The 144,179-nt window shown below is 38.0% G+C and overlaps 2 protein-coding genes across 6 annotated transcripts; one reads left to right on the forward strand and one right to left on the reverse strand.

Annotated features, from left to right (window-relative positions):
• The first annotated feature begins 999 nt into the window (after positions 1-999).
• On the forward strand, positions 1,000-80,949 carry LOC124170044 (calcium-binding mitochondrial carrier protein Aralar1). 5 transcript variants are annotated; one of them, XM_046548731.1, is made up of 19 exons: positions 1,000-1,084; positions 1,237-1,305; positions 39,214-39,273; positions 51,692-51,834; positions 52,008-52,123; positions 54,502-54,641; positions 60,881-61,027; positions 62,071-62,209; positions 62,579-62,672; positions 63,738-63,785; positions 64,560-64,650; positions 64,751-64,826; positions 65,743-65,951; positions 66,047-66,127; positions 66,237-66,377; positions 66,862-67,056; positions 69,261-69,363; positions 78,832-78,922; positions 79,441-80,949. In XM_046548731.1, the coding sequence occupies exons 1-19, from the start codon at positions 1,049-1,051 to the stop codon at positions 79,610-79,612; spliced, it is 2,151 nt and encodes a 716-aa protein (XP_046404687.1). In that variant the 5' UTR covers positions 1,000-1,048; the 3' UTR covers positions 79,613-80,949. The 5 variants fall into 5 exon arrangements, with proteins under 5 accessions (XP_046404687.1, XP_046404695.1, XP_046404703.1 ...); XM_046548739.1 differs by having other exon boundaries at positions 78,838-78,922; XM_046548747.1 differs by lacking the exon at positions 63,738-63,785.
• Positions 80,950-83,600: 2,651 nt separating this feature from the next.
• LOC124170074 (venom allergen 5-like) lies at positions 83,601-103,170 on the reverse strand. Its single transcript, XM_046548772.1, has 8 exons — positions 102,402-103,170; positions 97,374-97,482; positions 94,897-95,015; positions 87,914-87,992; positions 87,159-87,337; positions 86,961-87,061; positions 85,310-85,404; positions 83,601-84,062 (listed from the first exon to the last, which is right to left on the reverse strand). Exons 1-8 carry the CDS (start codon positions 102,438-102,440, stop codon positions 83,959-83,961), a joined length of 825 nt encoding a protein of 274 aa, XP_046404728.1. The 5' UTR covers positions 102,441-103,170; the 3' UTR covers positions 83,601-83,958.
• Between the last annotated feature and the right edge of the window lie 41,009 nt (positions 103,171-144,179).

The following is a 144,179-nucleotide window of genomic DNA, read 5'->3' on the forward strand; positions in this document are numbered from 1 at the left end:
ATGAATGAAAAGTTAGGAATTACATTGCATGCTATCCAAAGGTGGTTTACTAATTATAAAAAGTTGTTCATTTACTCATAACAGAGGAATAAACAACTTGAATCCACATGAAAATCTATGGCCCTCGGTAAAATGTACTGCTCTCTATCCGATTAGACATGCATTTGGAAAAAAACCATCATCCTGAGTGGCTTCATATCATATTATCGTGTACACAGAAAGCCACAGTAATAATCTCAATACGTCCGTTCACCTTCCAATTGTTTTCTTCAGTCTAATACTAGAAATATCGCAGAATTAAATGCTCGATGATCAACGTAAGAATATGTGATGGAGCATAACACATTAAAACTTTTTCTTTCAAGTGATTCGGAGAGATATCATGAACGTAAACATCAATCATTTTGAGGTTCTACGAACGAACATGACCAAGTTCATCCACAATTCCTAAAACTCCATATCCATTAAATACAACCTTATATGCGGAGGTTTATTGACTTCGATGTTTAAGTATTAAAGACCTGTATAACTGAAAAGTCCACTTTCTGCCGAAGATTGGGCGAAATGTAACTTCGCCACTTCTCAAAACATGTACTACGTAGCAGCTGGTGGCAGCATCATCCTTTCTACCGATCATCAAAATATAAAGACATGCAGTTCGAGTTATAAATTCATAAATAAATGACGATGAAATGTGTACAGAGCATGTTACTTCTGCGTATTTAACGTGGAAGCGAATGAAAACAAACACAATATCATTGTGTCACTCTCATGGTCATGCCGAAGGCTGACCATCAGAAGCAAGGAAATTAACTGATTTTAATACGCTTTTTATTGATAATGAACGTTATATGAAACTAAAACAAGCTAACCTTTACCTTGTTACATTCAGATTCAATTTTCCGCTTCTCTTCAATGACTAAACGCAGAGCACGGTTATTTTTTCTCGAGAAACTGATCAATTACGTCATCTATCCAACGGAACAGAAACTACTAGCGCTTCGTTTGTTGGTTAGAAATCCTACACTCACCTTACCGCCACTGCAGTATGGCCGCTTCCAGTGATGTATCGTCTGTAGTACCGGTAAATTTGGTCTGATAGTTTTGGGCATTCCCAATCGCGGAGCGATGTTTTTAATATTTATCTAAAACATTGAGATTTAATTCTTTAAAATCCCTCATCTTGACCCCGTTGGTACATTAAACTTAAGGTTATTATTTCTTCCTGTACACCAGGGATCGAAAACTGGTATGTTCAGTGATTGGCTCAGAGATCGTCTCTTTCTTCAAGCTTCCTGTCAAGAGGTAGGAAATATAAACGGTGCTTAATAACTGCTTATTTAAAGCCTGCGTAAATATATTTCCATTTGCATTTTTGCCGAGTAGGACGACGCATGCGTCAATTTTTTATCCTGTTTTCTTTGCTTGTTAAAAAATAATTCCCTCCGTTGGATCCTGTGTTCATTCACATACAGTAGTGGCTTTTTTTGCAAGCATTTTTTCTTTTCCAGGATTAATTCTTAAATGCATTAGTATTATTTTTATTGCTTAATCATATACCACGATTGTGTAATCGCCGTATTTCGAAATTAGTACGTATCCTCGTTGCTCCACGAATGTCTCATTTTCATCATATTTGTTACGTGTGAGCTTTTTATGTTTGCTATAGCATAATTGAGCTTACCCATTATTAAGCATTTGATTATTTTTATTTCTGTTCGCCGCGAACTAAACTTAGCATCCCCGGGGCTCACTCTGATTTCCTGGAGACTTGGCCCAATTCGCTGATGTCTGCTCTATTCTCATTGTCATAGTGTTTTGTTTTCCCGCCAGTGGCAATAATTCTGTTTGACATTATGCTTTATAAAAAGTTTGAGTTATGGGATTTATCTTCTCTATGAATTGTAGAAATTTCTGTGACAGTTTGAGAAATAGGGTGTACAGCCAACCGAAAAAAATAGATTCATCTATTGCTCTTCGGATATCGCGTTGATTAATCTTTGGTTAGAGGTATATATTCCAAGTATGATTAAAAACGTCTCTTTCACTGCTTCTCAATTTTTCACTGCTTTCTGCATGACCTTTCCTAAGTCATCCTCTTTCACTTGCTTTCTGTGACCCCCAACAATGGGGCTACGTTGTGGGACTGGAAGTAGCGTGCTTATAGGGTGCCTCTATAAAGTTTTACGAAGTACTTTGAAGTCATGACGTTTTTGATCTTATCATGTATATTTGTTTGTATATCGAATTAATTTTTACATTTAGAACGTGATGGCAACGTATTCAAGTCATTTTATCGATTAAAAATCTCTCTTACCTGGGGGATTTCTTGTTTCTTTAATTAATAATTTTTTATGATGCTTATAATCTTGGTAATAGTTATATTATAGTACCCAGAGAAAAATATTGCTTTCATCGTCCTTTATCGGCATGTTTTTTTTATGATTAAAGAATGTTTCAATTGTTGTGTTCGTTAAGCTTTATGAGGTTGTAGATGCGTATTAACTCCGAATTACCGATTGAGAAACAAGCTTTTGTAAATGAAGTAACACTGTGCGTGAGCAGTTCTGTCGTATGGTGCTTGAATGGCAGTAATTATCCAGGCGTTGTGAGTGGAAAAATTGTTGAGGGGGAGTGTCTGATTGGGGTGTGGGGAGGCGACGCGGGGGAAGAGGGCGGGCTGTGCGAGGGGCGAGGAGAGGATGGGGTTCTGGGGCCCAGGCATCGATCCCTCACTCCACTGCGTGGGCTTTAACAAGGGCGGCGGCTTGAGTACATCCTCAATTTTGTATGTATGCAAGGATAACTAGCCAATCTGTTTTGATTACTCTGCTCACCCGCCGATGCCTTCGACTGGACCTGATCTATTCAAGTTTCCCTGTATGTATCCATTTTAAACTAACCCAACGAAAGCCCGAAAGATATGCCGTCCTACGAATGACATTACAAGGTCAAATAGCCTTGTCACCCTAAATCTGGAACATAAGTCTCCTGAAGGTGGGCCGGATGTGGAAGACTCGCTAAGTGCCTAGCAGTTTATACTTACCCTTGTGATTGCTCAGGGAGAACTAGTTATTGTTAGGAAAACAATATTGAAAGCATTGCTTTTTTATAATGTTGATTCCTGCCGATATGTTTTTTCAATTACGGCTTTAAAGTACCTCTAATTTCAGTGTGCTGACTATTTAATTAACTCAGACTATCCGCAATAGGAAATTTTATTCATTTATGTATTGCCAACATACAAGCAACGATTCCTTTTGATAATTAATTCAGGATAGTCTCCACACTTGCTGATTCCTCCGATACAAATGAGCAAAAGTGACATTATTCGGGAAAATCTTATCGTATCCAGATGCGCAGAAAAACTCCAGGGGGGATTTTTTAGCTTTAGTTGGCAGCTATTAAAAAGAGATAAACTGCTTAATGCGACTTAACAGAGTGCACAAGATGAGGAAGTCGAACAAAATTAACGCTATCCCAACTCTTACACGTTATAAGTTTTGTCCCCTGGTGAGAATCTATGATTATTGGGACTTAAGTATTTGGAAAAATGCTAAAAAATTCCTCGAAGGATAAGTTATTGAATAGTAAACATATTTCGTGGAATTTTCAGCTTTTTTGCTGTAAGTAAAATTTTTTCTGTATAAAAAAATATCTCATTCAAATTAATTTCATTGGAGTTTTACTACATTCGTCGGCTTAGATGTATTGTTGTCACCCTATCTTTGTTGGAATGGTTCTTTAATGTCGTAGTTAATACTTTTTAGTGTTATTTATTATGGCAAACGCATCCAATTTTCTTGATGGCCCACATCATCGTCACACTTGACATCAATGGGATTGGCGTACGGAAGTGCGTGAGATCCACCCTGCTTTGTCCTCTTCGTTCTCTTTTTGACTGTTTGCTGTCTTTTTATACTTTATGTAGCAATTCTGATACACCATAAGAGTTTTTCCATTTTTATTTCACGGAACAATTATTTAGAATTTTAATTTTTTCCTCTACAAAACTGTTATTACGAATCTTGTGAATTCATAACGGAGAATTTGAGTGGCATTAATTGTGATGAGGTAAGTTTGCGTGTGACTGTTCTCAGTCATCTTCATGTGAATCGTTTGCCGAATCTCGGATAGATCTTAAAGCATATGATCCAGCGTTAGAGATGCTAGTTTGACCGCCGCACGAAACTAAAATTTTCGATGAATACGGGAAGGATGAAGAGGTCGGAGAAGGTCATTCGTCGAAGGAATAGTCATCGGTGAAGGGACTTGTGTCAGCAGTGGGTCACCTGTGGCGTTAGGCTTCGGGCTGTCATGTGACATAATTCATTAAGTCGTTTATTTAATCTGTAACCATTAAAAAGATATGTACTGCTTATTGTAACTTATCGGAGCCCACAAGAGGAGGAAGTTTCACAAAACTTCCATCGTCCCAAGTTTTACATAGCCATTAGTTGTGTCCAATGGTTACGGCCTATGACTCTAGGTACCAAAGTATTTAATAAATACTGTAAAAATTGCTGGAAGGATGAGTTATTGAGAAATTAAAACTTTTTTTCGTGGTATTTCGTACTTAATTTTACTAAAAGTGAAAGTTTTAGGTTGTATGCGAAAAAAGTAGGATCACTTATAGGGAAGTCGCTTCGGAATGGCGCATAGTTCATGAATCAATTGATAAATTTTATTTTTGGATTGATGGATTAAACCGAGCTCTTCCCCTCTTGCAAGTTTTTTATGATCCCTTCAGTTTATTTGATTAATATATTAAATTTTTGATGCGATGATCGTGTCGTAAGCGGATAAAATATTCCTGCTTGAGTTAACAGCGGGCATTCAGAGTCAGTTAGGAAGAAACTTCTCGAAAAACCGTTGGGGTCGTAACGTATTGTAATGATTTTTATGAATTCGGGCTAAAAACGTCGTCTTTATCGCTGCAGGTTATGCGGTTATCCATCCGCGAGTCTGGTCTTTCATGGAAGCGAACGGTTCGATGATGTACCTTTAGGCCACTATTTGGTAGGCACGTACTGGACCTGGCCCGTAGAAAGCACGAGCAGAAATAGTTAAACTTGTGCGCCAGCTAAGCGCAACCTCGAATTTGCATTTTTTATGCATTCTCGTTTATCTAAATAGATTTTATAAAAGATAACTTCAAGAGTAACTATGTGTATTATCTTCATTACGGAAATAGAAATCAAATTGTGTGAAAGACCACTTTTTGAGTTAAAACGTTATTATAGCTTTTGGTAATTTATATAAAATATTGCACCATCGCAGAGTTTGATTTTTATTTCTATAATTATAATTATCTGGTTTGGACATCGTAGTGACTGGGTGATGCAGTACGCTATTAATCGAACTAAACTTCATGGAATTTGGCGTATATTCTCTTTCTAGAGACGCAGTTCTTTCAATATATATGTCTTGAACATCTTTCTAGAGACGCAGTTCTTTCAATATATATGTCTTGAACAGTTTTTAAAAGATATATTCCCCAATTTTATCATGTACGTGCATTGCGTACTTACAAGGGATTGCCTTGGACTCGAGTGCGACGATTCTGCGGATGACACGTGGAAATTAAAAATCAAAGCAACGGACAGAAAAGCCGTGGTTTGCGTTATTTCCATGAAAATGCTGCATTTCGCTGTGATTTTGTGGTTTCCTACATTATTTATTTATGTGCTTCAGCGTCCAAATTGGTACGACTAGTTTTGTGGCAATTATTGATGGAGTTTTTAAATTAATTCCTCAGGTAACCCTTGAAATTTTCATGGAAATTGCGCTAACTACTGTTTCTAAGATTCGTCGTATTTTACTTTCCAAATATCATCGCGATCTGGTTCAAGAAATTCCTGTTTTGTCAACTATTTTTTACATCACTACTTAAATATATAGAGTGCGTTTTTAGGCTTAATCTGGTTGAAGTCTAATGTGTTAATAACCAACCACTACTTAACTTCAGAGTCGTTTGTTATCGTTGAAATTTTACAAATAATTATAACATTTTTAATAACTGATTTTCAACATTGATTTTAATCAATTTTGATAATCAATTATTCACGTACTCCTTTATTTATATATGTAACAGAGCAAGTCCAATGGCTTTTAGGTACTCACATTTGCTTAATTATTTTATTAGTTCCTGAGGACGGTTATAATAATAAGGACAGCATGTTTGAAATATCTTATTTTATTTGTTAACAAACCACTCAAAAAATATCGTGAAATTGAAATAAATTAGAAGTTCAAACAAAATCATGCCTCTAAAATTTATTGAAATAGCAATGGTTCGGAAATTTGTCTCACAGTGCATGCAAATGTTTTACAGCTTTTGCTGGAAGCACTTTATTGATTACATTGAATGTAATATATATACGTTCATAGGCAACAGAGGTGGAGGGAAGACGTTATACCGTTTCAGTTGTTTGTTCGACGCTGCTGCATTGCCGAGTTGGGTCATCACTTGCGAAAGCTTGAGAGTAATTGTCTTTAAAAATAAATGACTATCATAGGTATATTCTGTCTCTGTAATAGAATTATATATTCGCTTCTCAACATTCTTGACAGTGAAATTAGTGACGCATATCTGCTTTAAGCATTTGTGTTATCATATAATGGATCGAAGATTGTTGCTGATTCCATTTACAAAAACTCATTTGCCTTTGTGCAGTGATCTTAATTGATTGCTAAGAAATGTTGGTGCTTAATATTTGGAATCCACCTCTCTTGAAGTAACTGTTGCAACCGCATACTTAATATTTTGTAGCTATCGCATATTTTGGGAAATGCTCTCAGACCGCACACACTAATGCTGTCCAATATTGATGATAAAAACACAGGCTGCGTTCATTATTCATTAAAATTGTACTCTCTAATGAGAGAAACAATGGGGACAATTTATGACATCCATTAATGCTATAATTTACCACAATTAGGCACATGCGTACTTATGGCCATAGATGCATACGATAGCTTTTATATCGGTTAAATCCAACGCAAAATGTTTTCAGAAATCATCATAGCACATTTACGTATGACGAATACATTTATGCAATTCATTTCAAACGGGCTCGCATTTCCGCGCATTTTTATACTCTTTACACTATACATATTTACACGATTATTAAGAGTTACATTCAGTTTGAATTGATACGGGCTCTCAGTTGGCACTTTTGCAATCCACACTGCGTTACAGTTGACGGATTGCTATCTCACTCCCTCCCTCTAGGCGACTAGCGGTGACAGTAGTTTTCAACATTTCCACTGCTATACCAGTATGTACTACAATCAAGGCTGTGTTCTCCGACTGTACACGAGGAACAGCACCGAGGGGAACGTGATATGGAGTCACTTCCTCCCCCCTCGACTCAAAGCCGTCCCGCGTCAGTGCGTGAGCATTTCCTTTGCATAGAGGCGCGCGACCACGGGCTGTGACGCGGCGGGGACGGCAGCCGCGGCGTCCCTCGGCGCCCCTGGGGTCGCTCTCATCTCCCGTGTCGGCTGGAAGCCGTGGAAGGCGTAAATGCGCGACGCCGCCTCGCCCGTGGCGTGGCCCACCACGCGGTCCACCTTCGAGGCCCTGGCGATGGCCACGCTGCGGGCCAGAAGCTCTCGCCCTATGCCCCGGCCTGCATAGTGCCGCTCCACGTTCACGAGCAGGACGCAAAGGTCCCTGCAACCCGCCCGTCCGCCCACCGCCCTCTCGAACTGGCCGGCCTGCAGGTCCCGCAGGAAGTGGGCTACGTCGTGCAGTTTTGAGTTCCTCTCGGGCATCAGGTGGTCCTGCAACAGCCTGAAAGAGAGAAATGTTTGAGGGTCGAGCCAATGTCATGCGGTAACTCTGCACAAAGGGGATGGGTTGGAATCGAGATAACAAGCGCGTAGCGTCAGATCGAGTGGTTGTTGTGAGCTGCAATGCTCCGAGCATTCTTTTCAAGCCCTCGAGGGCCTGTTCAGGTCTCATACGAGGGAAAAAAAGAACCCCCTTACTCCATTCAGCGGTACTGTAAACGTCCGTAATGATGATTGTGTGGCCCAGATGCTCCCTTCCTGGAGAACCGGGCCCGGTAATTTGTACCGGCTTCTCTCCAGCCTGATGCGGCCTGGGGTACCGTTCCAATGTCTCATATTTTCTCGCACGGTTAAAAAATTCCCACGATATAGGACCCTGGTTAGGTTCCCTCGAAAGCGGCTTGAGACTCTATTATACAAGGAATCAGATAGAAAATATCTGTCTTGTGTTTCTATTTAAAGAATGACAGCCATTTTATGCGCGCTATTCGCTTAATTGAGAGATCATGGTATGCGTAGTAGCATTGTTGACTGTATATCACCTTTCAAGGAGGAGGAAAATAACGTTCTTTATTAGCTAAAGATTCCAATCATGGCTTCCTATGAATGGTGCATCTATTAAGGGTTATAGGACATAGGACAAATATTCTCTCCCTTGAGACGAAAAAAATGAAACATTTTAGGCTCTTTCATTACCCCACCGAGCCCGTGAGATGTTATTATAATAAATATTGTCTCCTCAGAGTTTTGGACCCGAATCTTTCACTGCCCTCAATTTGAAATGAAATTCTTCCATTCATCGATCCAAAATCTTGACTGACATCCAAGTGCACCCCGTGCGTAGGAAGCATTTTTAACCAGATTGATCCGGTTTCTCAGAATGAATTAATATCTACTTTAAAATGATGGGCAAAGTGACTGGACATGGGATGATTTTCTCCTCTTAGTAAGGAAGAGTGAACGTCTTGATTTATCTCGGTTTAATAAAAAATGATGGAAGCTGGAAGAGGTATCGTATTTGCTTTTTCCATATGCATGCCAGTTTTTGCATGCACAGTGCTTTCGTCACTCAAGTGAAAGAGGGCACTGATCACCATTACATGCTTGATAATGCCCTTGATATGGTGATGCTGGGTAGTAAAAAAACAATGATCGTGAAAAATGTAATTAAAAGTGGAAATAGCTGTGCTGATCCTTTTCCTGGCAAAAGTAATTGCGTTTTCCTTTTACATATGATGAGTTGCTTCAGGGAACACAGTTATTGGACAACTAATATCCCGAAAACTTAGAATGGTGAATATATCGTAGCTGATGAAAGATATGAGAGACCTGATGTTAGTTACTTTGTTTATTAATCTCAAAAATAGTTATGATGGGAAATTACCGTACGATCCTTGGTATCGTTCGCCCGAAACTAAGATACTAGAAAGATTTACCCTTCAGACTGCCTAATAGTAATTATAATTATCACTGCCTTAATATTCATTACACGTCAGGCTAATATGAAGAGAGATTTGACGTCATGAATAATTATCGTGTTAAACCTTTGCAAGTTGCCATGCTGAATTTTACAGGAAATATGTATCTTTATTTACTAACAATAAGATATATTTATTACGCTTCTGGTTAACCACTTGTTGGTGCTCTTTAGAATGTATAGCAACTTTTTTGATGTTTGTCACGCCCCTTAAAGAGAATTATGGAATTAAACTTGTTCCTTGGTGACTCAGAGGGCGAAGGTGGTAAGGAAAAAATATATCTTAAGGAGGCTAATCCACACAACCCGCCGCCAACCGCTCTGTGAGTGCGAATAATAGCTCGTGAGTAACACCTGAGAGGAAAGGACTTCCCTTTATTGAAGTCACCGTTTCCTTGGGGTTTGGCTGAGCGGTTGTTGGCAATAAAGCTGTCGGGGCATGGCTGGATACTAGGAATACTGGGTGGTAGGCCTTGGACTGCAGGGTAGTGGATGACGTGTTCTGAGGTGGTGGCATTCGCCGACAACCCTCTTTGTCGTGACGGCGAGGGGGAGGGAGGCGCGAGTAGGGGGATGCTGAGCGAGCGAGCTTGAGTTCACCTGTACGGGTGCGTGGAGGAGTCATCCCTGTGGACGATGAGGTTGACCGCAATCCCGACTACCCGTCCACTCTCCTCCTCCACCGCGGCCACAGAGACGCCTTGGCGGAGGATGCGGTGAGCGAGGGCGGGGAGCAGGGAGCCGGCGGCCCCCGAAGTCCAGGAACAGCCCACCGAAGACACGAGGGATTCTTCACGGAAGAAGGAGTGCCTCAGGAGGTGAAGAATCTCCTCGGACCTGCGGGAAAGATCGAGTCATGAGTCCTCGGAAAGGTGGAAGGAGGATGGGCTGACTACCCTCTGCTCTCCCACCTTAATTTCCGGTACCAAGGGAGTCATTTGGGGGAAATAAAACGAGTGTTGGTTTGACTGTACCCTCTTCTTGAGCAGTTTCCTTGGCCTTCTCAAGAAATTCCGAGAGTCAAGTTATCTCCATACAAAGAAGGGTCATAGGAGTCATCCTTTTCATTAAAAATTACCATGAAAATGGGTGTTTGAGTATGCCATTTCAACGCGAACTCCACTATTATAATTTTAAGGGATGTTAAGGCTCATTTATTTCAGTGTTGATGGCGCGAAAATTTGCATGTTGACTACAAAAGTGTTTACATCGTTTCGGATATACAGTTCTGCGCTTGGAGACAACGGAATGTATCAGGTATAAAAAAGGCTCAGAATAAGCTTTCCTCTAACGTAAATCTTAGAGTCAATTGACATATAGATGTGGTTTTATGGTTAGATTGAAGAACGTTCCTAAGAGAGAAAACACCGCGTTCCGAAAGTTGAAAAAGCAGATTCCAAATGCGAAAGGGAAGGATCCGGCGTGATCAATGTGACCATGTTGACCTACCCTTGAATCATACAACACTAGAATGGGCGACGCCATGAAATGGGAAGGCTATAAACAACTAACGATCAGGATTGCAGAAAAAAGCCATGCGAAGCGGACGTATGATTCCTATCTGCAGCGGAAACAAGACGACCGGATACTGGCTGGGTTAATGGCCTTCCTTCCTCTTAAAACAACTTTATGACAGCGATTCTTATTCCATGGCAAATCAGGCAAAAATGGGCAATTCTTAATGATCTACCATGGGCAATGTTCAACTTCAATGCATAAAATCAATCGCCGGAATAAGAATTAAACTGTCGGCACGCGATACGCGACTTGAAAATTATAAGTTTCGTAACAGTTGTATATCTTTCGTACCGTCCCTTAAGTTTTTAGACGTGTTTTTCATGTCTTTAACTGGAACATTCGAGGGTTGGAATTGAATTCATGATAACTCGATCTTTTTAGAGAAAGAATGTGAGCATAAGACGCCATTAAGTTTCTTCTTGTTGGTAATTTTAACAATTCAAAGGACACCTTATTGGACTCTTACTTAGCTCAGAAATATACCCTTGCTACCGTATTATTCTCACAGTAGGTATGCATTTCTCGGATTTTGGATGTGGTGACTATTTTAACAATTTTTTACTTCTTGACTACCAAGATTGTTGCTTAAAATCCTTGAATGTTCGCAGTTTTTATTTCTTGAACTGACGGGGATTATTGCTGTGAATTAATCCGAAGAAATAATTATTCTACTGCTAAATAATCTTGTAAATCTTCTAACCCCGTTTTCCGAATGGCTGGCAACCATCTGCGGGGAGGAGAGAATGTGTTACCTCTCAATGGCCAAGTTAGTTTAACTCCAAGTGGTTTGATTAGCTTTGGTTAGGTTAACAAATAATCTCCTACCTGTAGGTGATCACTTAAGTTCAGTTGGCATTCGGAAATGCCTTTCTTCATGTACATTCAGTCGAAAACAGCGTCTTTATTCATCTAATCGGGGTTATTTATGTTGTTATGATTCACAACCGTGGCATAGCAGTACTGTTCAGAGAAGACGTCGTAAATAACGCGTGAATTTTTTGGTGGGCCGAGTCATCACCTACCTGTCGCACCCTCCGCCGGCGCCGCCGCCCGCGGCCGTCCCTCCTCCCTGGTGGGCAAGCGTTTCGTACCGGATACGGGCCCCGGTGTTGTCCGTGGAGGGCGTGTCGTCATCGTCTTCCGCCCTCCGGCTGCCGCCGCCCTCGCACGCCCCCCCGCCGATGCCCCCACACCCGCCGCCGCCCTCTTCCTGGATGCCCCCGTCCCCCACCGCCCCCCGGCCGCTGTTGATGGCGTCCTTATCCCCCTCGCCGCCCCGCCGACGGGTCGCGCTCCATCGGGGACCTGCAGACGAACCGAACGGAAATTTGAAGTTGTCACATGGACCGTAGACGACACAAATAAAGATGTTAGTTCAAATTTGGTTCCTTTGAAGGGGAACACAAATTGACCCCATGTAATTTTGGTGACATGAATGGCTAACTATTGTTGTTATATTTGAGGGTATTCTGCGAGTAATCACTAGGATACCCTAGAGATGGCTCGCAGGGTATTATGTACCTGTGGATACTCAGCTGAGCCTATTAAGTCATTTATCAGTGGTGAGGATTATGATTACAATGTAATTTCAACAGCTATAGTCATGATTTTTCATAGTGCATTACTTAGTGGTTATCTTACACTTAGGTGGTTATCCATGCCGCATTTTCCACTTTTAGGCCTGTAATCTGATGGTGATTCAGATATTGCGGAATACATTTTAATGAACCAGCCAAATGTAGTTTAATGAACCAAATGTAGTTTGAATAAACCTTAGTTTTTAGTCAAGTTAAGTATTAGGTGTCTCTTATGAGCTAATATATTTTTCTGTACACATATCAATAGATATACGTGTGTTGTAGAAGAATGGAATGTTATTGGAAGTAGGATACATAACTGATAATATATTCGGCGAGTGATGGAAAGAATTTTTCACTTCATAACCTTACGTTCGATAAACCTTAAAAACTATTTTATCAACAATTTTCGTATCCCGACATTCTCCCTTCATCTTGGGACGCTTAAGCATTTAAGGATTTTCATGCCTCATTCTTGTTTGTATCTGATTATCCAGAATTATGATCATAAGAAATTTTAATTTGCAATGATAGTTTATATGTTGAACATCATACAATTCCCTTCGGCTTGTGAGAGACGGATCATAAAATTATTATTTATTATCCTTATTAGTTGTGGACGTGGATTATTCTTAGCAATTTTATCGTTCACTCATCAAATTTCAATTGCACCTTATTCCTCTTATAACATAAAATTTGTAATGTTCAATGCCGCCATCATCCTTCCCATTACTCTCAGTGCTTTTATATCCTCTCTTGTCGACTCAGACATCTTTCAGTGTTTTGTTTACCCGTGTTTGTCATTGCTTCGCTACTCCTTTTACTCAGTTCCCTTACACGATTTCTACACAATGACGAAAACATGAACACATAAGAAGGCAATTACAATGATGAAACTCGACGGGAAAGGAGGAACTTCGTCGTGAGAAATAAATTATGCTTTGTTCGCATTTTCTTTGCACAACTTCCACTATCTAATGCGCTGCAAAATTCCCTGTTTAACCTAAGACACTAAGTATGCGTTTGATAATTTCGTACGAATTTAATGAAATCTTTTCTTCATACCTTGGGCTATAAAAATGGTGTGTCGGGAACAAATAGCCAAAAACATTTTAAATGAGAGAAAAATGGGGGTTGAACGTATCTGAAGGGTGAGGAAGGAAGGGTTTATTCTTTCGATAGGGAAACGGTTTGCTGCTGCCAAAACCTCAGAATTTAGTTACAAATGTGTGATAAAATATTGTGGGAGTTAGTTTTTTATGCTTCTAAATCAATGCTTACTTTCTTATACTCCATAGGTCTTTCTTTTTTACTAATACGCATATTAGAATTTTTGAAAAATAGCTATGAAAAATTTAGAGTTGACATCTCTTTGCGCTGGGGCTAGAGCTTCTCTCTTATTGGATGAGTTAAGATGAACTGCTGACTGTCTCCAAAATTTTTGGAAGAGATGAATATCTGAATGCCAACTAGGAACTAAAATATTCGGCCTGGCCGGGAAAAAGGGTGCCATGGCTTGAGACAGGTAAAGAATGTACGTTCACCTTCTTGTTCATGTCGATATCAACCGGAAAACAGTTCAGAGGTTATATTTCCTTTCTAATTGGTATTCGGATATTCATTTCTTCGGAAATATTCTATTTCAACATAAATAAGTTGAATGTTATTCCTGTGATGCAGCTTTTTTTCTTCAGTTGTAGAGCTCACAAGGACCGAAACAATGATGATAAGTTTTCGGTCGTTATTTAAGTATTTTTTATGGACTTCATGCAGTGGCGTGGCGAACATCTTTGGCGTCTTGAGGTTGCTCTGAGTTTTTAAACCTCTTATAGTCTCATTTCATTAGGTTTCTTTTCATTTTCCGAAATTTTAATTTATATGGTTCTAGGGACCTTCGAGTCCCATTCTCAGCCATATAGGGCTGCGGTGCTGTATTTCTGTTTTAACTGCTTGGAGGTGTGGCAGACTCTTTTCCAGAGTTGTACATTTGCCGAACGCTTGAATGTTATTTAAATCTGCTGATTTCTGTCGCCTCTGTGTGAAATTCCTGCCACTTGGACTAGGAGCGTAAGTCATCAGTGACGAACTGAATAATTTTCAGCAGATGCCACAAGCTTGGAAATCATCTCGACGTTGAAACGATCTGTGGCGCATTACGTTTATGAATTTATTCACCCACGAAGTCCCGCGTTAGATTCATCATGAGCGAGCAGTTTTACTTGGGATGATTCCTCGCTTAGTAAGGTGTTTAGACTTCATGAAAGAACCGAGGATAGCGGTTGCATATGAGGCTATTTAGCTAGCTGAAAGAATTGAGAGAGCGGCTGAGAGCCGGATGACCAAATCAATAGATGAGAGATTAAGGAGCGAGTGACGCGAGCAGGAGGCAAAGACCAGGGGCGTCACGGATGAATGCGGCGTTTGGGGTCGCGGGAGGGGGAGGGGAGATTAGCTGTATCATGGGACAGAACGAATGTTCGCCGTCATGGAAAAAAGGAAGGAGTTAATTAATTTGTCGGAAGCCATGCTATGCCTTTGGATTTACTTCTGGTTTGGATGGAATGGGCGAATCATCGCGAGTTTCGAAGGCGTATGACCAATCGTATCTTGTTTTTACCTCGTACCTATCCCTAAAGATTAGTGTGTTAAGGTTATCGGTATTCATGTGCTATGATCATCTCTGTTTGTACACTAATTATGTGTTGGGCATCCTTTGGAGAATTTCCAACGTGGCCTTGATCTCTTTTAACTTTTTATTGGCACTCATGACCGTATTGATTGAGCCTCGGACATTTGGAATTTTTCCATCGTTGGAGGATGAGAAGTTGGTGCCAGCCCTGTGGAGGCTAGTGATAACTGCGTTGGTTTTAGCAAGCTCTTGGTACAGGGCACCGATCTGCTTTCGCATTTTGTAGATAATATATATTTTTGTGGCGGAAAATGGGTGGTCCACAAGGCGTTTTTTAATTGTATAACTGGGCCTGACGCAAATGTGATAGAACACTGTATGTAACGATGGTTAATGATCACTACAATTATAATCCATATATTTACTTTAAAATTTCGCCATGAGACTTGAATAGTTATAATTACATGTATCTTATATTATTTTCGTGTTGTCCTCATTTAACTAACGACCCCAGAGTCCGGATTCAAATCCATATGAAGCCTTTAGACCTCCTCTCCTCCCATGAAAAATTCTCGTGGTTTTTAGCGCCATTGCGACACAGGAGAAAAAATTGGCCCTCCCGACCTGGATGAGTAGAATTCTACCTCTGTACTTTTGTATGGGAGGAGATTTACCTTCACCTATCCGAGTCAACTTGCGGGCTGAAGCTCATGGTATATTTCAGAGCCATTTTCAGTCCATGTAAGATGTAACGGATGTAACAGTTGAAGAACTAATATATACCATTGGTTTTGGTGATGAATAAAACATAAAATGAAAACAGTCATTTATGTTGTTAGTTTTAGGATGATGAGAAAAATTCAATCATATTCCGAAAGCTGTCTTTTCGTCACACGTGAAAAATATCACTGTGCCACAAAAAACCGCAGACTAAGGGCTAGGGACGTCTGAGGAAGGTACGCGGGCGATTGATTATTATTGCCGGAGAAAGAATAAGACGTTAAGCGATTCGTATTTTCTTGTTTCAAGGCCGTTGGGAGAGATTGAGAAATTCTGATGTAACTTTAGTCGTATCCATCGACCGAGGTGCCCCTAGATCGTTTTTCTGCCGGCGGCGGATTTTCTTTTTCTTGTATACTCCATTTGAGACATAACTCGCGGTAATTATCGTCGGCCCACTTATTATTTAACACGCACGGAAACTACCTGAATAACCTTGAATTTATTTTTAATCTATCTCACATTCAAATGAGCATATTATTTTTTATTGCTTGGGGCAATGACAACGTCGCAGTTAACTTTCTACTTTTCTCCTCAATATTGGTAATGTTTTTTACACCGAGGCAAAATATCTTATACACTGTTTGGTAGTTAACCTATGTAAATATTTGACTTTCTATAAAGATACTGCCACTGCCCATCACGTCGAAAAAATCATTGTCGATGGGCCATTTTGAACTTTAAGTAAATGGTAAGTCGGGATTAGGTTTATATAAGTCAGTAATGTCTATCGAGTCATTTTTGTTTCACTCTTATCTCTTATAAATTATATCGAGGCAAATGTGCCCAATGGATACAAAACTGCCTTTTTTGCCATCGAGAGAAAATCTAGCAGTTTGATTGTTTGTAATCAGAAGGCATAATTACCATATATATGAATTACTTAGAATTCGAAATTGACATCTATGCGTGTAGAAGTTTTTCTTAATCGTCATGAGTACGAATGCCTGTGAATAGATTATATATGATGTTGTGTTCTAGGATGAGGTGAAAGGAAGAGAAAAATCAGAAAATGATATGATTATGCACTCTATAACGCGTAGCTTTAATTTTTTATAGACAAAGCAGCATTCCAGCTGAATTAACAAAAAAATATTTTCTGGTTCCTCTCCATTTTTTCAACACTCGCGGATTAACGAACTTAGCACGAAAATTATGTCCGTCATCTATCCCAATTTTCGGCACGCAAGGCCACGCTGTTGTGGTAAAACATAAGGCGTCTTTTGTGGCGCTCGAGGACGTAATCAGTTTCCTCATCCGGCTCCCAGCCAGCGTTGAAGCGAAATGGAGAGAGGGATCCAAGTGCACCACTGTCGGCGAGCGACGTGATGAACCATGCTTTCCTTTCTCCATTTGTGGAGACATTGAAAGAACTCCCTCTCGCTACTCTGTGGGATGTAATTCCGATGCTTAAATCGGCTGAGTGGTGCCTCCGGACCTTTTGTAGTTACAAAATTACCTCAGATGGGATTGCTATATTTCTCAGCCAGTTTTGCAAAAATACTACCTTTACTATGACAAAACTGTAGTTCACACCATTTGAAGGTGAAATAAACCTATTCTTTGACTTAATGAATGAGCAGATGTATTCAGAACAGATAGATATCTTTCAGGTTTGGGCCAACTACGCAATTCATTCCCGATGAAAGAATATTTATACGGCTTCTTTTTCAAATCTTAATATTTCCTGGATATCCTCATGAGATTTAAGTGAACTACATTTAATAAATCCTGGGTTCAGAAAGCAATTATTTTTGCTTGGGACTCAACGTGAAGTCGTACTGGCGTGCATATAATTGGACTTAAATTTTTGAATTGTTTTCATTTTAATTCGTCAATTAGGGTACTATTCAATATTTTTAAGCCATTATTTTTGGTTTGGACTTAATGTGAAGTCGTAATGGTTTTCATGTAATTGAACTTAAATTTATGCTGTTTTTCATTTTATGTCGTCGAATAGAGTGATATTTAATATTTTTATAGACCCCTTTTGTGGCATAATATTCTCTGTAATTCAGAAGCAACATTTACGCTGCTAAAGGGGTGCATGGATCAGTTTTACGAAAATTATATGACGCATGGAAACACATCGAAGACGTACAATAAAAGTTTTTTTCTATTTCCACAAAGGTAGTGAAAGGAAAATTTCTTCGTTGAATATCAAAATGACAATTTTACGCCGTCCCCTGAATTAGATCTACTTTTTCACCTGGTGTCGAATCAGATATTTTCGGAGTGTAGTCGCGTTATCTGGTGTAACGGTGGTAGCCTTGCGTTTCCTCTAGCGTCGTCGTGGCGCGAACGCAGTTCTCTGCGAGTGCAAGCAACAGATAAGCATTAGGTAACACCATACGTGACGGTCACGGAGATTTATCGCGAATGAGACATTCGATGACGGCCGTTCCAGTAATATGCTGGAATCATGGTATGAGTATGCATCAATATAGGAGCAAATACTGCAATACCGCGTTAGGTTGATTATTTTGAAGTATATACGAAAAAGCCTGAGTGGTTTCTCGCGACGGTAAAGACATAGGGTGTTTTGCAATCAATGGTGCCCCGCATTTGATAACCAGTATTTTGCTGATCTTTCTTTTTTGAGGTCATCGAACAGGCGCTGATATTGACGAGGATTAATAGCATCGATGTTCCTTTGGCTGCAAGCTATTGATAGGGTGAAGTACACGATGAAGTTAGCTGGTGGCGATGAAATAATTTAATATGTAAAACACTTCCAATATGCGGCAGATAGTTTTATAATTGTGTTTTATGTTTCTTATTAATACTTATTCGAACGAATGAAATTAAAAGCGTTTGTGATGGTATTGCAAGGAAATTTTTGTTTTCGTCTGGATCCTGAATTCAAGTTATATTTTCCCTGAGCTCAGCAAATTAAAGCATCATTGCTTTCAGACAATTTGTATATTCAGTAGTTAATGTATAATCCTGATTTTTGTTCTAATTCAAAATATACTGTGCCATTAATTTCGCGTGAAGTACTTTTTTGTGGTTAATTAAACTATTTTTTCCCTATAAAACTCAAAGTTTGCACAAATTTATGAAAATTGACGAGTATTTCTCTGGCTTGTTTTCGAAATATTAGTATGACACTAATTATTATCGACGTTAAAAAACGTAGAGATGCTAATTATACAGTTGTATACTAATATGGACCTTATAGATACGCATACATTTATTTCCTACGCGTAATTCGATGGGGGAGAATCATCTTTTCACCTCGCGCCTAGTCAAGGTCATGAGTGTAGCAATTTCAGGTTTGCGTCACATAAACCTACCTCTCCGCTAAAGCGCAGTGACTTGAGGCATGGCACAGGTGTACCTTTTTGGTTCTGGTGTAAAAAATTGCAGTATTTTTTGCCATCATTTATTCCCGGAATTGGAATGCACGTATTGATGCAGCGGTACCGTAGACCGGCATCTTAATGCGTCTGGCTTTGCTTTTGACCCTTATTTTAAGTCTGTCCGCATTTTCTTGGCAAGCAGTGGGCGATGTTTCCGTGTCCCCATTTCGCATCTCCTGCAGCATGCCGCTCGACGAGTCTTAAATGAGACTCTATCCTCATTGGTCGTATCGTACGCGCAGCATGCGATTTAACCGTTTCTAACCATATCTGAATGATTGTTCATTATTGCTAGTTATCCTTGTCACTGCCACATATCAAAAACAGTCGTATGAATTGGTGCTTGGGCCTGCGGTTTATGAATGAAAATAATTTATGAAGGTGGTTATAATAAATTATTTAGATGTTATGATCCGTAACCGTTATGTCTCAAAGTAATCAGTTTCCGCGATATTATTTCAAAAAATAAACGAAGCCTTTGTTGACTCTGACGTTTTTTTTGTTGGCTATGGAAAGATTAGAGTAGGTTTTAGAGGAACAGAATTTTCCAGTATTTGTGTTTTTATGAATATTGCCCCACTATATGTGTTTTTACGTAATACGGTCTATGGTCTCATCTGAATGGTTATGATAATCTCATTTAATATAAGTATTATTTCAAAAAGATTGCGAGAGAGAAAATTCATTGAAATTTGTTACGGAAGCAATCGATCCAAGACTGCCCTAATGCATATACACTCGAAGACCTCTTGAATGGACGAGAGGAAAAAAATGTGCCGGGTAAGACCTTGCGCTATTCAGTTAAATTTGAGGAAATATGTTTTTTTAATGATAGCATCAATTCAAGAAATTGGAAGGAAAACACTGTTTCGTGGAAAGGATGTAGTAACTACGTCAATCTCCTAAAAAATGCATCGTATTGGCAACAGATTGGAATCTCAAAAATGTGAGTGATGACGCCAAAAACATTACGTGCGTACGCGACTGACGGATAAGAGACGGATCAATGTGTAATCTATGGAAACCTATGACACTTGAGCTTGCGTTATCTTCGCACTCGATGCCTAGTATTCACTTAATTTTTCATGTCCAGGAAGAGAACGAAAAGTCTTTCAGCTTCCTTGGAGAATTGGACTATAAAAACTGATAAAGCGTAAGTGTCAATTCTCTCATATCAATGTCCCTACGCCCGGTTCATGCTCGACTGTCCGAATTAAGTTCTAAGGAACACTCTCTGCATGAGGCTTTGATGAATAAGGAAGTAGTGAAACTTTTGAGAAAATATTCATGATGAGAGGATGAGTAAATTCATAATTTAGTCGCACTTGAATTTTATTGCTTGGTAAATGAATAGTCCGCATTTTCGTGTTTATTCCATTAAATAGTGATTATCTCAAATTCAATTTGTTGGTCTCGACTGCTACAGGATTCATGAAATTCGCCCTTTTAATAGTTTTTCTAAAATTGTTATTAATAAATTCTTAATTTTCTTAAATATTTACTTCTCTACATCCTTCTAAAGTACTCTGAAATCAAACGGAGGGAATTTTTATCTTAACAGTTTAGCCGCAGCAGAATTGCTAGCACTGACGTTGCGACATGAATCTGTGAGATTTTCAGGCGACGTGTTACATAATCTGTTTGGTTACGTAATCACTTTATTAGGGTTCACTAGATTAAGGAGTACATGAGATCGGAAAAGTGTCACAGATACTATTTGCATCCTCTTTACATTGGGCGTGAGCTCCAAGTGCCTCCACTTCAGATCATAGTGACTCGAACTGTGACATATCTAAGTGGGTTTCTTGTGTATCTGACGTTTCTAAGTGTGAGTTGTGCAATGCTGTGTTCTCTTTATCGTAATCTGATTTTCCGCCGGGAAAATCTCTCCCCCACATTATTTCGCTGTCTCGAGATATTGGCTACGTTAAGAAATCGATATGAACCGTTGAGCATGCAAGAACTTGAGCGGGTTTCCAATCTTTCGATTATCTGAAGGTATTTTAGGGTATAGGGATGATCTATTTTACGTTTCCTTTTAGAATTTCCTTGTTTTCAAGCAATCGATTGTTCCGATGATTTGAAAGGCTAGGTTAAAGTTAATCACTGGCAGATTAAATTCGTTCTTTTCAGCAAATAGTTTTGATTATTTACTTCGAAAATTTTCGAGACTACTGTCATTTTAAGTCCATTTTCGGGCAGATGTTTCTTTTGAGCAAACAACGTTCGGATAATTTTGGCTTCTCTCAGAAGGCATTATCAAGGAATTTACTTTTTCCCTGGACCAGTTAAAACCATTTTTCATCGAAATTATGTTGTTAGTTTCTGTATTGGTATTGCAACGACCATATGGGCGAGACGTGCGATATTACATGATTTTCAATTTCGAGCTTGTCTATTTTTTTTTAAAATTCGCTCGTTATATTTACCATTCTTTTCACTCGTTTGCTAATTATTGAAGCACATAAAAAGAACGGGTATATATCTAAACGGCGAAAATCAGGAGATAGAGCTGACATTCCAAGGCGTCAGGGGTCAAATGTTCGTCGTGAAATATTTTTCATTATGATGCCGATTTCGTCTGACTACACGTGTCTGACTCCGAGAAAATATGCTGCCTCAGTGAGTGACCGTTCGCAAGTTCACGCATCTCCCAGCCATTCTTGCTGGCATACGAAAAGGAATCATTATCGTACCCTCATGCAGCTAAATGAGTGTTACATTGCAAAAATAATGACAAATTTTCCCAAATATGATGTTCCCATAAATGGGATTAGCACACCCGGGAACTCTTAGAAGTGCCCATCTATTTTAGCCAATGCTGAATATGCTCGAATTTGCTTGACGCTATGCTGAATGCCGTTTTTAATATCGCATTCGTTCGCAACCGGGCAGAAATGGCGGTACAGGTAGAAAACAACGAAAGTGAACCTTAATAACACGGCCAAGGTCAAAGTTTCTTGCTGGCCCACGTGGTCTGCTATTGGGTTTTCCGCCTCGCGGAGTGGGATGAGGACGTAGGGGAAAGAGGAGAGGGGAGGAGCAGAAGGAATAGGCTCTGGAAGGAGGGGAGGTGGAAAAAGAAGACGGATGGAATGCGAGAGAAGCTCGTTGATGACGAAACTGTGCATGTTCACTCACGAACCGTTTTATCCCGTGGATTTCATTAGAGAACCGACAACTACCAAACTAATACTGAAGACAAGGCAGAGAGCAAGCCTACTTCTACCCTCTTTCTTTCCCTCTCGTTCTTATCTCTCACGCACCGTGTTTTTCTCGCCCCCTCTGGCGCCCCGCCCCGTCTTACAGCCATTCTCAGAGTCCCTTGCCCTCTTTCTCCCTGCTGGTGGTATTTATCTCGCACAGTCAGCCCTGAGACAACCTGTGAGACGACGGTTTCGCGGCGTTTGTGTGAAAACCGAGTGAGTAAGTGTTTGTGTGTGTGTGTGGCAGTGTGCGACTCGAGGTGTGAATGAGTTATAGGAGTGAGGAAAGAAGAGTTTGATTGTTCCATTTGCTTTCGTGGTGCTCATTGGACAAGTGGAGCGGATGGCGTTTCGTTAGGCATCGGTGGAACTAAAAAAAACTCTTCATGTGACGTCCATTTGGATGGTTATCAACGCTTCTCAGCTTCACTGTAAGGGATACATTCGTTAATAGGCTGGTGCTGGCAATTCGTGCGGACGACTTCCAAGATGCTGGGCATGACATCAGACCGAGTGAGTACCTTCTATTCCGTTCGACACGTGTGCACAATTGAGCGGTCTGCACGCAAAACGTTATTGGTGTATTTACCCCAAGGTCGGCAGGATCAATCTCTTGCAAGCTCTGTCGGCTTGCAATTCGATTGAGTTTGATGGGAGCGATCTAAGGGTCATATGCGACGCTGCGCTGTCTGCGGCTCGACCGTTTATACAAGTGTACGACTTGCTCGATTGAATGAGTGATTGCCTCTGGCGAAATGTTGAATCACATTCCCATGGTAACGCGCACGAAAGATATCTTTTGGAAAGTATTGGAGGATAGGATCAGTGGCGGATACAGAGAAAATTCAAGGGGGGGCGCAAAAGACATCTTGAGTTACCTTTACTTTTATCGCAATAAAAAATAATCAAGTCACATGCAGAGCTTCAGAAATTTTAACTAAAGTGATTTAACACACATTCAAGACAATGCCATCTTATGATATAAAAAAGTTAAAATTATGGTTCTGCTATATTTGGCAATACGGGTGGCCCCGCAAAGGGGGGGCGCGCGCCCCCTGCGCCCCCCATCTGTATCCGCCACTGGATAGGATATTATTTTTGTTTGTGAATACCACTCCTCGTTGGTAGATATACCCGCTTACCGGCGTTTAAAAATATTTTACTCTTGCCAGCAAAGCGTCATAAAATTTGGTAACTTTGCGTACGTCAGTGAAACTTGCTTTTTGTTATTATTATGGCACCTGTTTGCCCTAACAGGATGCGGTGTGGTGTTGAGTGAAAAATAGTGGTACTTACACAGTGGGTTACTCGATAAAATATAGGTCTTACGAGAGCGAATAATGTATGTAGGTTGATGGTCGATCAATACATTTTAAATGTCTCTTATTCGGTCGTCTTCTTGACATACTTATTACTTTTCGAACTAGGTTGTACTCGTCTTAATTCAAAATTTTATAACTCTGCCAATCTATTAACAAACCATAGTCATAGACATAATCCACCCGCTTGTGAAGGACGTTGCACACTGAGCGAGAAGAAGTTCAAATGATCCAACACCCTAATTTTTGACAAGGTAAACTAATTTATAAATACCTTGCCAGGCGTACCAACAGCAAGAGAAGGCACGGTACAGTGAGTCGAGGCTGGAATCCATGGATCTGAAAATGTGGAGCCGTGACCTTGCTGTTTGTGCTGAATTCACGGCAACATTAATCCCACTTTAAAACGTCTTCCAGTCGGTCTATCTCGTGTATCAATTTACTCGAACGAGAAATCCATGGCAACGTTCACACTTCCAGTTTTTCATTCACTAATGTAAACGTGTAATCGATCATTGCCGGCGTCTTGTAATTTACTCCGTATCCACGTGACCTCATTACGTAAACAACACAGTGTGCTTTGGGATGACGATAGTGCAGACACTCGGTTGTAGTTTAATGGATCGGTCACAGATGTAAGCTGAACTGTCGGTTGAAACCCCACACGAATCTAACGTGAAAAAAAAAACGTTTTTTACGCTCTTCGTTGCACAGCGAGGCCAAACAATTGAGGACCGCCACCCACAAATCTCTTCAAGTCTTGATTTCGCATTGCTGTGACACAGCCTTATCAGCAGCTTTGTTTTTCCATTACGATCCCCTCCGACTTTTCTGAACGGCGGAACGTCCCGCGTGCGCAAGCGTAGACGTGAAATTTCAGATGCGGTGACATCTGCCATCCTCTCCCCCCGCCCACCGGGAGCCTAGACCCCGTTCTGCTACGGAAATCTACGCTGTCCTCCGGCCGTGGGAGGGTGAAGCGGCGGTGTCTATTTTTCCATGCCTTCGCGGGGGGCCTGAAGACTGTCGGGGGACCGGACTCGCGGAAGGCAAGCGCCTTGCTCGCACTCACACCCTGTCCAAATCCCACACACACACAAAAAACACAGCCGCGTAGCCCTCACCACCGCGCCCCGGCTGCTCCTTACCCTTTCAGCGCGGCCAGGGGGGCCGCGGAGGGCGCAGGCGCGAGAGAGGCGGCTTTAATCCTTCCACCCGGCCGTTACCCCCGCGTCCCCAGTTGCCTCTCCTCGGAACCTCCTCCTCTCCCCGACGACGCCTCGTTCGCCCACCTCGCTCCGTGTCAGCCTCTACCACCAACCAGATCGATCTGTTCTTTGGGGGAGGGTGAGGCGGAGGTGCCGGTTCGCGTGACTACAGCTGAGCCGACTCGAGAATTCCGCGTGCGGCGGCTTTGTATCCAGTCTCGCCTTTTGTTTTTCGACTGTTTCTCGATTTCGTATCGAAGTCCCGTCATTAAACATTCCGTGTGGATAACGGATACTCAAAATCCCGTTTTTCAGGTCGATTTTGAATTCATTGCCGAGCACTTGCCTCGTTCATTATTCGCGTGTTGTTTTGTGTTTTGGGCTGTTTATACATTGGTTTTAGTCGCCGTTCGTTTTCCTTCGCAGCCATTTTTTCGCTCCTTTCCTTCGTCGACCTTAGTGAAAATGTTTGTGCTGAATGTATTTGTTTCCTTGGTGTAAGAATGTAGCGCCCAAATCTTGCAATCGGTTTCGTAGTTTGTTGTTTACGTCAGCCCCGTAAAGGCTTCGCGTATTAATTTTTTCCCAGGTCCTTCCTCCGAATGTTTATGTGACACGAATTATACTAGGGCCAGAAATTTAAATTCGATATGTCATGAAGGATAGTCTCTTGATTAATTATAATGGCAATGAGGATTTTTACTCAGGAACAGAGCTTTAAAAATTTTCGGGTAAGATAACTCCTTATATCTTAAGGTACCTGTCTGAGTGGTTTTGTTGTGACATTTGCGGCTTAGATTGTGGTTCTGTCTTACTTGAGTGCCTTGGAGTAACAATCCATGAAAAGTAGACACTTTTACGATATTTTGGGATGGTAATTACGACGTTACTTCCCTTTATGTAATTTTTCCCATACCCGCTCTATATTTATTAAAGGTAGCCCATTGGTAAGATACCGCAAAAGGATATCGTCTCTTCTACTCTAGAATAGTCCCGTATCCAATTTATAAGGAAAAAAATAAAAAAATGGGCTGTATTTATTTCACATTTTTTGACCGAGGAAAATTTCGGCCCTCTTGGTTTATCAACGTACCTTATTGTTGAGGCATACTTTTCAGTATTTTATAAGGCCGTAGCGAGCTGGGGAACGAACTCCCCGAAATGTTCAAGAGATGCAATGTTAAGTCTAACTCCTCCATAAAGGCCTGGAATGATTTTCACAGAAATGTGTCTCAACCCTGAATTTTTTTATGTCTTCGTGTAAGCTGTCAGTAAATTCTGGTTTGTTATGAATCGGGAGAGATATAATGACCTCAACGGGTCTTTCATTCTACTTTCATTCTGACATTTATGCTACCGTACTTATCGCTCACGATTACACTTTTTCCCTTCCGCTCTATTGCAAAAATCCCACCAAAACCTTTTGACCACACAGCTGTCATTATAGCTCCATACAGCTGTCTCATTAGTATTAGCCATCGCACATGTTATATGATGGCTAATACAACAGTTCAAATAATTATTGGGGTAAAGGTTCGCAGAATGATTATTGTGGTACTCAGTTGTATTATGCATGATGCACTGATAAAGTGTAATATAACAAAAAAGGAGAAATTATTAATGACGTGGAGACGGTTACGCAAATTAGAAGTAATTCGTCCAATGAAATTTTCCCATAATTTCTTGTATATTCCTTATTCCTCAACTCCTTATTGAATTATTTTCATTCGGCCTTTAAAGACTGAAATGACTGCACAATATTGCCTAAAATAATTTCTGCTTGTAATTTTTGATCGTTGAGCCGTGGCAATGCTTGTGTCGGTATCTTCTTCGTTTACATACCATGACTGCTGTTTTCACAATCGACTAAATGTGGTAAATTTGTTATAAACCCAAGTGACCTTATTTCCAAGCCGTATTATTGTGTACTCCAGTTAAGAGTTCTCAAGTTGCAATATACTCATGTTAAATGGAGTTCGAGTGATAGCGAGAGTAGAGATATTGGCGTTATGCTATTTGTTAGACAGAACCGCTAGTAATATTAACTTATAATTTTTTAGGCTTTTAAGCATTTCCCCACAATACTTGTGGTTTAGCATTTACTGAATGGCTTTCCGTATTTTACTTTGTCTCGAGGCAACATACATGTTGCTATTTTGAAACGTTTGGCGCCTTTTATGCTGTGTTGCTTATTCGTAATTTGATGGGAGACGGAATGATAGATGGAAGAATTTGACCGAATATTCGTGGGTTGAGCTTATAAATTATAGATCTTGGCGTGATGGATTGTTTTGCGGCCTGGACGAACAGCATAAGAAAAAGTTGTTCGTTGTAAGCTAGTTCTCAATCGAATAATAGCGTGTCACGTTAGTAGTTACGTCTCACGGTGCCGCTCGTGAAAGAATCATCCATTAATTACCATTGTTTTTATTGTATCACGGATTCCATAGCCTAAATATGCTCCTCTTGAACTCGTGTTTGGGTCCTGGAGGAGGGCCCCGTGCTCTGCGATCAAAATAGAGATATTAATGCGTTGGTTCATTCATGCATTGCTATTCAATACATTCGAATTTGGGCTAAGGCATATAATGTTTTACATATTTTTATACCGTTTAGCGTATCGATTATTATCCTGTTCTGGTAAGCATCCGTTATGCTGACTTTCGAAAAAATTCTTACGTTTTAACGCTTGTAAAAATGTGCGCGTGAGATATTATCGAAGGTAAAAAGTAATTCCGTTCGCAGAAAAATTAATGTATCTTCTTCAAGAAAAACGTTCTCAGCACCCACTTCAAACGTTTCATCCCCATTATCACTATCACAAAAAAATGGATAAACACGATGGAATCACTCATCTAATTCTATGAGCTCATCTTTATTTTAAGGTTATCTCGTTATCTCCCAAGCTCATCATCTCATGCGATCGATGTCCGCAATACGATACGTGACCCAAATGGGAATGGATAGAAAATATCTTGATTTTCAATTGGGTTGCTCGGTTTATTAACTTTTTTGCTTCATCAACAAGTAGATTAAATAATATTAGCCAGTATTAGTTCTCCGAGATATAAATCATGCTGCCGCTTAAGCTACAATTCCTATTTATTTTTATAAAAAATATATTCTTAAAATTTTTAATTTCATATTGTAATATTAACTATTTATATTCTATAGTTTATATCTGAAGATAAAATCTATTGGTTGAATAACGCCAATAATTGATTAAGATAATTTTGCATTATAATTGGATATGAATATTTTATTTTTACAAATCGCTCGTGAAAATGGTAGCATTGAATTCTTAAATATCAATGCTAAGGGCAGGCGCGCACTAGCGCGACCACGACCTGTGGCACACGACCAGTTTTACAAGCATTGCAACAAATGGAGCGACGCGCACTAGGCCAAGTGCGACTCATTGGTCGGACCCGAGTCGTCCATCCAAAATTTTTGAATTTGGGTTCCCCAACTCAGCGGTCGTTGCGGCCAGAAATTACACATATTGTAATGGGGCGCCGCGCACTGACTCCGACTTCACTCTGACCCGGCCATACCGACTGAGCAAGTGGTGAATGTGTTTTGCTATCGTGGTCGTGCTCTGGTCGGAAGGTGTGCGACGGAGATTGTCGTGGTCGTGGCCGTGGTCGTGGTCGCGCTAGTGCGCGCCTGGCCTAAGTTCTTCAGGCGGACCGAATCTGTACGATCAGGTTCCCGACGCCAGCTATTGGTAAATAAATATTGGTGAATTGAAACTTAGGAGATTGCACTCTCGCTCGGAGTAATGTTTCATTTACAAACTGTCTTCACTTGAAAATAAATAATCGATTCTTATAATAACTGTTTGCATGTCAATAGAAAAGCGTTGCTGGTATTTCTGTAAAATCCCAAAACTTTCAGTTTTATTGTAAAAATTAAGTATGCTTAGGTTTTTTTATCATGATCCAAAATATAACTCAACATGGTCTTATCCCTACTGACCGTAATGTGGCCTTTTTCTCCCAACCATTTATTTTAACCACCATAATCCCACGTCATAATTGATTATTTCCCCAAAGATTTTCCAGAACTCAGGATTTCTTCTCCTTGATCTGTTACAAACTGTCTTCACTTGAAAATAAATAATCGATTCTTATAATCACTGTTTGCATGTCAATAGAAAAGCGTTGCTGGTATTCTCTGTAAAACCCCAAAACTTTCAGTTTTATTGTAAAAATTAAGTATGCTTAGGTTTTTTATCATGATACAAAATATAATTCAATTAGCAATCTATTAAAGCCAAAAAGATATGATTTTTTTCTTGTGAATATAGTACGTATGTACCTGCTTGAGGATAGGAATATTTATTTATTTTTTTGATGCCACGCGCGAAATCAGCGAATGGTAACAGCGCGTACTGATAAAATATATGACTAGATTTATTTCGCTTTCTGATATTTTATTCGAATCGGATGCGGGCCGGGTTAAAGTATTCTCTCCAATGTGTAACGGTTTCTGAGCTCAGTTAGTGGTATTCCTTGATGTCAAAAACTCTTTACTTCAGTTCCATATGGTAATATACTCATTAACATGATCGGTTTCGTTGCAGGTTTGCGTGCACTCAAAATTTAAAATTGCAAGTTAAGACTTCATGCCGCTAACATAGGAGGTAGTTTTTGGTTCATGGTTCATGTTCATGGTTCGAAAGAATGTTTCATGTGAAGCTCGTGAACTTGGGTTAAGTTCATCATCAGTGGATGATACATGAACAACAGTGCTTAGGGTAGCTGCTTAGTGGCTGAAAGGTGAGGCCAATATTTAAACCACCTTACTTTAAATAAGGCTGTTCGGGCTTCCGGCCGGGTGGTCTCCCTCCATTCTGCCTTTCAATCCATTCTGCCAGAATGGAGGGAGACCACCCGGCTGGAAGCCCAAATAGCCTTTTTCGAATATATTCGCCGGGAAAGCATCAGATTTTACTTCACCTTACTTCAATATTTATATAAAAAATGGAATGGTTTAGCTATTGCAATACAGAAATTCATTTTAAAACAGTACCTCTCTGGCTTTGTGATAGTTTAAATTAAAGTTAAAGATTCAATGGAAATAAAGTTTAAATTCGAAATGATCAGTATGTAAACGAACGATATTATCGAAACCAGCCAATCAGACCCATCGCGGATCACGTGATCTTTGGTTTTGCCATTTTTATCTTGGAAGCATGCGTTGAAGTCAAATTTGCTCTTGTTTATGCTCGGTCTGGACGGAGAGACATGGAGCACAAAAAAGAGGAAGGCCTTTGGGTTGAAGGTGGCGGGGAGGGAGGGACAAGGCAGGAGCCTGAGAGGGGGGCTGGGAAGACTTATAAAGGAATAGCCTTGATGGCCTTGATAGTGAGGAAATGATGAGGGAGTGAGGGAGGAAAGGTGACATTATCTGCGGCGAGTGGGAAGATACCAGAAAGGATGAGTTAAATGGCTGTGCTCACGTTGTGTTTTACAGCAGCACTGGTTGTTTGCTGGCGGAATGTTTAAACTGTTGCGATCTTGGGGGAAATTCACTCCTTGTTTGGACTTCGTTTTTTGTCAAATGGCGTGTTTTCTTATGAATTTTTCAGCATGATGAGGATCGAAATATTCTAACTCTGCATAGACCTTGCATCCGTATTTGGGGATTCCGTACCGCGTAGAGCAATAGTGTTAGGGTATGAAAAGTAACTCATTGGTGATAGTTAAACTTGGTATGAGGTCAAGGAGTATGTATTTTCTATATATTTTATGTAAATATTCATATGCAAATCCATAACCTCTAAATATTTATACTGCGGTTGATTATAGACTTATTTCCTCCGCGGAAAGATTTTTTAAATGATTTAAGGTTTATCGCAAATTCTGAAAATTTATTTGATCATTCCAATTTATTTCTTGCAGTTCAATTCCCGCCGCTTTGCTGAATTTGGAAAGGGTCGTATTACTACTGCTTTATCATGCGAATCTTTGGCTTCTGATATAATTAAGTGAGCTCTAATGTTTTATGTTGTACTTATGGCATCAACCGCCATGTAATTTTCCTGGAATATTATGAAAATTTGGAATTTTACGGAAATTCTTTAATCCTAGTATTGACCTTCCATAATGTAATTGATATTTAATTTCCCTTCTAATGAAAGGGTATTACGCTTCCTCTGATTGTGGTCAATATTATTCCTATCGAAGATGGATGCATATTGGAGTGAAAAATAATATTTGACTTCTAACAGTTTTTAATTTTTCACTTATGTAGATGCACCAATCAAAATTATGAAAAGGTACTAGTTGCTTAATGATTGGATTATTATTCTTTTTCGGGTAAAAAATGCTCGGGGGTATATAGATTAGCGTTTTTCTTATAGTTCTAACTTTTCATTATGCCTTTATTTTAACAAATTATCACACCCATTTTAACTAATATTGCATTCCTAAGCAGTTTTGTGGCTATTTTGTGTACCTTAGCCTAAGAAATCATTCAAGCAATTTAGAACATGTTTGAAATTTCATTCGAATGATCATTCGAATACAGGAAATTTCCGTTTTACAAGGTGAATGATGGTCATTCGCAAGTTCATTCGAATAAAAATTCACCGTGTAAAGCAGCCTTTAGATTTCGTAAAACAGAAGGCGCAGAAAACTAATTGCCAAAGTTGAGCGTGTATTAACTTTGCCAAATGCATTTTAATTCATTTTCAATGAATCTTCAGAAAATGGTGATGTAATAATAGTATTTGTTCCTTATTAAATGTCGTGTTCAAAAGTAATTTATTATCAAAATCAATACAGGACTCGATTCCCGTATTCACTCAGAATTATCTACCGTATAATATGGTCAAGAAGTTCATATAAATGTCTGCATCAAACGTCTTTGCTGCTTTATGGATAAGAATCGGCATACGGAAATAATGTTTACAAATTCTAATAAACCTTCAAATTTCCGTCACATATGTAGTAATTTACAATTATTGATTAGCAGTGGCCATTTATTATTAGGGTGTTTAAATTCCTGTGATATTCTGTGTGTGGGAATTTTACATAAAATATCTCGTTTCTTTCTCCGCATTGTTTCCCTATGATTCTTTTTGCTTTTATAAACCATGCATATTTCGTAATTGGGTTGTTTGGTAGCAAAAAATGGCATTGGCAGCCTACCATGATCCATTTGTGATGCGCCAACTCTCTGGCAAGGCTAATGGCCACATTCCTTGTATTTCGATGCCGTTCCATCAATTTATTTATTAGTCCTGCTTTTTGCTTTGATTAATTTCGGCCTTGGATTTATTCTTGGAAAACAAGTAATAAAGTTATTTTTTGCATTTACTTTCCCGAATAGTGAAGGCTTGTAAAGGCAAGAATTATTGGAATCGGAAAAATAACCAATTAATTTTCAATGGGAAAATAATGGAAAATACTCTATTGCCAAGTTAGGAAATGTTTGATAGTCCATATTTTGACTTCGATACACGTCATTTATGTGTAACACTCTCTCACAATAAATTCAACTACCAAAATTTTATATTCCATATATATTCCATCTTTGAGTCCTATTGGATCTTTCTAGAATTTTTTTCTGATGGCAGTGGATTCTCGTATCAATTTATCTTGATCATCGTTTTTAAGATTCGCTTTGAAGGGATACAAATCTATTTGAAGCGCTTGGACTATTAAGGAGAGCCGATTGGGTTGGCCACTGCACTCCTCTTAATTGAAATTAAACACGAACGACATATTTGATCATTTGAAAATTTGTTAGATGATTCCAGATATATTCTCTTGCTATTCTTGTGTGTCACTACTTTGTACGCGTGAATACATTGCGACAATATAATGTTGAAGAGTGTTTCATTTTGAAGTACTTCGACGCGAGATGAATTAGCTGCGATGAGGACCCTAGTTGAGAGGAACCTGGAGTATAAATAGGACGTGTATGCTTGATTATTGAATTTAAAAAAAAAAACAACCTTGAATTGAGTGCACCGGTGCTAGAATATCTGGAAGATGATAGCGTTTGCAAAGGACAGTTTACAAGTACAAAAGCGCTGATGAGAGGTTCGTTATGTAAGCGCAAACAAATCGCTTGTGAAGTATTTGATCTAGATTGTCATGTCGGAACGTGGTCGCTGCGGGATGAGGACGAAAAAAAAACGGAGTGCTTTCGAGATGTGAATGTGCAGGAAAATGAAGAAGGTGTACGGAGGTACAATGGAAGGAGTGAGTGCAATGTTGCCCGGGAGAGGAAACGAGCGGAGGAGATACGCTGGAAACGCGAGGCCAGGATGGAGCGTGAACTTAGCGGGAAGGGAGTGCTGAAAGCCGTGCGAAATTGAAAAACGTTAGGTGAGCTGAGAAGGGGGAGCAGTGGCGGATACAGACGGGGGGCGCACGCCCCTCCCTTGCGGGTCCGCCCGTGATACCAAACATTGAAGAACCAAAATTGTGACTTTTTTATATCATGAAATGGCATTGTCTTATATATGTGTTTAATAACTTTAATTAAAAATTTCTTTTACTTTGCTTGTGACTTGATTATTTTTTATTACGATAAAAGTAAAGGCAACTCAAGGTATCTTTTGCGCCCCCCCTTGAGTGTTTTCTGTATTCGCTACTGAGGGGGAGGAAGAGTATAGGATTTATAGTCAGAATGGAAAGGACTTATTGTGAATTGAAGGGAGAAGTACTATTTGGGATGGTGGAAAGCCGGGCGAATCGCAAAATGCTCAATATAAACTTTCCTTATCGGTGGAATACTTTCAATGATCGAAGTCAACTTTATGTCCGTGGTTCACCAAGTGTTTAGTTTTCTTCAATTATGTCTCCGGGACATCAATTTTGTCACCATTTTAAATTATAAATCAAACATTTTGTTTATTTTTTCATCTTTTTTTTAATTTTCCCATGAATAAACCTTCAATTTTCGCACATTTCTGTATCAATTATTTTTACTTGGGAATTTTTAGTTATTTAATTTCAATTTGGTTTATATTCCTTTTTTGCTAATATTATTGGTCTGCATTTTTGTACTTAGTCCCGTCCGCTCGATCACGTTCTGTAACTCTTTGCCGAATTTAACCACGGTGACTGTGTCCTCTCCTGTTATTATGAAATTAAAGCATGGTTCGCATTAAAACTATAACTTGAGGTACATACCATCATCTGAAGAGCTTAAAGCCGAAGGTTTGTGGATTGCTTTTTGTGGTCTCTTTTCTCCGGCCCGAAGATATCTGCGTGACTTGTTTTATCTTCTGGATATATTTATAGTGCCGCCTGTCTGAACCGCAGACAAAATATCTCTGGGACTGAGTGATAGCAGATTTTTTTATCTGTGAATGCGTGAGAACTTTTTTCGAAGTCCTCTGTCTATGGGATACTCTAAGTTCATAGTGTAACTCTGCCAATTAATGCAAAATAATAGTGTAAATGGCGATTATAAATGCATGCAGTGACGGAATTCCCTACTTTTACACTAATGCTTTTGTAAAGAAATGGCTATCACGCCTATTATGGAAAATGAGTGTTGGCGATCGCGCTGATGGCGATAATTGCCAATAGTTAACAAACTTAAGTGAAAAATCTATATATTTGCTATTCTAGACTCCCCATCATCAATGATCTATGGCGGATCCAGGATAGAGACAAGGGGGGAAGAGGGTGCTCCTCTCCTGTATATATTCGACAACTGAACAAAATTACCATTTTTATCTCTCTGGATCCGCCACTGTCTATCAGTCAGCTCAAATGGAACATTTTTTAAGAACTTAAATCATATGGAATCTCTGCTACCTTGCGAGAATTTTTCCTGTCAAATCTGCTGTTTTAATTGGGTGTATTGATCAGGAAACGAATCACTTACCTTTGGCTTTCCGAGACAATGTGGATACAAATAGAATCCTAGGTGATCAACGATTGATGATTGATACATGTTTAAATGATAGAATGGGTCATATATTTTTGCGACTCTTCTTTTACGGTTGAAGATTCTCATGGAGCGGGTAGTAGTTTGTAGTCGCTAGGAAAATATCCTTTGGTCCATATCTTCATGGTCTCGGATTTACTTGCACTGAACTAAATCAGCGGTCTTAAGTCGATTCAGTCTGCCGAGAAATTGGGATAAAGGAACTAGCTTGGTACAAAGAATTCTCGCAGTGCACCGCTAAATGCGACGGTATGGCTTTCGTACATATCGGAAATTACTTCTGTGCCTTCATTTCAATGAAAAAACAACACATTTTAATTTGTACGAATTTATTAATGAAATGCTTAAAATTTATTAAAGGACTAGGGTAATTGATACTTTAAATTCTATTTAAATTCTAATAACGTTTTCGAAGGAAAAATATTACTATGCCCCTAGTGTTCACAGTAAGGGAGCGATCTTTCGTATGATCACTGTATGTGTGATTATTTGGCTTCCCTCGAGCATAGGCTGAAATAATTCCAGCTTATACGCTAAAGTTTTGTGGTGGTTAAAATATAATGAGCGCATCAAGGGACGATTTCCAGTGCAATTTTTGCCTTAAAGCTAAATATTAAATGGGATAGTAATTTCGATGAAGCTAGTCCTCTTTAAACCAAACCACCTTCGTATCCAAGTTGAAAGGGCGTCTATATTATCCTAACCGTAAAGATTGTTATTTGTAAAGTACAATGAAAAGGTATAATATCTTTTCCTTGGTGCAATTGCTGGTCAACATTTTTGATATAGTTTTTTCTCAGTATTGGAATTGTTTATACCATGGTTAGCTTTCTTTGAGATGAAGTTAATTCAGCGGTTTATTGATAACACAAAGCACTAAATCTTTAATAAAAATACGATACTTTTTTGTTAATTATTTCTTCCAGACAGAAAATAAAAGTCTTCCGATTAAAAAAATGGAGTTTATTAATTATTGACTTGATTGGCTTAGCTTTTTATTGTTTGATTTATCAATTTATACAAAGTAAATACTAGTGATGGGTCGATTCCAAAATTTTATCGATTCCGATCCCGATTCCGATTCTGACATTTCGATTCCGATTCTACCGATACCGATTCCATCGATTCTGACACCATAGGCTCCAAGAAAAATAGGCAACAAGACAACCACTTTAAAAAATGTTACTCTGTGAAAGAATCAGTTGACAAAAGCATCTTTCATATCATCACTATGTAATTAAAATGTAATAGCTAAATTTTAAAACAGAACATACCTGAAAAGTGGTGTTACCTCATAGGTATTACTTAAGAATATTAGCACTCATGTTTAAATTTAAAATAAAAGTATCTCCTTTAATATCTATCTTATATTGAAAATATCTTATCATTATCAATAATGTCTCACAAATTTAGTCTGCATTTGCTCCTTTGGAATATAATAGGGATGTGCAAGTAGCACTTTTTGATCTCGAGTCGAGTTGAAAATTACTCGCGAGTATCGAGTCGAGTATGATAATTTCTGAACCAGGCAATACAGCAATGCATACTACAATATATTCTACTCCGATTTTCTATGATGAATGTATAGCCTAATGTAAGAAGGAAAATATAATGAGGATCGTTGATGGTTATTGTCAGAAGTAAGAGATGAATGAAAATTTATGTCTCTTCAATAGTTCCATTAATTAACTAACTCCAAGTAATATGTCGACCATATATATGTATCCTAACTAAAAGGGAGAGCCCTGAGTACAGTCATTTTCACCGCTATAATAAAGATTACATACTACGTATATGAATCATGTAATATTTGGCCCTTTCAAATTCCCTAGCAGAAAAGTCAATTACTCTACATGCTCAGCCAGCAGGTTTTGACGTCTCCATGTTACAGTATTACTGCCTGCAGAAAATTGCCTTTTGGTACACACTTGTGTGACTGGGCAAGTACTTTCCTACCAAAATTGCAAGATTTTGGAAACATTGGAATTTTAATTAAAAATTATATCAACGATTTTTATGGATCTTGAATCTTCATGGAATTCAAGTGGACGAAGCGAACGAACGATAGAACTAAGCTTTGGTTTTGTAGAGGCAAAACATATTCTATACATCTCATGTCATTTAATCAACCTTAAAAACTCTTGTTTTTTTAAGTTCAAGAAAGAAACTAAACGCTACAAATGAATATCACATCGGACAGACGCAGTAATAAAAAAGGCTAAAAGAGCCTTGTGATGTGAAAACTCCCCTTTCCACGCGACTCACCTCGGCGAAGATGGAAAGGGAAAAAGGGTATCGGGTGTTGCCTTTCACGGAAACAGTTCATTTTTCTCTCTCTTATGCATGCCGCCTTAATCTCTTCACTTTACTTCAATACCCGAGCCGTATTTCTTATGCGCGGGATGGTTTCGAAAAATATCCAATCCTTAGTATTTTCACTCGAGTAATGCGCTAAATGGTCAAGTCGATCTATACATAATCCTTTTTAACATCCTCAGTTTAGTGTTTTTAGTCAATGAAGACGATTATCCATGCTTTAAATGACGATTTTCAAGACTAAAGTTTTAAAAAACTTGAAAAATCGGCCTCAGTTACCGAGCCTCAGAGTTCCGCAGCGATCGATCGAAAAAATCGGCGATTGAAAAAATCGCTCTTATTTCCTTTGTCGCAAACTTTTTTTTCCAAGATTTCTACTTAGTACTCTTTAGAAATCTCTACTTTTTATTGTGGTTCAAATTTTCCAAGTTATATTTTTCGTAAACGAAAGATAATGTCTACTTTATGTCAAATTTCACGAGAAAAATGGGTCGGCCATTTTGCGTTGTAAAACCAGACAGATGTGAGCCAAAATCTTCAAAAGGAATGGAAAGTATAGGAAAAGCACCAAGTCAAAGGAATATTCCGTTTTTTTATTCCATAAAACTCATGCCAACGCAGCACCACCTGTATAAATTCAAATATGTATTTTTTGAGGAAAAAAGAAAAGCTCGCGTGGCATTGAAAAATTGGCCATGTTTGGGCCACTGTATCTCACTAAAGGGTCGTATTTATGTAAAATGGCATATAAATCTATATCTGGTTATGATTTATGAGTATTTACGCTAATTTTCAAGTCTCTATCCCCAAAATCACTATGGACTTTATTCCAGTTTTTTCCGAGTTCGGACCAGTGTGCGCCGGGTCGGAAGACGATCGGCCGCCGCGGCTGGCATAAAGGTATTCGGCGCCCACGTCGACAACTACAGTGTATTCGGCAAGCTAAAACTACCAGGCCAAGGCATTAGAATGACTCTTCGGCTTTATAAACTGTATTATTACATGAGTTTCATGATGGCGTTTCCTGTCGGTAGATTGCTGGACTTACTAGCCTCGAAAGCTCTGTAACCGTAACTACTCGACTCGGAATTCGTAACGCTACTCGAAACGCACGAATCGAGTACCAACTACTCAGCTCGAAACGAAATTTCGAAAACTCGCACATCCCTAAAGATGGTTTTGTTATTACGATTACATGGCGCGAAAATTCAAATGACTGTTGGAAACGCGGCCGTATATAAATTTTTACTTTTAAGTACTACTGGAATCGGAATCGATTTTTCACCTTAGCAAGTACTCATTTTCGATTCCGGTTCTTGGCCGAGAATCGAGGAATCGAAGAATCGAGGAATCGAACCGACCCATCACTAGTAAATACCCTATGATTTCCTCAAAGCGATCCGTAATCGCTACCTCTTGTGGACACTGAACTCAACGTGTAAGTTTTCTCTTCTTTTTTTCGACGTTGATTTTTCACTTTAGGAAATCATGTGCAACGAGGTGTGGGTAGTTACGGCGGATGACGGCGCAACTGAAACTTTAACATTCAGCGAAAATTTAATTCCCTATTATTCTAGAGGGAGGAGGCCTTAGTCAATAATTGTTCGTGGCTAGTTTAAAATTTTACCTCGCAAGACTAAACTTGTAGTATAATGGTTGGGTTACGTCGAATACACCGAGTAAGTTATACTTACGACGTACAATTAGAATAATGCACGAAATGGGGTTGAATTTTGTTTACTTTACTGAACTGTTTATTGACCCTGGTCAGAATCGAGGCTTTTCCTGGCAAGCGCCGCGCGTTTGTTGCGAAATTTTCCGTGAAGTCATTGTCGCTGATGAAAATTTCCTGGCAGCTTGGGAGTTACGCTCGATTTTCCCAACAAAACCAATGTCAAGAATATCTGAATAACTGTCATTTTTGGGAGGCATTGTTGACATGAAAAAGTTGTCCGCCCATTCGTGAGGAATACGAGAGATATGTGGTGGTGGGAGCAGGTGCTTTTATTGTGCTTATTCACAGAAAACTACGAACTGGCACCATATTGTGCCGCTGCCAGATCTTGAGTAAAAATAGTCTCATTTCAATTTTCTTTTTTCTTTCAGGGAGCCGCTGGCTATTTGAGGAGAGCTAAAACCGAGCGACTTCGAGAGATATTTAACAAGGTAAGGTCATTGCCTTAGGAACGCAACGTAGTGTTCCGAAATCATCAACTTCCTCCTGCGGAAGGATTGTGGATAGGCCTAGCTTTGGTGTGAGTTTTTTTTGTGAAACTAATTTTATTTAACCCTGGTTTAAATACTTTCAGGTGAACGTTACAATAGGTTTTGTACTTTTTATGTGTTCTGAGTAATGTTGTTCGATAAAATGGTTACAGTTTTATGTTGCGGTGTTTGCCAGTTTTTAATTTTATCCATTTCCTTAAGGTTGGAGTTATTTTTAGGTTTTTAATGGGGCTTTTGGTATAATTATTCCGATTTATGTCTGTGTTACAATCTTCAGTTCCGGCTAGCATAAACGTCTCTCTTCTTTTTTGATGGTGTATAATTCATACATACATACTTCTTTTAGTACATATTTGATTTCAATAATTAAATTTAATGGTGTTTCTGATTTTATCGTGGTTCGATTTTGTCGGAAAATGGTTATAAATTTTCAATTTAGGCTAATTCTTTCCGCACTTGAAATATGTGGCTAAAAGTTCCAAAGCTCTCCTTGTAGTAGAGATATGAAGGAATAATACTTATTAAAAATATAAAAATTTACTCGGAATCCATGTGCAAGGGGAAATGTGGCTTTGAAGTTGCCAGTTACGGGACTCACAGGCGCTGAATTAGGAGCGAAAAGCTTCCACACTCTTATTTCACAAGGAAAACATTCGTATTAACTTGGTTAAGGTGACTATTGTTGACCCTTCTTAAGCTTAAGAAGGTATTGGTTGAGCTGTTTATTTGCATGAATTTTTCCCCGTGGGAGGCACTCATATAATATTCTCAGCTTGTACCTCTTGGGTCTATTCTGAATTTAGTCTCGACGCTAATTAGAAGAATTTGAGCTTTTTCGGGCATTATCCGTGGCTACGTAAGTGTGAAAAGATGTTGCTTAAAGTTTGCTTGCGCTGCTTTTGCCATAATTCATCTAACCTGTGTTAATTTTTCGTGCAAACTCATGGGCTGCCTTTTTTTGGTACTACTAACCAATTGGTTATGTTCCCTAATGTTACGTCCTAATTAAAGCAAGATTTAGGATGATGCAAATACACCGTGCTATCCGTCATCGTTTACCTTAGTTTTTTGAGTAATTGATAGGGGAATTTTCAGATATCATATTGATCTCACAATCAGAATTTTTGGTGCGTGTTTGGAAACGTTTCTGGTTGGATGTTTTATAGCTCATGAAATTTCCCCGTGAATGCTGTGTGGCAATATTGCCTTTTCTACGTATTAGGCGATATTTTAACTTCTGATGGGGGTATTTTTGTATTTTGTCGAATGATCAATATAAAATATTTTTTATTCCGTAAAATCAGTTAATACTTGATCATCAAATGAGACCAATTTTTTGAATCTGTCCATTTAACTTTGGCAGAGAACTTACACTTTGCTACAAAAATTGGGAAATACTCTGTTTTTTTTTTATGGAACATTGAACAATTTATCAATAATATGGCAGTGATGGGCGACATGTGATGCATCAATGGGGTACTTGTTATATGATGTTGTCCGAAACCGAGAGTCAGTTCAGAGTTTCATTTCCACCAACAGCGTCAATTAATTTCACGAGATCAAGTGCTCTCCAGATGCTGTATTTACATTACTCTAATGTACTATATTATTCTTCATGAACTGAATAACGGACTTTTTTGAAAGGCCCCAGTGTTTTCTGTCATGATTATTTTCAATTTCGTGTCCATTGACTGAAAATTTCTTTCATTAGCTGAAAAACCATTTAATGGAGAGACTCGGAGCAGCAAATGTCCACCCATTATTGTATCTCACGAGATATAGCTCGTCTTTCAAGAGATATATACATATAGTGTATATTTCAATGACGCAAGTATCACTAGTATTGAATGTTTAGCAGCACCCAAAAACGATTCATTTAGAAGCGAACATTTTCTGTTTCCTACTCAATTAAACCGGAAGTGAATGCGTCAAAAGAAGAAGAGAAGCTTATATCGTGGCTCTGAATAGCTGTGATATCATCAAGATATCTTCAACAAAACTCTTCGAGATATCGGAGTTCTAGTGCGCATGAAGATTGTCATGTGTCTTTCAACTCTATATTCCCTGATGTATGTTTGTCCCTACTGATTGATGATTATTATTATCAACCATTTGGTCTATATTAGGCCTCGGGTTATTACATTTTCATCGACCGTAGAATAGTTCCTGGGTACTATTGTTGTATTTGTGGAATTTTTTAATAGATATTTTTACCGTTCCCAACCCGATCTTTCGAGTTTCTTTTTTTAAAAACACCATAACACCAGTGCCTCTATCAATGCGCCATTATTGTCTGTAAAATAACTTTGAATGTGCTGTATGATTTCAAATTAATGAGCTATTCGCTATTCATAAACATCATCTGATGTTCTGAATGCTGGCTGGGCCCTTTCACCACTTTTGACTCCATCCGCTTCCGTCCCAAGCTTTTTTCTTTGTTTTCTCGTAGGTGTTGATCTTTACGTGATCCACAAATTTTATTCTTCTCTTTCCTCTCTTTTCCTCTCATTCAACTGGCCCCTCTAGTACCGCAGTTATTACACATTTCTCCCTCACCGCATAGCTCAACCATTTCCTTTAGGAGGGAACTTTCTTCTTTTACTTTGCTGAAAACCTTCTCATTTCTCTTATCAATCCCATCTTACTTTTTGTATCCTTTTCCAAACTCACATTTCACTGGCTTTTCTTCCATTTCTTTCCCTCCTACCTATTGCTCTCGCTTCTTACCCGAACATCAAAACACTCCACGAGTAACACTGTCTCTTTATCAGCTATAGATCCAGGCCTTTATTGCAAAGTAAGTTTTTTTCTGTCTGAAGGTCCCTTTGTTGTTGCTTTCCTTTATTCTATTTCTGTAATGCTTCTCCAGCCGTCTGTCACCATAGTTCCTAGGCAACGGTAGATTTTGCTGTTCCTATACCGCCTTATATTTTCACTCTCGCCTAATTTTTACAGTTTACTGACATCACCTTAGTCCTTCCTAAATTATTCACTGTATATAGGTGTTGCTTAATCTGTGCCCCCGAAAATATCAATGAGTACACATAACAATTTGGAGTTTTAAAGTCAGTTTCCTCGTCAAAATTAACCTAATTCAAAAGAGGTTAAAATTGATTGATTGAATATGGTTTGATTTGATAAGACAATTCCTCGTCTTTTGAGATGATTTTTTAAAAATTAATCTCTCAGGAAAATAAGTTTGCGGTAACGGTATTTGTTTCTCGTATTCGGTATTTGACAATGATGTTACAAACCTTAGTGTCAATGGTTATGACGAAACACTTGTTTTTTCTATGCCTATTTTTATTGTGCATTAATTATTCGGTAAACGCTGGACTTTTCGCAGAAGGCTCCTATCTATAATATTTTTTATGATGTGTGCCTCGTAGGTAGGTACCAAAATGCGAAAAAATTGGTTTATTCCGTTTATTCCAGGATTTTTGGCAATGGTAAATTATAGCTGGGACAGGATCAGTCAGTTTCCTGTTTCTTGGTAATCGACTTCAGTTCTTCCGTAAGCTCCATTCCCAATGTCCTTTTGTTAGGAGAAGAATACTTTCTTTCCGTCTGTGTAAAAAGTAGCGTTATATGATTCTAATGGTTTGTTATTGAGCTGGATGTGCGAAACATTGGCAAAATCCGTGACGCAATGAGGCCTTGGAGATATTGGGGACTCCCATTCCGAAAGCCGATGTGTTCGTTCAGTAGCCCTCGTGCTCGATCCCATGGAGACATTGACCCATTAAGAAAATGCGAAATGGATGAAGCCTTCATTCGTCATTGATGATGTTGCCAGCACTCAGCGCAACTCTGTATGAGTTTGGACATCACCCAGGCAAGCTACGATATAGATCATCCATTGTCATTTCTGGGCCTTTTTTATGTTGGCAAGAAGCGAAATGTCATAAATATATCTGATGCATGAAAGACAACTAATTGTAAGCATAAGTAATGATTGATTAGTGCCGCGCGGAATAGATGTCAAAATCACTCTTATCGGTTAGTCCCTTTTTTCTAGTTGAGGCAGTATGAAAAATCTTAAGCCATTGTAGTTGCGGTAGAGAAAACACAAAGGTGAAATTATGTATCGATTAAATATAATCATACGCGTAGTCGGATAGGATATTTGAATGGAGCTAAGAAGCACAATGGAATATCTTTTCGGCTCCTCGACGTGAAGAGATCCAATGTTTTTGAATTCTCGAATCTATATTCTAGGTTTTCTCCTCCAAGTTTTAGGACATTGTGCTCGGCGGGAATTCAAAGGATATCCAATTAATAGGAAATCGTTATATTCGAATTAAAACGCGGAATTATAATTTTACCCAACATTTATGAAGTTATCAAAGCGCTAAATAAATGCTGAGGAATTTAATAGAATCGAGGGTGGATTACATATAGATGCACCGAAGCTCTATAAAGCGTCCAGCAATATTCATATCGGTAGTTGCATTATGCAGACTGCCAACTATGTGTACAGCGTTTGTAAATAATCACTAAGTTGTCTTTAAATGTGGAATAAATAAATGGACCTTAACCTTGTTCAACTTAATTACGGTTTGCGTAAATTTGGGGTTGAAGTAGTAAGATACAATTTTCCGCAAAATAAATGTTAACTGTACCCAGATTTCAATTTAACTACATAATTGTCAGAAGCGCCCAGAAGATGATGTTTTTACTTTGTAACTCGATTCGGAGTTAAAATTTATTCCCTGTAATATTGCGCATTGTTATTCCAATGTGGAAAAATTCCACTCCGCATCGCAATAATATTCGTATTTTATAAAATCTGTGTTTATAATTTTGTGGTACATCTCCTTTTTTCCCTTCATAGGGTGTGATTCAAAGGCTTTTCAAGTGTTTGCCGTGGGGAGTATTGGTAATCGGCAAAAATTTGTTGAAAAGTGTGGAAGAATGGAGTCCTCATTCCACGGACTATCTAGTTGTTTTACCATCGTAGTTTATCTGATATTTAGATTTGGTTGGCCAGGAAAAAATAATAATTATTTTATATTGATTATTTAATTTCGCCGTTGATATAATACGGAGACTTAAGTGAGGTCGTTGAACGTCCAATTCTTGATAATTTTTATCCCGATTGATGTTGCGTAAGGCGGGATGATACCAGTTGGATGTATGTCCAGTTCCTTGTGTAATCATTCGGCGTGCATGTGAATAATCATGCGATTTATCGCAATCGAGAGTGTGGAGGGATGCATGATGGAATCTGATCGGTCGGTTACGAGTTGTATTTCCGTGGATAGTTATTTTGCCTCCATCTGTGACAAAAATGCCCTCAATTTCATTATGCACTAATTATGAGTCATTTTTCCCGGAAAATGAAATATTTTTGGCGGTTTGAGGAGTAATTTCTTGCTTTAGTTGTTGGGCGAGAAGTAGCAGAATCGTCGATGGAATCGTTGGATTCCATCGACGGTTTTACAGTCATCTCTACGATATTTTATGATTAATGCCTAAATTGATTTCATTTATGAAATCACGTTACAGCTGTAAAAAATTAATTGAATTTTAAGTGAATACTACCTCTGGCTGTAGGCGAATACTTCAATGATTGTATCATAAAAAGATAAATTTTGTAAATTGTTCTAGATTTTTGATTTAGTGGTGCTTTATTGTCCTTAATTTTTTGAAGGTTGTTGTCAGTCAAATCCCCACCCATAATTTTGAATTTCTTTCGCATCTTATCATATTTCACGGGGCAGTTTCCGGGCGTCTGCGTGGAGGCTGAAGTGCCTCTGTCGTGGAAACTGCCTTTTCATGATAGTAGCAACGGGGTCAGAGTGATAAAAACTCTTTAAAGTGTGTGAAGGACTGCTCTTATCGTACTACGAGGAAGGGGAAGTATAATGTACTTCATATTCTTGTCGACCATCAATTAATAGCCATAAATTTATTCAAGTGGTAAGTAATTATAGCTTGTAAAACATGAACTCGATGTTTGAACTTTTTTATCTTAAGGCTCTAAATCGCGTCCTGAAGTTTTTATTCTTTAGTGGCAATAAAAAACTCACCTTCGACCCTATTTTTTCGGTTCACTGAATAATTTGCGAATGAGATTGTATTTCGATGCATTAGAAGCCTGGTATTACGGGCAATGAAATGGTGGTGTCGAACACGTTTTGTTAAGTCACCTGTTAGTATTGTTCTTCTGGACCTCTTTATTTAATTTCAATTCTTTCGATCTTGTGGAAGTAGTAAAATAATTATTCCTTAGATGTATTTCCCAAATACGTATAATATGTATAGGAGTCTGAAATTGAAAAAAAATCATAGGAGCTCAGGTTAAATAGGTTTTCTTTATTCAATGAGTATTTTTGTTTTGGCGCATCAAAATTACGATTCAGCGTTAAAACTGTTATTTCGCGTCAATCAATGGTATTAAAATGCGTATTTTGATTTAAAATACACAGTGAATGTTGTTTTAATTTACCCTCCCAGTTTTAAATGATATAAGAAGAATTAAAATTTTTCATTGGTTTAAACTTACGTAGTCCATCACAAAATGTATACGCAGCTGACTTTTGCCTGTTTGCACCCGAATTATTTAGTTTAGTGTCTTCATAGCGTATCCCTTTACGTAAACTCACCATAGTGAGTTAACGTACTGCTCATAGTTAGCCCATACCCTCACCCTCGGATTGATGTATCACTCACCACAAACCACAGACGCACGCGTCCCATTTGTAATGACCTGAGCCAAGGTTGAACTTTTCCGTGGAATTTCAAGGCTTGAGTCGGCCTTTCCGGGGTTTCAGTGCCATGTATTTCTTTAGTTGACGAATAGCGCGTGTGATAATTAGAGTATTCGCTTTCCAGAGATTGTGGCGTTTGCCGGAATTCTCTTTTAAAGATTCTCTTTTAAGCGGTTAGGTATTGTGTGGCTTGTAAGAGTGAGGCAGGTTTAATTTAGCCGCGCTATTTTTCTTCCTGTGGTGAAGAATGCCAAAAAGCGCTGGTGTGGAGTGTAGAGGATGTAGGGTTGTTACTGCGTGGGAAGTGGGGAGAAATATTAAAATAACCTCTTTGGGGTACTATTGTGGTCTGACTGCTGCTCTTCATCCTCGCCAGCCCTGGGTTCTTGAGAGTGTATTGTACCTGATATTTTATTTCATCCTCATTCCATGCCGATTTTTACTGCAGCGATGATGCGGAATTTTATGGGGAATTTTGATGAAAGTTGTATTTATTTTTCGATGGAGGTCACTTGTTAAATGCATCCTGAATGTAAGTCTTTGATGTAACTTAGGCAAGTGCCCACCAATTGCTATCCCCCGCATTGGTGGTAAATTGATTGAGCGATTTGATCGTGCGTAAGCGTTTCAACTTACTGTAGATCGATCTGAAAGTTTGTGAGCAAGCTGATTGAAATTGCCCGTTTCAACATGCACTTGAAAATACCTGTAGTCCTTGGCCGTATGGAAGGTTGGGGGAGTTCAAGGGGTTCAAATCCCCCAAAGTGGTATGCACTCTCATTCAACTCCCCCAAAAAGTTTGCTAGTTAAGGGCTTGATACATTCCTCCCTATAGGGTATTATTGGACTCTTAGATGAGCGGATTTAATTCGGTGGGTGATTGTTGAGCGTTTGTGCAGTGGAGGTATCGGAATATTAGGGTTCATTCATTGTTGCAAAGTAGTCAGTGCATCTAGTACATTTCTCTTGATATATCAATGTGCTATGGATTGAATGTTTTATAGTCGACCACAATCGAAAAAGACTGCTACATAAGCAATTTTGTGTATTCATTTATAACATTTTTCTCCAGTCGACCGTGTGTAGAAATACTGACTTTTCCAAAAATTCGCACTGTGGATCGATTTGACATCGTACTTTGGCTTGGAAAGCAGGCTGACTCAGTGTCTTATCATATTGATCTTATCGGCTGGGTTTTTTTGTCATACCAGGCAGAGCATATATGAGCTAAGATTCTATTGTGGGAAGATTTTTGGATGAGATAGTAAAAGAAAGGTGTTATTTCGCACTCGTCCGACCGCACCTTGAATATGCAGCGAGGGTATGGGGTCCGGTACAGAAAAGCTTAATCCGCGAACTGAATAAAATACTAAGGAAGGCAGCGCGGTTCGTCAAAAACTGCTACAGGCGTACAGACAACGTTACCCAGATGTTAAGCGAATTAGACTGGGAGCCGCTGGAGACTCGGAGGCTGCGCGCTAGGCTTATTGTTTGAAAAATTGAGAATGGATATATAAAAGAGCGACACGGAGAACATGATATTAAAGCCCCACTATATTTCCAGGTCTGACAGACGCGATAAATTAAGAGAGATATTTTGACGAACGGATAGATATGCGAATTCCTTTTTCCCCTCGAAACATAAAGGACTTTAATAAATGCCAGTAGTAATTTCTTTAAAGCATTTCATTTTTATGTGCAAATGGCTGGTGTCCTAACACCCCTGCCACACGCGGATTGCGGGGTAGTATGTAGATGTAGATGAAGATTGACGAATTATCAATTTGGAAATTTCGTGGTTGTGATGGTAATCTAACTTTCAGGATACAAAGAGCGATAAATTTTCATGTTTGCACCATTGCCATTTAGAGCTATTGGTGAGAAATCGTCAGGGTTCCTAACTCTTTGAAACCAAGGAGGAGGAAAGTTTGTGACATCAAAAGGACTTTCGACCAATCACTTTAGCCTCTAGTCGGCATTTTCCTTTCCTCACTCTTCCTTGGATCTCGGATAATGTCATAAACTTTTGAAATGGGCATTAGCTTTTGCTTTCATTCAGATCATGGTGAACTTGTTGTGGATCCTAGATCAATTATCTTGAGGAGGTGAGAGGGTCAAATCTTTTTGGGGGAGCAATTTTGGTTAAAATGCCATATTACTGGGTGGGTTGGGGCTTGGAGCAATGTGGTAATCAGTGGCGCCGACTCCATGGGGCCTGAGGGGGCCAGAGCCCCTCAAAAATTCGTTGTAGGTGTGAGGATAAAATGTGTCAGGCTTGTCGATTTTCCCCGTAGTGTCCAGATATCGAGATTCGAGTAATCAGGGTTCTAATGTTGATCATATGACTCTTCTAAAATGCTTAAAAAACTTGAAACTGACTACTCATAAAATTTCCATAAACTTTCCTGGCAGGCACAAGATCCCCGCTTTGGGCCCACCAATATTTTTTGTAAGTCGGCATCCCTGGTGGTAAGGGTTTTAATTTAATGAGATAGGATGGCAGAATGCCGTTGCACTCCCACATCTCTTGTTGTCCTGTTTGGCATCCCATTCTTTGCATTATAAAATTCTCTTATTTGCTTCTAGAAGGGAATCAATTTTACAATATGAATAATTCATTGTCTAAAAAAATATCAACATGAGCACTTGGTCTTGCCAGTTTTCTTGTAGTTGTTAAAGTTTTCAAATTTACAGCGTGATGAAATATCTTCCATTCTGTAATTTTTTAATAAAAATTAAGGTATTTGCTCCCTGAAATATCGGAAGTGGTGGTGACAGTGTTGATAAGGTTCTGTAATTTGACTTGTAAGGTATGAAAATATGTTATATGATGAAAATCCTTTATTCATACTGAAAACGGTAACTTAGAGGAAAGGCTCTGTAATTTTGTGTGCCTTTCATGTTGGAATCTGCAAAAAAAGTCACTGTCGCATTTGGCACAGCTGCCATCCCCCTCAGTCATGCATCCAGTTAGTATTTCCTCTGTGTTGCACTGATTGTATTTACTAGCCTTTCTGATGCCTGTTGTTCATTTTCATGTACAAATGAGATAGAAATGGTTAGATATTCTCTTTTTGCTGATGTTACAACAAAAAAACATTCAAAGTCATTAAAAATATAATCCTTTAGGACATATTGGGGACCAAAAGTAAGGAGGAAAAGGAAAGTTAAGGACACTAGGTGGTTATTTAACCCAAACCAAGATCACAATTACCATATATCCTGGCCTATAAGATACACTAGCTCATAAGATGTACGGTGATTTTTCAGCTTAGAAATTATGAGAAAAACTTGAATATAGAGTTCTACTAGCCACCTTGCTGAATGGCATAGATTTGCCATGCCAAGGAGCCTTTGTATGACATATTTGTAAGTTTTTGAAGGAATGACTGTTACAAAAATATTAGAGCCTTTCTTTTATGCACTTGCTCAAAACACAGTTATTGTCAATAATTGAAATAAAGACAACCATATTCTTGGCAAAGCAGCTTGCATTAGTTTAGGATGAAGTTTTGCCCTTAGCCCATTTGACACAGGCTGATTTTAGGGCACATTTGTGATTGAAATAAGTACATCTTATTGGCTGGAAAGTATGGTATAGATCAAGCCAATGATTTCTGGCATGAATTTTGACATTCACTCATACAATTGCTGACACTTCTACTAATGGCTGTTTATTTATAAGTCACAATCATGTAATAATAGATTTTTGATAACAAATGCGGTGTCACTTTGTCATTATCAAGGATATTGTTTCCCCTAAATGATGAAAGTGAGTGAGTCAACAGTTGGTTCTATCCTCTTTCTAGGTGGCACTAAATCCTAGTTGAAGTCCTATCAGCTCTTTTAGAGTGTTTCTGCGTCTGGTAACACAGGTGTACATGTATGTACTTGTGATCCTAAGTTTGGTTTCAATTACTGCCTTGTGCATTTAACTTCACTCTTTCACTCTCCCCCATTGAAATAGGATGTCCTCATTGTGGACAGAAGGTGTGCCCAGTCTTGCTGAAAACAATCTCGAGTAATATATTATAATGGCAAAAGCATTTATGTTAACAATCATTGTTTGTATCAATATTTTGACTATGAAAATATTTTTTATGAGGAAAGTTTTCAGTTTTTTTTTTACATTTTATGTAATAATTTGTTTTGTCATAAGAATGTGCAAAACTTATTACCATGGTCAGTCATACAGTCGTAATTCATATGGGCACCATTAATATTAAATAATTTCTGCTATTTTGTATGAGGTTGGCAAAGAGATTTTTTGGTCTCTTAAGTACATATTTAAATGTAATTTTATAACAGCATTTGGCCATTCTTATCAGGGATTGAAGAATAGTTGTGCTTCCCCAGAGAATTGCAGGGTATGGGGTTCTGAGAACTATAACTCATATATGATTTCCTTGAGTGTATTACAACAAGAATGTCATGAGGGTGGTATTGGTGGCCCACTCTTATGTCATATTTCATTTCTGTACTACACAAGGTGACCACTGTTCACCAGCAAATTGGCATTTGGTGACAGCACATTTTCTGATATCATTTATGTTTGGTATAAGTGAGCTTTCTGAGATATAGTAGGGCAGGCTTTCACTTTATTTGGAGCGATTGTGAAATTCAGTAAGAGGGATGAGGTGCATTTGTGTGTGTGTGCGTGTGTGTATCCCAATCCTATGTTTTCCCTATGCCCTATTGTTATGCAGGAAACAGGGTCCCGAGAGAACCTGCCTGCTTGTGCACCGTTGCCACATCTGAGCCTCAGTGAAAATCGCGGGTTGACAAACCGCTTCCCCTTTTGAAAAAAGACAGAAAACAAAGGTAAAATGTAAGATTGTGGAAGTATGATTCCTGGAAACAATATATAATTACTGTCTGCTGAAAAAATACTAGATTGCTCTGAATTTATTATTTATTTGCATATTTTGTGTGTATAAATTATGCAAACTGTTGACAGCAGTTTTCCTTTGCCTTTGTGATTGTGCCATACATTCTTATTGTTGATTGTAACTAATATGCATTTAATGCCCTACTTTGAAAAACATATTTGCTATCTTAACCGTACTTATATTATCTACCTACTGATTTTATTATTTATTTTAACTTTATGTTGATTCTGTCCGTATAATAATATGTGCTGATGTTTTACTGACCTTATCAGTTATAGGGAAAGCAAAATATTTTATGTGAGTTCTATTTTTTTCTTTTTAAAGTTAATATTCCATTATCAACTGTGAAATTGTTCCCACATTTTAAGTAACATACGTAATATATCTAATGTCAACTTTTCTATTTGTCATAATACTATGTCAGTCTTTCAATTCTCCTGCAATGTTTTATTATATGGTATTTCGGCTGGCCGATTAGCTAATTTTAAACAGTTTTAATTGAAATTGTGTAAGAACTATTCACCTTTTTTGCAGTACATTTTCAAATTGTGAAAATGAAACTCAAATTATGAAATGAATGTCAATATGTATTGCTTATAATAATTGTGTGAATATTGTGGGTAATTGATTTTTAGCAAGTTATTTATGATGTTATGATTATCGTAATGGGTTTTGTTACCTGTTAATAAAAGTATTATTATAAAATCAAATTGCCACCTGACTTAACAAAAACAACCGTATCTGTTCTTCTTTCAGTATGCCTCTAAGGAAGTTGAAGGGGAAAAGTTTATGACACCAAGTGACTTTGTAAGAAAGTATTTGGGAATATTTACTGAGGATGACCACAATCCTGAATCTGTTGCTCTTCTGGGTGGGATTGTCGATACCAGCAAGGATGGGTGAGTAGCTTTATCTGTTTCTGTTGCTATGGTAGGTGACATGCTATTGGTAATGCAGGAAATAGTTTTATCTGTTTTAAGTGACAGTTTTTTTGGTGTACTTTAGATTCTGCTGTTATCTCTTTTTTAATTCTGTCATTTACTTAGAAATTTTTTTTCTCTGCTTTTGGCAGACTCATATCATTTTCAGAGTTTCAAGCATTCGAGGGACTCCTTTGTGTACCAGATGCTCTCTACAAGACAGCTTTCCAGCTATTTGACACTAATGGAAATGGAATGGTTGCATTTGGTATGCTATTCCTCATACTCCTTATAAACATATAAAAATATACAAAGGTGTGCATTTAAACAATTATTGCTTGCATTCTAAGGGATAGATATTTTTGCTTTGAATGAGAATTACGGCTTTTATTTTGTGACTGTAGATTTTAAAATTCATTTTGATACCACAGTACAGACTACAATATTTTATGTTTTTACTTTGATATTTATATTATGCTTCATAATTGTAGTATATTCACGCGGATAAGTGGATTGAGGTTTGTAGTTTTTGTTCACGTTCAGCGGTGTGTTGGGATTGCAGAACCTTAAGCAAATGGAAGTTTCAGGGCCCCTTAATGTATGTAGTACAAATCCTCATTTTTGAATGAAAAGGTCGAACCCACTTTGGGACTTAGTTGGCATCAAGGAAAGTGATGTAGCACCTGTCGCACCTCCCTAGGTGTGGCACTAACCCTCTGATTAAAAATTATCCATATGCATATTGTTCCTTCTTTATGATATAATTTACCCTAAAGACACGCACCTTGTTTTTTGGGGAATGAATTTAGAAAAATAATAATTTCGAATAAATTGGTGCAAAATAAAATGTAATATTAATGTGGGAGGTTAGCCCACCTCAAGGTGCTGCATCCTACTGGGAATGATTAAAGAAACAAAGTAATTTCTGGGGTGGAGCTTGTGGATTGCATCGTCATTATTTGTCCTTCCGTAGGGTACCATTAAAAATGTAAATACTTTGGTGACTCGTGCATCCTTGTGTATCACGCCCAGCCTGCTTTTGACACTACTAATAAGGGAAAGTTTATGCACGTGGTGCATGAGAAAATACAGTAACTTTTTTGCTTTGGTTGACAAAACATTGCTCAAAATAATTCTTTAATAGAGCCTTAACAATTCTAACAAGAGCCAATTAGATCATTTTCAATTTCAGTGCTAAAAATTACAAATGAAACATGTCATATTCATCACTGTGACCTAAATTGTCATTTGCAAGGCAAAAAATGTGAAGTTGATAATACATTATAAATGTGCTTGAAAGGCCCATGATGATAGTATCTCCTCCATATTTTATTCAGATCCATGATAGAATTCTTGTTTTTCCTGTCCTTCTTTTTTTCCAGAAAAATATCCTTGATGTAGCAGTAATAAACCTTCAATTATAATTTCAGTTGCTTATGAGTGGCAACTGAAGCTTTCATGAGACAGGCGTCTTCTACTTCTTTTCACTGTGCTACTTGTCATCAGTTGTTGTATCCTAATTCCATAGAGCATTTTCAAATCTAAGGCACTCCACGAAAATTTGGCCTGACTAATTGGCGCATGCTTGGCCAGGTTTTTTATTATTGAAATGCCTTTACTCAACTACTATGTAGGCATTGTATCTTATGCGTGCTGGAGATAATAGGACTTATCTTATTGAAATTGTCCAGATTCAACATGATTTTTTGGCTTCATATATTTTTCATAGTATTGACTGACATGGTTTTTTTGGGGGCTTCTCTAGTCTGCATTTTTGAAATTAAACTTCATGTTTCTGAATTATGGTGTGACCTGTGTAACATTTACCACTGATTGATTCTGGTAAATTATTTCATTTGAGCCATGAGGATGTTTGTTCCTAGCATTAAGAGGACACGCATCTCCCTCTCGGCTTGTGTTTTTTGGTGACAGTTTACTTGTGTAAAGTGTATGTTTTCATCCAGAAATTTTCAGGGTAAGTAGTGTAGACCCTGTTCAACATTTTCTTGTGTCTTGTTGGCCTTGGTGGTGGTAGGGTAAAGTCCTTGCCTGCCAAACAAGAGGTCGTGGGTTCGAGTCCCACCTGGGTAGGTTGCCACTCTCCAGGGCATGGTTGTTTGTGGAGGTTAAATTGTTAACATGGTAATAACCCCATATGTAAAAGGCCGTATAGAGCTAATTTTGGTGGTGTGGAAATTAAAAAAAAAGGAAAAAAAAGAAACGTCTGAGATAGGAAACTTTTCAAATTTGAGATGCAATCAAAGGCTGACAATGGTCTAACTTCATATGTGCTGAATATTTCAAGGTATTAGCATCGGTATTAAGTGAGTCATCCATCACCAAAAACTTACTAATCGAGTGGGAGATATAATTCTGAATAAATCATGGGTTTTTTAGTCAGATCGATATTATGTCTCCTTGTCGTGCAAGATAACAGCTTTTGATACCTTTTTTTGCTCAATGAAAGGAAATAGCCCATGAACCATGCATGAGTTTACATGTTTCTCTTTCACCATTAACTTTAGAACTTGGCAAACTCTCGTGCTAACATGAAACTTCTATTGATAAAGGCTTATTAATTCATAGTATTATAGTGCATGACTCGAATTTAAAACTGATATCCTTTTATTGCTTGATCAATTTTAGATGAATTTGCTGAGGTGATGAAGAAAACAGTGCTGAACCAGCACATTCCATTTGACATGAATGGCAGTTTTGTTAAACTCTATTTTGGTAAAGAAAAGAAGAGAGTAGTGAGTTATGCGGAGTTCAGCCAGTTCCTTCATGTGAGTAAAAATAAACATTTTTATTGATTCTCATTCCTTAATATATTTTATAATGTTATTTTTCAGGCATTCAGGTGAGCTTTGGCTTCAAAATTGCAAATAGACTTATCTCATGCCTAGTATGAGAGTATGAGTTGATGATCTCTTATTATCTTTTACTTTGGATTAACATAGGAATGCCTTGCCAAATTTTATATTGGATATTGCCTTTGTCCTCGTGATGCATATGACTGCAGTCAGTGGTGCAGCAAGGGGGCTTTTTGGGGGATAAAACCCCCTCCAGAGCTCAGAGAAATTTTTAAGTTTAATCCATTTTACTTAATTGGATTGATATTACTAATAGAATAGTGGAAGGATTAATAAATTATCCCTCAGAAAGCTGTAAAACTCACCATTTTAAACCATTGATCTTAAAATTCCGCAATTTATTAATCTCTCACCTACCGCTTATCCTGGTGGGTATTCCATACCCCCACGCACCCCTGTGTGAGTTGCACCTAAACCCCTCCCAGCCTTTATTCCTAGCTGTGCCCCTGACTGCAGTATAGCATCAATGTATTTTTTTTGGCAATTGAAGGGTTAGGGGAAACAGATTAATGAAAGAGGTTGATAATCCTAAAAGTAGATGTCACTTTAATGATTTCATAATTGTTTCTTAGGAAAATCTGTTTGTGGGCAAAGTATTGACTGTCACATCTGCAGTACTGTAAATCTAGTGGTAGCAACGAGAAGGAATTGGAGAATAAGGGAGAGACAGAGAGGTAGACTTGTTGAGGACTGATATAGATGAATAATTCAATGTTTAATCAATCATATGTCGGACGATGGGCTATCCACTGTATGTAATGGTATTGGAGTAAAGGCATGTAATCAGGCGGTGGGCTTTAGGGGCTTTGGTTCCCCCCCTCCTTGAAATTTTTACCCTTGTGGTGACTTCACCCAGTATGTTTCTGCCCACTAGGTGACCACTAGCCCAGGATCCTCTGACACTCCCTTTTTAGCTATAGTTACATTTCATTATGTCTGCTGATAGCAAAGGATGAATTTAAATTTCAGCACTATGCTAACAAAATATATGTATAGATGACTTTATGAAGTGTATGGTTTTCGAATTTGTGCGAATTGGCTGCAAATGATTATTGAAAAAGGCAACCGATGCAAAAAATCTGTGCTGCGACTGTTCTAAAGCTGCACTGTAACTGTGGTAAGGGACTGTACTGTGACTCTACTTAGACTGCACTTAAATTGAAATATCACAGTATAGTAATAGCACAGCCTCAGTGCAGATATAGCACAGTCACAGTGCAGTTGCCATAGCACAGTTTTTACTATAATACTATTTCCTTGAATCAATAATTGACAGCCTAGATGTGACTATTGCATTCCCTGCAGATCTTATTGGAAATAAGAAGCAGAATTAAATCAAGTGAGGCAAATTAGCAAAGTTCCCTTTTTAGGTGTTTGTGATGATTGGTTAACTGATCCAACCTTAAAATGGGATAGATCGAGATATAATAGTGACCAAAACAACTAAACTTATTCGAATATTGAATAGTCAAAGAAAAAGTAGACCATATTCCAAATTCGTCGACACTGAATTTGTTACGTTCCATTTCCATAATATAAACAAAATTGATGGTACTCAAAATATTGATATTGAAGCACTTATGTCCTGTGAGAAAAATTGACAAATCCTATTCAGCACATCAACTGACACCTAATATAAAAACCACCTAAATTTACTTCAGTGGTATTTTTCAAGTTGCCGCACAAATGCTTGAAAACCTTTGGAATATTATTCATTAAAAGGAGCCCACATCGATTATTTTTGTTGATGAGAGTAAGTTCTAACTCAGTGGAGCAAAACAAATGACAATATGATATAAAAAGGAAAGAAATTTATTAAATACTAATATACTCATGATTATAAACATAAATATGACTGGGAAGTCTTGGTGAGGCATAACTGCTCCATTTATTTGCCTTTTTGGCTGCCTTTCTGAAATTACGAGGAACACACGTTACATACTTATAGCTATAAAGTGCAGAGGCAAAATATGATTGTTTAAATTTGTCTGAATTTATTTTTAGAGAAGTTGAGTACCGTATAAGCTTGTGTAAGAGGCGCACACGTGTAAGAGGCGCACCCCTATTTTGAGCATCGAAATTATAAAGAAAAAAATTTTGCGACAATTTTTATCCTATCGTGCGGTGTGGCAGGCGTATGCCCGGAATTTCGACAGTTATCGAAATTTCCTCTTTCAGTACTATTTGAAAGAGGAAATTTTGATAACTGCGGCGGTAATAGCGGCATAAGAGGGAGTAGAAAGAGTTCCGATCCTCTCTTCGCATACGCCATCGCTCTACGTTGCTTGTCCTACTCACGAACAATTTTGTTTAAAAGCTCTCGCAGGAGTACTGCAATAGAATTGCATCCGTGAAAAATTGTAAGGCAAAACACGATAGGCACATAGCATGAACCTTCCCAAGAGATTGGACAACAATCGGGGCAATCTCAGCGCCGTAGGATAATAACCACGTCGTAGATTTAAGGTCCCTTGCTCACACACCGATTTTTGACGGCCGGTAAAATATCGGCCGTCCACATTCCAATAGCGAACAATCGGAGAGCATTGGAGCTTGCACACGTACCGACCACGCGCCGGCACCGGCAAAATGCCGGTTATCTGTCGGCCATTGTCACTGTGGATCGTCGGCGCCGGCTCAAAAACATAGATAGCAACTTATCGTTTGACCGGTAAAAATCCGGCGTGTGTGCAAGCATCGCTTCGCCGGTAAAATGTCGGCCGATATTTTACCGGCCGTCCAAAATCGGTTTGTGTGCAAGGGGCCTAACGGAACTACACTCGGCCCTCCATCAGCCAATGCCTCTGCCGTTTTTTTTCCTTTCCGAGACTCCACAGGAAAATAGGAAAATATCAAGTTAAAGGGGAACAATGGAAACGTGTTTCATCCCTACCCCATCTCACCAACTGACCTTTTTGGTCTACCAGGTTCAATTCTCCGAGTTTCTGGAGGTCAAATTCTAGGTGAGTCACCTTCTGAGCTCGAAGATATCTCGAAATCTTTCAGCAATTGTATGACACGCACGAGGTTCTAAATAGAATTAGACCTAACGCGATGTATATCTGACAGCATTTAAGTTTTTTGAGCTCTAATTGATTGACACAAAGATTTATAGCTAAAACAAGGGTACTAATATTCAACATAGTCCAAACAGCACAATTTCGGAAGAAACAAGCGTAGCATAAGCGCATTCAAACAAGACGAGACGGACTGGAAACTTCAGGCTACGCAAACTGCGTATATCACATTGCTGAGCCTTCGCCACTTCGCTTTAAAGGCAACGACGTCACATGCAAGATCGGACGTGTTCTTCCCTTCCTCCTTCGCTCATAGCCTCGTAGCTTGAAATACGGAGGGGAGGGAGCGTGCTCCTTCCCCTCGACCTCTCCTTCAGCGCTCTTCACTTATAAGCATTTCCGATTTCTTCTATCCACCATTTAGTCCAACAATGAACACACTCGTTCGAATTTTTTAACCGCAGGTTTTGACACCAATATAATTTTCAGTTGGAAAAATCCTCATATTAGCGTCTGAAGATGAATTTTGAAATATCAGGTGCTCAGCGTAATGGAAATTGCTCGGCAAGACAATGTTGACTATTAACCAGGTATGTCCTTCAAAACTACGCGTTTCTATACGTTTGAAAAGTGATTACTGTATGCAGTATAAATGCCGCGGGAGTTTGTGTAAGAGGCGCACCCCCATTTTCGGCTGCAATGTCTGGGAAAAAAGGTGCGCCTCTTACACGCGCTTATACGGTACTTACCCCCAGCAGCGACGATGCAAATTGCACACCATCCCAGGTGATAACATATGTTCAGCATATGCTCCTCGCCCCATTTGAGGTCAGTTTTATAATACCGAAGATCTTTTGTTGACCCCGTGCTCTTAACAGAGTAAAAATAAAGATATGCCCTTTTTTTCAACTTTTGTGTGCTTCGAAAGGAGTACATGGTGAGTTGTCAGAATCAATCTTGGAAAGTTGATTCATTGCAAACCAAACGGATTTGATCAAAATCAACAGTATCACTTCCTTCACCAGCAAGAAAATTTCTGGCTAAGTAGCTAATTTCGATTAAAGTGATGTAAAGATCACTTCTTCACGTTCTATGCGTTCTCATATCGACGTGTCTATCATATAGCGTAGAATTCAGGGGATGAGAGCACGTAAACAAGTAATGATACAATGCCAGTGCTGTGCAGCAAAGATGGCAGTGTATCACCGGAAGTTGCTATATTGACCGTAGTTTATCAAAATTATAAGCAAGCTGGAGTTATGCATTGCTGCAGTGAAGCAGTGTATCACCGGAAGTTGCTATATTGACCGTAGTTTATCAACATTATAAGCAAGCTGGAGTTATGAATTGCTGCTGTGAATTCAATATACATTTTTTTATATATTTTATGCATTCATTTCCTCATGGAAATTATAACTGATTGTCTGATGAAATAATATAGTAAATATTTTCTCCTGTCAATGACTAGTGAAAGTAACCATCCAGCCCTGTCTCAGTGTAGTTTGAGCTGTAGTACAGTTCCAGTCATGTTATCTAGCCCAGTAAGAGTGCAATCGTAGCTCTAACTCAGTTCCAGCACAGTGATTCAGCATTTTTATAGTGCAGTTCTTCTCATAGTCCAGCTGCCATAATACAGTCTAGCACAGAAAAGTGCACTGTGAACATATAGTTTAGTTCAGTAACGGTGAAGATTTTGTGCAGTCAAAGAACAGATTCTTTTTGTATGGGAGCTTACATACCTCCCAAAGCAAATTTCAGGTTACTTGCCTTAGTAAGTAGGGAGTTCTATCAGAATCAATATATTTATTGAGATCAGTGGGTGAATAGCTAATGATAGTTTTAAAATTTCATGAATTAGAATAATACCATGATAATATCTTTATGTTTTGCACCAATGCTAATAATAAGGCCTTTCTTATTCATAAATTAAAAGTAAATGTTACCAATTCCAATTGTGTGCTGTATTCTGGGAGCATACTTCAATCATTGTTTATGGAAGTCCTTAATGGGTACTTCTAGTGAGATTTATAGAATGGCTAATTGTCAACTAATAAAAATTCGCTGAGAAGCTTATTTCAGAGTCTGCTAAGCCTAAAGATAAGATTCTCGATTACAAAATTTTATGTGGCATTTAGCTCTAGGATAGGTTATAGACTTGAAACTGCGAAACAAAGAGGTTCTGAATGATTAATCAATTAGTGAGCGTCTGGATAATGTTGAACATCAGCATGACAACATTAAAGGGATCAGTTAATTCTACTAAAGGTGTTCTATTCTCATGCAAAAGAAATTCAGTGATAATTGTGGTCAGAACAGTGTATTGGCAAAAAAGACTCCAAAACAAGATGTTGATAGCTAAGAAAGCTTTTTTGGTGCTCTGTCTGTGGTTCAAATATGTGATTGAGTGGCTCATCAAGGAATTTCTCATGCAAGCGTTGTCTCTGGCCTTGTCAAAAATTTTTATGGTCCCAATTTATTGCTGATAAAATTTAAAAAATCCCTGTTATTTGCATTTTTGCTCAAAGTAGTCACCCTAGGGGAGTAAATTCATGAAATAAAAATTGTCAAGATTTTGTAAACCACATTGTTGATAAAATCCATTAACACACTCAATGCGGATGCCTTGAATTCTAGGCATCCCCCGCTAGCCTAGGACGCGGATGCCTTGAATACAAGGCATCGGTCCCTTTAGGTTTCTCGGCCCGCCATCTGCCTCCGCGTCTTCTACTAGACCCTGCAATTGTGCCCAGCGTCTCAGTGTGTCTTCTCCTGTGACTGGATACAAGTCGTTTGCTTGCAGCAGATTTTTTGCCTTCTTTTTAATATAATATATTTATTACAATTTTATTATAATATTTAATATTTTCTTTATAAATAGTGCAAATTTAAATAATTTTGAACTATGTATGATTGTTTATTACTTGACTATTAAGGAAGACATAATATCTGATATTATTGCAAAATATTTTTTCCGCGTGGCGGTGTGTTATGATAAATTTTCTCAGCATTGAGTGTGTTAAGGTAGGGTTAAATGAGTCTTCTCAGCGGATTTCCATTTGTCATTGCTGTTTTGCTTATAGTATCATTCTCTGTTTGATTATGTTCATATTCAGTAATTCTAAATTTATTATATAGGACTTCCATGAAGAATATGCCGTGGAAGCTTTCAGAACTTATGACAAAAATGGGACAGGATTCATCTCTGCCCTTGACTTTCAAGACATCATGGTCAGCATTAAGAGCCATCTCCTGACAAGAGATGTAAAATCTAACTTGGTTGCTGTAAGTAATATTTTTTTAAAGTTCACTCTTATAGGAAGCTGTTTTCTGAGTACTGATATGCTGTTTTCATTGCATACTGTAAATTTTTCTAAGAAATCTTTTTCATCATGGATAAGGATCTGAAATTAATGTTCTTCTAACACATCACATTTTTTGAAAGATTTCATAATTTGATTTTAAAGATTTCATTATTTTCATGAATTTTCATCAAATAATACTCTTTTGTGCTCAGGAAAATTGATTTTTGTCTTCACAGGTTTCCTACCTGTGTAGCATGAGTAAAAATGTACTTTATGTTTTAATTGAACATGATCTATTGCAAAACTGGGACTCTGAGAATAGTCCATTTATGCATTATTTGCTGTGTGTAAAAACTGTGTTCCAATAAATGTATTGTTTTGGTCTGAAGTCATATTTATTCATAGCGCTAGCTTTTTGGTAAAAAATAAACTGGTAATTATTTCATGTAAGGTGATTCAAGTGATTTAAAAAGCAGTAATTGGTGTGAATATTTTGCTGAGGAAAAATCATTTGTCTTGACATTGATCTCTCCCTAATTCCTACCTGGTGTTCAACCACTTGAACTATCGAGGCCAGGTTCCAATCCCAGTCAAGGCAAATGATTTTTCCTTTGTGGAATCTTCACATTTTAAGCCTATTGATGGTGATTCCATTTATAATGTGATATTCTTATAATGCAAAAGAATAAGCAAAAACTAGCAACATGGGGCTATTAGACTTAAGTTACATGGAATTTGCAATGGCTGGTGGCTAAATTTGACTGAGGTAAAAATCATTGGCTGTGATTGGGATTTAAACCTGGGCAAATCAAATGATATATTCCTTTGGAATTTTTGCTCGTTGGGCAATGTTTTCTTCACCCTCTGTATATTCAATCATGTATGACTTTTGAGGAGATTTTCCTGGATTAGAAAGTCATCTTATAAACCTAAATGCACTGTATTTTTAGCATATTAGAGCAATATTTTGCATGCATCCTTCTAAAATTGGTTGCATGAATATTTGGAAAATGTCTCCCACAGGCTGCGGGTGGAGGGTATGGTCACAGAGTTAGCTTCCCGTATTTCATTGCATTCAACTCTCTCCTCAACAATATGGAGCTTATTAAGAGGATTTATTTAAATGCCACCAATGGTAATAGACAGCAGGAAGTAACAAAAGGTTGGTACTTGCACTTTCAAATTTCTTAATTGATTTCAAAACAATTTGATATCGCAATCATTAATATTCTTTATTTATACATAATTAGTTTTCCTCTGAATTAAATTTTCTGTTGTACTTACTTTAACATTACTGGGCTTGGCTTAAATGATTAACTGGTCGCCAAATGTAAATGTGAAATGACTCATTAGTACTTAAGGTGTGTTGGTTACTTTTTCATGGTCATGAATTTTGAAATGGAAAGGATTATAAGGATAAATATTTATGGATTACACATTTGTAATTGTTTCCAATTGATTAAGAACACCCATCCTTTTTAAATGCAAAGAAATTCAAGTAACATGCATGTGATCGTGTTTGTATTTCCAGAGGAGTTCCTGCAGTCTGCTCAGATGATGTCTCAAATCACCCCATTGGAGGTTGACATTCTCTTTCTTCTCTGTGACTTGCTTCATCAAACAGGGTATGCAATTTATACAGATTTGCTTTATCATTGGAGAATGTATATAAATAATTAAGTTAGTAGATAATAGTCTTTGGGGCAATAACATTTGGCCTTACTTAATTGGACAATGAAAATCAATGCATTTTTACATGCGACTCTAAATCTGTGGCAAATAACCAGGCTGTCATTGCTAAATGCTCAAGCATTTTCTTTTGCCTGCTTATGAAGATTTTTATTTAATGTGCCCCAGGTAATGATGATGATTACTTGCTTATGTTTATACTTTATGAGTGACGTTCTGGTATATTAATTGATTTATTTAGTTTATTTTTAAACCAACACTGAATGCACATTTATGTACTGTGTTGTGCAGCATTACTGTTTTAAAATTGCTAACTTGTGAGAAAAATATCAACATTTGTTTATTGCCATGTTTAGTATTGTAATTAAAATCTTTAGAGAGCTATCGAAACTAGTTGAAATACCTGAAAAATTTGCTTTATTAAATGCCATGTTTGATGAAACTTTCTGTAATGAATCATGCTACACTTTAGTAGACTTGACTTTTAGGTCTTCCATTGTAGTGATTGATTTTTATATTGTTTTGCTGGGCGATTTCCAAAATTAGGTTTGTATTATATTGGGCTTTAATAAGAATCCTATCATTAATTATTTGTATAGAACACATTATTGGTTATTTGATTTATGTCTGTTGTTGGATTTAATATTTTTTCTTGACTTTTTGGCATTCTTTGTTATTATTTCATTTTTATAAGTAACACATTTCAAATTATATCCATAGGCATCCTAATACCATGACATTGGTCCATGGGATTTGATAATCTCTCTGAAATTTTCCTTAAATATGCAGAATTAATGTAATGGGTGATGGTTCATTGGTTTAGTGGAAATGTTCATCAAATTAACACCACATTCTTTCTTGAAAGGATAAATTTTCAAACAGTCATCAAACTCACATTGAAAAAGTGTTCTCTTCATTTTTCAATGTCCCTTACTAGTTTGTCCTTCTTTCATAGTCTCCCAATTTGGTTCTTTTTGTCTTTCTGCATTCATGGAATTCAGAGATATGCCAATATGGAGGCCAGGAGAAGAGCGTGGATACTGGTTTCGGTGACTATCTTGCAAGTCTTGACCATCGTGCTTTAAAATACAGACCTTTGCTCAACTTTCCTAATTTACAGGGATTGATAGAAATAATTTTACAAATTCTTTCCTACTTATGGCTCGTAAATTTTGTTCGTCATGCTATTTGTTATTTCCTAAACAGTTCTTTTCTTGGGAGTTGGACTATTTTTACTTTTGACTTGCTTTTCTGTTTGTTAACATTTCATTTTGCTTTGAAAAAAATGAGGCATGTTTTGGTGTGCTTTTACATTTATGGTTTAGTCAAGTCTCTTGTACTGCAGAGCAATCTTTAATATACATGTATTACTTTTATTTTTAAATCGTCAATGTGAGAATGCACGCAATAATTTGCTGTACTGCATTGTAATTATTTTGTCATGAGCTCGTGGGGAAATCTGAATGAGCTTTAATTTGCATAGGCGTTGCTACTTCTTTTATAATTCTTCTTATGCCACAATATTGTTTTGTTTTTGTTTGTTAAATATTAATTTATTTTTGAGTTATATTCTATTAAATGGTTGATAATTACTCAGCCCATTCCACTGATGGCCTTTTATATAGGAGGTAGTGTAATAGGGGAAAAATCATTTTTTATATTTGCTTGTTTGATAGCTTTGTGAACACCACAAGCACTGCAGTTCAGTGGATGGATTCTGCTTGCATTTAATCACTGCACCATATTATATTTGCCACATGTAATATATTTTAGGGTTAGAGTATTTATCTGTTTATACCATATTTTATAAATTTTTATTTCAGTCGAATAGTTTACAATGATCTTCAAGCCATTGCCCCAGAACAATACTTTAAGCAAATCACTAAAAGATTAGCTGAAATCAAGGCTGTTGCGGTGAGTATGTTTTTTACAAAGATGACGTCTAATTATTCATTTCCTTACATTAGTGTAGTTCTCAAATTATAATGCTTACAGGTCAATTTTTTTCCCATAGAGCCCGGAGGATCGTGGTGTATTCATTCAGATATTAGAAAGCATGTACAGATTTGCCCTTGGATCTGTTGGTGGTGGTGAGTCCCCAAATAATTTCATATTTCATATTACTTCCTTCTAAGTGAATTTGTTTGGTAATTCAATTGATTGAATTATAAATATGTATATATGTATATTGTCCATACATGTTGAGGGCATACCTTATGTTCCGAAAATGGAACACTGAAATGTTGTTGCTTAAATTTTATGCAGAAATAGTCAGAGATTTTCTTTTTACCAGACTAAGAGTCTCTAGACTCTAAGTCTGGTGAAAAGTAGGTACATACTCCCTAAAAAAATTGCACCTTTGGTAATAGTGCAATAAAATAGCAAGAGTAGCTATTTAGGTGGTTCAAAAAAATTTTGAAAGAAGAATAATGGATGAATTTGAAAAATAATGGATCAAATAAATATGAAAAAGTGACAGAATTTTTTCATAATGTGCAATGTAGTATTGCGTTACATTATTTTTAATCAGAACAAATGTCACTTTATAATTGTCTACTACTATTTATCTGAAATAGTAACATTGTCATTAGTGTTTCAAGACCTGGTTACACGATACATTAAAACATGCAAGTTAATGTCTAATTGTATGAATGCGTGAATGAATACAAAAATGCTCTGTGTAACCACCCTACTCGTTCGAATGCATGAATGGGAAATAGAACCTGTTCTAATTTGGTTCATGCATTCGTACATATTCCATTCTGGTCTGCAAAAGTCATTCATGCAAACAGGCACTAACTCGTACGTGTTAGTGCACCGTGTAACCAGGTTTCAGAAATGAATTGGTATTATACACTTGTGAAAGTTCCCCCAAGGTTCTGAAAATACTGATTTATATGTGTTTGCTGTAATTTATGTATATGTATTAATTAATTCATACATTAATTGGACATTAAATCATTTGAAATTACTGATACTGTTCCATATATTTATTCTGTCATGTAGCTGTGGGTGCCACTACAGTATATCCTATCGATTTGGTGAAGACTAGGATGCAAAATCAGCGCACTGGTTCTTACATTGGTGAGCTGATGTACAGGAATAGCTTTGACTGTTGTAAAAAAGTCATCAGGCACGAAGGATTTTTGGGCCTTTATAGAGGTCTAATCCCTCAATTGATGGGTGTGGCTCCAGAAAAAGCTATAAAATTAACAGTAAGTTTTTTATCAAACCTTTAATTGACATGAAATGTTATTTTTTGCCATCTTGGTCTGTAAATAATTGATAATTATTTATATTTTTTATTTAGGTTAATGACTTAGTTAGAGACAAATTTATGGACAGAAATGGAAATATACCTCTTTATGGAGAAATTATTTCTGGAGGATGTGTGAGTTGGGGTTTTTATTCTTTATTCATGTTTAGTAAGCCATTATTTAAATAAAACATTTTTCAACAGTTTCACATGGCATTAACTTACTTTTGACTCAATTTTACAGGCAGGAGGTTCTCAAGTGATTTTCACCAACCCTCTGGAAATTGTGAAAATTCGATTGCAAGTTGCTGGTGAGATAGCATCTGCCCAAAAAATCAGTGCTATTTCAGTTGTTAAAGATTTGGGTATTTTTGGACTGTACAAGGTTGGTTCTTTGAAATCATCACTTATTCTATCTCTGTGTACTGCTCTTTCATTGGATTCTAGTTTTTAATGGGGTGAATTCATGGAGAAGTGACATTGGCTGTGCAAATTCAAATTCAGGTTGTTTGGCAGAAAAATTATGCATAGTAAAAAATATCCATTTAGCTGCTCTCTGACATCATCAGCTGAGGTTTTATGCTGATCTTATATTTGTCCGTGAAATTTGCATTAAAACATTATATCGAGATCTGGTTACACAAAAAAGAGAAATATTGTTATGATTTTTAATTGGAATTTAAAAATGGCTTAAAAATGCTGAGGAAATATTTTTCTACAACATTGATTGGATATTTCATTCTTGGTTCAGCAAGATTTATCAGCTAATGTGGTCATGATAGAATGGTATAAATTTTTCATCAAGGTTAAGTCTACTACTACGTACATATTTGTGTAGTTAATTTATGAATGCTTTTTTCTCAATATAGGGAGCGAAGGCCTGCTTCCTCCGAGATGTTCCCTTTAGTGCTATATATTTCCCTGCATATGCCCATACCAAGGTCAAGCTTGCTGATGAAAATGGATACAATCATCCACTCTCATTACTTGTGGCTGGTGCTATTGCTGGTGTTCCTGCAGCTTCTTTAGTAACTCCGGCAGATGTCATTAAAACAAGATTGCAGGTATGCATGAGTATTTAATTCTATTGTGATTGTAATCTTAATGCAAGATACTTGTGTTCTTTTTTGTTTATTTGTTCATTTACTGCTCCTTTTAGGCTGGTATTTAGAAATAATTAGCTATAAACAAACTGTGTGGAGCATATAGGGGTGATATCCCTCTACCCATAGGTCTGTGGCAGTCTGTATAGAAAAGAAATTGTGGGGAACCCAGATAAATCGACGGGAATGCTAGCATGGGGTTTGGGTGATTTTAATATAATTTTTGGAATGCCAGTTGTTTAGTCATTTGTTTCATGTGCTTTTATTCCATTTTTTTAAAACTAAAACCGTGGATCATAGAAGAAGACTCCGTAGGATGACATAGTATGCATGTTATATGAATGGAGAAGTAAACTTCAGAAAGGACATAGAGGCAGCTAAGGAATTATTCAACTTAATTTCTGTACTGTGTTTGCAGGGGTTTGTTGACTTTTCCTGAAAAGAATGACATTCACTAGTGGTTAATTTTTTATGAATACCCTTGAGGCATGTAGCTAATCTTTCATTGAATGCTTGAATTAATTTAATTTTTTTTCTATAAACTCACCTTTATTAATATACGTACATATATGTATTCATTGATTTGTTGCCAACTTTGTAGTTGCTATCCATAAGTTTTTATTTTATCAATATTTATATATTAATAATTCTGTGTATATTAGTGGAGGAATGTCAATAGGGTAGTTTCCTTCATAAAAAAAACGAAAGACATTGTTTGCGATTCGTTAACCACCATTAGTGTACTCATAATATACAAATTATTTGGTTTTAGAAATTACAGTTCAGACGAATGGCAATGGTCAATTTTAACAGCATTTGAAAACGGCCAGATTGGCGCCCAAGCGATGCCACTCCACGTGACGTCACAGGGACCTAGTTTCTATACGAGTAGATAGGAGTTTTACATCGTCTGAGATTACCAATGCATGCATGAGGCACAGAGCTCAGGGAAACATGTCTTAATGATCACCTATTAAAACGGCCTAAAGTTGAAAGTTTCCTTTGTTTGATAGGGTATTAATAATCCTTATTTAAGCCAAGCGCTACCTGCTAGCAGGGTACTCTGCTACTTGCTTGAAAATTTTCACTTTTCAATTGATCGCGAAAAATAGATATCATCATTAAAAAATCTAAAAGGGTGAAGTATGTACTCCATTTCAAAGAAATTTTTTTGGAGTTCTACTAATAACTATAGGCAACTATTAGATGCTAACATATTATAAAATTTGCTCAGCAAGGGATGAAAACAATTTTTTAAGTAGAGAAGTATCATTGCAATCGTTGATTAGCCACTAAATGTATCACCGCAGTCCACTTGCTCTTTTTAGTACCATATCAGTGTGATCGCATTAGTGAAGTTGAGATCACTTCAGAATATCATGCTCAGACCTTTGATAACTTGCATTGCATTTTTAGGGATAATCATTAATGTGATAAGGGAAGATCTCAGGATTTTTGTGCCTATAATATGCTAGGAAGTGGATTCCCCAAAACATCACTGCCTACATGAACAAAAATTCGGTCAAAGGCCATTGTGTATTGTTTGGACAGTGAGCTGTGGTACAGACTCTGGAGATTCTTGATAGTTTTGGATCAGATGTTTTCATTCATCCACTCTTTCTTCCTAATTTGGCTCCAAGCAAATTTACTCTTGGTCCCATTATGAAAAAATGGCTTTGTGTTCAGTTCATTGTATGTGATTCCATCAATAGTTGGATACTAGAATGGAGTAATTATGAGGTGTTCCTTGGTATGGATAGGTAGTTCAACATAATTTATTTCTATTCTTTAGGAATTACGTAAGAAAAATTTATTTTAATAATAAAGGTTTTTTAATCCAAGTACAAAACTAGGTATTTTTGGACAACCGTCATATATGTCTACATCTCAAAGTTTTTTCTTGATTTAAACAGCTAATTGATTGTGATGTTTGAAGGCCCTGTTGGAAAAGTTGTGACTTAATTTTTAAGTATTTCCTTCATATTTCTCTCTCTTGTGAAAACTACTTTTTACTTCACTGCTGCAATGCTGAATTTTGCATGTATAATAATCTGTGCTCTTCCATTTAATGGTATAAAATTTTTGTACTGCTAAATCTTTCATTCTGGGAAGTTCAATTGCTTGGAACTTGCCGTTGTGAAGTATTGTTTATTTTTGTTTTCCAGGTTGTAGCGCGAGAAGGGCAGACTACATATAATGGAGTTATTGATGCTGCAAGAAAAATAATGAGAGAAGAAGGTTTCAGAGCATTTTGGAAGGGCGCAACAGGTGTGATTTTTTTGCAATATGATACATAAATGGATTTTCTGCTTATTATTAATTTTAGAATAGTATTGTGTTAACAATAGGGTAGAACATGGTTTGATGGAAGATTTATATTTTAGGTCAACATTGCCTGGTGTTTGCCTGTGCCGCAGTGTGTTTAGACATGTTATTTTGTTCTTATTTTGATTTATTTTCCATCTCTTGATGTTATTGGTTTCCTGTCTCTCTATTGAAATTGGTGTTTTTGCATGCCTAAGAAGTTATATAGTAGTTGTTAACTCTGGTATTACAAATCCTCCTATCCAGCCAGTGTTAAATCTTCAAAAATCATTGTGAATTTGAACACAATATGATGTAAGTACGGGAAGGGAAATACATATTAGGTTTCTCCTAAATAATTCAAAGCGTTAGGTTTTGATTATAATGTAAGTAAAAAGAATACACCAAAGGTTGTATTTTAGAAAAATAATGATAAACATAGGGCAAGCAGGAACATAGGATCTGCATTCATTTTATTGAGTTAGAGAATTATGGGCCACTAATAACTGTTGACAGCTTGATTTGAGTACATGTGATTTTTTGGGTGGGGGCAGATGCATTTGGAGTGAGAGACATTGGGGCTTATTATGTAAGTCGTAACTCCGGAGCTATGGAGCTATAAGAGTTATGATGGCTGCCATAGCTCAATTTGCAATTACAATAGTCGAAATAACTCCAATAGGAGTTGTGAACTGGAGCTATCTTGGGGCTGGGATAACGCAGGCTTCAGACCCGTCGTTATGATAACTCCAGCCCAGCTCTTGCCCGATTTCCTTCGCTTCTCAACTGTCATTTGTTGATGTCTGCCGTCGAAATCTGAAGGATTTGGCAATGGATCGACCAATAAACATATATTGGGGAAGGATGATGGGGGTGTTTGCGGAGTATGTAAGAAGAAGGAGGCATCTGACACTAAAAAGGAGACGAATAAGGGATTCCCACAATCCGATCGAATTAAATAGAGACCATTTTCGAATGTTTTTCAGAGTGTCAAAAGACATTTTTCAATATCTCTGCCGGTCTCTGGGACCCACACTAAGGAAACGCAGAATATCTGGACTAAGCGTGGAAAAACAGATAAATATTATTAAATATTTTTCTTTATATCACTATGGACATGTGTAATGTTCAGTGGCGCAGACTCCATGGGGCCTGAGGGGGCCCGAGCCCCCTCAAAAATTCGTTATGGGTGAGAGGAAAAAATGTGTCAGGCTTGCCGATTTTCCCCGGAGTGTCCAGATATCGCTATTCGAATTATCATGGGTCTAATGTTTATCATATGACTCTTCTTAAATGCTTAAAAAACTTAAAACTCACTACTTATAAAATTTCCCGGGGCATGATCCCCGGTTTGGGCCCCCACAATATTTTTTGTAAGTCGGCGTCCCTGGTAATGTTGAATCTTCCATGCTAACGGAAGAGAAGGGAATTCGACGTTTCACATTATATTGGACATTTTTATTTTCATTATTGGTATTAAATATATGTGTCGGTGTGTGTTCAAATATCTTCGTTCTGTTTGCATGATTGCCTCATTTGCAAATGTGCAGACTATAGTGTTGGCATCTGTCAATCTCACTTGCACCTTTTTTAAAGTGTCGATCAAATATCAAGGTTTGTAACTTCACCCCACATTTTATTCATTGTTACCTTCCCGTTTATTCCTTCGAATACGCCAAGGGCAAAGCTTCTGTCATCACTCATAAAATTAGTGAGCACCACGCACTGCTTCCTGCTCATTTTCTCCGACCTTTGCCGTTATCTAAAATCGTATTCATTGCCATAATAGCAACATGGGCAGAGAATAGGTTTGAATTCGACGATAAAGGAATGACTGTATACAATGGATGACATATAACTGTATATGAATAAGCTTTAATGTATAAACATTTCAACAATGTAGTTTATATTAATTATTTTACGTTAAATTACGAAATACAAGTTTGGGACTCCATTCCGAAATTCACGTTAAATCCGCCTGCTCAAAAAAATTTACTATTAGATACCTATGCTCCTATTGGTTGACTCACTTCTAGAGATTTGCTTTCCGAATTTTTCATAGCCACTGTAGCTCTGCATTCTTTCGGAGACTTCTCGTAACTCCAGCTGGTACGTTATAGGGTTGGAGCTACAAATCATAACAAATCCGGGCGGAGTTACAGATTAGCTGTAGCTCCGAGTCAAAGTTACTTAATAAGCCCCCTTGACTAGCTATAAGTCATAAGTTCCTCCTGATGGACCACAATAAGACCATTTTAGGAATAATTCTCATTATAAGAAGTAGCAAAGCATAGTCAAGCTGTCATCACATGCATAGTGAGTGGCCAGGTTTCCTAGGTCCCCTTTTTTCATGAAATATAATTTGTGTGGATAAAACAACTTAAAAAAGATTAATAAAAATAAGGAATGAAATTAGACAAAAATGCTGGAATGGTCTAATGCTAAAATGGTCGAGTGGGTCTGCTTCATCTTGTTGCTCAGTCATCACTACATGTATGAAAATTGTAAACTCTGAAGGAATATGAAACACCCTACCAAAGTACGGAGGAGAAATAATTTTCATGCATATTACTCAGATTAATTACTAGTCCATCACGAACCTCCGTTCTTGCTTGCAGTTTAAGCAGATGCTTTGCTTCCATGTAGGATATAAATACGTAGTTTCATTCAGCCTTCTTCACTGAATGGTTACCTAAACTTGAGAGGCAGATAGGAGCTAATAGTACAACACTATGTAAATCATTCTATCCAGTGCGGAAAACTATTTAAATTTATTTGAGAATGTTCACACCAATTTTGTACCACCTAATTGTTGTTTTATAGGCATGAAATAGCACAACTACTTCACCATATCCTTTAATGTCGGCCCACCTGAATAATATGTGCTCATTTACAAGTCAAGGCAAAAAAAATATCAAAACTCGTTGGGGGGAGGGGTCCAAAACCACGGGGGAAAAGTTTTGAAAAACCTGGCACTAAGTAATGGGTTTTTAACTAATTTTATCACTTTTCATAATCAAAAAAACTTAATTTGTTAAAGAAACATATTGTAAATTCCTGATTTTTCAATATTTTGTTTTCTTTTATGAAGGACAATAATTGAGCTTTTGTATTTCGGGGGGTCTGGACTCCCCCCCCCCTGGCTACGCCACTAAAAGTGACCAACACATGGATATACAGTCACTTTCACTAGTCGGGCCCCACGGCCAGTGCGAGCAACTACACTTTCCGCTGAGCTCGAACTTCGTGTATTGCCAAATGCACTGAACTGCATGCACTGCACTGAATCATATTTTTTCAATAGTATGAATTAACTTGGTAGAAGCTTTCATTAGTGAATTTTATCAAACATCCTGAATAATAGTGAAAATAGTGTGGGAAGTGTCGAAATATTGGGGAATTTCTACTCAATATGCAGTGGCCACCCTTTAAAATAATTTTAATGGAATGCCTCAGTCATTCCCCAGACGGCACAGAACCCCCCTAACCTAAGTATCTAATTCGTATGTTGGTAGTACCCATTGACTACAGGGATACTAGGCCGCTCCGTCACTTTTCGGTAATGGATAATATTCATTCCCGGCCTGTCGACGAAGCGCGTGCGTAGCATGTGAATGTCCGCTATGAAGCGCGTTCGAAAGGATACGAAGCGCGCAGGAACACAGCACTTAGACTAATCTCATATCGATTAGGTCGAAAATTAGATACATCGTAACTGGCACAATCGAAAAATATATCGAACGCAGCACAATCGATAACTAACTACCATGGCCCTTTTACACCCTTGGCCCTTTTATGAGGCAGGAAAGAAAAAAAACCACAGAAATGCATTACCGATATTATTTATTTTCTTTAGTCAATCACAATAATATTTCCAATTTTCTCTTCTAACCCACATCTAATTTGGCGAAACAATTACTCATATTCTCTTTCGAAAAGAAAATTATTTACATGAGGACCGGCCGATAAACAATAACTATCTTCAATACCTTCTCCGATGAACGTTCACTATCACAGCATCCACTTGCACAAAACAAATCCACACCCACTTTAGATCTATATCACTTCTGCCACGATGTCTTCCTTCTTGACGACAGGTTACTGCGAAGCAATGGCACCTTCCTCCAATATGGGCGCCTTCAATTCAACAAGAATTTTCTCCCCGTCTTCTCGTCCAAGACCACAGATTATTTTCTGATATCACAAGGTGTGATGTGAAGCTCGCACACCTGAAACTAATAAATAATAAAATACAATGTAACTTACTAGGCCACATCTGTCGTATTATTGATAATTGTCACAGTTATTGTATAAAGATAGGGCAATAATCACAACACACTTATAGAGAACAACTCACTAGTGTACTTCCTTTATTAGAAAACACGCACTGATAAACATTGTAAAACAAAACACACACTAGAATAGTGCTACCAACCCTACTCATACAAAATTATCCACTGAGGTTATTGCCAACCTAAAATACATTCCAACAACATCATTTCCAATTTTTGGTATTTCTGCATGAGAAATCAAATTACTAGGCTCGTTAATATAGTAAATAGTTGTATACCTGAATATTTTTTTCAAACTATAGCATAAGATAATTTGAAATGATGAAAGCCGACGTATGACAAACCATTGGGCTAAGAAACAATTTTCGATTCTATAAACTTGGCTGCTTATTCCTAGTTTCTCCGTTAACCACACATTTGACGAATGAATTAATAGAAAAAAGACTACTAATATGCAAGAATTTTCGAATGAATTGCTGCTATAAAATTTTGAATCACCATTTTCAGTACTGAAGTTATGCATCAACATCCCGACGCCACTAACTTAAAATTACATCCAAATAATTACAGCGAGAAGGAGTACATACCTTACTGTTTCTCGTAGGGGTGAAATGTTTTCTTCTTATCGCCCAAATGCACTTCTTCTTCAACTCAGGATCTTTTTGAGAGCTAAAAACTTGAACCATGTCCCGGAGTTGCCTTTACATCCCGGCAATACACACACTAAAGGCATTTTTAACAAAAATATCTCACAAACACGTTTCTGAAGCCCAGTGAATGAAATTAAAGCATAAGGAAAACTTCACCATTACCAAACACTCTATTTTTCACCAACTTAACCACAAAAATCCCTGAAATGTGGTGAGAAGTTATACGTAAACAACGCGATCTCCAATGGCATGTGCAGGCTTGTGATCTGGGATTAGGCCTTCTTCCTAGGAGAATATGTCACCACCCGCGAAAGAAAATAATCCCACACCGAATACAGTTTTATCGATGAGATACAATTTTATCGATGCATATGAATTTGCCAGTCCTCTTGTATCTTTTTTCGTCATTAGAGGAAATAAAGAAACATAACCTTTTTAGTAACTTCCTAAGCGCGATTTATTGTACCTGATGGTCCACCCTCGTATTCAGATACGCAAAATTCCTGTGCCGTCTGGGTCTTTAGGTAAGTGCACTACATGTGTGTTGTTTTTTTCTGCTGAACATGAGTGCTTGTATGTTACTTCAGTTAAGTTTTGTGCACTGTAGAAGAAGAGTGCATGTGTGTCTGTCATTACTGGTGGTATTAAATGTTTTTCAGTTGGATATTTTTGTATCACCTTTATCAAATTATAATTTTATATGTGATTTTAAGTTTAGCAATTATTTGAAACTGTTAAAGTTTCTTCTTGCTTTTGCATGGCCCAAAGAAGTAGAAATAACCATTGAATATGTCCTATTGAACTGGTGACATATTGTTGGCAAGGAAATAGGCACTTACATGCTAAAAAGGCTGAAGTATTTAAATAAAAGGGAATTAAAATATATGCGCTTTAAACTGTTGTAACTAGAATTATTCTGAATGATGTATGAACAATGGATTATTTGATAATTGTATGTACTATTTATTTTGAAAATTAATTTTTAAAGTTTCTTTCTGCAAGGGCGGATCTAACTTTTGTTAACTATTTGCTGAAAGTATACTTCTATAATTGTGGCCATGCTAGTTAAATTCTCAGTACAATAGTAATGACATTATGTTTTCTTCTCTTCTCGAATGGGGACCCCTGTGCCCCCTATTCTTTCCTGTTTTGATCCGCCCTTGTCTGTAAGTATGTTATTGATGATTTCATCTCTACAGAAGTAACCTCATAATATGCTGTGGTGAATTATTCGTAGTATTTATTTAGAAAAATTTACATCTGCATGAGCATATGCCTAATCGAAGATTGTGCATGGCATATAGTCAGCCTTCTTTTACTAACCAGTTATTTTTCAGGCTAATGTCTGAAATCTGCAGCTGTGAGATTTACATTGAGGGTTTCTCTTATTGGCTTTGCTTTTTCAATATTCATGAATTCTTTTTGAAAATGTATAATTTACCAGTGAAGAGAACAGGCTTTATTTTAATGAAAATTTTTATTTTGACGAAATATATGTCCTGTAGTTAAACCATCTCATTGAATTACATCAGTGTGTAATAAAGGTGAGACCCCTTGATTTCCTTATCTGCCTCAATGGATGTTCTGGCTGCTATTTATATATGTTTGAACATATTTCATTTGGCAAAAAAAGTTAGTTATGTAGTTTTTGGTTTACCTACTTGTTTAGTTTGGCCATGCTTTTTGGCCAAGATATCCAGGTAGCAATAAAAATCTTGGGTAAATGCTACAGTCAGCGTGCAAAACGTATAAAATCACTCCCGCACTTTAAGGGTTAAGTAGTGTTACCTCTTTGGGATGTCTCTCAGTGATCGAATCCATCCCAATATCAACCTATACACTCAGTGTCTTCAGATTTTTTAGTAGAAACAACTTGTATGGAATTCCTCTGTAACGTGCGCAGCCAAATATGTTTCTGAATTTCAATTTTAGAGGCTTGCCTTGTCAGGGGCGCAGCTAGGAATTAAGACTAGGGGGAGGTTTTAGGCACAATTAATAATAAGGTGTGTGGGGGTATTGCATACCTACAAGGGTAAGCAGGAGTTATGGGGGCCCTCCTCCAGAAAAATTTGAAGAATAATGGTTCGAAATGGCGAGTTTTACGGCTTTGTGAGGGATATTTGATTAATCCTAACACTATTCTATAAGTAATACTGATCCAATTAAGTAAAATGGATTAAACTTAAAAATTTCTCTGAGTGCTGGGGGGTTTTTATCCCCCAAACCCCCCCCCTCGCTGCGCCACTGTGCCTTGTACTCATCATGTTTTTTCTCTAAATGCTGCTCCTTTTGCCATTTTTACGCTCCCAATTTCTTGATTTTCTCATTTCAGTCTTTGTTGTTGCTCTGAGGATTATTGAGTGGTGTGTTAAGACACTTCGTATTTGTTTCTGGGAATGCACTTCACTGCTTCAAATGATGTACTTCCAATGAGTGGAAATGTTGTCCATTGCATTTTTCTTCTTTTACACGAGATTGATGATATGTGGGGCAGAGGACTTGATTCTCTCCTGTAGAACTTATCTATGTTCAAGGCTTTACAGATGTTAAAAAGGGGATCATATCATAGATGGATGGAGTCTCTAAACTCTTCTTTAGGAAAAGGGATATGGAGGGTTTTGTGAATTATGGCATTGATTGCTACCATTTTCTAGACTCTTGGATGGCAAGCATCTGACATTATGAAATGTTCCATGTTTGTAAGTTTGAGTTAAAATGATGATGAAAGGTGGCGTCTCAGGACTTATGAGTTCCCCAACTCTAGTAATTCTTCAAACTGCTCTGTAATTAAACAGGTCAATATAAGATCAGCCCATACCCCAAATTAATGATACCATGGCCCCATTCTTCATACATACTTACCTTCTCGGTTGCAGTGACTTTTAGTGGTCATTCATATTCTATTTCCTACCCTCTCCTCCCTGTTTGCCTGGTTCGAATTTTTTTGGCTCAAACAGACAGTAGTTATGCCCATGTCTAAGTAACAGATGCATTTCGTCCATCCCAAAGGTTAAGCTACATTCAACCAGAAAAAAGGGTTTTCCTTGTACAGGGAATTCATGCATACATGCGTAATGATTGTCTTGCATTATGATGAGCTAGGTCATATTGAGGGGTAGGGAGGCAAACTTGATGTCATTTTAACCTCTGCAAAGGGATTGATAGGCTAAGTTGGTCTTTGCGGTGTTCTTGACCACTATTTACTTAATAACAATCAATCAGTCACATGTGGTCAATGTAGGTCTGTCAGTAATTGAAACAATGGATGGTCTTTATTGTCTGACTTCAGTCACAGCTGATAATTTTTGAAGCCCTAAATTTGTGATGGGTCAGTCAGTTGTGATTGAAATGTGTGGTGAGTCAAGATCTATATTAATCTTTACTGATGTTGTTCACTGTCCCAAATTGTGCATGATCAATGAGCAATTGTTGCTTAAAAAATAGCGCAGCACTTTTTATTTCTTTTTTCAATTTAGCACTAAATTTCTTTTGTCAGTTTTAAGCTGATATAAGGAGTTAGGTAATATCAAATATACACAATCAGATTTTGGTAAAAATTTGTGTATTCTCTGCCCAGTTTTGTGATTTCTTATGAGGATTGATATCAAAAGGCCTTTATTGATGCCACGTCTTCGTTGATGTTGCTTCAATGGAATTACGTAAAAAGTATTTTCTTATACCTTGCCCTTACAGATATGTTGTATAAAGAGCCTATTTTTTTAATTCATTGAACATTATTTCAATATCCTTGAGCTCAGTGTATGGGATGATTTCCATCTGTAGAGCAGTTTTGTACGAATACAAGCATTTTACTGTTCTGTACTAGGTATAAACATTTCTGATTTACCAGCAAGTGCTATTTTTGGTTGTAACCTTAGTGAATTGTTGCTAAATTTGACATAGTCTCCTTTTTCAGTGTCCTTACTCTAGTGTCATCTTGTGTTTCTCACTTTAACCCATTCTATTCTTACTCTTTCGATTTGTTTAGCCACATTCACCAATTATTTTTTTTTGCTTCACTCCTTCTTTTCACAATATTTCAATCCCATCAAACTCGTTTTTAATCTTTTGTATTTCTTTCTTTCCATAATTATGAAATGCTTAGGTGCATATACTTATTTCAGACTTGGAGATAAACGGTGTGAAATAATGTGTGCATGAACTTTGATACCAGTACATCAGTATGCATACTTAAATTATTACACATTCTCTTCCCTGCTTATTCTCTTATATGCAGAGATCTATTATTGTTCTTGACTTGAAAAATATGATGGGCTATGAGTTTCTTTTTACTCTGTGAAATATTAGTTGAATCAGTGTATGGTGATTTATTCTATGTTAATATACACAGCTGTATTCAATCTCTCAATATTAGGAGTCAGCCAACTGCTGTTCATACTTCACATTTGATTATATACATTTATGAGAAAATTGTGTGTTTAGTTCAGTTTAAGAAAATTAAATCATTTTTGTTTATTCTTTTCTAATAGCTCGAGTGTTCAGATCATCTCCACAGTTTGGTGTCACCCTGTTAACGTACGAGATACTTCAGAGGTTATTTTATGTGGACTTTGGAGGATCGTAAGTTATTATTTCAGTTCTGTGTATCACCTTCTTTAAGTTCTTTAATAGTTAATGTTATTTAAACAACAATGAAGCTCTTATTCCAGTTTGCATCCTGGGATATGGTGCATCACTAATCACAGCTTGTGGTAAAATCCTATTTGGCTAATACCTAATTAACTTTTTTCCATGTGCACACATTGAAATGCACTTAAATATTTATTATTATTGCTTATAATTAGTTTATATGGATTCATTAAAAATATATGTTCAAATTTCGTATTTATGAATAAAAACTGGTAGCTGTAGATATCACGTTGTAGTTTGAAATGTTGCATGATGTGTCATTTCTTCATGATCTTTAAGTTGAATTTTTATGTTTACAATTTTTCAATGTCATGAGTTTTATTGATCCTTTTTTACTATTTCATGTTTTGTAAGAGTATTATTGCATAAGATTTCATTCATCTTACTCTCAGTTTAATTATAAAATACCTTCTGCAAATAATTTAAGACTGGCTTTGTTTATTGCATAGGCGTCCAACTGGTTCAGAGATGAATGTACCCGCGACAGGGGTGGCGGAAGAAATGAAATCAACAAATCCGGATCACATAGGAGGCTACCAAGTAGCCTTGCCTATTTTTGCTGGCATCGAGTCTAAGTTTGGGCTCTGCCTTCCAAGGTACAGAATGGCCAGCCCGTCATAAAAAAAATACTGAGAGAAACCAGTAGTGGTGATGGCTGGCAGATCATTGGCAGTTACGGTGTGTGGGGTTCTGAAGTGGAAATTGTACATAGAAGGGTGTTAGTTTTCTTAGTGAGAACTCTAAATTTCCCTCCCCATAGTGGATAGAAGAAAAATTGCTTTTCTTTGGCGTTGAGCAAGGGAAAGTGTCCGCGTGTCTCGAGTGATGGTGTTATGAGTGAGCTGTGCTGAAGTAGCCCTCTTGTCAGAAGGCAATGATGTCTTTCCTCAAGTGAAGGAGAGCTGGTCATTACTTAGTTATTCTCACAGATAGTGTTTCAGCTGTGTATGAGAAACAAATTACTAGATGAATGAATGGGATTGATTTGGCTGACAAATATTTCAGTCCATGCTTTCTAAGAAAGCACAGGAATGATTTGATGCTAAATCTGGATAGTGCCTGTATCTTGGAATGTTATCAATGTTGCTGTTGTATTTTGAAGAGAAGTTACTGAAAGCTGGTTTTAAAGTTTTGAGGTCTAAGGGAAATGTTTTTTCATCATTGCATAGGCCTCGAAACCAGCATTTTATTTTTGTCTGGTTAGCTTGTAACAGGTAAAAGCTTCTTAATCTTATTTTCAAGAGACAAAATTCATGCTGTTGCATACTAGGGTAATGAGTCCATGGTTTATTTTGATTTATACATTCACATGAGCATTTGGAAAGGTATGTAACTTATTTTCCAAGCACTGTCCTGGATCAAGAAGTAATGTGAAAACCATATTTTTTATTTTAATTGCTGTCTGGTATGCATGCAGGTCATGATATCACAAAGCACTTTTTCACAGCACTCTATCACTTCCTTATCAAAGGAAAATATCACAATATAATTATGTATTCTCTACAAGAACTGTGATGCTACAATTTGTAACCATTTTGTTGAGATCTTTTGAAATCAAGTAATACTTATTATTTATGACTCTTTAAAGTGAGTGTATCATGTGTGCAGAAGAAATGGATTGCTTCTAAAGGTTATCTATCTGGTTTTGGTCTTCTAAAATCTGTCAAATAGAGTCATTGCTTGCCACATGTTAGAGGCAGTATTTATATTGCAGTTCTCTATTTTTGAAGTTTTTAAATTATTCCATCCTATTTATCTTGCCAAGAAAAAAATGGTTGTTACATTTTTAAACTCTAGCTAAGGGAAACAACAATAAATTTCCTGGAATTTGCTAAAACTTGCATCACCCACTGCCCTAGGCTTTTTATGAGCAAGTGATGTCATTTGCTGTATTTATTTTCTCCTGTTATGAGCATTTAATGCATTTTGTTTGCATTAAAATATTTATAGCAATATTAGTCAAAGTTGTTATTATTTTAAGTCTCAATAATGTTGTTACCTATTTAACAGTGTAATAGCTTGTTTTAGAGCTTGTTTTACTGAAATCAAGTTTGATAGAGCTGGAAATTTCTGTTAATGGGGAAGGGAAGGTAATGCTTGGGCACAATCAGGGGGAGTGAGTGCTCAGAGCGATGCCACAATAGCAGAGAATTTTTTCCCTGAATGTGGCGGCTCAGTGTGAGTGCTCAGACATTTTTCGGAGCAGTCTTTTTAGCTACTACTTGCCTGAGTGCTGATTATTGGGAGCTCAAATATTAGCTCTATGTGGCCTATGGTGTGTTGCTAGATGATTCAAAAGCTCCTTTGTAGTGCCCACAGAACATTTTCCACTCAGGGAGGCTGAGAACATGCTATGTAGTGGTTTGCTCCTATGATGAATGGGAAGTCTGAGCATTCACTCATTCTGAATGCACCCATTGCTAACATTTGTTACTTTCACTCATGAAGGAGAGCATGATAGCTTATGTGTATAGTGTTTGGCCGTCTAGGGGCACTAGGTTCAAGTCCCAGGTAAAGCTCTTGGACATCCAAATCAAAAATCTTTGAAGTGCAAGGTGGCCCAGGGAGGGTAATTTTTCATCCTAAATTTGAGACATAGAAGACCATATTCCTACCCAAAAGAACAAATTATTGTATGTGGGAATAATGGAGAAATGTAATGTTGCTCTCCCTTGTGACCTACCTGAGATAGACTTTTCTCAGCAACCAGATTCCACCCTTAAGCTCTTCAGCAAGGGCAGATTAAGGTCGTTGGTTTGGGAGACGGGGGGGAGTTGGGGGGGGGGGGGGAGTTCATTACTTTCTGTGGCACCTTTGTGGTATGCAATACCTCTTGGTGATAATGAATCTAAGGTGTGATATGAGTAGACCAGTGACTATTAGATATTTGTCAAATTTTTCAGCATTGTTTTTGAGCTGCTTATGTATTAAACTTTCATTGGAGAGCCATCTTAAAGAATTCCATCTTTTCAATATTTACATATTTAGGGTAGTGTGGGGGTGGCTGCTTGAGAAAATTAAATTTTTAAAAAGAATTTTGTTTATTTCATCTGTTTATATCTACATAACACCTTTGTAGCCACTTGTAAGATGTTTGGCCAGGTAAGGAGTTTACTGCTGAGTCATGCTACAAATGGAGCAGCTAAGGATAGATGGGTCTGGTCCAGCTGAAGGAAAAAGGGACTGATGTCGCTCTTGAATTGAAGAAAAAGGAAATGGATAACTGAACCATTTATCGCCACCATAGAGATCTTCATAGCTGAATGAGAAAATGGTGCTTTCCCCCTTAGCATGGGGAACATAAATGACCTTCTTGAGATGCCAGGTAATTATTCAAATTAAATTTGTACCAGGAATGTGTACTGGAATTGAATGATTTTATTTGGATTAGATTTTGAGATAATCGAATTTGCTGGTCTAATATGTGCATAAATGTGTTTAACTTGAGTGGAAATGAACCACAGTTACATCAGCATGTGAAGTAAATGCCATGCTCTTTTCTTTTCCTTGGAATCTAACTTGCTAACTCAGAGCTCTTAGTCAAAAAATACTCCAAACCATAAAATAGTTTCAAGTGATACGATTGGGACTAAGAAAATTGGATTTTTAAAAGTCAGAATAAATTATTTGGGCAAAAAATTGCCTAGTATAGTACGAATAGTATTGCTGATAGGATGGTCCCCTGCATTTTTTTTGGATGTGTGATTCTCAACAGATTATTATGCTTTATGATGTTGCATGCTACTCACCTGCTTGAAGTGTTGAGTCCCGAACAATATTTATTTTAACCCCTTCGCGCCGAATTCCGCACCTGTGCGGCGAGGATTTTTTTTCCTCAACTACGAATGCCACACCAGTGCGTCCTGAATGTTCTTACCCTAACCAACGAATGCCGCGCCTGTGCGGCACAGGTCGAAAAAAGTGACCGTGGCGGACACAATAGACCCACGGACGCGGTCGCCCCTCACGATCCGCCTTAGCGCGAGCCCAGCCCCTTCTTCGGCCTCTCAGGTCGACCCTTTCCTATCCTCTCCACGCGGTCAACTACTGTTATTTGCAGTGTGTTTTCCAAAAAAATATTTGTTGCTTACTTTTGAAATCCAATGCTAGAAATGAATTCATCTTTTTTTGCTGACCACATGGAAATTTCAAACGAAATTCTAACGTTAATATCAACAGAGTTATAGAACAACTAGTAAATATACTAAATCCATCTATATAAACGTTAGAACTTTGTTTAAAATTTCTGCTCGCTCAGAAAAAAACACGAAATTCATTTTGAATTTAAAAAAATCGATACGAACAACAAGTATTTGCATATATTCTGCGTTAATAATTTAGCTAGTTGACCGTGGACTCGTGCTAGGAAGGGGCTTTTAATCCCTCTAGGGTCTGGGACAGAGGCCGAGGAAAAGGATCGGCGCCCCACCGAGTTGGGTCCAAAAATGTTACGGGAGGGACCCACTGCCTTTAGTCGACGTGGAAAAGCTTCGTACAGAGGAGTAAAGAAAACTTTCAAGAGACTCGTATTGAGGAAGAATTTCCTTCAACGAAGGTCCGGCTTGAAAGGGTTAATTTCTTTTTATTGCTAGGAAATGAGTCTCCATTTCATAATTTTTAATTTATTATTACAGATATCCTTTGTTGGGATTACATACTTAGACATATGTACATAAATATACAGAGGGAAATAATACACAAAGACTTACATAATTAAGCCATTAATCATTGTTTACAGTCATCCAAGCTGTATTCCACACAAGAAGGGATGAATAGCCTCATGATACCTCAAAATGTCTCTAATGTGATGATAACCTTTTTGAAGAAAGGGACTTGGATGTCGGGTTGTCCATGTTGTTATAACATCCACAGGAATTAAACTTTGAAGTTCACTACTTTTTGCACTTTTGAAAAGTACATACTGTAGTAAATTGAAATAATAGCAAAAGTTAATGATGCACATTCAGTCACCTGCCATAATAGTATGGCCTAGGGTAATACTGCTGCAGTGGGGCTGAGTAAGGACTAGACGCGGAACACACTGGACCTGGAGGATTTGACCCAGGTACCTCTGTTGAGAAAAAGGAGACATTGAAAATGGGGCATACTCATACTTTTGGAGAAATATTCACCTTCAGAAAAAACAGATGATGTGAGTAACTTTGCAAGAACTATATTCACATCAGTTCATCTTGAATTCAATATACTCATTACTAATAGGTCATGACTTGCATACAGCATAAATAGGTTACTTGAAGAGAGTGACGTGTTGCATGAATAAAGGAGCAAAAAGGTGAAGCTGGTATCTAAAACATATTCTTGAACATGTACGAGGTATATTAATAATTTATGAGGTGTATTAATTCTTTTCCTTCCATAATCGGTTTTATCCCAATGATGTGGTGGTGCATTAATATTTCCTCTAATAATTTTTTTACTCTGTAAACTCATTTAAAAAATATTACAATGACAATCTCAACAAAGAGTATCAATCAAACTTTAAAGGAACATGTCAAAAACTCTATTGATCCTTCTAAATATGTATTTAGAATAAAAATAAAAATTACACGAGAAACAGTGGTAAAAATAAAAAAATTCTGGTAACATCCACAGTTTTGAAATTTCAGGGAAATGAGTCATCAAAAGTCTGAACTTTTTACCCTGTTATCCTTAGAAGCAGACGTGACTACCATAATGGATATGTAATTCATTAAAGTGTGCCCTGTACTTCAGTATCACATGAATGAAGATAAATCTTTGTAGTCATTAAATAATTGTTACCTTAAGGCTTAACATGCTGATACTATATAAACATTACTCTATCATTCAATATGTTGCAGTGGTGGCTTTTCAGGTGAATATGTATTGAAATAGAGCTTTGATTGTCTATCATAATCATGGAGAAAGTACAAACAGATAAGAGGAATGGATTATATTTTTGTGATCATATTATTAGCAAACTTTACTGTGGTTTTTGTGTCATAAATTCTGGGCATCTGTTGCATATTTAAAAACTAGTTATATTGAGTAGGAACAGGATGATAGAGGAGGGTAGGATAGTGCTCGGGGGAATGATTTGGGAAGTGATTGGCAGATAATCCAATGGCTGGTTAATGGAGAGGTGTAGTCATGGCTCTACAATGATTGGGTTACACTAGTTGTTGAATCTTTTCAAATCTGATTAAAGCAAAAGAAATCCATAAACCTTAATGTGTTATACATTTATAATGGAGCAGAATAAACTAAAAATATATTCATCAAAAAATAATAAGAAGTTAACAAAAAATTATCAGGATTAAATTGACGAAGGAAAATTACCGCATAGTCCTGAGTATGACCTTGATGGGTATAATCCAAATGAAGAACAGCTCGGTGGTCCCATTTGATAAAGTTGCCCTCCAACAACGTTGCCCCTAGAAAGGAAAAAAAGTTTAATGTTTACAAGAGAGATAGTTAAATGTCAGGACCAAAAATATACCAATTTATTATGCTTATTACCGACAGTATCGAATGTTTTCATAAATGTGTTGTATACAGCATCCGCGAGGGCCAATCCTCGCCGTGGATGAATAAAGATAAAGATAAAGACATTAACCTTTATAACCAATTTTTCCTATCTTCCCACTGGTGGGCAACATAGGTATATCTTGGTGGGCAACAATTAATCTTTAAATATATTGAGAGTTGATAATCCATCTCCTTGCGCGTGGAGTAGTGGCTTAAAACTCATGTTGCTTACCCCTCTTAAAGGAGCAGATATTCCTTTCATACATTTTTAATAATTCATAACTGTATTTACATATAAAAGTGTGCTAATTGATGCCTATCACTCAAATTAAAAAACTTTGATACCTCACCAGCACTGACTGATTAATGGTGGGATTTCATCCTTTTCCCCTCTAAACTTGGTGATGAATTTAATTTTCAGTGTACCTTTCAGTTCAATGAGCCCCACTGCAGGGAAGAAAAATTATCATTATCTTTCATTTGGTGAGGAGTAATTTCAATAATTTTCTTGGAATAAAAATTCTTTTTTAAGTTTCTCTGATGCTTATGTAGTGGATTATTTTTGACAACAATATAAACAGAACATGAACAGAATTTTATGGTAGAGTAAGTGTTCCTTGGTACAGAGGCGCACAAATCTCACCAATATTAGTGACCCCACTCTTCCATTCCCTCGTGGCATAATGGCTGTCCAGTTCCTACGTAATGTGTCTCAACCCTCAAACCTATAATCTGAACCTATTACAGCATGTGATCAGGGTCAATTCTTTGAAGTCTCAGATACGCAGTATCAATTTTTGCAAGCTTGAAAGCAGGAATGTCAGAAATGACATATTTTAAGATTCTTTATTTTTTATTGAAACCAAATTTCTTGTGGTGATCCTAAAGATTTTATAATTTTACAATCAGGAATGCCTCAGATAAATAAATCAAGAGTAAAATTAAGGACAACTTCATTGGTATAAGAGCTAGGATTTTCTCAATCACTTGGTTGTGATTTTTATTTTTTGTTCAACACATGATTTTTATCCGCTGGTATTAAAAAATTACCTTATTTATTGATTTTTCTTAATGAGACATTTTCCATAATTATTACCTAGGCTGGGAAAGACACAGTAAAATTGAGACACATAATTTAAAAAAATTTTGGTGACACTACCACCATCCTCAGAGTAGGAATGATATTATATTTATTTTTATTATATTATATATAGTATATATAAGAAAAGTTGTTTCATTAACATGGATCATTATTTTTTTTTTGCTTAAGCAAAAATCAAGTTTGTTGCCAGATTTTTGTTTTGCATCTGCTTGCACTAGCTACAGTGTCAGCTAAAAATAGACCTTTGACCTGTTAGCTTTTACCAATGAAACGTTAAAAGAATTGAAAGAAATAATGTAAAAACATATTGAGAATCTGTGAATCCAGAATTTGAGTTAAATAGAATTAAAAAGTACTTACGCAGGTCCATAATTGCAAACATAGAACTTTGTGTATCCTTTTTGAGGATCCAGGTAATAGCTATATCCACAGCCAACCAAGTAAGTGTCACCCCATACCAACTGCAATGAGAGATTAGAATGATTGGAGGCAATTGTTATTTTGATAAATGTGCAGGGGTATTCTATTTTTTATACTTGGAGTTGTTTTTGATGGTACCTGTGAATAATGTCCTGTGCTGTGGCTAAATTGATATTGCCTTACACTGCTGCTTGGAAAATAAGATACTTCTGCAAACCAATCACTGATGCATTTGCGAAAATCAGGTCCTGTACCTGATGGACTTGGGTGACTATATGTCCAAGTGGCTGCAATATTTTCTCCCACTCTGAATCTCCCTGGAAATATAGTTAAAATATTTATGAGAAAAAAGTGGAAAATGAGTGTATGAACTATTTGAGTACAAAGTACGTAGCTATTTGGAGACTCGCTAAGATATTTTGGGGCCATGCTCTTTTCAATGTTTCCCTTCTCACTGGTGAAAAAAGCTCCAACACACTTAACAGTGCTTCAATGATAAATGTGCTCTGGCTAAAATATGAAGGGCTCCATGTTCTGTATATGGGTATTCTGGATGCTTATGTGCTATGAAAGGTTATTCCACCCTATTTTTTTAAAGTAATTAATTCAATTTTAAAAGCTTTTTTTTCTGGAAGTATACATTTCATATTTTCAAAGATAATAGTTCCTGATTTTTGTAAAATCGTGATTATTCATTCTAGGGAGTGGAGGCAAAGGGGAAACTTGCTCCCCTCTCAAGACCAATGGTCTCCATATACCAACTCTACGATGGAGGATTCCGTATCTATGCAGCCACCTTAACAGTGCAACATACCAGGATGCAACTCTCTTTCCATGAGTCATTCAAAGTTCCTTGGTCATACATAGGCTAAAAAGAATATTGCAATACTCACCACTTCTTGGAGAATTATGCGAAATTCGTCCTTGGTTGGCCCAATTTTGTGCTATCCGTGCAAGCTCTTCATCCCACACCTAGAGGAGAAAACATATCAAGTAAGCTTAGAATTCTTTACACCCATTACGTGAAGCACAAATTCTACTCTCAAGAGTGGTAATAAACTATAAATAAAAATAAACTTAAAGTACGTGATATATTATTTTGTGATTTCCTAAAATTATCTTCTTCCTTGCATACCTAAGGGTAAATAGTCAGGTTTTCTGAAGTCAGATATTTCATTTACTCAAGATTTCCATTCCAAGTAGGTAGCTGAAAAAATGAACTCACTGGGTGAAGAGGTGACCATAAAATTTCCTTTGCAGTGGAAACAGGAATCATATTTATTTCTTGATCGGAATGGGAATTGGAATGGTTTGATTGAAAAGGGCCAAGGAATCGACGTGAACATCAAATGAAAAATTCTTAATATATGTTGTTGCTATGTATGCTTCTGAGATGTTGCCTTCTCATTTGGAGCTCGGTACGACCATATCGTTAATTCATTCTGCAGTCATAACCGTAGACAGTGGCATAGCCAGGAATTTGAAATGGGGGGGGGGGGGTTTACCGAAGATTTTGGGGCTCTTCCATCGTGTATGGAGAAAAAACCCCAGGGCCGTAAAATTTTGGAATTTTTGATGCTGAAAACGTGACTTTTAAGACTAAAAACAGTAATTTTGTACGAATATTGATTAAAGATAAAATATATAAACTTTTTGGCATCTCTTTTCAAGGCTCCAGGGGGGTTGTGACCTGGAAACCTACCTCCCCCCCGTGGCTACGCCACTGACCGTAGATAGTTTCGTCAATGCTAAGCAATTATTTATATCTGTGGCACTCATTTAACCAATATTGCAGTGAACAGCTCTACTACTAGGTATCGCACATAAATAAAAAGCAATTTTCAGATCGAGCCAACAATGAAAAATAACTTTTCATTAAAATTTAAGAAAAATTATTTTATTTGAATTAAACTATACATCACGCTCAAAAATGCGGGTCTTTATTGAAGTAGTATATTTGGCAGCCGTAAACAGCATTCGGAAGTCGCGCTTATAAACAAATGAGTATCGACTTAGCGCTGTGGCGCTGTTTCAAGAGAATGGGGGCTGTTAAAATTACGGATGGGAGTGGAATTATTTTACATAAGGTTTTGAATAATCATGTGTGGTCAAGTTCACCACTGCTAAAAACAGTTATTATTTGCGCCAGTATATCCGTGTAATTATTCCGTCACGACACTTTATTTGAAATGATTATTTTTTATTTAGTTTTTTTAGTTATACTTTAACTATAAATAACGGTCTAACCTCGTGTTACAAAGTGAAGTCTTGGAAATATAATAGTATATTTTCCTTCCTTAACCACCGTCCAATAGTTACGAAACTTCGATTTAGTTTGGCTATAAATCTGATTGTATTCATCAGATCGGTAGCTGTGAGTTGGTCTGTTACGTCAGTTTTACTTACTAACCCCTTAATGTGAAAGTACGGGATAAATAGTCGTTGTTAAACCATGAAAAGATAGCCTGCCGTTCACTTATTAAGTAAAGATTGTTCGCACGGTGGATAACGGAGGTGGGCGTGTTCATACAAATGTGCGTCTCCGTGCACGTGCGACGTTAAATGATAGCTTTGAGCCGAAGTCTATGGAATTCTGCCCAGTACTTCTAAATACTCATTGCAGTTACTAATTCCATATATTCAGCTGGAAGCAGAGGTGAATATATTGGTTGCTGCTCACTGTTTTCTCGTGAACGGCTTTTCTTTGTGATAACAGGAGGCGCTCAATCGGTTGAAGGCAATTTGTTGTGGTGATCCACACTGCACCTCTGCATCGAAGCTGCGCTGACGTATCGAGCCCGTTGAATTGTCTTTAGACGATTTTTTAAATCCTCTTATATTCTAATGACTATGCTAAAGGAGACCAACCGCGGAATTGATTGAAATTTCAATTTAGGTGGAGTCTGATGGCTATTGTACTCAGTAGGGGCGCAGCTAGGAATTAAGGCTGTAGGGGGGTTAGGTGCAACTAATACCGGGGTGTGTGGGGGCATGGAATACCCACCAGGATAAGCGGTAGGTGCGAGATTAATAAATAGCGGAATTTTAAGATAAATGGTTCAAAATGGTGAGTTTTACGGCTTTCTGAGGGATATTTAATTAATCCTTACACTATTATATTAGCAATTTCAATCCAATTATGTAAAATGGATTAAAGTTAAAATTTCTCTGAGTTCTGGGGGGGGGGGGTTTATCCCCCAAAACCCCCCCTCGCTGCGCCACTGGTACTCAGATCGTAATTTGAAGGCCATATGCTCCAATTTTAACCGCGGGCGACTTCGTAACCTAATGAAGTAAGCTAAGGGGATTATGGGAAATTGCATTCAGCGGAAGCTGACGCCAGGGGATATACTGGCGTATCCGTTGCGCTTTCGGTTCCTGTTGACTTCGGTAACTCTTATAATCGGAAGATAATCTGGGGTTGGTGCCCCTGTTCGCGCCCAGCCCCTCTGGCTATGGGTATGTTGATGATGAAATGATAACGTCTTCTATTCATGATAATGAAAATTATGTGTGCTAAGTTGACTGTTAAACTGAAGATCTGTTGCTAGCTCGTTTCTTCACGGTTGCGTCGAGCCGTCCCTCACGCTGCGGGTGTCGGTAGAGCAGCTTGACGGGTGGTGTATCCTCCGCCACAGTATTGGGCAAGGCACCGGTCAATAGGACCCTATGATATCTGAGGGTAAATGGGCCCAAGGTATAAAAAGCGGTGTTGTCCCGCGAACATAGAGCATTTTTGTTTTGGTGAGGCTCTCGTCGAGTGTTTGACGCTGAAAGTGCTGCTCCTGAGAGACGGACATGCGGCACCTTCTTGAAGACCACAGCTACCTCCGCTGCCAAGGTAGTACCCAAACTACGGACCCGAACTCTCTACCCTCCCTTATATCTCGTGTCTGATTTCTTTCCTTGATCCGATTCGCAATTCGGGGGGAGGGATTCATTAACGACCGTTATTTTTTTTGTCAATGAATTATATTTGTTTTTCTATCGATTTTCCTTTCTATTTTAGGATTGCTTTGCTATTTCCACCGATGAGTTCGTTTCATGGGAGACGTGGCTCTGTTTAGGTGTTTTAATTTTGTTCATGTTATTTCATAACTTAAAATCTTTTCGCTTCCAAAGGTGTAATGCGTGTGGTTGGGATATGAAGTGGGGCGTAATGAAGAAAATGGCAATTTTACTCAAGGGAAAACGTCTCGTTGAGAACATGCCCTTCCATTTGTGGAAAAATACGCGTTTATTGAAAGCGCCAGTCCTTTTCTATCCGAAGCACTCGACAAACTAAAAGAAATATCTGAATAAGCAAGACCGTCTCTGTTATCACAATTGGCGGTTTAGGCGTAAGCATTTATCAAAAATCTTTTACACACCCACATCTCATTTTCAAATATTTAACCAGATTTAACCAGTCGTATTAGGTTTCCAATTATAAAAATTACATAGATCTCCACATCATTAAAAAGTTTTTAAGTGTGTGAGATTCATAATTTGAACGTAATGGGGAAAATTAAACCCTTAAAGGCCTTTACTTTGTAGAATTCCATTATATGGTTGGAAGAAAATTACTTTGCTTTTCTACAAAACACACACTTTATTGCCGACTAGTTTCGGTACACTATACTTTCAGTCTTGAAAATGGTAAATTGTACCGAAACTAGTCGGCAATAAAGTGTGTGTTTTGTAGAAAAGCAAAGTAATTTTCTTCCAACCATATAATGGAATTCTACAAAGTAAAGGCCTCAACAATTCAGTGCAAAATTAAACCCCTATGATAAAGAGTTGTTGGTAGTTTAAAAAAAGTTTTAACTAATTCGTAAGGTAAACGATAATGGTGATGTCCTGATATTTTTAATTATGTGTGACGCGCATTTTGGCGAAACAATAATTTCCGCTTTGTCACCGTTGCGAAAAGGGATGTCCTTCAAGCAATGTAAATTGTATGAAAACCTATACCTACTGTATTCATAAATGCGATAAAGTTTGATTTTAGAGTTTAAAATCGTTTTAAACATTTAAACGCGCCAAGAGTGATGTACGAAATGATTTAAACTGTTGAAGCGCGGCATGTGTGTTTTGAAGAAGTAATTTTCGTGAAGTATGCCAATTACTGAATGACGTCATGTTTCGGGAAATGATTCCATATGCCTTCCAAGTTTGCTAAGCCAACCAGCTGATTAAGATTAAGTGTACCTTCAATATTAGGCTAATCAGATGTAATTTTAGGTTTATTTATAAATTTACATAAACATGATGGTGACATTGATACTTTGAAATGACATTCTCTCTTCCTTCCCCTCATGCAGCATGCTCAGAAAAAAATCGTATAAAGTTTTTAATTGAATTGCGAAATTGTTATTTAAGTTTCACGATTTTCTTATGCCATTAGTGTGACCGATTGCTCTTTTTCTAGAAGTGATATTATAAAGGGCCTGTTAGCAAACATACGAATTATCAATGTGGTCTGCGTGTTGGCTTGGAGAGCCTAGCTTCCGCATTCCGAATTCCGATCCAGGTGGATTTTTTTGCATGGCAAGTCGTTTTAAGTACAGTAAGCTCGAAAATTATTCACTGATTTAACTTTGCTGTCAGTTTTACAATCGTTCCTGAAATTAGGTTTAAATCAAGGAAGAGCAACCAAGAGCTGAGTCAGTCTGCCGAGAAAATATCTTATGATTCTAATAATGTAAATAAGATGCCATGCCGTATCAGTTGGTATTTGGTAACATTTCATCGGATCCTAGTTAGGATTGTGGATGTTGAGCGGCGAAGGTAATTTCCTTTTGATAATTCATTATAGTTTACATTTTCTGACCGAGACCCCTAATAATTTTGATTTCTTTTCCTTGTGCCAATGGTTTATTGATGACTCTTTTCCAAGACCCCTCACTTCGCCTCTATTTGTGTAGGGCACAGTGAAAGATGTCTTGATTTATTAGATAGATAAAGTTTGTATGTGTTTTGTTTTTTTCAATGCTTATTGTTATCCAGATAAGCGCCATGCTGAGACCTTGGTTAAATTGATAACAGTGATTATTGGAGTACATTCCCTCCTTTCGTTCTTACGGCTACTGTGAAATTAAACCGGAATTCGAATCAAGGACGTAAGACCTTCCAGATTGTCTGTTTTAGGCTATCTGAATCGGTTTGAAACATATCTTTTAGCCCCTGAAGGCATGCCTTTAAAAATACTAATTTGCTAGGCGATGCCAAAGGGCGGTTCAAATTTATCCGTTTTTGAACTCAGCGGCATTTGACAGGTAATATTAATTATTTTGATTCACTATTTCAATCCATGATAAAAAGACAAAGTGTCATTTCCACACTATTTAATTTAACACTCAACGACCGACCATGGTTTCAACATTTTGTGTTTCAACACACCTTGAAAGTGACACTAACAAGTTGTAAGTTTTGAAACTATGGTCGGTCGTTAAGTGCTAAATCAAATAGTGCGGAAATTACTATTTGTGTTTTTATCATGAATATAGCAAACTTCCACAAAATCAAGCCTGAAACGATTTTATGCACTCTTTCGATTTTAGCTCTATTAACTAATATTTGATTATCTCGAAAGAGTCTTTAAAGATATTTTACCCAAAATTCTTTGGCTCGCTGAATGCAAAGCGAAATTGTTGTCGATTTTTTTAAAGAAGGGAAGACTGTATGCTTATAAAGTTTTCAGTTCGATTCACTTCATTTCTGAACTCTTGCAGGGTAGTTATTGCCATGATATGACATTGGAACGCAATTTTCTTCCATCCTCTGCGGAACATCACGAAGTTATCATTACAAAAATCCTTTCAAGTTTTATTCACACGCTATATGTATTGAAACCGCATTTTATTTTATGAGTTGCATTGCCTGTATACTGAATCGGATATTCTTCGAGGTAATAATTTTAAAATTTTATGCATCTGCCAAATAATTGAATGAAATACCACAGGGCTGCTATTAAAATAAACTAGAAATTACTATCATCGAATTTAGAAAGAATTCCCAAGTCGATTTGTACCAACAGCCATGAGATAATATTTGAGTGACACTACATACTAGGAATTGCCGTTATTAATGTATCATTTTTATTGCCATTAATGCAGTCACAGTGCCCCTCAAATATTATCAAACTACTTTTGGAGCCTAACCTTAGAACAGCTAGTATTGAGAAAAATTGCCAATTTTAAAGAGGAAATCGTTTTGAAATGTAAAACATCGAAGTGGAATGGAACACACCCTCATTTGGATCGATCGGTCATTAATATTCTCGTAAGGAAAGGTACCCCAGTGTCGCCATTAGATCGCGTTCAAACTTCGTATTGTGAAAGCTGAAATTTCTCAGGATAACTGTTCTTGTTGTTGCGTCGAATTGGCCTTATTTTTCGAGATATTATCGAAAGGAAGAACTAGTCAAATGCATAGATCTACGCAACTATACCGCAATATAATTGCAACATAGCCCTGTTACATTTACGGAGACTCTTCTTCCCTTGCTATTCTAGAGGTAGAGTGCGGATGTTGCCATTTTATTGCGGTATTTTTGAGCAAAAACAATCATCTCTTAAAATTTCATTTTCTTTCACACTGAGAAGTTTAACCACTATTTGATGGTTATGGTGACACTTGGGTATCTTCTCTTGTCAGATGAAGCATGGGTGAGTCAAGGCTCGATGTTTCTATTTTTGAGTTTGGAGTTCACGATTAATTGTGTTTATGTAAATATGTTTAAATATATTTTCTCCACTCGTTTTTTCACGAGCGTGTTCATAGTCAGAAGGTGATTAGAGTTTTTGATGGCTGTGGTGGATTCTATAGAACTCTATAAAGTTGAAATTATTTTGAGTAGCATGACTGAAAGTCATTCTTCAGAGTTTTGTCTTACCATTTCTTTCATGTTAGATGCCGGTGGTTGTCCAGGAACTTGGCCGTTAGCCACCCTCTGTCTCATTTGATTATGCATGCTCACAATTAGCTGCTTGTCCCCGCAGCTCAGCTGATTGCCTGCAGAAAGATCGAGAACAGCATGTAATGATGGGAGAGGACAACGTTGTGAAGTGAACATCCTAAAAATAATGGCTAAGATTTGAACGTGTTTGTATGCGGTTCTTTCTCCTTGGAAGAGTGACCTTGTACGAGGAAGGTTCGCTAGGCTTCAGGTTTTTCCAACCCGCTCTCGTTAATGTAGAGTTTGCAATTATTATATGCTTCCATAGTAGTGGCCATTTTTTACATTATTTGATAAAGGCCGAGCAATATTTTAATCCTTCCTCTTATCACCTAGATCGCAATTGTCTGTTGGTGCGATTGTACGAGACGTTAAAAGACACATTGCCTCTGCTCGAACGGTCTGATTTCATGTCACATCTCTTGAATTAGACTTACGCTTCCCTCTTTAAATCTTTTGGGTAGAGGGAATATATGTATATATTTGTATATAGCCTATTGAATCTCAATGATGAACACTTTATGTATACTTTATATTTCATAATTTCTTAGTTTAAAAGCTCATATTTGCAATATTGGGGAATAATTGGTCTGGGCTTTATAAACCTTTGAAATTTTAAGATGTATTCATTCAGGTTCGAAAATGTATGCATCTTAAAATGAAGATGTATACATTTAATGCGTCTAAAATCGAAAAAAAAACTGCAGTGAAGGATCAGAATAACAAGAAAATGAAATTCTACGAACGATTGCGGCAGTGAAATGGATCATACATTGAAAAAAAAGCTATAAAATATTATTCTCAAGGCTAAGTAGAGTTGAATTTATGTACCGACTTAAATTATTTTTTCGTCTTCTTTCCTTTGAAGATACTAGTCAATCGCTAGGGGTCTGGCTTCATTCTTGAAATTACGCTTGTAAAATTTACGGTTTGGTACTTCAAGAAAAAATTATTTGATATTTATTGGAGCCAAAGACGTTTGGTGCATGGTCAACTGGGACAATTACCCCCTTAGGGTTTCTTCTTTCTTGAAGAATACTTTGGAGATTGAAAAAATCCAAATGTTGGCACTTATCCAGGCTTAAAAAAGTCGGTGCTTCGATTCTTGGTCCTGGTGAATTCTTGTTCTTATGAAATTTACTTGAAGGTTTACTGTGCAATGTAACAAGTAGCTTCCATTATTCATTAACTCCTAAAAAAGAGTTGTCTGATTTAAAATGAATTAGCGCTAACTACACCGTTGTTATTTAGCATCCTGCGCCTAGGTTTCGTGCATTACTTACTACTACCACAGGCACTATTGTCGAAGTGTTTGTATCGCTGGAGAGGACTTCTTAATTGTCTCTGTCTGGAATGTAACATTATAATTAACTTTAGGGTTTAGATTAAGCATTTAAAAGTATTTTCTTATTAAATTTCTCCAGTCGCTTTTCATTTCGAGCAGTTAGTCATTAGTTTAACGATTGTTCAATACGTTGCTTTTTTACTCTAGGCTCAGTTAATCTTAGTTAATCCTGACGAAATAGGCGATTCTGCAAAGCCCGATAATTTGCGAATAAATTTTCTATGAAACCTACTCTTAGTTGTTTGTATTTCCTTCCATATATGTTTCCTCGAAATCAACGGTATATATCAGAGGTTATTGCTGCGGAAAAGCTGTTGACTGATGGGACTCGGGAAATATTTTTGCGCTGAATATCGAGCTCGTGTGAAAATCGTAGAGTTGTCTAATGGATTTGTGTGACTGATTGATTTCGACTGAAAATCGGGAAATAGTGACGTCCGTATTAGGGGAGAAATATTTTCCGAGAAGTTCTTCTTTTGAAATAATTTTCAATTGCGTGGGATTCCGACTTGATAATTTGAGTTTCTGAGCATGGAATAATACGTTTGAATTCCATGAAAAAGAAGAGAATTTAAATATTTATGATACGCTCTCCTTGCAAGTATGATGAGGCTGTGTATTTATGTACTTTTACTTTATTCAACGCTGTGTGTAGATTGGAAGAGGAGTTAATGTAACCGACGACGCTTTGAATATCTGGTGTTTCTTCGAATAGAATAGTATATGATGACTCGATTATTACAGATGAATTTCCTCTCATGTTTCCTGTTTTTCTGCTCATTATTCCCAGAATTTTGGGTAAATTAAATGTCCCACTTGGCTTCAGTTGGGAAACTGTTTATAGCTGGTGTCTGGTGTTAAATATTTTCAGTTAAACAGTAGCGATGGACAAACTATTGATCAATACTACTTCCTTCAATTCATGAAATGGATTTTGTATTTACAAACACTAAGATCAGTGTTTCCTCGCAGAATTAACTGTATGTATCGTAAACTTAATGAAAAGAGAGGGAGAGAGAGGAGAGAGAGAAGGAGAGAGAGAGTAGTTTTGTAAACACGTCATACTTACTCAGTAAGGAAATTCCGCCGTAAGCCCACACTGGCGAGGACAACACACTTAAGAGCAGGAGAAGAAGCAGGCCTTTCAAGGTTGGCATCATGCCTGCTGATGATGAAATCTAAGATTGAATGGAAGAGATAAAAATATAACTTAATTCTATTTAGAATGTTGGATTAAAAAATAGAGCTCCTTAATTTATAGAATGATATGGGATTTAAGGAACACTTCATTCTAATTAGCCTAAATATTTATTGCCATAACATGCAATTGCTTCTTTCCATCTCCTTTATAATGAGTGGTTGGATGATAAGAGTTACCGCAATAAATTACAAAGCCAAGTTCAGTGTCTATGGTTTTGTGAGGTTGAATGAGCTCTGCTGTACCACTTAAAATTAACGAGGATAGCAATTATGAAGCAGCAACTTAATAAAACAGCTCTTGAACGTAATTAGCACGTAGGAAATGTATCGATCAATCTTTCCTCCGCTTCAATTTAGGATATTGAAACGTTGAATGAAACTTTTATTATGACACGAGATTCATTAATGAAATGAATAGAACCACCAAAATGTTTTGAGAGCTTTCCCGAGGCCTTTTAAGTTTACAAGTGGTTTCCCAGGCAGTATTGACGACGTTCGACGTCTCGACGTTCGTAGGGAGCTACCACTGAGGAGATTCGTGCAATTCAATATTTCACCAAGATTTGAAACATCATCCTTCATCCACCTTCAAACCATCTTTCATCCACCTTCATCTTCTTCTTCTTCATCCACCCCACTGACCCAATCCCAAGAAACTGTTTTCGGAAGACTAGAGACAGTTACAGAATGCCGCAACTTGAACTACCTTCGGCGTAACTTGCACTAAATTTAGATAATTAATCAGTGATTGATAAACAGCTTCCACAATAACTTTTTCGTAATTTATATATTAACCATATGACCCATGAGCAATAGGCACCGGTGTGAGAAAATTAACTTACTAGTATCGACCTCAGATAATTTTTTACTTCTGCGATGGCAATACTCTCTCTTTGAGTGGCTCTTCGGGTTTGGTTTAGTGATTTTTGAGTTAGGGTCGTAGGAAAAAAATGAAAATTAATATCTAAGCTATTTTGAAAAAGAGATTAAGGTCTTTGCTGGTCAAACCTGTGGTGAGACAACCTTTTATTTTAATGATTAAAAACGAACAAAACTTTGTTTTAATCCACCAATTTATTCATGCGGTACTACTAGTTTCGACGCAGCGGGGTCATTCTCAGGTGCGCCGCTGCGTCGAAACTAGTAGTACCGCATAAATAAATTGGTGGATTAAAACAAAGTTTTGTTCGTTGTTATTCATTGAAATGAACTTCCACAAAGTTGAGCCTGTAACTATAGAGATTAACCTTTTATTTTGTTAGCCATGAATCCCCTTAGAGCCCCTATACAGTATTTCAAGAGTTTTGTTACCGTTTGGGCAAGAAGCTATAGTCATGCCTTTTTGACTTCTATTTCCGAGATGATATCATACTTATTCGTTGGTTCAATCTTGTTAAGCCTTATCTGGTCGTATTTTAAATTCATCTGCATTGATGTGGAAATTTGAAAGGTAGTGAAGACTTACCAGATGTTGATATATACGTGCATTTGGAGATAATTTCTTCACATTTACTCTTAATTCCTGCTGAACACTTAACTTGGATGCCTTTTTCGTACATTTTATTCACCAATAATTATTTATGATCTATAATAATTCAATGACGTATTTGATTAGTTAAATATCTAACGTTCCGTTTATGCGTCCAAAAGACTACATTTGACTTCGTAAATAAATCTTCGCGGATTTAATTATACCGGATGCCTTTATGAACTTTTATTTTACTACATTCGTTACCATTTCCTGGTGGAACCAATATGGGTGTATCATGTTTTAGTCGGTGGATTCTTCTTTGTTAAAGCCCTGAATTTTCGCGCAGAAGTTCTGGATTTAAATAAAAGATTAATTATTAAAAATGCACCAGGTTGCACTTCACCTTTTCAAATTTGTATGTTCGCATATAGATCGGAATAGAAGCTGTCGAATTATTTTAGGTGGCAAAAAACGAGCTATTGACATTTATAGATAACACGTAAGGTAATGAGGTATCAAGCATAAAAATTCCAAGCAGTCAAAAATTTCAGTCCAAAAGAAAGTTTAACTACAAATCAGAATTTGGCTATTGGGGCAAAGAGAGGGATATTTGGATAGATTAATCACTATCGCCTTTTCTGCCATTTTTCACATCACAATTCTATGCACATTATTCTCAATGGTGCGGGAGGTAATGAGGTATCAAGCTCCATTCCCGCACCATTGAGAATAATGTGCATAGAATTGTGATGTGAAAAATGGCAGAAAAGGCGATAGTGATTAATCTATCCAAATATCCCTCTCTTTGCCCCAATAGCCAAATTCTGATTTGTAGTTAAACTTTCTTTTTGACTGAAATTTTTGACTGCTTGGAATTTTTATGCTTGATACTTCATTAATTTGTGACTTCTTAATGATTTTGCCATCATATATAGAAAAGTACGTCCTCCGATCGGCTCGCTAAACTATCAGGTCATCATGGAAATGAAAGAATAAACTTTTTAAGGCTCACTAATGTATTTGAAAAGCACGACCTGGGTTTCCTAACATGAGTAACTGAAGATGCAACCATGTCTCAAAACCTGGGGAGTGCTCTTAAATATATTAATGTATTATAGTTTATATAAAGTATTAGTGAGCCTTAAAAAGTTTATTATTTCATTACTTTTCATTAATGGAAAGGTCTCACAATGCGAAGTCTGAAATCATTTGTTATATCAGGTCGTAGTTCATTGATTAAGGGAACGATAATTTCGGATATGGGTTTCTTTGCCTCCGATGCCTTCGGCTGCCGGCGGAGCATGGCCATCGCTGCTTTGCGACCTTCGACTGCTGGCGTGACAAATAAGGGAGTGAATTCGAGACTCATCCCGGTCGTCTGGTGCGGCGAGTGCAGCAGTATTCGCCTTCGAGGGCGATGCTTTGGGGAAGAGGATCGTCTCGGGGACCGGTTTTACCGATTCGCGAACCGGAGCGCGCCCCTTCCTCGTGGGTCGCGATCCTCATCTGTTTCGAGCGCTCTTTCCACCGCCCCCACCAGCGGGGGGCCCGCGTCGAACCAACTCCTCAATCCTCGAAGGACACCGGGTGGAAGAAGAAGAAGACCCGACCTTTCTCCCTCCAGTCTTCTCTTGTTTTTTCTTCCCCTCGCCTCGGCCTCTCCTATCCGTCTAGCGCGCTCGTTCGCCCGCTCACTCTCCGGATTTCTCGGACGCTCCGCGGGCACTCCTCTGCCCTGATCTTTCCGCCCAGCATCTTCGGTGACCCGCGAGGTGTATTCTTCCAAGGTCCGGCTCGCGAGGAGGTCGGTGCGTGGGCTTCGTGCCCTCAGGGGAGAAAGCTCTTAATTCTCGAGCTGCGATGCCTTCGGTGAAGACTTCGAGTGTGTTTTGTTTACTGCGGGCTGGGGATGTTTCGTGCGACGTTTTTGCAAAAGGCGCTCGCGTTTTCGTTAAGCCCAGGAAAGTTTTGTGTGGTCCACGTGTAATACTTTTAATTGTCTATGAGAATACTGACTGGCGCTCACATAAATGGGTAATGTGCGATGACCCTGAAATGACATTCACATTTCTTTTATGATAACGGAAGTGGAAATGGAAATGGATTTTTCATCACTTTTATAAGAACTGAAATCATTTAGTGTCACAGGAACTCGCTAGGTATATCTATCTCTGACCTCATTTTTTCGGAAAGTTAAATAGTACCGGGCGTGAAGTAACAAAAAATACACTGAGAATAAATATTTTTACGCGCAATAAGGTGAAGGATAAATTCCCTCCTCGCTGAGTAATTGTCGTTTCTCTTCGAAATACTCGTAAATCTTAGGAAGCACTGCACTAAACGTTAAGAAGGGCTCTTCATTATTTCACCGATTAGTCAATATCAAGAGTCCACGGTAATTATTCTTCCAAACCACTCAATATTTCCTTGAGGCCTTGTGTCAACACTATCAGCAAGCGGAGATACGTCGACCTAAGGTGGCAAAGAATCCATATCTTTCTTGCGTTGTGTCCACATTAAAGCCCGCTGAAGGTATTTGGTTCGTTGGAGGAACCTATATTGCACTGAAATTATCGAAAAAATATCATATTTTTTGTAGTCCACCCACGATTTCTATATTCGTAACATGGTAGACATAATTTAAATGTAAATAATTTGAGTAAAAAAATGTGACGCTTATATTGAGAAGCTTTCTGCATTTATTTTCACTTTTTCCTAGCAATTTTTGGTAGAAAGTCTCAAAGCTGGTCGAAAAACGTTGGGAAGAATCTAGGAAAGTATTAACAATAAAATAGACTGATTGGCGCGCGTCTACGATCGTCTTTTCAACTTGATGCTGTAATTAAATTGTAATCGACACTCTTCGATCGCTTTTTGAATCAATATATTTTCCCTCTCATGCCGTCTTAATCTACCTCAATGGAACTAGTAAGTTGTTACATTAATGAAGTTGTAGTTAAATTGCCCTCTATATAACCAATAACGTGTTAATGAGATACCAAAGTGGTCATTTTCCATTACTTATCATCTCCTTTAATTTTAGCTTTTTAGCTTCCGAGGAGGCATCTGGATAAGGAAACCGGTTGGGGGTGTCCGGCCAATTTTTCTTTTTTGGTAATCGGTCATCTATTTCACTCTAGAGAGGTTCAAGATCCTAACAGCAAGAAGCATGCGGATGCGTGTGAACTTGAATATCGCGTGAAACGCGAATCAATTCTTTTGGGGCTAAAGGTTTTTACCATTTCGAAACTTACATGAATGTGGAATTATACGTGATATATCAAACTTGAAGTTACCCGGGATCCACTGGCTTCTGAATTAGTCTCCAAACAATTGAACTCTCAACTCCCATCCTGTTATTCCGAGTAGATTCACTACGAGTGCAGACCCTGTCGGAATTACTACCTTTCCTCGTCGCACCCTTACCTGATTCAGCCAGGGTCTCATCCCGGGGGCTCCGTCCATCGGCTGCCACGCGATATCCTTCTCCTCCGCGGTGCGGTCTTCCTCCGAGGATGCGGCGTCGTTGGGGCTCTGAGGACCTCTCGCTGCAAGTGGGGTCGACCGTGGGTTCGGTGCACTTTCTGCTGCTTGTTTCGTCCACCCTTGATGCGGTGGACTGGGCGAGGGTTCGTCGCACTTGGAGTTCGCGGCTGCCGGAGGACCTCTTCAGGGAGGAGAAACCATTAGCGACCGGAAGGTTGCGGGGGAGGCTTATCCCTCTGTAGTACTAAGTGGTGCTCGTGGCTCGCGCCTTATATACGCACCTCACACCCTCCCAACGGAAGCGTGGATCGGAGTGCTCCCGCGAGTGGCGGAGCCCTCCTGCGTTCGGAGGGGCGGGCGTGGTGGGGGTAGATAGCGGGGGCTGAAGGGGATGGGGGCTGCAGAAGAGGCAAGGGGGGAGGGGAGGGTGGTCGAAGAAGCAATGCACGAGGAGGAAGATGATCTGCAGTGATGTTGAGCACTACTTGCCGTCGGTCATCCTCCGCAACCTGGGCGGCTTTGGTCCCGCCACCTCTTCCTTTGAATCACCCGCCTCCGCCTTTGTCCTCCCCCTTGGGTAGTCTCGCCGAATCCTTTCGATGATTCCGCCGAGCGTTCGAATCTGCCCGCCGGTGTTCTTCCGCCGAGTGACCAAAGTTGAATGAGAGACGTCTCTGGGACACCGAGAGGGTGCTCCGTCAGACCTTGGCTTCTGCTGCCGTTCGACGGAGGCGGCGGCGGCGGCGGAGGAGGGGGAAAGCCCCCGGGGGCGCAGGGAGCGGCGTCGGCGGCGCTCGCCTCCTTCCTTGGTGGTGTGGCCGACGAGAAAGCGATGGCCACCGCTGGTGGCATACGGAGCGCTCCTTGTCTCGAGAAAAGGGCCTCGTTCACGTCCCACAGCCCAAAATGACAGAGTGCTCATCCTTGTTCCGCAGAGGAAAATCTTCCGGGTGTGTTTTAGAATGAGTAAGGCCTCGAGCCACGATCTCCGTTCGTTTTTATTTATTTTTTTTTCGCTGTGACATTTATCATTCTGCTGAGCCATGATGATCTGACCGACATCCTTTTTATAGAAGCGGTTTGAAATAATTATATTTTGCGATCTTAGGTCTTAATTGTGTGGCGAATCGTGATATGCTGAGAGATACAAGTACCGCTGACCTAAAATGTTTGGTACCGCCTTCAATAAATATTTATGAAAATTGCGTGATAAAATTCCGAGTTCACTTGGAACGTTATTCAAACATAGCGCACTCGACATATGCAGTATTGAGAATGATTCGCAATCTAATAGGTTATTATTGTCAACGTAGAATTCCTAAATACTAATAAGGAATAGTAATTTATATTTAGGTCAGTTTTTTTCTAGAGGGCACAAAAATGGTTCTCTTATGTACTGGATGATAGTTGGCATCATTTCTGCTGCTGCACTGAGCGAATGGAGGCTAAGGGCCAAAATGCAAGTGCTTCTGCTTATGTCAATTGCGTTTTCAGCTCACCTCTTCTGCTTCTTAGAAGTGATGGAACCCATATGGCTAATCTAGATATCGGTATTTCTCGCAAAACTTCGTCAGTCAAGCTGTGCAGAAGAATGTAAAGAGTGATATGCGGAGGATAATAATTATTTATCGCTGAGGTAATCAACTATGATTGAATTTATACAACACAATATAGAGTGTCAACTCGTCAAGAGTAAGAGATATTATAACACGTTTAAGCCGTTAGAGTGGCATTGGGATTCAACGACTCCGCAGGAAAAGTAGCTAGAATAAATTTGAAAAATTTCTGAATAGGAGGGGCTGAAAAGATTTTATGATTGATATGCACAGGAAGCGCGAGGTCTTGAGAGGCTCAAAATGGTTAAAAAAAATAGTCTTCGTGTGTCATTCATGTGAATTCAGGTGGATTAGAAGACTGTTAGTTTACAGGGCCATTTTTAGTTGTGAAACTCAGGAATAGTTTTCCCATTCCTCTTGTGGGCGTAGCTAATTAATCGTGATTTAACAAAAGGAGGAAGAAAGTGATTGTCTTATCTTTCTTGGCATGGCGTCGCACCAGTTATGATATGGCCATTGAGGCAGACCTTAATTTTTCTGTGATAAACCTATTCTGCCGACTTAATATATGGAAATTAGTCATTTTAGAAAACGAATGAAATGTCTCGAGTAACTATTAATGTATAAATCAATTGCCTTGAAAAACTACGATTAAAATCATTCTAGTTCTTATGTATAAAAATTGCTGATTTAATGATGAAATAATTGCGAAATTACCAAATCCATATTTCCTATTCAGAAAACACGATTTAATTAGTTGTGGTGTGGTGAATTACATTCATGCAGGTACATATCTGTCAATTCCGTGCCATTATCTACGATCTAATGTTATAGTTCGTTGCGGCACTAGCAAATCTCAATTGATACATTTCCTTGAGATTCTCACGCGATCGCTTGGTGTTCAAGTTTAAGTAGGAATGTTAGTAAATTTAATATACTCAACTGTATGCATTTAATTCAACCCCTCGGTGGATGGTGTGTACCGTTTACATTTTGTATTTCCTAAAACGACGCCTTTCAACAATCAAAGCATTATGCCCAATGTTTCGGCATTTTTATATTTTGTATTCTCGCATCCCAATTGATGTTGATGAATTTTACTCGAGTTCCTGGAATGTATTTAAGATGACAACTAAAACCACCTATTTAAATTTTCAGTTGATGATTTTTGGGGAAATTTGTTATGTGGCCATTATTTCTTGTCTATTTATGAATCTCTTGCGACTCTAGAGTTTAAATTTAACTCAAGGTAAGTCGAAAAAGGCAAAAAATACGGAGAACCTTATTTGTACTTCCTTGAAGGTAAATTAAACTTCTGCAGAAGTATCTCGTTTTGAACGAAAAGTGGCCAAACTTTTCGTATAAGTTAAATACCATTTTCGTATAAGCCGTGGAGAAGTTTCACGATATGCCAGCAGTTTTCTTAGGTCTCTCTAGCCCTTAATCAGCTAGAAAAAGATTTTTTATCGATATGCTGCTTACCTATGTATTTGATTGAGCGGGTAGATATAGTAAGATAAAACTGACATCCGCACTCGAATGTTCGTTATCAAATAGAGTCACTATTTTCCTTTGATATTCATAGAAGGGAGCTTAGTACAAAAGTATGACGAGAGATCGCCACGAAGTCTTGTTCACGCTAAGTATTCAATAGACTTCAACTCGCACAAAAAAATTACTATTGGTTTATCTCATAAATCAAGGATTTTTTTACTATTTATAGCTTAATTTTGGTTTATAAATTAAATTTTACGCTATTAATCTCATAAACGAAGGAATCATATACTGTTTCTAGCAAAATATTAGTTTATAAATTTAATTTTACGCTATTAACTAATAATTTGGAATTATTTTTTGTTTGTTTTGTACCATGGATTGGAGGCTGAAGGTACTTTCATTGTCAGAATTTATTTAGCTGTCTTGCGTTTTACAACTTCTTGCGCTTCTGTCTTCTAAGTTCATTTATACATGGAGGTGAAAAAAAATCGTTTTAAGCTCAAATTGTCTTGTATTGAAGCGTAACGCTGACTGGTGAGTTAGCCGAGTCGTGTATTAAACATTTACATTATTGTAGCTAAAATTCATGAAGTTAACAGGAACTGCTTACAATTTAATGCCTAAACTATTTTCCAGATTTGGTTTTGAAATTTGATGCGACTAGTTTTTTAATAATAACAAGTCGAGAAAAGTTTATTTAGGGCATTGACTATCACCACGCACCTTTTACTGTTTTTCTTTGAATATAATATGACTCCATTGTTGTGTTTCGAGTGGTGCTCACGCTTGAGCTTGTATCATTTTATTTGTATCAAATTTTGCATTAGTTTATATGAAAGTTGCGAAGCCTTCTCGGATACGAAACTAATGACCGAAAACAAGATGAATTTGTGCGTTTAGCCCAATCTTACGTGAATTTTAGCCCCCAAACGATCTGATGAAATGCCAGATATACTTGGACCGTTCAAATCAGCTTCCGAGCTGAGCGTATTCGTACGAAATCATTTTCACATAGCTATTCTGTTGCTGCTTAAGTTAAATATGGGGGTAATTCTGCTTAGCAATAAGATTTTGGTAGTGAAGAGACTGTAGGAGAGAATCAGTGAATTCATTTAGAGCTAGGTAATATTGAAGAATTTAGTAGTGAAATTTCCGTAACCGTCGCGAAGGTCAGTCTGGAAAATATAGGGTAATAATAAAATGAATGAATAATCGTTTTTTAATGTTTTAGGGTAACCTGATTGAGCAAGGAAAAGAAATTGCATACCGTAGGTATTAAAAAATTAAATATCATTTTACATTACACAGCAACAATTAAATATCATTTTAACAAAATATTCCGTATCAGTGATACAAAATGTATATTTTTTAAAAGTTTTAGAGAAATCATGACGAACATATACAAGAATAGACGTAACACAAAAATATAAGTTTTAAGGTTAAAAAAAATCGTAACGAACACACATAAGAATATAATGTTTTGACAACGCCAAAAAAGGCGAATGGTTCACAAACTTAGTTGCGGGTCTGCTAATAGCAGTATAATGTTTCATTAAAAGGATTGAAGAGATTTCAATAATTTAAGTTTAACTGTGGGGAATCCCAGATTCTAGAAGCGTTAAGTTGAAATGATTCAAAATATATATTGGTGCGGGCGTGAAGGAAGAATTTGAAGGTCACTGCAAATCACTTCTACAAATTACCATTATTTTACTCTGCCTATGTCCATGGGCACAATGACTCACTTGGTGGATATATAGTCTGTTCATTGGGGGTGTTTCTGGGTCAAAATCTAATGATAATTCTACTGTGCACATGCTCACTTAAGCGGTGTCAAAATCTGATTGTCAAAACTTTATGGGAAAGATCAGGGCCAGGAAAAAAAACTACAATCCCTACCTTCAACTGGCCATTTTTTCTCGTCTCTAGCATAATACCAGATGATATCTACCTTCAGGTTAAAAAACCTAGCGAATTTATTCTCAACGATGGCACTGAGTATGAAGGACTATCTTCTTTAGCGTGCCAAGGCATCTAAATAACCGCTGTCTTAGAATTACTTCTCGAGCGGCCGATGAGTCAAAAGCAGCCATTGAAATCGGTTGAAAATGCATGAAGCGGATGCACTTATGGACGATTGAAAATTCCCTTGAGCGATAAGGAAGAGGCTCGCCACGGGATATTATTACCTTTACGGAGCGCGTGAATGCAATTCAGAGTGCGGTACGTGCACGGGGATAAAGGATCACCTCATTTGTGTCTCGAGAGAAATAAATACGCATTTATGAATGATGGGAAAGTTCCACTCTCATTCGATTTCAACTGCTGAGGTAGTGAACTTAATATTTCATCGGTCTCCAACATGAAACAGAGCCCTGAGTTCTTTCCCGAGACTGATATTCATGCGAGGTTATATAGGATTGGGCTCACGGAACGAAAACAGGGTGGAATCGAATGAATACAATGTTAAACGAGAATGACGTTTTGATGATTCATGTTTTGTCTTGTTGCAGTGAGAGAACTTCATTGAGATACTATTGTAATGAAATTGGGATCATTTTGATAATTATGGAATCAGATTGGATAAATTTTTTGGTTGCAATATTGGGATCGATCCTATTTTTTCCCTTAGAAATCATTATGGAACCAGTTTCGTTGACGTAAGATAAAACATATTTGGACAAGAAATCTATCTGCTCTATCTACTAATCCTTGTTGTGTATGATTTACCTATGGATAGAATTAGTTGAATTTCAGTGATTAGAGACTCGATTTAATTGACATTACATTTGGTATACATTTTAGGATCTCATCATTATTCACCGACTACAATTGAGGAGTTTATGGTTTACGATTCGAGATATACGATGCAATAGAATTTACGATACAAATATGGGATAGCGACTGGGCGTTTACCAACAAACTCTTACGTGAACTGTTCATTATAACATTAATAAATAACTTCATCAGGCGATACTTTGCAGATGACATGAATGTTTATAGCAATGTGTACGCTTAGTGCTTCCACAGAATTTTTTAATTCGAGCTTACCGTTACGGCATCATCAGACACTGGTGCACGTGAAGAAGCCGTAACGGTGACACCGGTGTGCGCTCGAAATGAAATCTCGTGCGAAACAGTGTTACAATCCTGTTTATTTCGATTTTGATAAATTATTCACGCTGGTGAAACTTTCTGAATCTGATTCCCACCCGATGGCCTTGAGTTGCATCGAGATTTTATACTGAGTATATTTTTTACTGAGGGATTTTATACTGAGATCTGTCGGCGTCGATTGTTCGTTGCCATAATTGTAAAATTTTAGATTTATCTTTGATTTATGTTCAATGCCCAGTGCTCTATTATTCCGAAATGAAAACTCGTTCCGAAAATTAAGACGATTGAATCTAGTTAAACGTTTCCCAGCAGCGCATCCAAGATTGGAGGAGGGGGCAAGAAATTCCCTTCCCACTCTCCTAGGCATAAAGCTCCCCAAGGTCCACTCCAGCGGAGGGATATTCCGCACTCACACAAGCCAAGCCCCAATTCCATACTACCAGTCGAATAGTATACGTAGATTTTGATTTTGACCCGCCATGAAATGCGTTTAGAGATATGAATTTCCTGTTTGCAAACAAAAATCTTACTTTAATCATCATTTACGAAATTCGCCCTTTGGGAATCGCTATAATGTAACGATCCAATTAAGAAAATGACTGAGTAGGAAAGGTACGCAATAGTGAGGTTGCGGGTGAAGTCGAAAGGGTTTTACCAAGTCGGGCGGAAGCGATGAAGGGCGCGGGGTTGGGCCGTTAGGATGGTCATTGTGACTCATGTCGCATCCGGTAATCTCTCGAAAGTATCTCGTACCCCAAGATGTTAGGACAGTGATCAAAATGTTTTTAGGGAAAGATTTGTGCCTTGAAATTGTGGAGTGAGGAGACTGGTAGAAATGATGGCTTTGGTTTATATCGCAGTCTATTTCAGCGATTTTCATTCATCATTATTTTTTCGATTTTCCTCCCGATGCAGACGTTTTTTTTCCAAACGAATGAAAATACATTGGGAATATGGTTGTTTTGAGTTTGATGATTCTGTTGCAATTAGGGAAGTGAATTTAAAATCATGTGAAGCGGTGAGTCAGCTCATTATTTGACTTTCCTGAGAAAAAAGCAGCTGGTTCGTGGTATATCTTTATGTTCTCACAATTTGTAGTGAATTGAGCGTCAATTTTATTTTTATTTGAGGCTGTGAACTATGAGCAATCCGTTATCATCATCGTTACCTGGCGATGTTATTGATTGAAATGAGGTCAATAAGGTTGTTTCTTATTATATTTTTATTGCCTTTCCTATTATTTTAAAATGAAGATATTTATTTTTCGCGATTAAACGAAAAGTGAAAAATTTCAAGCGCGCGAAAACGCGACGGTTAAGTAGGAATGCTGGGAAAAGCCCGTGTGACGTATTTCTGATTCCAGCTGTCGCTGAGTGAGGTGACCTCTGTGCCTTATGCATGCATTGGTAATCTCAGACGATGTAAAACTCCTATCTAATCGTATAGAAACTAGGTCCCTGTGACGTCATGTGGAGTGGAATCGCACGGGCGCCAATTTGGCCTTTTTCAAATGGGGATAAAATTGACCGGTGCCATTCGTTTAAACTGGGATTTCTAAAACCAAATAATTTGTACATTATGAATACACTAATGGTGGGTAACGAATCGCAATCAATGCCTTTCGTTTTCTTTGACGAAGGAAACTACCCTATTTGGTCTAGTATCTTTGGTGCTGAAGTATATACCTCATTGAAATAAATTGCTCATACCGTCAAAGGATCTAGAAGATTCCCTGTTTCATTCTAGTATGTATCCGAGTCGTACTTCCCATAATCTGTATTTGCGGTTATATTCTCTTTCACGGAGTGGCGCGATCAACTTTATTTTTCGGTCGTATGTATATCCTCATTACAGCTACTATGAAAGTCAATTACATCTCCACAGCCGACATGAAGGAGGCCCCAGTCCGTCCTGTAGAAGCTTAATCTATGCTTTCAAATTAGGAGATTTTTAATTGGTTTTCAAAAATGTCAGCAGCGCAGAAACGAAGGCAGAGCAATCCATTTATTCTCGACACTTGGAGTCTCGGCATTTGCACTCGTATTGGCACTCGCATTGAAATCTTACTAATTAGGCGAATCGTATCATCGCTAACATGAATTTCGGTCCACATCCCAATTATTAGATTATTATTTTCCCGATTAATTCGGATCGCTCTACTTTCATCGACGCGAGTGGTGACTTTGGCAAAGCTATTTTAATGCGCGGTGGGTGACAGCTTATGCAGCAGCCAACTTTAGAATCCTCTGCTGTAATATTCGCGTCCATCACACTGGTCTTAGGGACTCGGCATCTCGTTTTTTGATTACAGCAAGGAAAAGTGATTTTCTGTTGTGAATAACTCGAGAATTTTTTTCTTCTTTATTTACGACCCCGATGTATTTTAGATTCTTCGAATAACGCAAAGAAAAATATTTTCAGTCATGAAGTAGTAACTCATTCATACCTGGTGCTGATAGAATTTTATAAGGTCCAGTTGGATACATAAGTATAAATTCAATTCTTTTCTCTAAGCCTTTGTTCAACGTGAGCATAGTCAAATCCCTCCTAAATAGGTACATCTCTTTTTTTATATCATTTTGCTGTACCTTTTACTGCAATGTATTATATTTATTCCGGAAGCGCGGTGAACATAGTTTTTGTGAGTAGCAAAAACCAAACTCAGGATAAATGTATGTGCAATATTTCTATTTCTTTTGAATCCCTGGGAAAAAAATAGAATTGTGATGAATGTTGGTGGGATTTGCTATCTTATTGTCCCATTTAGGAAATTATATAAGCTTATCATAATTTGGTTGGCTTAGAGTCAACGTTTATGATTCATTACTAGTTTTAATGAGGCAGTTTATTATGCACGTGGGTGGTGAGTATGCGAAGCTATTATTTTTGGAAGATCACCATGCATCTCCTTGGCCCACAATGACGCTGCCATTTGCCATGCCTTTCATTCTTTCGTATATTCATAATTGGTGTGGCCCCACAGCCCTCGTTACAAAGCACCCATTGAAAGTCAGCGTGCGAAAGTGAAGGGGGGAAAAAAAGTTTTAATTCCACCCTCTTGCGAATGGCTCTCTCGACACCCCCCACCGATCGTTTGTGGCAGCCTCCGTGACTGAAGATCCGTTGATAGCGAGCTCCTTTAAACTTAAAAAAAGCGAATGCCCCCGACCATCTGTGGCGGGAAGCGCTCGTGCCGTTGAATAATAATAATGATTCGGAGAGACTGACTTTTAAGAAACGGAGCCCACTCTTCCCTCTCGCAGATTTCCTGACCCTATTTTTTCGACATAAAGTTCAGTGAGCGGCTGTCCTCCCACTGTTCCCCGCCGCGTGTCTCTCGAGCGCGGCCCGAGTTGGCGGAGCGGAGATTAAAAAGCGGCGAGGAAGGTGTGTAGGCACGGCCCGAGGCGTCTCGCGACGTCTTCGCGGGAAGGTCAGGGGGGGCACGCGGCCGTTGGAGTTGCGGGCAGATGTTGAGGTCGACGGCGGCGCGCGGGCGGTTTTTCGCCCCCGGGGGCTGACGCTGCCTTTCGGGCAGACGGAGTGGACATTTCGGCTCTCGCCCCGAGGGGACAGGGAGAGTGGGTGGATGGGTGTCTTTGTGGCGGAGCGGAGGCGGAAGAGATGAGCCGGAGGGGAGAGGGAGGGCGGCGAGTGTTTTAACATTGACCCTTTTCCGTCGCGGGGGCGCCCTGGATAACCTGTTCCGATGTCCCTGGGTGTGGGAGGCTCTGGCCTTGGTCCATCTCCCCTCTTACCAGATCATCATCATCATCATCATCATCCTCCTCCTCATTTCATTCACGTCCACTCTCGAGAGCCCATGGCCTTTTCGTCAATCGCACCGCTTTGGACACCTCTCTCATGTGCGTTTGCCCTTTCGTGATTTTTTTATTGAAATGCTACCGCGGAGTGGCAATGGCCTCTCCTTGGCCTTCATCTTTATTATGGAGAAGACTCTTTTGTGAGCGCCCAGTGTAAACAAGCAGATTTTACCCCAGGCTAATCCTTTCCTTGGGATGACTGAAATAATCACATTCACATCAGCAAGTGCTTCGATTTATGGACTGACTCGACCGAGTGATTTCTCGAGAAAATGACTTATTTCGATTTTAAAGTTTTTTTTGCGCTCTCTAAATGAGATATCGACCGCGGCCGAGTCACTGAAAATTGAGATTAGCTTGGGAAGATGCATTAAAAAATTTCATGGGTTAAAAATTGTTTAAAAATGACCGACCATGATCCATCTGGAAATTATTCTTGCAAGCGCTCATAGTCCTTGTATGCTCCATTCAACGTCATGGTTAGAATTCCTAAACTGAAATGCAAGAATAACTAGAATAGAAGTGTGGGTAAATTTTTTGAAAGAGTGTAGTTCCTTCACGTTTTTGGAAACATGATTTAATTTTAAACAATTTATATGTTGATTAATGACATGGGCCAATAAGGCTAATATCTGTGGACCAATAAGTTAAATAACTTGCCAGGATACCACTGCACTAACCAGCGATAGTTGTTTTTTGTTTAAATTCACTGGGTTGTAACGGGAAATGTAATAAAGATAAATTGTACTTATAAGAGTAATGCATAAAATAGAGCCTACTTTTTACCTTAAAATTATATTTTGTAGGGAAAAAATGTATCAGCTGGTGAGTTGACTAATTTATATAACATATCCAAAAATCAATTTGGTGAAGAGGCTCTAGGTGATAAGCCCTTCTAGTTTTTACCAACTGTTGCTGAATTTATAAGATAGGCAGTTTAGGAAACGATAGTATGGATTCGTATTTTATTTTTAGTATTCATTTATAAATTAATTATATTCATTCAATATACATTTTCGCGTTTATGTTTCCTGCTATTAATCGGTTTCTTTTCCATTTCCGAGTAGAGAACTCCGTTATAATATTATTGTCGCCGCATATTTTCTCCTTTGAAATGATGATAAGAATTCACTGGTTGATGTGCGAGTGTTTTCTTATGCCGTTTATTATGCTGTCACCGTTAAATTCGTCGAATTCATTGGGCGAAGATTTTGTTCCCTTCGATAATTACTGTTCGCATTTGTTTATTTTTGTTTGTGTTAATGATTATGGTTTCCATGATGGAGTCGATGATGATGCTATGCCATTGGTAGTATGCTTACCTCATTACTATTGAGTGGATTTGACATTCCGCGTAAAAAGCCAGAGGACTAAAAAGTAATCTCTGCTTCTTTTCTCGTCCTTCTGACACGCAACCCATTAAAGCTTCAGCATCGAAAGTCCCTCCGCGCGAGAACATCAATGTCCATCTTGATTTATATTCCAATCCTTTCATAGATTTTATAGTACTCCTCAAAGACCTCCAGTCCAGCCACCACTTAGCGTTTTCTTCGTAACGGATGTGCTGGCTGACTTTGGTATTCTGTATGGATATTGCTCTTGGGTAAAAACTCATGTAATTTATTAGTGAGTTTTGAACCCAGCAAAGTATATCTTTGGTGCATTATGTTTTTGGGGCACTTTATAAGCGCCCTAAAGTGTCGTCTGAGTTTCAGACCCATATTAATATTTAGTGTCATGGACACTTTGCGGTGAATGAGATACTGATTTGCTTTTGGATACTCTCTGCTAGATATTAGAATTGTTTGTGCTTGTTCGGAAAAATGACTCAACCATTCGTAGCTATCCATGCTCGTGTCTTTTTATTGTTAGAGTTAAGAGAATCTTTACTTCGTTGAAGAAATGAATACGGCATCCCTAAAAGGTATATAATTTTAGGGGATTTAAGCATTTAGCCTTTCATACAAATTTCGTATCGAAAATCGAAGACGAAAATCGTCGTTTTGCAGAGTGGATTGCCGCGGGGCGTTTATCGTCTTTTTGTTTTTTTTTTTAAGTAAGACTAACAATATAAAAATTTCCTTCAATGAAAAGTTCAGAAATATTTTTTTTCATATAGGATACGTAACCTTAATATTCACGTTCTCTTCTAAACCTCCGAAATTGAAATATCTACCTTTCGGCCATTTTAAAAATCGAATGATGGGTAAAATTTAATTTTCAAAAGCTCTTTGTAATGCGAAGATGTTGTTCTCTCCATAAAAAATATAATGAAAAGAAAATAATTTTCCCGTGACGTGATGAAGAAGACGACCGTTTCGTCGTTTTCATAGTTTTTTGCTTGTTCTTCTTCACTCTTTCAACCGTAAAAGCTAAACGTTTACGTTTAAACAATGTTTAATGATTTATTGTTGTAGCCGAATAAACAATGAGTAAAACGATATATGATACGACCTTATGGAGCTTCGGCAGGATTTCGTACAAATGCTTGAAGTTCAGCGTTCTATCTTTTTTTGCGGCGATAGTAAGTCATTTTTGGTATACTGGATTCAGTCAAGGTATGGAAAAGGCTATTATGTTTAAGACTATATCATGAAGATAAAAATAAATTGATTTTTGAAAAATGTGGAATTTTTAATATATGGTCGGAGAAAAAAAGACGTTTTAAAAACCCTAAGAAAAGGATGGGGTAGCTTTATCGATCACATCATAAGATATAATGGTGTAATGAGGGTAATCATCGGAGGGCAATTACGTTGGACGGAATAGGTAGGCCTTGGGTGAGGTATATTGCTTAGTTGACTGAAGATGTAAAACATAAAATATATGTAAGCGTTTAAGGATTAGAAGCTAGGAAAATTGAGTGGAAAACTGAGCCAAAAACAGTTAGGGTTTTTGACAGCTGGTGATTATCCATGAAAGTATTTTCAATATATATTTTAAGTTCGTAGCGTATCAGTCTGTCTGTATCGAACGTAAACTTAGAGGCCCCATACCTCGCACCCGCGATGGCGAATGTCGAGATCGGCAGGAAGTGAATTTGAGGATTGGAGTCGAACAGGTCCGCTCTTATAGAATGCGAAAATAAAATGCAGTCCGCCGACGGAAGATAGAGCGACGCTTGGGCGATGGACGTTCACCATATCATAAAGGTAAGCAGGCAATTCGTGGCTGTAGTGGAAGTGGTCCGGTGGCAACAGCGACTCAATGATAGGCGACGAGGCAACGATCCGTGGCGCAACAGAGTCAGCCTGGCTGTGTAACACGCGGGTTAGCACTACTAGTAACTTTATTTCAATACGGTTGTCAGGTAAACAAAAATCATACATCTTATTTTGCTTGTTTGAAGTTGACTCATCTTTTTTTCTAGCCTATTTCCAGGAAAATCATTGAAATTTTCTGAAAATTAGTTTGCGAGAAAGGGAAACCATTAAGGTCAGGTAATGAGCCGTTGGGCTCGGAGAAATACGTTTGTTTTCTTTGGGTCCGGAATATAATTTATTGGGCTGGGTACGGGGATGGGAGGGCGCTGGGTTGAAGGAAATGCTTCATGGAAGACGGGAGCATGAGGTGCTAATCGCTTGTGTGTGTGTGTCATCATCGTATGAGGAGTGTAGAACCTGTTACTTAGGAAACTGATCGCTTAAGGCTAGGAAATACCAGAGAGATGAGTCTTTTTGACCCTGAAAAGACTTTCAATTGTGTATTAGTCATTTCGAGACGGACTATGCCTTAGAAAGCCGCTATAACGAAAGCAAGTTTTGTGATACAAACATTCTGACGTTTATTACACATATTTTTTTAGATTTAATTTTTTTCGGAAGACAAAGATGACAATCTTTTTATTTAAAAATATTTCGACCATTGCAAATAATTTACACGAACTTCAAAATAGGTGATAAAATTCGTTGGAATAATCAACAAAAATTTGGTGGAACTAATTGTTTGAAATCTATTTCGTGCCTCCTGGTAATATATTGTATCTGATCCGTGCAGAAGCTACCGAAGATGCCGTATAAATATGTCTGTGGAGAAATTTGAGAGGGAATGCTCTTTAATTATGGTTCGTGAAGAACAAATGATTTAACAAAAAATATCTTGGATTGATGCTTCAAAAAAATCCGACGAGGCCGATCTAGAATTAATTTATTCTACACTCTGGAAGTAAGGAAAAAAACTACATATTTCGTGGCCAGCCATCTTGGCTTAAGCTTTCTAAATTGTTTAATCGAACGCGTGTAATGAGTGAAGAAAGATGGAGGTATGAGAGCAATGGACTGTGTTGCAGAAAGAGAATTTGAATGTGAGCTGGCAAGTTTGCCTGCACCTGTGATTGCTAGTCCTTCGACGCTTACTAGAACCCTCTGGTGAATATTTTTGTTGGATATTCGAGAAAGAGGAAAATCCTAATTTGATTATGATATTTTGTTATTTTTATGCGACTTCAAACTAATCTGGAAACTTGAAATAACTATCAAATGGATATTCATTCCTCAAGTTTCACCAAAAAAAAACAGGCAAAATGTTGTGTGGTCCAACCGCTTTCCTGTGGTGGGTTCAAGAGATACTTGAGGTTGGAGATATTTTCCTGAACTCTAATAAGTGTTCCAGCTCATTATTTGGGCCATTTTAAGCTTCTATATCGAAGTGATTCATCTGTGACTCTCACTCTGTGCGGAGCTTCAGTTTTTGAAAATGTAGGTCTTATGTGATGGTTTCCTCTAAATTTGAAATATATACCTATGTATATTTATTTTAATACGATTTTATACGCGAAAAAAACCTTTCAATGGTAATAATATAGAGAACAAAGTTTGTAAAAATGAAATTGAAATAAGTTCTTTAGTTCATGACATTCAATCAATCCATCATAAAGGCCACGTCATAGTTCCCATTTCTGTAAAGCGAAATCTACCGATAGCTCACGCGGAATTTTATTTGATACATTGGCTTCTGATTTTCCCCCGTTAATAAGGGAGTTAATGAAGGTAGGAAGACATATTGGCGTAGAGACACGAAAAATCGCTTGGACGAGGTCAATTAGCGTCTGTTTTCACTCCGGTACATACATTGTCGAAATAGGCTGCATGAAATTTGAAACCACGTGAGATGATAAAATTATGCAGTGTGCTGTTAGTTACTCCTGCGGCTGTAGATAAATATTAATTTTTGATTGAAAAAGCTCGGCTTAGGCCCAGATGAAAACTCGTGAATAAGAGTAATATTTTTTTAATGATTGGAGTGAGGATTAAGAGGTATGGTAGTTTTTCAGCTTGAATCCGTAGTCCAATTAAAAAAATAATATTGTAATTTATGCGTTTGAGCGATTATCTCAACCTTGAGAATGAATTTGTGAAATTCATAATTTTATTCTCCGAAATATCTGACGGCGAGTTGGCTTGGACTTGATGCATCCCGAAGCATTGACTTTGGAATCAGCATTGACCTTGGGAATAACTTTCACGGTGCCTTCTTCGCACGCTCCTCAGTGGCCTTTTACATTTGGTCTGTCATGATTGTTTAGATTAAGCTGGCTGCTTCGCGGATCGTTTCCTTCGGGGAGGAAGTTCATACTAATAAGCGCAGAACTCAGGAATTACTATTGTCTAGTTGGTTCACGGAAATGGATGATCTTAGAAAACTAAAGCTGCGCAAATTATTTTTCTATTTCTGTCAGTGAAATCCATGGCCTTATCCTAATTTGCTATTAATTTCGACTTCCGTTTCTCTTGCGTGCGGTCATTTTTCTGAGGAAGTTCGCAGATGCACCTAACCATGGCTTTTCTTGGAGCAGTTCGATTCATCAAAGATAAGATTTGAGTCAACGAACCTCAGTGCCACTCTGTATCGTATTCGCTTTATATGCGGTGAGATATTTTTATGACCATAAGAATAGCCATATCAATTTTTAGTTACCGTCACTTGATGGCAGCAACCGTGAAAATATGTAGCTTTAACGGAGGGTTTCCAAGAATTTAAGGCTAGAAATTTGACCTTGTCATTCTTATTTTTGGTCACTGTTCTTCTACCTATTTGACAGGGTGACCACTCTTCTTGAAAATCGGAAATGTTGGAATTACTCTGAGACTTCGAAGTGGTAGAGGTATTCGTACTATGAAAAATAAATTTGGAACAAGTGCATCATGATTATTAAAGTGAAATAGTGATTTTTATCCATCCTTTTATACATGGGGTATCTTCGAGAATTCCATTGCCAAAATGTCATTCAGATGGTCCTTATTACCTATCCAAGGCATTTAAATCGTTATTTCTTTTCTTTACTTCATTTCTGACAGATTTTGGCCATATGTTACATTCAAACGTATTTTTATTTGGCATAGAGATAATTATTCCGTAAAACACACAAGTAGGAAAAATTGTTGTGAAATAATCTGAACCACTACTCAAGTAGTCTGGAAACTCGAAAAAAACGAGTCGATTATAAGCTTAAATATTGAGTGGTCAATTTATGTGACTTAATATTTCTCGTAATATTTAGGAATATACCGAATATTTCATGATAGCCTAATGTCTGGGAGTTCTAAGCTGGTGCACATATTAAGGAGCAAGTTGGCGCTAAGTGGGAGTGTTAAAAACGTAGATTATGAGCAAGCGATTATAAATTGGGAAAATGACGACAAGATATTTGCGCAAGTAATGCTTAATTGTTTAGCCTAAGAGAGAAGATTGAGGATAGAAACACAAGAAATGATTTTGAAAGAAAAAAAAATAGAAAGGGAAAATTGGCTGATGATCGTATCAGAAATGGAAAGGTGTATTGTGCCACTGAAATCCGTGACCGCAGTTGATGAGGGAAATTGTAAATTCTCTGAGCGTATGCCGAAACGTGGTCGAAACCCCATTGTTTTAACGCCAAAGACAGATTTTTCTCGCCTTATTGATAAATTTGACCATCATTTTAAAAACACTAGATCGTTCCATAAAAGTTTTGATAGATGGACTGTTAGGGCTGGTATACCTGTCCATCAATTGATATTACATTCGAATGGGCTACAGCCACTCGAGATAAATTATATCAATTCTTGGGAAGTCCGAGAGAGAGAGCTGTTAGTTTTGAAAGAGTTTAAGATTTGAGGCAAAAAGATATAGGTTATGCGTAAAAGTATTCAGACAGACTAAGAGAGCACCTTATTGAAGGAAAGATCCCTGGTGATTCTTTTAAAGGACTATAAATAAAAGGAGTTGGATAAAAATAATTTGAAAAGTCAAAAGAATGAGAAAGTTTTTCTGGCATTATGAATTTAGTGTCATGGTGTATTGTAGGGTAAAATGAAAAATACCTATTATTAACAAGGATTGGTTGAAATTTCGGGTAGTTTTTCTCTTAACAAATCGAAGAACGTGTTTGTTATTGATGAAACAGTCTCTGTAGAGGCACGGTATAGCCGAGAATGAATGACCAGCCTTGAAGGATCCGCGCGTTTTGGCCGAAAGCTAGAATGGCCTGACGCATTAAGAGAAAGCATGGGACTATGACAATGAATCATTGAGATAAACAAAAATATTCTCGCCCGCGAAGACGAAGCTTACTTCTGTTCATGCCTCGTTGAAATAATCAGCACATTTAGTTGAGCAGAATGCTACACCAGCGACTGCGAGTGATTTCAACTCGGGAGTGGCGAATGTGTTTCCGTTCATCGCCTCCGACTTTATTCAAAGAAATGACTATGGATGCTGCCTCAAAAGAATCAGTCGTCAATTACAGGAGGCTGCCATGGTTTCGTGAAACTTTCGCACTTTTCCGTTCATTTTCCACACAAATTGTGCACAGGGCCGGTTTAAGCGAAGAGCGAAGTACGCGGCCGCGTAGAGCCCCTAGCGAAAGGGGACGCCTAACCGCTCAGTCCAATAGTTATGAGCGGGTGAGAAGCTAAGGGGTACAAGCGATCTGTTCTTCTAAACAGAGTTATGAACAGAAATTAGGTAAAAAAACAAACGAGATCAACTAGGTATGTAGTAGTGCATTTGATTTTCCACTCCATATCAGCACAGAACAGAGACTCACTCGTATCCCTTGGCCACCAAGTTTTTGTATATAATTTTTAAAATTAATTTCTATACCTAACTCGGTTTACAAATAAAATCAATTGTACCCTTTGGCTTCTCACCCCCCTCATATGTAATTGATTTTTAAGCTCTAACAATATAAAAGAGCAAGCGTGTTTTAAGTTCACGCTGATATTAAAGTTATTCTCAACCGGTATTCCAAAAGCATTTGTATTTATTCTATAATGTATCCAGAGAGAACTCCTACTACCTATTAGATTATTATTTTTGAGGGGGAAGGTGCGTGGCGAAATGTTGTTCGCTTACACTAGAGAAATGACTAGAACCGGACCTGATTGTGCATGGCGTATACTGGCGTACAAAGGGATAATTTTCACTTTCTCCTCTTCATTTTTGGCTCAGCTTCACTTTCCTGCTTCATAGTGATTCATGCTACCTTTGCTCCAAAAGAACTTGTCCAAAATTTCATGGAAGGTGGTTCAGTGATTTTTAGACTTGATTATTCCTTTCATTTAAAAAATTATATTTCATTTAGTATCCACCACCTGTTATGGTATCTCTTGCCCGAAATAATCCCAATTCGGCAGTTCTATACTACCTTAACCCAATAACGCTCCTCTTACAATTTTTCCTCAATATACTGCCCACATTCTACGAAGCCTGGCAAAGGGGTTGGCAAATTGTGGTGGCCGCAGCAGAGGAAGAGACTAGTTTCTCATCAAAAAGGAATGCGTGCAAAAGCATTTGAAAAGAAATGTGTGAGTCAGGGGCTTTTTTCACCAGTGAAGGAGGAAAAGGAAAGGGTTCTAATGATATTAGAAAAAAATTGGAACGGAGCATCAATTAGATGACGGAAGGAAAAGTAAGAAATGTTGATGATGGAGCTTCGTGACATATACCAGCATAGGATCATTAGATGGTCATTGCTCCTTTATCGTGATGACTTTGAGGTCGTATACCGCCCTATTTCATTAAATTGGAACGCGGATGTTCCACTTCAACGTGTAGCTTGGAAGCCAATTATGTTGTAAGATTGACGCCGTTTATAAGATCGATACATTTTGAGTCATAAATTTTTCAGTGATGTTTGTAATTTTTTACATGCCAGAAAAAATTCTTTGTAGGGTGGTGAAAAATTGCGTTTGACACATTTTTCTCATACTCACTAGAATTATTTTCATTGCATATTTTTTTATGTGATTTCAAGCGCTTATTTTCCTTGATTTTAGAAAATGCTTTGGTTGTGTCTTTTTTGGTAAAAAGATGGTGTCGTTTGAGTTTTGACGTGTACGGGTCGTGTTGTACGAACTTATTGTATGGAATAAACACGTGGTGATTTACTTAGATGGGAAATCAAGGATAGCGTACTTGATGGGACTTAGTCTGACGCTACAAGAGCAGTAAGAAAAGCAATTGTAACTTATTGGATGTCAGTATTGGAAAGTATCAGTGGTATTTTTCTATCATTACGAATCACGTTCGTGACTTGCACTAATAATTTTCATCTCGGCATCACTCTCTTTTATTCTTTTCTTCACTAGGTGTTTTAGCAGACTCACGCTTTATGATAGATTCACTTCACGTTGTACTCCTATTGCCACTTGCGCTGAACTCGTGCTCGATTTCCGAAATTTCAAATTATGTTGATCCACTGTTTCCATAATGTCGTTATCATAAGTGGTCTTTACTAGCAGGTTATATTTTTGGTATTTGGAAAACATAAATATCTTATAAAAGTTGCTGCATAAAGTTTCATCAACCAAAGATCCAAGACTATTTTTGCAGTCAATTTCATGACGGTGATAATTAAGATTTAGTATCATTGTAATTTTCCTCTTATAATTTATGAAATTTTATGTCCAAAAGCAACTTATTGTTCTAATGCACTACCTGCCAACGAATTGATGCGATTCCTTAATTGTTACAGCTGCGAAGATATTAATTTATATCAATGAAGTAAGTTGACTAATATCGCAATATTACTTGGTGAATGATGGAAACATAATATTATGACTTATCTATGTAAACATATACATATATTTTCGCGTCGATTTTCACTAAATTTAGCGAGTAGTTTCCGTGGCTAGGGTACCCCACATTCCAACCACACTTTTGATGTACCATAGCTTCCTTCGATATCTTCTAAATATGTAGGCTCGAAGATTTTCGCGGCGTTGATTAGATGATCTCTGCATTCTCTTCGGGTTTTCACCGCGTCCGTTGTGTTTTTGCGACAACAGTTTCGCTGACATTGCAGTCAGCAAAACTGTTGTCTCAAAAACATAAACTGACGCGGTGAAAACCCGAATAGAATGCAGAGATCATCTTCTAAATATGCTTTTAAGAGTATTTCCGTACGAAGTTTCGAAGTCGACGTAATTATAAAACATTTTGATTCATCTGCGTTGATTATTTTCCTCTGAAACCTTTATGGTCTCTGATAGCATCAATAAGTGTGTTCATAGAGATGTTGAGGTATCTTACAGATATTGTGAGATTAATGACATTCAGTCCGTTTTATTCCCTGCGTTTTTTTGCTCACACTAGTTGAATGCAGGAGGGAACTATCGCAGAAAACGGAAGCACTATCGCCAGAGTAATAAAGTAACGAAGTAAAGCTTACGAGAGGAGGGAATTTTTCAAATAAACGGCTATAAATTTCATGCAATAGACCACCCCTTTTAATGGTAATAGACTCATTCTTAATGGTGCAGACTACGAAGCCGCCTTACGTAAAAGGAGGATTTATTCGTCAGACTGCGCGGTAAGTAATAGCCTCCCTTCATCTAAGTAGTTCTGTAGTTGTAATTCATTTTCCTTGAAACCCTTACAAATCAAGCAGTACAAGAGATAGCAGTGCAAGAATCAAGCAGTAAAAGACAAGTTTACCGCCCAGATGGCGCGTGCAAAGAAAGAGACTAAAAAGAAGTATTAATGGGCAAAGCCTTAGTTATACTCACATGGGAAATCAATAGCACTGCTGTGGTATTCGCACATGTTATTATATCATAGGTGATGCTTCACCACTTTATAACAGTCTGTATTCCTGAATTTACGTTTTGAAAATCCTCTTTTAATTGAAATATTTCGCAATTCAACGCTTTCCCTCTACCCATTTCTATAATATTGTGCTAAACATGTTAGCAGTAGCAAATGGATAGTAAAATTATTTCTTTGGTGTCGTCACTTGGCGGAGTTTTTACAAGTTCGAGCTGTTAGAAAATTTTGGTCACCCTAAAGAATTTCAACTTTGTAACGGCCATGTGCCTCCATCCCATTTAATGCTCGTACGCATCGATTTAAAAAAATGCTTGATCATGATTCTACTTACCTACGCCTTTCATCTATTTTTATTCAAATTATCTCAGTCTTTGCTCTTTATCGGCTTTCGTTTAATTTTGTTCTTTCGCAGTATTTTATTCCCTGCTCACAGCAAATGGACATTTTCCTGAAAATCCCCCAACTCCTTTGGTCGTCGAATCGGAACTTTGGAACTCGACTCTTTTGGTCGTCGACTTTGGAACTTGACTCCACAATATTTTCTCATCTGGATAGTGATATTGAGTGCCGTACCTTGGATTGATGTATGTAGTTCCTAAAAAACTTGGGAGACCGAAAAAATTACATTCCTTGCAAAAACTTACGACTCTGCGCAGTAAAAGATATGGAGACTGGCAGCGTCTATCTTGTAAAAGCCGTCTGTCTTGGTTTGAAGGGTAGCACTGCTAGCGGGCTTCTTATTCGTTGCCTTCTTTGACATTTGGTTTCCAGGATGTTGAATGTATCCAACTTTTCGTCGCAGTTGGGTATGGATGAGACCTTGTTCCTTCAATCCTTAGCGCCGGCTGCATGCATGATCCTCTAGGCATTGAATAATTGGAGCATAAGTTATTAATTCTGCCGGCCATGTGCTCACTTTATTTTGTGTCTGGCTTCCGATATATTCTTACGTACGTGTTTGATGTGTGTCTTAATGAGAGGTTATAAATTAGCCATCGCTTTCGCGTAGCAAAATAATTGCTAGTTAATGCTTGCATCAAACATATCCCTGTCACTGTGGACTAATTACAATAACGCACTCAGCACATTGCCTAGACGTAATATACATATTCTCGTCATAAACTATAGCATCGAGAGCATGAGTTATCGTTCACGAGGCGCATCTACTTGAAGACTTGTGTAATGACTTTCGGTCATGCGGTCAAACGCCTTTCTTTAAATCGATGGAATGTAAGGGGGAAAATACTTCGTTATCATTCATACAGCAAGGGCACCGTCGCTGCAGGACCCAATTTCGTACTGAACGGAGGTATTGAACACGAGTCATAAGGTACTCCCGAGCATCGGACATTGACTCCATGTAATTTGGGACCTTTGTGTAGTCAAGGTAACCTTTCAATCCAAAGATAATCTTCCTGTCATAAATGTTGGTTACGTAGCATGGAGAGACAATAGGAATGATTAAAATACCCGGCCCTAATGTATAGTCTCAGATTTCCGATGCGGTCTTTCCGTCTGGAGAGAATGGCTTCAGGTCTGGAGATTCTGGCAACTAGCAGGGTTATTCCACTTTCCTACGGGGGAGGCTATACCTCCTGTAAGAAACCCTGCAAATAAGATGCGAGACGTCATCATACTGTCATAGCAAGCAATTGGATACCATCGGTAGCATACTGACCTCAGTTCCTTACCGAAAGTTCTGCGGAAAATTAAGAGTTTTTCTGAGTCCCTATAGTAGTTCGCGAATATTTAATAATTTGAAGAATAGTCGTCAGTGCTGGTTAAAATGAGTGGTGCTATAAGAAATAATTTTTTTAGTTTATACTGGGTTGGGAAACAAATATGGAGTTATGTGAAGTTAGGATAGCCTTGCATTATTCAAATAATGCCTAGAAAGCGCGGCCGGATTTAAGTTATCGTAATGACCTAAGGTAAGGTCCAAGAATGAGATGAAAACGAATAAAATCCTGTCGTACAAGCGATGACGTCTGCGTCATATCGGTTAGTACCCTAAGAAATAATGTTTATTTTTTTACCAAGGAATATTGAAATTTTCAAAGAAATGGAAATAGCATTCTTTTTGTCAAGCGCTCATGGCTCACCTTCAGAGCATCATTGGATTGCTCCAAGTGAAGAACTTCTGTGGAGGTGCTTTAGTATTTGTTATAACAATACAATTTTATGAATGGCGAATTTTACGAATGAATCCAATAATGTGACATCGCGATGCTTTGAAAATGTCAATGTCGAGGCAAACTACTCCTTTTGTGCGCCCAAAATTGATGAATTGGAATCAGTATCTTCATTATAAGTGACGGCATTAGCCTCCTATGGATATCCATGTTCCACTTATTAGAACTGGTCTAATAAAATCCTGGAAAATGCTTTTCTTAATAATTACAGTGTAGTCTCATATTAGCGGGGAAATCTTTATGTGACATTCGCAGATTCTCCTTGGTATCTATTTACTTTGAGGTATACTTTGCAAATCTGATTTATTTTTTGTGATAGTTTCAAGCATTTTAATTTTTATTAATTAATAATGAAAAGCTATCTTGCTAAAAATTCTCGATAGGATTTCTATTGGACCTCGTATATAGTACGAAAAATTGCGTCGCATCTAAATTGTTTAACCTGAGGTTTGGCTTGATTCCGCTGTATGGCTGTCTATTAAAGACATCACTGTGTTGCTTACAGATCTATTTTATGGTGGTGTTCGTTAGTAGCTCAATAGAAACAAGAGGGTTTGGGGAATGGGTTGTTTGGAAAATTACCGGCTATGGAACGTGAAGGTCATTCGCTCATTTCGGTGTATTAGACCGTGTGACGCCTTCTACGGTATTCGGTGCACTCTTTTCGGTCGTAATGACCGACCAAACGCTTTTCATTTACATAAGAACGCATCAGCATAATACAAAATCGTTGGCAGTGGAGCTTCGGGTTTAACGTCCTGTTGAAAGCAAATGTTCAGATGCTTAGAATCACTCCAGTTAAAGGAAGCTATGGTAAATTTTCCAAATTGTCCCTCTTTTGAGTTCCGCTAATGAGAACTGGCAGTGGCAGCTTTGAGATAATCACAGCTATTGACTAGTATCCCTACCATGCGTCTCAAAAATTTTAGTCATGTTCAAGATTAATTGGTAGTATAGTTTGTTGGATTATCGCACGGTTCGTTATGTTTCCAAATAATCGAATAATAAATAATAGTATAAAATTCATTATTTCTTCCCCGGCTTCGAAAGAAAAAATCCATTTCCCCTTTTCAGCGTCAAGCTCTGAGCGTTGTATTCCAGTGAGGCTGTCAGTCTTTTCCGTAGTTCTGCTCGTGCATTACTAATTTGACGAGGGTTTGCTATACTTCCAGTTCTTGATGTTTTAGCTTATCATATTAACATGTTATTTGATCAAGTATCATATAGAATCCATTATCCCCTGAAATGCTCCGCATACATATCTTTCGTCCTCATAGAGAGGCCTCGGTTATTTTTCAGTGCTCTTCAATTACGTTAATATTCTAGATCATGCTTACAGTAAAATTATTCTGTGCTTGAGGTTCTTCATTCAATTATGTGCTGATTCACTTCACGACAAAATCTATTTTACAAACGATCCTGTGGTTGGAGTTATTGACTAAAATCGAGGATCCACTGCGCTCTAGAATTTTACATTCACTCTTTGTCCACCATCACGCTCTTCCATTGACCTTCTCTTTTTTATTTAGTTATTTGAAAAAGTCCCAAAATCTGCCCAAAAGGTTTTTTTTTACAATGGATCTACCAGCAAGCAAATAAACTATGGGAAATAACAAAACGTAGGTAAAAAACAGATAGTAGGAAAACATAACGTAACATAAGAATAACAAAATCACGAGAATATTATCGATTTCGAGAGATTAGAGGGGGATATCAGCTCAATTTTTTCAGATAAGAGTATTTGAAAACGGAGTGTGTGGGGAAGAGGTGAAGGGAGGGTGATTGCGAGGTCAGGCATTTGAAAATTTTTAGGTAGACGGTGGACTTGTGAACCCTTGAAAATTGAAAGCCGCCATTATGGAACGTGTTACAGATAACTATTGCGTGTGGTACGAAGGGAAACGTGCAGGGGAAAGTGATAAAGAAGGTCATTGGAACGGGGAGTGCCACTCCAAACTCTACGGAGGAGCTTGATGCCACAAAATAAATGACGCAGGGAGAGGCGGTGGATGAGTTCTACAAGGAACACTCACTGTTGGAATAGGACAGTTTAAAAAATAATTTTTAGAAATATATTAATTATTCAGAGGGCTCTTTAAAATTGACATTTCTATAGTAACTCATTTGAATTCCGAAACTTGCCGGAAGTGGCGTGGGTTCCATTTACGCGGGAAGAGATGATGGTTGGCTATTCTGATGACGTCATTTAATACGAGACCTTATCCGTGACTGGCCGGGACAGACCGTCTGGAGCCATGTGAGCACCCGGAAAAAAACATAACAGTGCGAGTGGCGGGCCTTGGCGAGTGGAGGCGAAGTGGTCAAAATACTCGTAGGGAAAAAGAATGCCGACTGGCGGAGTGGGGGAGGTATTTGGAGGGAGGGGAGGGGGTTCAGCGAAAATCTGTGCCCTTTTAGAGTGGATAAGCACGAATAGTGGGCGCTGGTGCTTGTTTGTTTTGGCGGGTGAGGCCGGAGGAAAAGGACTGAGGGAGTAACCAGCAGAATCTCAGTCTCTAGAGATCGTTGGTCACACAGCCTCCATGCTCGTCTCGCCCCTTCTGTTAGCCGCTGCGACGAACCCTTGATTTGTTTACTCGGGTATGGGGTAAACGTTAAAGAGGGACTGATCTCGTTCTCCTGCAGATTTTCGTCGCTTTGAAAGACAGGTCTTTTGGTTGCCTAATTATCCCAATTCGGCGACTGCGACAATTTCCTACTAGGAAGTTAGTTACGTCGTAGGCGTTGGTGTACCAATCGATATCGATATGGCTGTAGAAGTAATTCGCCATTTGTTCCAAAATTCGTCTTGCATATCAATTTGAGCCTTTTCCTTGGAATCAGCGCACTGTTTTCTAGTTCCTACCTTTGGCGCATGATTAAAAGAAGTCATTTTTTATTTACTCTTATATCTGAAATGTTTTCTATCATCTGAGGTGAGACTTTAAATTCATTGAGGCTTTTGGTGCTAACACCCACGTTCATAGTACAGCACCATGCGTCGCTTTATGTAAGTAACATTTTATTGAGCAACCTGTTAGTCATCCGGGAAGCCATTTTTTTACGGATATTGTCGAATTATTGGAGTTCATAGTCAATGAATATTAATAATAAATTATATTATGGTTAATATATAATAATATGAATTATATCACGATTAAAATGATTTGCCCCGTAAAGTCATTAAATACTTTGGAGAATATTTAATGGCTATATGGGGCAGAATCTAGGATTGTTTTTTCATCCACCAAAACGTGGTCTCAAGATTTGTGATACTCCTCATTCCGACAGGGGCCTTTAATGCGCTTCGTAAAGGCATCATCACAATGGCATTGAACTACTTAAGACATGTAAGCCAAGGAAAGGCTGCTATTTTTATTCCTCGTACGCTTCATACTTTTATTTCTTAGATATCTTCCGAGACGATTTATTTTTGGCAAAAAGATGTTAAATTCTTAGTGCTAAATGGATCACTTTGTACGACGGTTATTAAAATCTTTCGTTTCATCAAAGATGCCCTAAATTTTGCGGCTCCCATGTTGAAGATAAGGGAAGCAATTTTTAACTCTTAGCCGGATATTTCTGCCCGCCATGTGCCAAAAAGCTTTTCATTGAAAATTTCGCTCTCGGCACTCGTCGACATGAAACGATTTCTCTGTGTTAACGCAGTTACTTACTTGCATGAAATTCTCTGTCGTAGCTTCTCGAATTTATTGTAGTAATTTGCTCATAGCTGCTTTATTTTACATACTTCGTGGGCGGCGAATAGATATTTCTGTTTCAACACTTGAATTAAGCTTGTAGTAATTCCGTGTGCATGTGTGAATACTGATCGAAAAAAAGTCGAAATTTAAAATTAATCCTTGCTATAACGAATTTCACAACGTTTATTTAATACAGCGTGATTATCACCAACATTTATTTTGTATCTCAAGTAATCTATGTATTATTTTCTCAAATTAAATGGATTGATCTTCAGTTTCGTCGAATTGATCGAAAATTTCCTTAATCCCTTGTGGTATAGTAAAGAACTTCAGATTTTTATCATGACATCGATTGATGTCTGTGACAATTTTGAGATCAACCTTGCTTCTTCTTTAACATGTGAAGAACAAAGCTCCAGTAGGTAATTGTCACATCTTCCCTTTCATTGCCTTCGAACTTCAAAAGGACTTCACAACGCATGGTATAGTTTCTCTTGCTTTTTATTTGTTTTTTATTATTTATATTTTTAACACAGATATGCCCAGCGCTGAGTGGAAATCCCTTTGCAGTGGGACGTTTAATATTGCGTTTCATCTGAAATGGCCATTAATTTTCCAATACTTACTTTTATAGTGAGAGAAGCAATTAGTTTATTAATGCTATCTTTGTAAAACAAAAAATAATGATAGCAATTACACATTATTTAAAACCTAATTTGTATATTAAAAATGCGTCGAGACCAATTTAAATAATAAAAAGTACTACAAGCAAGTTTTCCACACCGCAACTTGTATCACTAGATCACCTCTTGAGATAGATTACATCTCAACTCCCTCACCTCCCAAATCATCAGTGAAATGCCCATTATCTTAAATTACTTTTTTCTGGATTCTTATAGACCTAAAATCCAAGACACTAATGAACGTTATTAATTGAGGCCAAGTGAAAGAGGAAAAAAACTAAATGATAGCAGTGATTAACTGAAGCCACATATTTCTGTAAATTCCATGCCAGTGACTGCATTTGCTTATATTTGTTTTCCCCCATTCCATTGTTTGACTTGACCTGTCTCTCTTGGGCTTCCAACTTGATATTTCTCCTTTAATTTTTCCCTCCTCTCCACTTCCTTCATGTCAGTTTAAAAAAATGGTTTGTGCTTCTGATCCTTATTCACCCTTATTTTTTCAAACACTGCTTTGTAATTTCCAATCTCTTTTTTCGTCTACGTGGTGACGTTTTTACTATGAATATAGAGTTAACTGCAGATATTTAACGTTTAATGTTTGCCCTGCATCTTTCATTTCACGCAACGATTACCCCAAAAAAATGGAAAATATTCTGTTTGCTTGCATCTATATCATTTAGGTAACGATTGGCCACTTTTTTCCCTCTTCCACAATCAATCTTCTTCTGTCTCGATGCACAAAGGTTAAGAAAAGACTTAGCTGTTTCACAAAATAAAATAAAATATATTTTATTTTGTGAAACAGCTAAGTCTTTTCTTAACGTTTGTGCATCATGAAGGAGTTTCACCATGTTACGCCAATCACCATCGCATTTATCATGAGCGCCAGCAACGCTGTAAAGGCAAGCATTTACCGGAAATTAACCATCAAATACAGGATCGCCGAATTGAACATCTTCTTCTGTCTCATTGATTTTTAAACGGTACTTCTGAAAAACTGAATTCAGTAAAGGTGTATGCTTTGGGCTCGGATTAAATTCCATGGCATTTCAAGTGTAGTGTTAATTAAAGAATTAATTTGGAACAAAAACCTCGCCAGAAATGACAAATAACTGTATCTGCAATGGGGAAATATAGTTTTGTTTTTGGTATTAGCTTGGAGGTTTTCCTTCAGACGTTTGAATATTGATACTTGTAAAAAATAAGGAACTCCAAAAGAACCTTAAAGGCCGCGTCAGTTTTATGTGCACGTTCAAGAAGAGCGTAGACAATTTCCACGTGACAGAAGCGTTGGGGAAAGAGCCTTGGCTCAGTGGCCTTTGGCTTGCTGGGCTAAAACGCGGACCGCTGCTCTCCCCAGACTTCTTAACTTTCATGGCAGTTTCATTAGGGATTAAGGGACGATGATGTTCTGTCCAAGGATGGAGACGTGCGCGGAATGCGAAATTCAAGGAAGCAGCCGTAAATAAGGTTGGCTGTCTTATGGCATCGGAAGCCATTCAAGGCAACCTGGGTAAAGTTGTCAACCTCCATGGAAAAAGTGGTGATAGTGAAATAATTACATAAGAAATTCACCAGTATCAGAAATGAACCTGGACCGTATGATCGCTGTTTCCACCCCGGCCGGGATGGACTATAATAATCCTTCATTCTGGCATAATTATTAAAATTTATCCCGTTATTTCGGACTGAGTCATAATATAGATAGACTCTTAGATAAACTCGGATGGGAATCTCTGTCGAACCGTAGATTGAAAAATAGACTAAACCTTTTAGATAAATTCAAGAGCAGTGTCTTTTCTGACGAAGTTAACCATATCTTGCGGACGCCAACGTACTACGGAAGATCAGATAATATAAATAAAATAAGAGAGATAGATTGCAGAACAGACAGATTCCGAATGTCATTTTTTCCACGATCAATAAGAGATTATAACGGCAGCAATAGAACTCGTAAATAGATTGCATGACTTGTAGTGTAGCCTACTAACCTATGTAAAACTTAATGTATGTTTCTGAAATTCTATTCTATATTCTATTTCTAACAGCATATAGTAGTATAGTTTGTTATTATACGGGACGTTTTTTGGACGGTGTGGTGTGCATGTGGGAGTCCAAATGCATGCTGCATGCTGGTGAATGATCACCCCCTGCCAAACACCCTAGAGGTGGCTCGCAGGGTATTATGTAGATGTAGATGAATATCCTAATGTTCAAAGAGGCCAATGAATACTTAATTCACGAATTGGGAATTGATTCCTTTTGGATTATCTTATTTTAGAGCTGCTTGATGAGTGTTTACTATGGCACATGTTTTTTAAAATGATAACTAGAGTTTTTCAGTGTAGCATTTTGACTGGTTTTAGCTAATTGAAATCGTGGGCAGAACATTTTGAAGGTTCTATTTTTTATGTGTCTAACTGGATTTTAAGTAAGCATCAACGGTATTAGGAAGATGGTCACTAATAGCACTATGCCGACGGGCCTAACATCCTTGAGTAAACAAAATTTCCTCACGTATCATCACCGAATATTTGTGAGTGACTGATTGATTCACGCTTCGGACTTGATTCACCATAATATGTATTCATATATGCTCTAAGTCATAATTAACGTTCCTGGGGGTATAAAATGCTAATATAAATACGGAAATGATTCTTGTTATTATTAGTCACGTAGGCATCTTTGGAACTGCGTAGACGTCGCGACGTCTTGATTGATCCTTCATCGTCTTGTAAATCTAATTCTAGAATATTTTTGGAATATTGAATAATTTGATGTAATTTTTAGTTATAACTTTTGAGGATATCTTGCAATACCTTAATTAATTATATTTATAGCTCATTTTCATTTGAATAACTTTAAATTTTAATACTGGGAAGTCAGCCTCTTACACAAGCAATTATCCATGGATGACATAACCTGCTCCCTACTGTGGCTATATGTCTTTGGAAAGATCATCTACATCTACGTAATTCCCCGCAAGCCGCGTAATAGGCGTCTGGCAGGGGGTGTTAGGACACCAGCTGTTTACAATTAAAAAGGATGTTCTCGGAGGAAATTACGACTAGCATTTATTAAAGTCCTTTATGGTTCGGGGAAAAAACGAATTCCCATATCTATCCGTTCGGCAAAAAATCTCTCTTAATTTATCGCTTCAATTGGGCCTGGAAATATAGTGGAGCTCTTATATTATTTTCTCCATGTCGCTCTTAAAGATATCCATTCTCAATTGTTCAAGCAATCTAAGCCTAGCGCGCAGCCTCCGAGTCTCCAGCGGCTCCCACCCTAATTCGCTTAACATCTGGGTAACGCTGTCTGTACGCCCATAGCAGTTTTTGACGAACCGCGCAACCTTCATTTGTATCATATGCACTGCCAGGTGAAAGGAGTTATTCTTAACACCATACGCTAGCGGAATTACCTCGACTTCTCTCTATACCTTTCGGGGTTTCCATAAATGTAATTAAGCCAATTAAAACACGTCTTTGCATAATGAGCCTAAAGAATTCAGTGTCAAATATTCTGCCAGTTTTAGATAATTATATCTTGAAATCCCTTTCGAAGGCGTAACAAAGATGCCTTTGGGCTTAGGTACCTATAGTGTTTTCCCCGTTTCAATTCACTGAGCTCATGTTTCCTGACAGGAAATAATGCGTTTGATAATGGAATTTTTTTCAACTCACAGTTGTGGGCTATTACCATATTGGGCCGTCACCGTTTCTCATCCACTAATCCGGCGCATCAATCATTCTCCCCTCGCATCTCCAAGTGTGCTTCGAATTTTGGGAGGGAGGTGGAAGTGACGAAGTGGACTGAAACATGAGTGGGACTAGTGTTGCCGCGAGATTCGAGACTTTCTCGTCTCGTCTCGAGTCTCGTCTCGAAAACGAGACGAGACTCGAGACGAGACCGTAGGGTAGAATTCGAGACGAGACTCGAGACGAGACCACCTTTTGACGAGACGAGACGATACTACCTCCACGAGACTCTCGAAAGTCTCGAAATTTAGATACACGTCCTTAATTGATATTTGGTATAGTTTTATGCCTAAAACTATATCCTTCAGTTAGGACGAAATAAATTTTACGTTTTTCTTAAGCATTATATTTTAAATACAGCTGAATAATAACTTTTCGATAGATGATCAAATTATAAACTAGAATATTTGCTGAAAAACCAATTTCTGAATGCATGAGCGACACTTATGGAGCAAAGTAAGGGAGTGTTAATGGCTGACTACTTTTCCTTGTTTCCCGGGATAATTCATTTGGAAAATTGGAGCCTTATTTTAATGTAAATAAGTTCGGGCTAAACTCTCGAGAGCAACAGCATTGTGTTACAAAAATGTGTTACGTTGGGTGGTCAGCCCCTTGCTCGGTATCTTTTGCTTTGGGTATTTCCTGCATTTATTTCCTCTTGATTTCTTCAGGGCTCCAAGGTCTTTCTTCATTCTGCACTTGTGAAAGCATCGGTGTATCGTAAACAAAAGACTGCATTATACAAATATAAAATTAGGACGCATGACGAGACTTATTCCGCGTCGGTAAGCAATACCGCACAACATAATAGATAGTTACGAGAACGCCAGAAATCGTGTACGACTTTCGTAAATTGCTGTTTCCTTCTTCTTTCTACCGTTTTTTTAGCAATCCATCACAAAATTCACGTTTATATTACTTCAGTAATACATATTACTGCGCCCTTCATTTCTAAATTTTTCCTAAGATGGCAACGACAGTATAATTTTTATTACAGCTGAGAGGAATCCTAAATTACCTCTATTTCGATCGCTTCAACTCCAATGGTGAAAGGTTTTCACACGCCATGCTAACTCCAAGTTATACATTAAGTAGGAAAAATATATTAAAATTCTAAAATTTTTACAATTAGTGAATTTCATGAGAGACATAAACGTGTTTATAATTATATTCATAAAATTCATATATAGTTATTCAAGCTGAACTCCTCTAAGATCCTGCCAACTTCATTTTTTTCTTAACTATGAAGTCTGTGGTGCTGTCATCGACACTAAAATCTCAGTAAGCTGAAGAGTCATGGTATCCTCAATTTTTTATCTCACTCATTTGAAGATACTCGGAGAAAATGAAAGTCGTGCCTCAGCATTTTATCTTTTCTGGGAGAAAAAATTCGAATCGGTTCATAATTGGTAGAGTGTATTTCGAGGTGGTATTAGTATCTTCGTGTATTGCTATCTCATTACTCTATTGGACCTCTAAGGCCATGTCCGGAAACATTTGATCCGCATGTAATTGCAAAACAATGTGGCTCGCGCGGCTGTCAGCAAATAATTATTTCAATATATTGCATATTGTAAGAACTTTGATCGATTGAACTTTGATAAGAAAATGGAGAGAAATTTGTTCTTAAATTTTTTACAATTTTAATAAATTTTTAAAATTGGCGGTGAAAAAATGTGTCGTACACAGTTATGCCACACTTGTAATAATCCTGGAAAAGCCTGTGGCGGCGGGCAGGAGGCTGCTGTTGGCCGCACCGCGATGCACAGAGATAAATATAGTATCAATTATAAATGAAAATATTCGAATTAAATATGACTTGCAAAGTCATTTTACGAGAATTTCAGCCAAATATCCTGTTCAAAATGATTACGTGTTTTGACTATGGCTACATGCTTGACTGTTTTGACTGTTTATCACTATGGCCATTTCAGATTTTTTTAGCCAGGGAAGGCAAGAATTTCAATGTTATTGAACCGTACAATGTATATATTTTTCTAAACTAAATATAAATGTGACCTACACATCTAATTTTATTCGATCGCAGTATTTTAGGCATAACTAATTCCGATTCTAGAAATGTAAAAACTACAATGTCTTCACGTGAGACAAGTGTAAAAATATTTTTACACACATAAATACAGCAGAAATTAAAATGACAAAAGCTTTCTCGGACACCAAGTGAGTGGTTGTTGTATAAGTAGCCAAAGTTTGTGTCGGAATGCCACCGTCGGGTGTTTGAATAAGAAGACGTTCTACTGACAGTATCTTTTTCTTGTCTGAGAGATCTTCAAATTTATCATTCGCTAGGAAAACACCAAAAATTAAAACGTATGCCCCGAAATCGTTTGTATAAAGTTGCCTTTGACAACTACATCGCTATCACCGTTCAACAATTCGATAATCGAGCCTCCGATGAAGTTTTCCGATGGGTTTTCATATAAATGCCTGTGAATGACTTTTTCAGTGTAATCGTCCCGTATAATAATCTAATTTTCGGAAACACCGGATAATTATAATACATTAATACGAACGTTTATTTTCAACTTATTAACAAATTTTATAAGTTATGAATGTACCAGTATACCGGTATTTTTTCGGTGGTACAAACGAGGGAGTACTATTATTGCTATTTAACTCCTCTAGCGTGACTTTAAATGTGGTCGATCCCTTAGCGTGCGTCTGCGTCTTCTGAATGCCATGCTTCAAGCGTGAAAGACACACTGTATGAGTTTGAAAGTTTCATTAGGTATTACTATCTCTTAATCTTCCATATATGTACTTTCAGTGAGTATATATGTGAGGCATATCTGCCTGATTTCGGTCTGTGCCTCTTAATTCCTCTGTTTGTGTGGTCGACTTTTTTTAGAATATTTTTTCCAGCTGATGCCAGGATGCTTCCTCTAGGAGCGGCGACTGGTGGACGCCCATGAAAGATAGTCCACCACTTACGCTCCGATTTATGTGCTTTCTTAGCGATTGTATGTTCAATGTGGGGACGCTGAATGCCTTCCTCTGTGGTTCATTATCATCTCATCTTCTGTCTCATCTTTTCCTTTCTCTTTCTTCGTGGCAATGATAGTGAAGGCTTGGACCGTCCAGGCATTGTCACTCAATAGTTCTCGGAGCCTCGAAGACCTGCCAGCATATGGTATCTTATTTATGACGTTGGAAGCTGAGGGTTGGAGTTTTTTCATGCTTACGTTTGCTTTGGTGGTTTTATTTTTTTCGGCCTTGGGCCCCTTCCGTATCTGAACCCCTTCTACTAACCAAGCCTTCTAGCTCTCGTGAGTGGTCCGATCAGAGTGTGCTTGACTTTCGGGAATAAAAGAGTGCAGAATGTTCTGATACCACTTCAGAAGTTTCAACTGGATACTCCTTTGACTCCAGGTTCGAAGATTTATAACATCTTATTTTTCGGTGAATTTTCAAGAAAATAATTGGGAAGAGATCAGCTGTGAAGACGCGCCTCTAACCTTTGCGTGTGATTTAGTTGAAAAGAAATATCGCCTATTCGTGTAAAAAGGATCCTTGGAATTGGAGTTATTTTTCGATGATGAAATAATTACAATTATAGTGACTGAGACAAACCGCTACGTGGCATAGTTTCTTTAAAACTTACAAAGAAAATTCCAAAGCAAAAAAATGCGCTTTCACTATAACATTTCGCCTATTAGTGAATATTTGAATCATAGAGAACAAAATTATAGCAGGACATAATTTATAACAGCACAAAGGACGGCTCTCGGATACCGATACGGAATGTGCTCGATCGACCAGACGGCATATTTTGCTCAACAGAACGCATATATTGAAACATATAGGGTTGAAAGAAGAAAGTGTGCAGTGAGTGAGATAAACATAGAGAGATACGAGACAAGATACAGATGTAAAACTGCCCAGGAACCTGGGTTTTGAGAAACCCCACAGACTTTTGAACTACTAGACACGGCATACAGGGAGCAGGCAAAAGTAAACGACGCTGAAAATTGTAAGTACGTATTAATAATAATCAATTTCAAACAATGTTTAAGATAATATATTTTTTTGAATTTTTCTGGTGATCGATTAGGATTATGTCTACATTCCATTTTTAGACATTTTTCGTTTTATGTTACTATTTTATTCATTGATTATCAATAAAATCAATGATTTTAGCACCAGTTTGATGCAATTGGTGTCCAGATAAATATGTGCTTGCAATTTATATTAATGGCTTTCCTATTTCTAAGACTATCGATTAAGCGATTAAGCACGCTAACGCATGAAAACGACGCTAAATGTACTGTGGGGGAAACGAGACGAGACGAGAGTCTCGCCCGAGACTCGAGACCGAGACGAGACTGGGGTTCACGAGACGAGACTTGAGACGATACCAGAGGTCAGGAAACGAGACTGAGACGAGACTGGCGAAAGTCTCGTCTCGTCTCGCGGCAACACTAAGTGGGACTAATACTTGTATGTTGCGGGGCGGAAAGAGACTTTGTGAGAAATGGAAGATTTCCAGGTACAATTTCGGAATAATTGCTCTTTTAAAATATCATTTTGATCAACATTTCATTTACTGTTATTTAACTCGCTGTGATTTTCACTGGGAAAGAAATTATTTTGTTGATTAGCGTAAAAAGCAGCGGTCATCTTAGTCTCCGTACCCCCTAATAGGGTAGTTTCCTTCATCAAAGAAAACGAAAGGCGTTGATTGCGATTCGTTACCCACCATTAGTGTATTCATAATATACAAATTATGTATTTGATTTTAGAAATACCGGCTTAGACGAATGGCAATGGTCAATTTTATCCTAATTTGAAAAATGTCAGATTGGCGCCCATGCGATGCCACTCCACGTGTCGTCACAGGGACCTAGTTTCTATACGAGTATATAGGAGTTTTACATCGTCTGAGATTACCAATGTACGTATGAGGCACAGAGCTCAGGGAAACATCTCTAAATAACCACCCATTAAAACTACATAAGGTCGGAAAGTTTCCTTCGTTTGATAGGGCAATAATAATCCTTATTTAAGCCAAGCGCTACCTGCTAGCAGGGTACTCTGCTACGTGCATCGTATCAGCGCTCAAAGCCTCGCTCCAAGGTTTTTTTTTCTTTTCAAATTTCACTTTTCGTTTAATCGCGAAAAATAGATATCGTCATTTCAAAATCTAAAAGCGTGAAATGCGTACTCCTGGAGTAATAATCTTTCGATTTAGGCAATAAAAATTAAAATTCCGCCCGCAAATATTCCGCCCATGGACAGAAGCAAACATCCGCCACTCTGATTCTCAGTGCATCGTTTCTGATTGTCCGTCAAGGAAGGGTACCGGTAGTTGAGGTAATTTTCGACATTAAGGAGAGATTGCTTTCTGGATGAGGTTTCTGCCGGAAAGGATCTTTGAGGCGCCTTCGAAAGGTATCATGATATAATTATCTAAAACTGGCAGATTATTTGCCAATGAATTCTTTAGGCTCATTTTGCAAATACGCATTTTAATTGGCTTAGTTACATTTACGGAAAGACCGAAACTTATGTAGAGAGGTCAAGGTAATTCTGCTAGCGTATGACGTTAAGAATAACTTCTTTCACCTGACAGTGCATATGATCATTCCGAAGCCATACGGGCACAGGGAACTAGGCACAGTAAGGATCAGGTAATGTCAGCCATGGATAAATGCTTGTGAATGAGGCTAACTTCTCAGTATTAAAATTTAAAAGCATTCAAATGAAAATGAGTTATGAATATAATGAATGAAGGCATTTCAAAATATCCTCAAAAGTTAAAACAAAAAATGACAGGAAAGCTGGAAGACCAAGAGAGAGTCCACAAAGACTTTTAATCACAAGACTAGGTATAATTTCGTCTCCACCAGGATGTTAATCAGTATCGGAGGGTTGCGTTGGTCGGTGTGAACCATTTATTATGTTATCGGTGTCGAAGACTCCTCTTCTTTCGGAACGCTCCACCAAGCTTTAGTCTTAAAAAATTTATGATACTTTCATAACATGCGGTGGGCTATTTCACATTACTTCGTGATATCTTATGGATAATGTGTTGTTGCAGTATGTGCCTGCATGTTACAAAAAAATCTCCGTAATTTGGACGACGACATAGTCTGCACCTCGGTTGTTTATATTGGTGTAGAATATGTAAAATTATAGTTTTATATATAATGTATCAGTGAAGAAATGAGCACGCGAGGTGCACAGTATTCACGTATACATTCATATGGAAAATTAAATGGTAATGAGATTTGAAAAATCTCTCAAGGGATGTTAACCAACTGACGTGACGAGGGAGGAATATGGATACAGATAACGTTTTGGGACAGTGGAGCGAGCTATGAAAGACCTCGTATCTTCCCAATGGATCGGCTGGATGAATATTTTTGGTTTTAAACCGGGTGAATTTATCCATTGGAATCTACGCGACGTTTTGAGGTCCCAATTGTTCCTACGCGACGGCCTGATGAGGAGCGATTCGAACCTCAAAGTGTCGGTAATCATGGATATTGCATTGTTGAAAACACTATAAATCATCTGGAATAACTTATCCTGTGTCCCTTGTAAAATATACTCCGCGGGCTGTTAGTATATTCCTGATGAAAGTGACCTGGAGAACAAGATTTGGGGTCCAATCCAAGGAACAGAGATTCGTTCTCGAGAAACTGTTCTAAAAGTAGTCAGGTTAATGGTGGAGATCCTACGGAAAAACGTGTAGTATTTACAGAGTTCGCCCCGGTGCCCTCAGGGTTGGATTCCACTGCCTCGAACTCAATCAACACTTAATGCGATTCCCCGGAAGTCTCTTTGGGATGGCAAGCCTTTGGTGGCATTTCTCCTCATCCTTTGCCTCCTCCTTTCGGCCCGCGGGTGTTGCCTCGCACGAGACACTGCGGCCAATTCGTCTCTCTCACATTAAAATAGGCTTGTCTACATTGGGACCCACGTGCCATCTCCAAGGGTCGCAAATTCAGCCTTGAAAACTCAAACAATAGAGTAAAAAATGTTAACTTTTCCCATAAAAACCTATTAAAAGAAATACATATATGTTATTATTCATAAATCGTAGATTGTAAGCACTCACGTTCTCAAATTTAAAAAATATTATGTATTCATACGACTCTTTCCATTAACATCATCACTGATCAATAATTATAAGATTGGTTTGACGCAGCTCTCCAGTCAATTACCGTATCAGCTTATCTTTTTACACCTACATATTTCTTCATATTCATATCCTTTACCTGTACCATATATTTCATCTGAGGTCTTTATTTTCCGTTCTTCATTCTTTCTACATAAGTTTTTAAATGAATGGATTATAACTCTACCTTTATAATTATTTATCTCAGAGACTAAATTCATGGGGAGTCTTATAAGCTCTCTTGGAATCCACTCAAAAAAATCATTTACGCGCCAATTGTCATTTCCTACCCTTTATCTTCCCGTTGAACCTAATATTCCATTCTCCCTCATTAACCCCAGCTCCCCCTACCTCACATTACCTCATTTCCATGAGCACACGGTCTTTACATAGTGAGTTATAGCGCTCATCCAATTGTTGTGCAAGACACGTGCTCTGGTCAATGCCAGTTCGACGACGGCTGAGAACGTTTGCATTTCAAATCGGTGGCATCAGCGTGCTCCCGAGAAATGCAGCCGCGGTTCGAGATAATGCGATGCAAAGAAAGTGTCTGTGTGTTCGGAAATCTTGTATCAAACTCTTATTTGATTACGCGAATTGATTTGATTGAGATACATGATGCTATAGATTCATTTCGTGTACATTTTATTGTCTTATTGCTGTGTTGATTAATCCATTTTGCGTTTACATGTTACGTAATCTAACTATGTCTATGATACTTTAGCACTTAGCGATCGTTTTCAGTGGGGAGTTAGCTCGAACAATATTTCTGTTATTTTACTCCTAATGGTGGCCAATTAATTCAGGTACATTATAATACGCTCTCTCTGGAATTAGCTATAGGTTGGCCTCTAACACGTTGAAACTCATTAGCAATGGCATCGGAAACCTACGGATTGAGTACCAACCTGGTAGTGATTTTGTGTTTTATGATAGAGTTTCATTCTTTCAATTTCACGGTATCTAGATATTTAAAAAAATAATTTTTCGTCCATTTTGCTCTTACGCGTACTTACAGCTCAATCAGTAGCTTATTTTTCACTGCATGAAAAATTGCTGTGAAAAGTTGATATTGAAATACACGCATACTCTGGATAAGCCTTACCAAAATAAATGTAGACGGGACTATAGTCTCGCTCATTTTATCCTTGCCCGAAGTTGCGAAGATTGATGAAAGGACCCCGAAGAACCTTTGGCTCCTTTGAAGCCTAGTCATCCCAACAAAACGAAATGGTTGTATGTGTATAGTTACCTAGATCTATGAAGATACCGGCGCGTTTGAATTGGAGGTCAACTCATTGGTACGGGAGGCTTAACATTAATGAATTTCTTCGCGGATCTTAGTTATTTCTTGTGTAGTTTTTATGGACTCAATAGCTGTAACTTTGGTCGAAATATAATTCCTGTACTTATTTTTTTAATCTATCTTTAATAAGCGGTGAGAGGTAATTTTTATTTTTTACTCTCTATTCATTCATTTTCCCTAGTAGTAGTGAACTTCAAGCTTGGGACGCAAAGTACGTGAGTTATTTATTCTCGCGAAAACTCAGCATTAGCCGATGTGGTAAACCTATCATGAGCATTTTATTAGGAAATTTCAGCTTATTTTTATTAGCGACTCCTCAAAAGTCCCTAGAGCACCTGTCAATCAAATATGCACAGCAAAATTACTCAGCTAACGTAGCTGATCCTATTAATTCCCATGTTTACTATTAAAAAAATTAATGTGTCCATTGGTAGACTTCGCTACCACCTTGGTTAAAATAATTACTTCGACCATCAGTGTTTTTTCAGTAAAAGTAAGAGAATTAAAATTTTCATAAATTTCGTGAAAATTGAATTATTGTTTATCATTATTACATAGTTTTTCCTACCCCACAGTGCATCAATGCTTTCTTACATCTATATTTTCCTTAATCACATTAATATTACGGCTTACGTTAACCTCGTTTTATTCCTAATATAATAATCTATTAAGTAAGGGAACAGTCCAATATCTGTTATGTGTTACGTCTCAGTTGCAAGCATTCCACTAAAGAAGAAAATTTATATTTTTTTAATGACACACGTGTGGCATCGCTCGAGAAGGCCTCGAGAAGGTTCGAGAAGGCTTTATTACTATTAGAGTGTAATGGTAATTTTAAAGATTTATTTTATGCGTATGGACGATTCGAGCGTATTTCGGACTTCAAAGAGGTGTCGTATACAAATTTGGGTCCACTTTCACAGCACTGTGACGATCCATGACTAGAAAGAAAGCCGCGGTTCATTGATGTTTCGCCATCCACTTCAGCTGCAATGGCCGCGAATATCGAGCTCATCTTATCCTTGAGAAACCTTGGCCGATCGTCGCTCGGTCAGTGAGCCAGTGAGGTCGTCGTCGCCTCCTCTCGTCACATTGCATCGAAAAACTTCCTACGGACGGATAGGTAATTGGAAAACGACCGTCCATGTGGGCCCGAGGGTGTTGTCGCGGCGATCGCAGCGGCCACTGCCGCCGCCGCCGCCGATGGCCTCAGCGAACAACATCGCCTTAACCGGCTTCTTGTTTTGCATCCGCGCTCCCACGCTCTCCTCTCATCCCCCTGCCTCTCGAACCGTGGGATAGAGAGGAGAGATGCCCCAGGGGAAATGGTTTGCACATGTACACCTATCTCTCTCTTTCCCCGTGTCGTCTCCCCCGAAGTGGCCTTTCACCCCGAGCCCCAGAATGACCTCCAGTGGCTTTTATGAATCCAAACTCGGTTTCCAGAAGAATCCAATCTTTCTTTCCTGTCGGCTTCTCATAGTCCATAGCAAGGAAAGGTCGACTTTTAGATTCTGATCATGCGATCAAGTTCGGAAAAGAAAATTCCCGAGCTAACGTGATCACCCACCCCACGACCATTATACGAAGGTGGAGACCGCTGATTGGCTGATCCCGTCAATACTTTGGCTTGAATGAAGAGGATGGCTTTGTTTATTTCGAATGGAAATTTTATTTTCCTCAAAACTGGGAATCTTGAAACTGGAGGTTGGAAATATAAATAGAATATAATATTAAGGCTGTAATTAATCAGATTTTTTTCATTTTCCGTAATGATTTCAGGATAGTTTAGAAGTAAATTGGATTCAATGTTTACCGCAGCTTTCGTCTATTGCCCAGCCTCGTTGACTACTATGCTTATTCTTTCTTATAAGGTCCATTTAAAATGAATCGGTTCGTGAGACTT

The sequence above is a fragment of the Ischnura elegans genome, chromosome 1 (assembly GCF_921293095.1).
Source record: "Ischnura elegans chromosome 1, ioIscEleg1.1, whole genome shotgun sequence".
Classification (NCBI taxonomy): domain Eukaryota; kingdom Metazoa; phylum Arthropoda; class Insecta; order Odonata; family Coenagrionidae; genus Ischnura; species Ischnura elegans.

Excerpts from the sequence above, each read along its gene's own strand:
- LOC124170044 (XM_046548731.1), top strand. The coding sequence starts at position 1,049 with ATGGCCGCTTCCAGTGATGTATCGTCTGTAGTACCG. Across the intron at positions 1,306-39,213 it reads TTCAAGCTTCCTGTCAAGAG|GGAGCCGCTGGCTATTTGAG; the intron begins GTAGGAAATATA and ends TTTTTCTTTCAG. Across the intron at positions 61,028-62,070 it reads TAAAATCTAACTTGGTTGCT|GCTGCGGGTGGAGGGTATGG; the intron begins GTAAGTAATATT and ends TGTCTCCCACAG.
- LOC124170074 (XM_046548772.1), bottom strand. The coding sequence starts at position 102,440 with ATGGACGGAGCCCCCGGGATGAGACCCTGGCTGAATCAG. Across the intron at positions 87,062-87,158 it reads GCACAGGACATTATTCACAG|TTGGTATGGGGTGACACTTA; the intron begins GTACCATCAAAA and ends CTCTCATTGCAG. Across the intron at positions 84,063-85,309 it reads GTCATACTCAGGACTATGCG|AGGTACCTGGGTCAAATCCT; the intron begins GTAATTTTCCTT and ends TTTTCTCAACAG.